Source organism: Amphibalanus amphitrite, unplaced genomic scaffold, assembly GCF_019059575.1.
Source record: "Amphibalanus amphitrite isolate SeventyFive unplaced genomic scaffold, NRLGWU_Aamphi_draft 001483F_arrow, whole genome shotgun sequence".
Classification (NCBI taxonomy): Eukaryota; Metazoa; Arthropoda; class Thecostraca; order Balanomorpha; family Balanidae; genus Amphibalanus; species Amphibalanus amphitrite.
In genome coordinates this window covers 1-141668 of record NW_024882976.1, presented here as the reverse complement: position 1 = coordinate 141668, position 141668 = coordinate 1, and the positions used below count along the sequence as shown (strand labels likewise).

Genomic DNA, 141668 nt, shown 5'->3' with positions numbered 1-141668 from the left:
ATTAAAAGTAAATGGGGAGATAAGGAAACTGTTGTTTTTGCGCATGGAATGATCTCAAACTATCTCAAGCACACGGAATCGTGATTTCATGCACTCCTTGCAAGATCCGATGCTTTACTTTTGCATTTTTGACCTTCCGTGACGTCATTTATGACGTCACTACGGTCATAGGAGTTTCTTGTCAATAACTCATGATCAAATTGAGCCAGCGACTCGGGAAAGCCACCAATGGACTCGGGAAGACCTCCCGAATCGAATGATATGCGACATGACCTCTTTCGACCAACTTCGTGACCTGAGGATGCTGACCTGACCTTGACCTGAGGTCAACACCTTAAGTTGACCTCACCCGAACAAAAAGTATACCATTCGACGCGCCTGAGCCAGGCAAACACGATGGTGTCAAAATCGCTGCTCTGCGACCATTTTATGCGAAATTATTTACCAAAAACCAAACCCTACCTTGGGCTTTTTGACCACCTCAGAGGTTACCGGTTGACATGGGACCTTGAAATCGGGTATCAATCGTTCCGTCTTGAAACGGCGCACACGCTTGTTTTTTCCGCGAGGCTCTAGCTCCATTAGGGGCGAAACGGCGAAAAGGGGTCGTACCAACCCTCCCCCCTCGGCCGGCCGAGGGGGTGGGGGGTCCGACAACAGGTCCGGCGAGGGTTAAGCAGCCCCACTTCGTTTTTAGCATGTTTGCTTGTCGCTGAGATCAACAACTCAATCACAAATAATTTCTAGCACTTTTCCGGGCCCCCGGCCCAGTGTGCAGTGGAGCGGGCGCCCCTTCAGCCCCGCGTGGGACGGTCGGCGGCGGCGCCCCCGGCTCCGTCGCTGTCATCACGCCGGTCGGTAGGGCTAGGGACCCGCCCACCGCCGTCAACAGGCCTCACGGACGAGACGGTGCTGTCAGTGCTTCCATTGCCTGACGTGGACCCGTTCACGTTGAATGTGATTTGTAGCCGGCCTGCAATAACTAAAAAGAAAAAACATTTTACTGTTATAACCGTGTAATATTCCTCTATCAAATGTCGCTGTATTACCCTTGTTGCATTCCTATTCAATTGCTTATCGTTTGAAGTACCCAAAATTACTACTGCCTTTGCACTTGTTTCTCTTGAACGGTTGTCAATAACAAAACTTAAATCAAAACTTAAATCTTTCCTCGTGAAAAAATGATACAGCCATGAATCACATCCTGCAATATTTTATTAGTTCTTAATGCATTTCATAAGAAAGTTCATTCATTTTTTGTAGAGCTGGAGTGCACAATGTGAGCTTATTTGTCTAATTGCGAGTCTGCATCTATTTGTATCGGGACCATCAGTTAACCGTCGGGCAATTATACCTTGCAATTAAGCCTCATGTTTTTCGATTGATTAGTCGGGACTTAACATTTTTTGCTATCAGCTGTACCTATTGATCCTATGCTCTTCATCACAAGTCTCGTTCCAATCGAAGGATTGTTCCATTATCCTTGCGTTTATCCTGAGATACGACTCAATAATCCCATAACGTCATGCTCATGCGCTCCGTATGAATTGTTTCCCTCCCTCCTGATTGCCTGTTGACTGCCTATTATCGCCTGAATCGACCACATCTGTCCAGTGTTATTCTCATTATCGGTGGCGTCCTGCTCGGCGGGAGCCAGCACACCGCCATTGTCCTATTTGCCCGAGATTGTAATCGGCAGTGGCGGTGTTTTGTGGCCGGGGTTTCGACACGGCGCCGCCGGGTGTGGTCCGCCGGGACTGACCTGGTCACTGGCTCGCCGCCGATGGACCCGGCGTCAATCGGCGGCCACCGATTTCCAGCCGCGCGTCCTTCGGCGCGGCGCCCAATCCGTTTTTCATGCCGCCGTTGCGGCTAACCGCCAAGTACAGTCGGCGAGCTTTTCGTCTACATTATGTGGCTGATTATGTTGGCTGACGCTTGTTGTGGTAAGATGTGTGGCTTTATCAGCACTCCTATCTGACCAGTGTAATAGAGTAGTAAAATCATCAAGTCTGGAAGTGTGATAGCCACTGGTGGTATCGTTGACTTTCGTAAACGAAGCCCTTTGATGCAGATGTTGCGCTTACGATGCTCACTGCGCTCTTTCGCTGCCTCCATAAAACAGTAGTTTTCTACTTAGCGTGGACGGCTGGTCTTGACGAGATAGTTAGCTACGCCCCACTTTTACAACATTTGGGCTCGAGATAAGTGAAGCTATTCACATGTCATTTCGCAGTTATCACGTGTAACCCACTGACACTTCTGAAAACACTGGTTTTTAGGATGTCCTAAGGCACATATGTAGGTACATGCACTAGGCCAGTCCATGCATACGATTGCTGGTAGTGATGTCAATTTCAGAAATTTTGGAAACCAATACCAAACCGATACCGACCAAAACCACTGAGAGTATACCAAAACCGAACCGATTTTCAGAAATAGGGTGAAATACCGACTAGGTACCGAATTGAGGGAACCATCAAACAAATGCTTCAAACTTTCTCAAAACAAATGATAAGCATTAAAAGGTAATACTCTAAAATAAGGCAACAAAAACAAGTCAGGAAATCTCTAAATTATTTTCACTGCAAAAACATATAATTGTATTGTGTAACTATTAACAAATATTCAGGTCAGTTACTTAACTGGGATGCGGATCAAGTCCCCTGCATGAGGTGATAGGACAAGAACTTGAACCCTGAATCTCATCCATGCCTGAACCCAAGTCAATTCAATTCGAGTCCAGTCAAGACAGGGTTACGTATGTTATCATGATCCAAAAATGGAAACCAAATGACAATGATGGGCTGGGCTATACCATTAATGTAAACAAAATCCATGATACCTACCTACAGTTCAACTCTCAAGAAGCGATGGTGACGATAGTGACGCAGCCAATTTTTCATCATAAATAAATGTTTAACACAACAAATCTTAATAAACAATTACTTACGAGGCACACTGATAGATAGCAGACACCACTGTAATGATATCGCGATGAAAGCTAAGTAAAATGTCCATAATTTTAAGGAATCATTGACACGTGTCACGTGGCATCACTTCCACAATGGCAGCCTTGCAGGCGGCGGCCATTTGCATTTAGGCACGAAACGCACGGAACTGCATAAAATAGTTTTTTTCTTTTTTTGCTTATGTAAACTTAATTAAGAAATATGATGTTCATATTTTGGTATCTTTAAATTAATTCAAGAAAGATTGTACGCCGCTATCGCTAAAAAATGAACCAGAAAACAATGTTGCTCAATTATTTTAAATTAGTTTTGAGCTACATCGAAATTTGGCGCAGATGCGACATTTAAAAGTTCTTAGATGTGTTCAGTTTTAAACTGCTAATTGCGAATCAAGCCAAGACCCAATTATATTTTAGGAATGCTTTTGATTACATTGCTAGCGATTTCTATCTGTTGAGGAGATCAGGAAAGAGAACACTAAGTAAAGAAAATAGATTATCCACAGGATCTTTTTGAAGTTGAACGAAGTTGAGAATTTGTGGGGTGATGATGAAGTGATGAATGCTGCCTTCAATATTAGATGATATTGGTGAAGCTAGTGCTATAAAAAACAGGGTTTTGACTTTTGGATAATGTAACCGCATTGCAGTGAAATGGAGAGCAAGACAAGGTCAAGATCAATCACAGACTTCTCAAAACAAAGTCAAATTTGTTACCAATGAATGCTTTGGAAATTTTGAGTAAGGTAGTTAGAGTATGTTTTCCAGTATACAGTGAGTTAAACATTGATACATGTTTAATGTAATGTATGTAATATTTAATGTATACATGTCTTGCACATTATCTTTTTTGTAAGATAATTATCCTCATGGTATTGGAATTTGCTGGCACTGATAAGTTGCCCTTTAACATTGGTAGACTGATGTGTTTGATGTTGCAGTTAACGTGTTTGCCCATTTGTTATGACATCATGCATTTGGGAGAAATGTGTCATGATTGTCCTTTTTCTTCATCCAATGTCATTTAGCAAATCAAATTTGAGTTCAGAAGGTTTGTAAAAAATGTTTAAATTTTTTATGACAGTATAGTTGACTTTCATAATACCGACAAAATACCAAATGCTTTTGGTATAAAATACCGAATACCGAATCGGTATCGGTTCGGTATTGGTATACCGAAATTTTGGTAACCGATTGACACCACTAATTGCTGGTGTCCTTGTATTTCCATAACAACGCTGAAAACACCCCTAATTGGCCCTTTGACTGCTTTCGCGCGGTTTTAGTGCATCGTAATCTGGACTGGTGACTTTTACGCTCAAAGACATGCGACGAAGGCTGTCAGAAGTTGTCAAATCCGCGGTGGTCCGTATGGTCACTATTTTCTGCAGTCTAGCGTAGTATTGAGGCATGCCTTACACCTATATAAACGTGCTATTCTACGTGTAGAAAATGGCACCAGCCTGATAGCTTTGCTACATATGCCTACGGATTTTTCATTTTGCCTTTTTAAGTTGTAAAATATGGCTGTACCTAATTTTCCATAGAACAGATTTTGCGCTTTTGTACATATACCTACGCATTTTTCATTTCGCCTTTTAAGTCGTATAATACGGCTTTACCCAATTTTTCTTAGAACACATTTTGCGATATAATTGATTGCGACACAATTTACTTTTTATTATGTTACCAGTTTCTTGTCGATCAGTCCGATTTGGAGAGAAGATGTATATATAATTATGTGTGTGTGTGGGGGGGGAGGGGGTCGCGTCGAAATGCCCTCCCTCTGACAGTGTCAGGGTACTGCACTGCTATTATGGCTCTGTGTTGCAACGCTGTAATTTATCACGTGCTTTCTGGAGCTGATGGCCTTCATTCGTGCCTGACCCAGAGTCATTTGCAATATGATGACTCTCAGTCCGTCAGTACTTTTGGTGTCCTTTTACATACAGCAAAGATGGCGAGGAAGACGTGTCCGTTCTTTACCTGTCATGTGATAAAACACTCGTTTTCAATAAAACCAAATCCCACAAAATGTCTTCTGTTGCTGTTTTCCTGTAGGCGACCTTTCAGAAGCGTATGGCGTTATCGCTATTGGTTTGTCGTTAGCCGTATGTGCATTGCTCGACACGAGTGCAGCGCTGTCGTCGCTGTGCTGGTCTGCTGGTCCGACTGCGGGGGTCGGTCTGATGCCCCCGGTCACCGAGGACCGTTGGTCTGCGCTCGTCCGGTCACTGGGGGGTCTGCAGGCTCTGATGATGACCGGCCGCCCGGCGGGCCCGACCCACCAGTGATCCTATCGGGCCCACTGGCCTCGGCCCGCGCGCTCCGTTAGGGGGCTAACGGCGAATCAATGGCGAGTTTCGGCACCACGCCCCAGGCAGATGGCTGAAAAACCCTTCGCGGTCCGCTAAATGCCAGTGAGTGATTGTTATCATTGGAAATAATCCGTGATGGGTTGATGTAGATTGTAGATTGTAGCGACATCACAACCATATTTATTTTTCATGATAGTTGAATATTTGATTTCCTTTCCGGATTTCATGTAAACTTATCTGTTTGCTACCGCTCAGATATTTTTAAAAAATAAAAATATTTAAAAGTGGCATAAAAGATAATGCATAAATACTCGTAACGTGCTACTGCCTGTGATACGGTTCCCACCGCATGTTGTCTCGTCTTTTCTCGGTTGGATCATTTGTTTTCTGAATCGGAGTCTTCGACTGGTAGACACAACTGCTTCAATCTGTGCTGTCTGAGCTGTTTCTACCGTTGATTCTGTCCTTGTTGCCTGTCCACTTTGTGTTTATCGTGCTGACGGTGCTTGTGCTGCACGTGCGTCGGTGCCGTCGATTACCGTCAGTGCCACCGACCTTCCCGTCGCGATGGTGCGGCCCGGTCCGTGCTGCGCTACTGTCGCTGCTTGCACCTGGCTGTTCAGTCAGTGCGGTTGGTGTCGCCATCCATTGGGGCAGTCCAGGCCGATAACCGTCCCGGTGAGCCGCGGGGCGCCGTGCCCCCTGCCGAGACCAGAGTTCGCACAATGGACGCCTGACGTGCGCCGGGCCAGCTACAAAGCTATCAAGCAATGTGCTTGGGGCGGGACGGCCACGGGTGGTGGTTTCATAGTCCACCGCGTGGTGACAGTAATACTCAGGGTTTGATGTTTGCTTAATTTCCCCAATAAGCAACCATAAATCAACTTCACGAGCAACTGTGTTCGCAAACAAATGACGTCCTTGGCCAAATTTTGGTAAACAAACAGCGAACAGTTCGCGAACGTTCATGAACTGTTCGCGAACATGGTAAAGAGGTGATGGATAAGACCCCCTCCTTAGCCGTTTCGCTTTGAGGTAGAATCTTGCGGAAAAGGTGAGCCTGTGCGTCGTTACGGGACACAGCAACTCGGGAACTTTATCGTCATGGACATGATGCCCGTTTTTGTGGCGATGATGAAAATTCGAAACTCCGCTGCCAGGCTATTATTTCTCGGTTGTTGAATGTGATTTTTAATTGCTCTTTTCATTTCCGTGGGTGTATTTCATTGTTTCTTCTGTTAGGTGTTTCGCATATCTTTATGATTTCCTTGCTTTCCCAAGTTGGCAGTTTTACGTGTAATGATGTTTGCATAAATTTGTGAAGGTTTCTATAGCTAAATTGTTTTCCCATTGCACTTTCTCCGTCTCTGAGTTAGCTGGTACTTGTCCTAGAACCAGACTTGTGCCAAGGTCCCAAAAAGATCCGAGATCCAGGGTTCGCAGAGTCCAAGGTCTGGGACCTTGAAGGATCCTGGACCTCACATTGTCATTTTTGTCGCGAGACCTTGGAAACCCAGGACCTTAAAACATCCATATGCCGCGAGACCTTGGAATCCCAGGACCTCAACATTTGCATATGCCGCGAGACCTTGGAATCCCAGGACCTCAACATTTGCATATGCCGCGAGACCTTGGAATCCCAGGACATCAACATTTCATATGTCATGAGACCTTAGAAACCCAGGACCTCAACATTTCATATGCCGTGAAACAATGGAAACCCAGGGGTCGGGACCTCAAAATTTTGGTATGCTGCAAGACCCTGCAGAATGCAGACCTTCAGTCCCAGTTTTATTATTTGTCATGGGATCTTAGGAGAACGGTCTGGACCTACACCATCATTTTGCTGAGGGACCTCAAGAATCCTGGAAGCTGGACCATGAGGTTTATGTTGCACATGGGCCACTAAGGACCCTGCACTAGGTTTTGTCTGTAAGCACTTCAATAAATATCTATGGTTGAGCGACCAGCTGCAAGGGGCTAAGATAGATACATGAAGAGAAAACGAACCAGACTGTGTAGACATATATAAAGCCAAATCGTTGTCATGGCTGTGAGGCAGAACTGGAACAAGAGACCTGGTAGCTTTTTACATTATCGATGTTATTGATTATGAAACTGTCAAACAGTGGACAGTGGTGGTTTGGAAAGTTCTTTTCTAATCTCACCTCACATATTTTCTGGGGTTGTGATATGCCGGGCTTGAAGCTATTTGGAAGCTACCCACTGACCTAGTTAGTGTCAAACTTATTTGTTTTGCAATTCATCAAATCACCATTGAGCCAAGGCATTGAGCAATGAGCAATATAAGCAATGATTCCATGACAGTTCAACTTTTTCGTTTAGCAGGTTTTCGTCGGACAATTTTTCGTCTGCAGATTTTCGTCCGCAGACTTTCGTGACTTCGTCTATGCATTTTTTCGTCTGTGCATATTTAAGTCCGCGCATTTTTTTATAAGGACATTTTCCGCCTCGTCCAGACGAAAAAATGCCGGACAGAAAAATACTCAAACGAAAAATGCACCAAATCAATTCGTACAGACGAAAAAATGCAAGACGAAAAAGTCAGACGAAAATCTGCCGACGAATAACCGTCTGACGAAAAAATTACCACATGGAGTTTTGTTCAGAGCCTTCAATCTAATGTGAATGAACAGTAAGTAAGGTTTGCGCTCGCTGATACTCTAATTCTATTGGCTTAGTCGATCAGTTTTTCTGTGAGCGCTCGCGCAAACAAGACTTAGAACATATTTGAGTTTTTATCCTAGGTATTATGTAACTGAATGTGCAGAAAATCGAAAGCATCCTATCCAATTCAACTTTTACGTTTTTATGAAGCCTGTAAGTTTTATTTCTGGTTTTTTGATATTGCCTGAAAGAATACTTGAATGTCTGTCTTCAATGACTGTAAGGTGCTATCCTATATTCCTACTGATCAGGTAAGATTGAATTGAAAGGTACATGACAATACAAATTGCAAGGCCTACCTATTACCTACCTACATTTTTATGAATTTGTCAGGTTAAAGAAGGAGAGATTGATATTATGATTCATTTTTAACTTGTGATGAAGCTCCCCCTACCTATGTTGGTTAATGATAAAACCACCACAGTCCACAGGTTTGCATAGGTTCTGCCCCTTTCAATGTTGCTGGGCATCCGTTGGCAGAATATTTAGAAGTAAGTCTGCTCATCAGAATGTTAGTTTGCTTAAGTTCTTGTTGTGGGACCCTGAATACTTTGGATCCTGAGATGTATTCTTGCCGTGGGACCTTGAGGATTGTGGACCCTGAACTCTGAAGTGTGTACTTGTCATGGGACCTTGGGGACTGTGGATCCTGAAATTCACACTTGTCGTGGGACCCTAGGGACTGTGGATCTTGCAATGCATTCTTGTCGTGGGACCTTGGGGACTGTGGACCCTGCAATGTATACTTGCCATGGGACCTTGGAAACCTTGGATTCTAGAAATTGAATTTGCCGTGGGACCTTGGAAACCTTGGATTCTAGAAATTGAATTTGCCATGGGACCTTGGAAACCTTGGATTCTAGAAATTGAATTTGCCGTGGGACCTTGGAAACCTTGGATTCTAAAAATTAAATTTGCCGTGGGACCTTGGAAACCTTGGATTCTAAAAATTAAATTTGCCGTGGGACCTTGAGGATCCTGGATCTTGATTTTTGGTCCCGGCACAAGTCTGCCTAGAACTTAACATTTTAAAATATTTTGAGTATTATTTTTTTTTTTGGGGGGGGGGGGCAGACTGCAGATTTGACCGATCACCTATCTCACTTCCGTCCATGTCCCTGAAGTATCATTTTTAGCTATTGTACTAAACGCTAATATCAGGTCCTCTTATGGCTGGCCTGGCTTCAGTCCCCGGGCACAACCTCCAGGACATCTCTCACTCTCTCGCCCGCCGTTGACTCTTTTGTTGCCTCACTGTTCCGACCGCCGGACGACACGGTCGGCGGCTGTCGGGGGCGTGGCTGCCCGTCCCGCCATCTGCCGTACCCCTGCTCAGACAGATGAGCGATAATGTGGGGCAGGTGCAGGCTGCTGTCCACTGCTTTCCGTCATCGGGTGTCCTTGCATGACCTCGAAGATCTAGGTGACACTAGGTTCCTGCATTACAGAATGCACGTTGGCAATTAATTTACAAGTGTGTCTCTCACAACCACACCCGTCTCAGCACTATAACCGGACCTGCTCTGTGCAGCCATGAGTTTATCTTCAAAACGAACGGCTAGCTCGGCACCTCATCTAAGAAGCTATTTCTCTGAGTCCACTGAGGTTCCTCCATCACGGGCTGCCCCTCCCACTGACAGCTAATCGTGCACTAAACCATTGCGCTGAGAGCCTTTATGTAGATCATGTACGATATGGCCTATGCCAATGGCCACCTTGTTTTAATCAGAGCAATCATTGTCGGCGCCGCTTCATGGGGTACATTTGCCGATTGCGGCCTATGATGTTCGATTGCGCCAGCGGCCAGCTCGTGTCCTTGCAGCCGCATACTGGAGCGATCACTGTGAGTGCATGTGGCGGACGGGTGCCGGGCCGGCTGGAGAGGGGCGACTCGCGTCCCGCCGCGCCGCCTTGACCGAGCGAGGGAGGGCGGCGCCGGCCGGCACACCCTTCCTCCCTCCCTGGGCTGTTACCGTGCACACTGCACAACACATCATAGCACCGACAACCTTGCTTGTCTCTTTCCCTCTCTGGGCTGTCTTGTCACGTTGAGGATGTGAGATACGCACTTATAGGTATGTCACATCTGTCCTGCCACCTTGCATGGCGTATCACGACAGTCTGCGCTCGGCGTGAAAGGACGTCTTCCTCCTTCACCGTCCCCGAGCCACCCACGCTGAAACGGACAGTGTCCTCCGGCCTCGGCCCTGAAACGGCTTCAATCGGCCGCCCAACTGTCGCACGGGTGGCGTCGGGAACGGGGTCGCCGTGCGGCACGGTACCCCGGGGGCGGTCCGGAACCGGCCGGAACCGCCCGGCAGCCGTGCCCCGGTGCCCGCCGGCGCGGCGGCGGCGCCCGGAGGCCGGCCCCGCCCCAGAAGGTCGCCACGGCGATTTCTCTCTGCGATAATTTGTCTCTGGTTATTTACGCGTGTACTTACGCTGAAGTAATTCTTATACGTTGGTGAGTGGCCTTTGGTGTGGGTCGTTATGAGGTCCATGGGTTCCGCGTAGATCATGAGGAAGTCAGCAGTGTTGCGTGGTGACTGGAGCGTGTCCCTTTCTCAGATCTGACCGCGGCGTGTCTCTTTCTCGGATCTTTCTCCAGAGCTGCCGTTCGGCTGCTGGTTTGGCTGCCGTTGGGTGGTACACGTCGTGATGGTATCGCTGACCGTTCCGGCCAGCTCACTGTCTGGAATGTTGCGGTGAAAATGCGGTCGCTCTCCACGGGAAGGGCTTGGTCACGAGCAAATGGCGTTACGGTCCAAACTCCATAGACAAGCGGACATACGGTTTTACAAGAGTTAGGCGACGAAATACTCAGCTTAATTATTAAGTAATGGGCACCATTAGGTAGGCCATACAATTTTCTGTAGTACCGCATAGTCGCTGCAGTCAAAGGTGTTCTGGTTTTTATGCTATATGCCAAAGAATTTTTGCGTGTAATCACCGGTGACACGACATATTTCTGCTTTATTGGGTTGGGCGGTGAAGTCGATGACGTGATCACAATGAAAATGGCTTAATTTTGTAGAACATTGAATTCTGATTCCGGCACGACTCTCGCTAGTCCATTTTTTATTATAAATAAACCATTAATTGCGGTACAAAGTCAAAACTAGCCCGAAACGGCGCCCGCAGCGGCCGTTAGCACAGCGGCCTTATGGTAAACAGGTTAGTTCACATTCCCGCCGCTATGCGAGTGGCGGCGGCGCCACCTGTCCTCATGTCCGCCTTGGACCGTAACGGTAACAGTTCCCATGACGCAACCCGGTGGTGGCAATTGAGTTCCTTCGAATCATCCAGGTCTAGGTCGTGTTCGCGACAATTATCGCCGCTCTTGGCCTTGACAGTGTTACTAACTGTGAAAAGGAAGCTGTGATTAAATCCGCATCACTTTTTCGTTATACTGCCACTGTCATGCACTTCGATGTGATTATCAGCTTCTGTTATTTTATACGTGTGAACTATCAAGCAACGTTTACATGATGCATTGCTCAGTGTAAAATGCTCTTCTGCATAATACATATGAGCGATTTGCCACTGTTCTGTAATGTTGGAAGCAATCCTAAACTATAATAAACATCAACAAAAACAATAGCAAAATGTCAAAAACTGAAGTAAGAGAAATACCAACTTCTACCCATTTTAGATAATCGAATACCGTTAATGAGGATTCATAAAACGAACAAAATACCAAAACCATTTAACTGGAATACCAACTACCAACTGCCAACTATCAAGTTGGTTACGGTTTGGTATCGGCGCACCAATAAGTTGGCATCCGATTGACATCTCTATATTTGGTTCCCTGTGCAAATATCTGTAGAGGTGCACTTATATTCCTACATTGCAGGCAGCGTATATGCTGGCTAGTAGTGCCAATCGGCAGTTGGACCTTCGGAATTCCGTTTTTGTCTAATATCTAATTCGGAAATTGGTTGGACAAAGGAAACAAGTCTTGGAAAACATTGGACAATCACTTGCTACACCTCAGCATTATTTTTTTTTTAATAAAGTTATGTGTATCAGTGATTGGCGAATAGAAAGCTCGGCTCTCAGTATAATAAGCACTTTTTGGGCGGGTGGTAGGACTTTAAAAGCAAATTTAATAGCAGTGCTGTGTGTAAATTATTGCGTAGTTTTCGAACATTTTTGGACGGACAGTCTACGAAAATACCGGACATTGGACGGACATTGGACATACATTCTCTGGAACTGGCACCACTCATCCTGGCCCAATCTGATAGTTCTGTCAGAAGGCCTTCTGGCCACATCGGCCCGCAGCGTCCGAAATCAAGCATTGAAGTTGTCTTTTTAAAGGGTAACAAAAATCAACATCTTTTATTATATATTGTTTGCTTTTTATTGCATAGCAACTCAAGAAAATCCTATATGAGTTTTTTTGTTGTTACAAAATTCGCTGTATGCTGCATCGAGACAGCACCTTTTTGTCCGTGTGTGCATACCTGGAAAGTCCAAGGTAGACGTTTTACAGAAAAATTGTATCGCCGCTCCAATTTTTATATGAAGCTCCAGTAGCCTTTCTTTCAAAAGCTTAGTTTGTCTGTTAAATTAATGTATGAATACATCTATATTGCCTGACGACATGAGTTTTTCGAGGTTCGTATAACGGGTACGCGGGGATATCATGTGCTGGAGCCGGCCGCTCCCCGCGTGGCGCCGCCGCCCCCGGCAGGGTCACCATCACTGGCGGTCACCGCACCTGGACCGTGTATAAAACACGGCTCCACACCGCACCCACCATCAGACAATCACACACCGCCAAACTACCAACAACATGAAGGTGAGGGGACTCTTCAGCCCAACTTTGTCATTTCATGATGAGTGTAAATTTGAGTTGCTGTGGTGTTCTTTCAGGTCAAAGAGCTTCGAAAACAGTGTTCAGTAATGAGCGTAAAAAAGCTTTTCGTGCAAAAGAGACCAATAACCTATATTGATCATGACGTTCTTCTTTCAGTTCTTCGTGGTTGCCGCCCTGCTGGCCGTTGCCGCCGCCGACAACGCGCCCTACACCACTCCGGCGCCCACCTACGCCCCGACCTACAAGCCCACCTACGCGCCCAGGCCCGCCTACCACCCCCAGCCGGCCTACAAGCCCGCTCCCTACAAGCAGGAGAGCTACGACGAGCCGCCCAAGTACGACTTCAGCTACGACGTCCACGGATACGGAGACTACGAGCCCGTCTTCAACGCCCAGGAGGCGCGTGACGGCTACGCTACCCAGGGATCTTACTCGGTTGTGCTGCCCGACGGCCGTACCCAGACGGTCACCTACCGTGTGGATGACGCCTACTCTGGCCTGATTGCTGACGTCACCTACGAGGGTGAGGCTCGCTACGACGAGTACAAGCCCGCCCCGGCCTACAAGCCCGCCCCGGCCTACAAGCCCGCCCCGGCTTACAAGCCCGCCCCCGCCTACAAGCCCGCCCCTACCTACAAGCCCGCCCCCACCTACAAGCCCACCCCCGCCTACAACTAGAGAGGAGTCAATAATGGGTTTACTTCATTAATGTCTGCCAAAGCGTGCAGTGTCTCTTATGTATGTCTGTGTGTATTTATTGCAATGCGAATGCGAGTCAATAAAAGAAAATGATTTGTATTCATGTGGTGTTGGATGACCTGTGAAAGTGGGAGATAGCTGTCGATGCACATACTCGTATGATGAAGTAAGCCTCTTTAAAAGGAAATTGCTACTTGTGCTAGTTAGGATTACACAACCTCAGAAAGCAATGCCTTTATGCAACTGAACAAGCAATGCCTGATTTCACTCGAAAGCGCAAAATCTACAGAAGTGCTCGTACGTGGCGAGCGCCAGACCCCAGGAACCTCGTCTCATGAAGGCTACGACAGGACTGAAAGGCTTCATAGGAGGGGCATTCCACGATAGATCGACCAAAGCCGTACACCCTCATATTTTATTTTTTGCTTAAAATTGGTCTAATGGGTTGTTATGGGCGGGGAAGCCAGCTGTGCCAAGGATTTTTTCTTCGAACACCGGTTTCCGAGATATAGCCTCAGGCAATTCCTGGAGGTCACGCTGCAACCCTATGTTTGGCGGCTTATAACTCAGAAACTATTGGTTTTCAATGGTAAAAACTTTATATGGTTCAATTTGCAATCCAGCAGCGAACGTTTTGGCTATCTCGGATTTTCGATTTTTGAAAATTTTGATCACGTGACATCTTGATCTTTTTTTCGAAGACTGACTTTGATATTTTCCCAATTGAAAGTCGCAATTTTGTCTGATGACGATTAAAGCCTTATCAATTGTCATTCATATGCGACAATAAAAAAGTGGCTTTCGGCCTGCATTGACCTCAGGTCAGGTCATTTTTATGACCTGTCCATTATTACGAGCGGGAGCGACAGCCAGATCTCGAGACTTAAGCAAGATAGCGACAAGTGGTAAACGATACAGGATTCACACGGATAAGGTCTACAATTTTTACTGAGGTCATTTTCAGGTCAGGTCAAAGATGACGTCACACCTGGGTAAAAAGGAAGTCAAAATAGTTTTGGCTGTACCTTTTGATCTAATAAAGAAAGAGACGTAGAATAGGCACCAATCCGTTTGCTTTCGCCTAGCGCCAGTTCGTTTTGAATTTCGATACCGATGACCTGAGGTCAGGTCAATTTCTTGACCACCCCATTATAAGTCAATTGGGGAAAAATCAGCTCCCTTATTTTTACACTAAAACGCGTCGGAATTGCCTAATATACCATGAGTGACTCCATATGCGACTAACTTTGACTACCTTGAGACCTTTTTTGCTCTTGGTCAACTGTGACGTTGCTCTTGGGTCATGTGACGTCATTAAAGGTCACCAAATGTTTTTTGCTAATAACTCCTTACAGGTTTGAGATAGGGGAGAGTGGGGCACATTCGTGCATGGGGCACATTCGTTTTCAGCAGTTTATGGGAACACGAGTGACTGCACGAGCTCAAGGTAAATTATGGAAATACAGGGTGATTCATAGCCGTGTGACCTATTTAGTTAATCTCTCTTGAGAAGAGGATAGCATATTTGCGCGCGAAATTTCACGTGCTAGTAGCAAATTTTATGAGGTTTTGTTCTGTCTTGGTCTGGTCTGTGTGTGTCGCTCAAGATGTACACAGTGCAGCAAAATGTAAAAATGTGTAATTTGTATAATTTAACGCACAAGATATTTCTGCACGTCTTGAGCGCCTGCACCCTAGGGAAGCTCCAAAGAAGATATGTAATTAATAGAATTGTTAATAAATTCAAAACAGAGGACACGGTTCAATGATAAACACGGCAGAAAAAACTGTTGGTAAGCGAACCCCGGAAAGTTGATTTCAAAGAGCGCTGAGGTCCGGTGGGCGCCACGCCCGCCGGATCTCAACGTCGTAGACTTCTTCCTCTGGAGCTATGCAAAGTCCAAAGTCCTAGGTCTATTAGCAGAGTCCCCAGGATATTATGCGGCTGAAGGACGCCATTGCATGAGCTTCTTTGGCTCCATTTCCTTAGACATGTGGTGCGCCCGCGCCATCGCTAACTTTAGGGCCCGGTGCTGGAATGCATCCGTCGCCGAGGTGGCCATTTTGAGCATCTTGTCTAAAAGGAGTGTGAGCTTCAAAGGAAAAGTGTATGTGACTGATGCAATACATGGATCAAAACTTCAGACTTGGCTCTTTCATATGGTACTTAGCAATCGCATGTAGCACGAAAGCATTTTCTGTAGTTTTCATTTATTTTCGGTCACACGGCTATGAATCACCCTGTATGTCTATCATTGCCGCCCTTCGTTCACCGTAGAAGACAACACTGTACCTGCTGTCATGCTTGATAAAAACGCAAATTTGTAATATTCGTGAGCTTTCCAAACTTTTCTCATATCATCCATTTTCGTGATCCTGACTCGGAAATGTGGTTCAGCTTTTCAAAATTGGGGGTGAAGAAGCCCACTCTATTCACGGAACTGCTGCAAACTTGTTTGTTGAAAAGTGTCATTTTTTCAAAAAGAAATTTTGAAATATATTACTAATAACGTTGTGGGGCAGGTTCGTGTACGCACTGCCTGGGGGCACATTCGTGCATATTTTTTTTAGTTTTTGCGATTTATGACTTTATCTGTAGTAGGTTTCTCTAATGACGCTCGCCTGACTCAGTCTCGACTGCTTGCGACGTCGTGACGAGCAATTCACGCGAACTTGGCGAGGTCACGGAGGCCGGCAGTTGGCACATTCTTGTTGGCCAGCCCATTCTTTCTACATTTGTTGTGCAATGCATTCTTGTCGAAAGGAATCAAGTGAAATGACCCCCTGCCAATTTCCTTTGGTAAATTTCTGGTAATGCCCGGTAATTTCTCGAATTTTGCCGGGTGAACGGAAGTGCCCCATCTCTTGAACGAATGTGCCCCATAGGTGGGGCAGTTTCGTGCAAATGTTCAGAGTTAATAAAAGTCATTTTTTCTAATGGAAGCAATAATTTTATAGGATAACTAACAGAGGAAAACTATCTGCAATAGTTCCTTTCCATACTACAATCAACAATTTTGCCATTGCACTAACCAAAGAACAGATATATGGGTTTATCCATTTTTTGCACGAATGTGCCCCACTCTCCCCTACAGCCGCGCGGATAGGCTCATTGTGTTCAGCTCGTCAAGGCCCATCGAATGATATATATGATGACCTTAAGGTCACGTGACCTAAGGTCAACTTTTGACCTTGACCTTTCGAGGTCAACATACACATGTTTCGATGCGGATCGACGAGAGGATCACGATGGTGCTATTAGTTTGTTCCTAGCTGGGATACTTCGAAAGTTATTCGAGAAAAACTTCATTTATATGTGGTGCCGCCATTTAGACTTTCTTTTTACCCCTGTGACGTCATCTTTGACCTGACCTGAAAATGACCTCAGTAAAAAGTGTAGACCTTATCCATGTGTACCCTGTGCCGTTTACCGCTTGTCGCTATCTTGCTTTGTTCTCGAGATCTCGCTGTCGCTCCCGCTCGTAATAATGGGAAGGTCATAAAAATGACCTGACCTGAGGTCAACGCAGGCCGAAAGCCACTTTTTTATTATCGCATATGAATGACAATTGATAAGGCTTTAATCGTCATCAGACAAAATTGCGACTTTCAGTTGGGAAAATATCAAGGTCACTCTTCGAAAAAAAGGTCAAGATGTCACGTGATCAAAATTTTCAAAATTCGAAAATCCGAGATAGCCAAAACGTTTGTTGGTTGATTGCGAGTTGAACCATATTAAGTTTTTACCATAGAAAACCAATAGTTTCTGAGTTATAAGCCGCCAAACATAGGGTTGCAGCGTGACCTCCAGGAACTGCCCGAGGCTATATCTCGGAAACCGTTGTTCGAAGAAAAAAATCCTTGCCACAGCTGGGTTCCCCGCCCATAACAACCCATTAGACCAATTTTAAGCAAAAAATAAAATATGCGGGTGTAAATTTTAAGTTTTTTTGGTCGATCTATCGTGGAATGCCCCAGGAAGCGGTGAAGGCTACACCATTTTTCACCGCCATTCACCATTTACTGCATTCATTCAGGCAACATACTATCTCATTGCTCGAAACTCTGCAACGAAACACGGTTAATGCAAAAATAGCATAGTTTCGGGAATGTTCCCCTAAAATACTTATTTTTAAGAAATATGAAATTTGAGCTGACCTTTTTTATGAGCTCGATGGCACAACTGTTTGGCCATTGCCGTGTTTAATCGACACATAAACAATGCATAGTTAAGTTTGTGCTTTCAGACTATTTCTAAGTTTCTTACCTTGATGAACACTTTTATTTCTTTCAGTATGCCATCATTGTCAGTTGCGACTTGTTATGATACCCGCGCTTGCCTGAACCTTAAGCTGAATGCCACTGAGGGAAGAAGACCTAAAGCCATTCCCCCAACTTCTCTCTCCGAAACTAGCTGTGGCCGAGTCCCGCGAGGTGGTGTTGAGGGGTTGCCACAAAGGCGCATCTGGAACGTTCAACAATTTCGACTTTTCATGTCAAATAGTGGTGCAAGTTCAAAACTTTGCATATTTTTTATGGCTCGAGTGAACGGACTACGGAGTATTGCTTAGTTATGTTATGCTCAATTTTGAATTAAGTACTGACAAGCTGTACCAATGCATTCCAAATTTGAACTACAACATCAGTTGGCAATTTTCGAAGCTCTCTAGCACAACCCATAAGTCACGCGAGAGTTTTCGATGCCTAAAAGTACGTCTCTATCCTTATACCACAGCACCTCATCAATCAAATAACAGTTTCTGAGCTGACAAACACGATTCCAACCTAACCCATCGGTGAACTGAGGTCTGATGAAAATGTTCCCAAACCTGCAGTCCCAAACCATTCACCTGACAGTTCTCATTGTCCCAGAGCACACCGATCGGATGCAGCTGGAAGCAAACACCAACACTTTTCATCGGTCGTATATTCATCGGCATCCGCGTCGTCCGCCACCGGGGTGGACCGATCTTACGAGTACTGTGATCTAGCAGGACAAAAATCTGATTAACACTCGCCCGTATATATGTAGGGGGTCGAATGGACCACCCTCGGTTTTTCGCGAAGAACTCGCGTAAAAAGCGGCCGATCGCGACAAAACTCTTAGTACCCTCGCGGTAATCAATTTTACACCTACCCTGAAAATTTCATAATTCTGACTCAAATGACCTTTGACCTGTGATCTACTTTACGAGACCATGCTTGGCTGGAATCGCGATTCGGCGTATGTCGACTTGCATTAGGCGCGCGTTTGCAGTCTTTGCGTGGTTCCAAGCGCTCAAACATGTGATATGATTTTGGACGTTGGTCCCATGCATTAGGGTGGGTTTCAAGGTCACCTGAAGGTCAAGTCAAGTCATTGAACTTTGATGATCTCGGTTCACTTTTTCGAGTTTAACATGTTTCTAGGCTAGTACCTATTTGGAGTTAAATTCGAGTTTAGCAACCATTTGAACATTCGCAAAGTAGTTTTGGTGCGTTCGTAACATGTTACGAAGCTATCAGAGACGGTTGACACCTGATAAGAATACCAACAGGACCCCTACTTGCTGACCTGACCTGACCTGACCCGACCTGACATAAATGCATGAAGACATCATCTGTGATAAAAAATGGCATGATATTCGTGATCATCACCGCGGAAAACCTCGTAGCAGCCACACTTTACGACGTTCCAACAGATCCCGATTTTCCCGACTTTTGGGTCATTGACCTGACTTGGAAGGTCAGTCAATGAACTAGGACCTTAAAATCGGGTATCATCGGCTTTCTCTCGTCACGGGTAACTCGCTCGTTTTTTTTCGCAATGCTCTAGCTTGATCAGGGGCCAAAGGGCAAGGGGGGTGTCCAACGGACCCCCTCCCGCCGTATACGTTCGCGGCTGGCAAAACACCAATACGGGCGAGGGTTAACCTGCGCCCCGCTGGGCTATTCAGCCATACACGCCCTGGGGGGGGGGCAGATTCTACCCCCCCCCCCCTGTCTAACTTCCGAACCGATGGTCGTAGAAAGAGGGGGAAAACGGAAATCGAAAGCTCTCAACAAGGCGGATCTTAGGAGCCCAATGTTTTTGCTTAAGTAGGTCAGAGGTCAGGTCAATGTCAGGTCAAGGGTACAAAATGCAAATTTCTACAATATCGGCCTTGCACCGTAGTTGCCGAAGAATGGACTGAGACTGATTGCCCAAAACGTGTTCTTAGGCTACCAAGACAATATTCTTTGCACACAATTTCATTCAAAGTTCAAGGTCAAGGTCAGGTCAGGTCAGGTCAGGTCAGGTCACCAAAAACAAAATATAGAAAAGGGCATGTGCGACACATGTTTTATGGGTCATTTTATTCATAGAATTCAATAGGCACACTCAATAAGTGATATGGACCACCTCTGGATGAATTTCAGGTCGAGGTCAGGTCAAGGTCAGGTCAAGTGGGGTCAAATTTTGAAGTTGGTTGTTAAGGCCTAAAAAGGTGTCTATCTGATGTGGTTTTCACGGCGAGTCGAATGGTGCTATTTTTGTTTCCGTACGAGGTCTAGAACTTCCAAAAAAATCATTCTTCAAAAATTTTGTGTGTCGTGACGTCATAAAATTTTGAATAACTCCCACATTTTTGAACCGATTCTTCTGAAAATTGGTATGTACGTGCACATAGACCACTTCTCTGACATATATTCCGGTTTATTGATACACTCAAAATTTTGGATTTTATAATTAAAAAATGGGCCAAAATCCAAAATTTTCAAAAAACCGAGATAGTCATTTGATAGACAAAGTAAAATCACGTATAATCTTTTTGTTACGTCTTGATTCCTTTAAAAATGAAGATGTTAGCGGCGTTTGACATTTTGCCGTTTTAAAATGGCGAACATGACGTCACTAAAACGTCATTTTCTCAATTTTTTTCCGGACGGATTTCGCTCAAATTTTCAGGGAACGTGTCAAATTGATGTATGATAAGGCACTGAAAGTTTGACGTCGCTGGCGTAACGCGTTTAGAAGTTATTGGCGAAAACGGGAGGGGTGGCAGATTCTGCCCCCCCCCCCCCCCAGCGGGGCGCGGGTTAAGTTCCCGAATTTTTGTGTGCAGTGGTAGCCAGTTGGAATCGAACTGGGCATTGCTCAATGCTCAAGCTCGAGTAGAGTCGCCAACTTACTACTATGTACATCTACAGGGTCGCCGTTCTTACTATTATATCATGCGCTGTTAGCCTGTATTTTGAAACCTGGTTATTTTCGAATCATTTATTAATCAATGAAAAAACTTGGGATGTTGCGAATGAAATCATAAATCGAAGACCTTACCAATGATTACGGGTATGTTGAGACGTCCAAGCTGGGGATACCATGTGCTGGAGCCGGCCGCTCCCCGCGTGGCGCCGCCGCCCCCGGCAGGGTCACCATCACTGGCGGTCACCGCAGCTGGACCGTGTATAAAACACGGCTCCACACCGCACCCACCATCAGACGATCACACACCGCCTCACTACCAACAACATGAAGGTGAGGGGACGGGAAACCCATTTGAATGTAAGAGTGAATTTAAGGCGCTATACCCTAACGTTCTCGTGGATTAAAGAGCTTGAAACTCGCTTGAAACTCATGTGTTCAGCAATGAGTAAATGAAAATGGTTTTATGGAAAAGAAATGTAGAACTTACATTGCCGATGATGTCCTTGTTCTAGCTCTTCGTGGTTGCCGCCCTGCTGGCCGTTGCCGCCGCCGACAACGCGCCCTACACCACTCCGGCGCCCACCTACGCCCCGACCTACAAGCCCACCTACGCGCCCAGGCCCGCCTACCACCCCCAGCCGGCCTACAAGCCCGCTCCCTACCACCAGGAGAGCTACGACGAGCCGCCCAAGTACGACTTCAGCTACGACGTCCACGGATACGGAGACTACGAGCCCGTCTTCAACGCCCAGGAGGCGCGTGACGGCTACGCCACCCAGGGATCTTACTCGGTTGTGCTGCCCGACGGCCGTACCCAGACGGTCACCTACCGTGTGGATGACGCCTACTCTGGTCTGATTGCTGACGTCATCTACGAGGGTGAGGCCCGCTACGACGAGTACAAGCCCAGCTACAAGCCTGCCCCGGCCTACAAGCCCGCCCCTGCTTACCAGCCCGCGCCCGCATACAAGCCCGCCCCTACCTACAAGCCCGCCCCCACCTATAAGCCCACCCCGGCCTACAACTAGAGATGAGTCAATATTGGGTTTACTTCAATAATGCCTGCCAAAGCGTGCAGTGTCTCTTATGTATGTCTGTGTGTATTTATTGCAAAGCGAATGCGAGTCAATAAAGGTAAATGAATTTTACACATTTGATGTTGGATGAAATGTGAATATGGAGGATAGTTTTTTTCATACACGTATGACGAAGTAACCATGCTAAAAGAAAAATGTACCATGTGCTAGATAGGAGCATAAGCTCTACTATACGCTGTCAAAAACCTCAGAAAGCAATGTCTTTATGCACTTTATGCAACTGAACAAGCAATGCCTGATTTCACTCGATGTCGGAAAATAGACAGTACTGCTCGTACATGGCGAGCGCCAGACCCTGCAGGAACCTCGTCTCAGGAAGGCCACGACAGGACTAAAGAGGTTCCATAGGAAATGCTGGAAGGTGCGCTACAGATATCGTGTACTGCATCCATTCAGACAACACATGCGATCTCATTGCTTGAAACTCTGCAAGGAAATACGATTAATTCAACAATATTGTCGTTTCAGGAATGTTTTCCCCTAGAATACTTATCTTTTAAGAAATATGACATTTGAGCCGACCCCTTTTAAAGGTTCGATGACACAACTATTCGCTCATGATCGTGTTAAAACAACCCAAAAGCAAAGGAAAGTTCAGTCAATACTCTTAGACAATTCTAAGCATCTTACCTTGATGAACAGTTTTTTTCAGTGTGCCATCTTAGTCAGTTGCATTGCAACTCGTTGGGATACCCGCGCTTACCTGAACGCCACTGAGGGAAGGGAACCGAACGCCCTCCCTCCTTTAAATTGTCTCCGAAACTAAGTATGGGCGAATTCCGTGATGTGATGTTGAGGAGTTGTCACAAAGACGGATCTGTGGTTTTCCGAAATTTTAACTTCATGTCAACTGGCGGTGCAATTTCGAACTTGAGCATATTTTTTAAAGGGCACAAGTAAAAATCAGTGTTGCTTATGTTATGCTCAATTTTGAAGCACGTATCGAGTATCGACAGAAGGTATGTCAAATGCATTCCGAATTTCAACTACAGAATCAGCTGGCAATTTTCTAAGCTTTCTAGCACAACCGGCCCAATCTTACCAAATGCCGTGAATGCGCATTCACGGCATTTGGTAACATTCAGAACTATTCCCCATTCATTCATTCATTCATTCATTCAGGCAACATTTATAATCATTGACGCTATCAAAATCATTGGACAAGATTAGCTGGGTGTAAATAAAAGGGATATCTTTGATACGAGAGCCGTGAACTCCGGCCAGTGCTGCCAAATCCTATTTACGGCATTGGTAAGATTGGGCGAAGTCACGTGAGAGTTTTTGATGCCAAGTACGTCTCAATCCTAATACCACAGTACCTCTGCAATCAAATAACAGTTTTTGATCTAAAAAAACGCGATTCCAACCGGTGGACTCTAGTTTGACTCAAATCCAATTTGCCAATAATCTGATGGAAATAAAACGTTGAACCCATAGCTACATGGGATTCTTCTATTTAACGATCGAAAGGGACCATATGAATAACGTTTCGCCAAGCACCGGTGGCTGATGACTCGCGTACAGCCCTCACCTCACTCGCGGTAGGTATTCTTTTTTAAACAAAACCAATAATAGCTCGAGGGCAGTGTTATCAGTTGATCGAAATTCATAGCACAGATTTGCCATGCTCTACTCTTTGATTGTGTGCATCATTAAATGAATTGTACACCATGTGTGGCAACAAAAGGCAAAAGTTTGTTTTGGGGCAAATAAAAACTTCTGTGTATCGTTGCCAAATGGGTGGAAATTTTATACCACGATGAGCCTACTCTAAGGTGTGGAGCCTCGCGCGTCTTGGTGATTAGGCATTCGAGTGACCGATTCCATGGTTCTCGAGTTATTTATCGGTTTTGTCGAAAAAAGAACACCTACCACGCAGTGAGCTGAGGGCTGTACCTGTCAACTACCTGGTTGCCGCTTGGCTGCACAATGTCCGTCCCGTTTGTCTGCCCAGATGTCTGGTGAACTGAGTCACTACATAGGGTTAATGTGAATCTTGCGCAAAATATATGCACTGATACACTTCTGTACCCATATTTACACGTACATCCCCACTTTGGGATCTAGCTGGCTTTTGGGGCATACGACCAAATCCCCTGAAATCACCTGAATCATCGCCTGAAATCAATGGAGTTTTTCTGGAATAAAAAGAATGCTTAACCTCAATCAGGATCACTTAAACTTGCATACGGGAGCGAAACCTGATTTTTTTACGTCTTTGGGTTATGCCCCCGGCGGTGAAAGAGGCTTTCTTTTAGTTCCGCCAGTGTTCATGCTTGCGCATACATTGAAAAACCTGCAAGATGCCCGCTGAATGGAAATTTTATCGTTCTTACTTTTATACTCGTATCATGCGCCAATTAGCTTGCATTTTGAAACATGGTTATTTTCGGATATTTTATTAATCAATGAAAAGACTTGGGATGTTGCGAATGAATTCAGAAATCGAAGACCTTACCAATGATTACGGGTATGTTGAGACGTCCAAGCTTGGGATACCATTTGCTGCAGCCGGCAACACCCCGCCTGCCGCTGCGCCGCCCCCGGCAGGGTCACCACCACTGGCGGTCACCGCAGCTGGACCGTGTATAAAACACGGCTCCACACCGCACCCACCATCAGACGATCACACACCGCCTCACTACCAACAACATGAAGGTGAGGGGACGGGAGACCCATTTGAATGTAAGATTGAATTAAAGGCGCTGCCCTAATGTTCTCATGGATTGAAGAGCTTTGAAAACCCATGTGCTCAGCAATGAGTATGTGAAAGAGGTATCATGGAATGGAAAAATGGAAATTATATTGACGATGATGTCCTTGTTTCAGTTCTTCGTGGTTGCCGCCCTGCTGGCCGTTGCCGCCGCCGACAACGCGCCCTACACCACTCCGGCGCCCACTTACGCCCCGACCTACAAGCCCACCTACGCGCCCAGGCCCGCCTACCACCCCCAGCCAGCCTACAAGCCCGCTCCCTACAAGCAGGAGAGCTACGACGAGCCGCCCAAGTACGACTTCAGCTACGACGTCCACGGATACGGAGACTACGAGCCCGTCTTCAACGCCCAGGAGGCGCGTGACGGCTACGCCACCCAGGGATCTTACTCTGTTGTGCTGCCCGACGGCCGTACCCAGACGGTCACCTACCGTGTGGATGACGCCTACTCTGGCCTGATTGCTGACGTCACCTACGAGGGTGAGGCCCGCTACGACGAGTACAAGCCCAGCTACAAGCCCGCCCCGGCCTACAAGCCCGCCCCGGCTTACCAGCCTGCCCCCGCCTACAAGCCCGCCCCCGCCTACAAGCCCGCCCCTACCTACAAGCCCACCCCCGCCTACAACTAGACACGAGTCAATAATGGGCTTACTTCAAACTGTCTGCCAAACCGTGCAGTGTGTCTTACGTGTGGTGTGTATTTATTGCAAAGCGAATGCGAGTCAATAAAAACAAATGATTATTACACATATAGTGCTGGATGAGATGTGAAAATGAAGGACAAGTGTCGATTGATGCTGAAGGGGTTTAGCGAAAGGAAATGGTCATACGAGCAAGGTACGACTACTAAACCTGGGACAGCAAGACCTTAACGTAGCTGAGCAATGTTCGATTCCACTCGATGGCGAAAAATCCCCAATACCGCAAGATACGTGACGAGCGCCAGACCTCAGGAGCTTTGTCTTTTAAAGGTTATAGCAGGACTGAAAAGGGCTCCGTAGGAAATGCCGCAGCGATGTCCTGTATAGCCTAAAGTATACCGCATTAATTTAGACCAGGGGTCGGCAAATGGTGGGGCATGCCCCCTTTGGGGGTAATGGCGCCCTTCGGCGGGGGGTAATGAGGGCCTCTGAGAAAGCCTCATCTTTTTTAGAATTAATGGCTCCCTTGATGGGACAAACATCGCAACTATTGTGCCCCAGGATTCAAAGATTAGTCGAGGTCAAACGCACAAAGCATGAACTGATTAGCTGGCCCATGCCAATTTTCATGTAGCTGCTCACCATTCCGTACAGTCGTGGAAAGTAACTGTCATGTACTACCCGGCGCTCGTCTATTGGCGTTTTCACAGTCACTAACGCAAGGGAGAGGAGTCGTCCATTGCACCCTGACCTGAGCATCTCGGTCTCTGAGCTGGAGCTTGGCAGAAAAATTGAGCGTGTTGCCCGTGAAGATAAGCAGCTGCTGCTACCCAATTTAAAGGTCGTGGGTCATTGGGTGACCTTCCATAGGTCAATAACAACTGCCGAGTTAATCGGGTCCTGCTGTAACTTCTTGAGGTGAGATTTTGTGGCCTGCCATGATCTCAAGAAAGATCTCACAAATCAACGGTTATTCGGGTTAAGGTCATGCCATTTTCAGGACAGATAAAAATGATCGGCTCGATGGTACAGTTTTTTTCGTGATCCGACCCTTTTAATGTGATCTATTCTCGAAAAATACCCGCTACACCTATACGTATGGGGGTTAACCCGCGCCCCGCTGGGGCTCCTGGATTTCCACGCCCTGCTGGAGATGGAGGTTAAACACCCCCTATTAACTTGGCTCCTGTTTCACTAGCGAAACGCCGTAGTCGGCGATCGAAAGAGCGTAAGAAATGATGAAGAAAAAACTATGGTCACCTTTTAGGTCAAATCAAAGGTCAGGTCACCAGAGGTCATCGAACGTAAAATTTCGCCAAGTTCCAGGTCAACCTTTGACAATTTTCGATAAACTGGCCTATAGCTCAGGAAAGGATAGAGCTACAGCGCTGCGGAAAAACGCATTCGATAGCTCTCTTAACGTTTTTTCTGATGCCTGTCCTCAGATTCAACCGAAGACGGTTTAGCCTGCAGGAGACAAAAGCTGCCAAAATTGAAAATGTACGTTGCTTGCTGATAGTTTTTCTTAAATAACTTTTCACTCAAAACTTGCAAGAGCTCACTTGTATCAGCATCGTGATCCTCCCGTCGAGAAGCATCGAAGGTTTTGTTGCACATCAGTCGACCCGTATCGTCGAGCTGAACACATCTAAGGCATTTTCATCGCTCTGGGATGCCTTTATCAAAGTTATTAGCGAATAGCTGTTAGACCATTCATTACCTGAAATGACCTCAGGGACATACAGTGGGGTTACGGGTGCAGTTTTCCGGTTCAGCGGTCATGTTTACTTGTAAATAAGAGTGTCACAGTGTTAGGAATGACACTGGTCCAAAACAGGCGCCTTTCAATTTTCTACCATTGACTTTGCGCCCTCTCCCATTGATAATGGGAGAGGGCGTGAAATTGACCTGAACTTTAGTCACCGACATCAAATCTCCGAGATACAAATTTTGTACATGTTGTTGCCTTTATCAATTCCTGAAAGCTTGAAAGAGATCTGTCACTCAATGCAGCGGTTTCTCGCAGATATGGTACCCAAAGAGTCACGGAAAAGTATGGAATTTCAGTAACCTTGGTTGTATCACCAATGGGGTCTGGTAGGTGGGGGTAATGGCCCTGCCTGGCGCCAAAAAAGGGGGCACGACCCCGGAGGACCTGCCGACCACTGATTTAGACAACCTACGACCTCATTGCTCAAATTCCTGCAACCATAGCTAACATAAACTACCTGGTAGTTTTTATCTTTCTTCGCTCAACGTGATACGGCTACTGCATGAGTGTTGTTTGAGAAATGCTTCCGCTTACGATACTTTTTTGAGGAAGGTAGCCGACCTTTTTGAATGAGGTTGGTGACATTCCCTGATAAGACTCTGCGAGTAGCAATCTTGTGAATCTTGTTTTGAAGGAATCATAGCTGGATCTGCTTTACTAAAATCATCGAAATTTAAGTGCGTTTCTAACCCTCGCCCCGCTGGGGGGGGGGGGCAATTTGCCCCGCCCCTGTGGTTTTTCCTGAATAGCAAGAAAACGGCGGCCAAATTTTCAGTACCTTCCCGGGCCTCAATTTGACACCATCACACAAATTTTAAGTCTTAGGTCACTTTAGGTCAGGAGTTATTGAGGTCAAACTGAGGTCATGCTCGAACAAAAATGAGCAAAAAACATGAAATCTTGAAACGCTCACAAAAACTACAATTACCAAGCAATTTCAAAGTTCTTTATATGGTCATGTAGACAAAAGGCAGTGCTACAAAACTGCTGCCTCGGGTTTTCAAAAATTTTGGATTTTGACTCCCAAAAAAATCAAATATTGATTTGTTTTTAGAAAAACGCAAAAAATCCCAAAATTTTCCCGAATATCGAAAAACAGGAATAGATGTGATAGTCCCTACCCTCTTCTATCTCCATACCAAATTTTAGATCGATACCTTCTTTTTTGGCCAAGTTATAGCAAAAAAAAAAAACTCAAAATTGATGACGTCCAATATTTTAACTCAATTTTTGGCAATTCTAGACCACGTAGCTCAAAACAAAGACCACCGTTGAACTCCCCGTGACGAGCTGCATCGAATCGATACTCATTTTATGCAAAAATATCAACTTTGAAATTTGACCTAATTTGACCTGACCTTGACCTGACCTTCACCAGAACATAATCTAACCTGACCCCAAAGGCCACCTGACCCACATAATCGTATTTGGGATATAAAATGGACCATAAAACATGCATCACATGTTATTTTCATATTGTTACCCTCAGTGACCAGACCTCTGTGACCTGACATGGTATCCGTGACCTCATATAGCAGAATATGTGTTTGACGAACATTTCCCCACCGATGATTTTCAATGAAATGCATTTTACTCGATTTTATAACGCATTTATTTCTTGAAATGCCTGGAAACGGTGAAAATTCGGCATTTGACCTGACCTGTGACGTCATCGGTTTGACCTAGGTGAATGAAACTGGGTCACAAGGTAGTTCGCTGGTAGGGCTATCCAACACCGCTTGCCGCTTGTCGCTATGTTGCGTGGTTCTCGAGATCTTACCGGGGTGGGCCAAATTGCCCCCCCCCCCCCCAGCAGGGCGCGTTGCTCGGCAGACCCCAGCGGGGCGCGGGCTAACCTTGTTGAACGTATTTGTATTTCATTCAGTAAGTCACAATTAGTCAGTTGCAGCTGGTTAGGATACCTGTGCTTAGCTAAGTGCGGGTCTGACCGAGTAAACGGAGTATAACGCCGCCCCCCCACCCTTCTCTCTAGCTAATCATCTCTGAAAGGTATTTGCGAGATCAGAGAGGCCGCAGCGTTCCTAAGTTTGAACTTCGTATGTCAAACGACAGTGCAAACTCGAAATTTAGCATATTTAGAGCAGGGCTCAAGTGGACCCAGTGTTGGTTATGCTTTTGCCAATTTGAACTGAGTACTGACTAGGCGATTTCGAACATGTTCCAATAGCAAACGGCTTATAAAAGGTGTTTGCATAGCATATTGTTATTCGTCATGCGACGCATATTTTCTGGCCAGTTTTATTGGTGTTGTATGGGAGTATCGTCTGTGTCGTGTGACGCCAATTTGAGCAGGGGATAATGTAAACGCCAGGTCAGAATCTGGGTTAAGAAGGGCGAATTTGGAGGTTGACAGATTGCACAAAGGTGTTTAGTAGAAACAGATCCATTTATGTGATTTTTCGCCATCGGGTGGAATCAAGCATTGTTCAGCTACGTTAAGATCTTGCTATATAAAGTCTTATAGTCGTACGTTGCTCGTATGACCATTTTCTTTAGTCGGTACGTCACTTCATCACATTTGGACACTTATCTTTCATGTTGACATCTCATCCGCACCATATGCGTGTAATCATTTTTTTTTATTGACTCGCATTCGCTTTTCAATAAATACACAGGCATACATAAGAGACACTGCACGCGTTGGCAAACATTAAAGTAAGCTCAATATTGACTTGGCTCTAGTTGTAGGCGGGGGTGGGCTTGTAGGTAGGGGCGGGCTTGTAGGTTGGGGCGGGCTTGTAAGCCGGGGCGGGCTTGTAGGCCGGGGCGGGCTTGTAGCTGGGCTTGTACTCGTCGTAGCGGGCCTCACCCTCGTAGGTGACGTCAGCAATGAGGCCAGAGTAGGCGTCATCCACACGGTAGGTGACCGTCTGGGTACGGCCGTCGGGCAGCACAACCGAGTAAGATCCCTGGGTGGCGTAGCCGTCACGCGCCTCCTGGGCGTTGAAGACGGGCTCGTAGTCTCCGTATCCGTGGACGTCGTAGCTGTAGTCGTATTTGGGCGGCTGGTCGTAGCTCTCCTGCTTGTAGGGAGCGGGCTTGTAGGCCGGCTGGGGGTGGTAGGCGGGCCTGGGCGCGTAGGTGGGCTTGTAGGTCGGGGCGTAGGTGGGCGCCGGAGTGGTGTAGGGCGCGTTGTCGGCGGCGGCAACGGCCAGCAGGGCGGCAACCACGAAGAACTGAAACGAGAACATCATAATCAATGCAAGTTCGATATTTCTTTTGCATGAAAACATCTTTAATATACTCATTGCTAAACACGAGTTTTTAAAGCTCTGGATCTGAAAGAACGCTACCACAGCGCCTTGAATTCACTCTTATATTCAAATGGTTTTCCCGTCCCCTCACCTTCATGTTATTGGTAGTTTGGCGGTGTGTGATCGTCTGATGGTGGGTGCGGTGTGGAGCCGTGTTTTATACACGGTCCAGCTGCGGTGACCGCCAGTGGTGGTGACCCTGCCGGGGGCGGCGCAGCGCCAGGCGAGAGGGGAGGAGTGAGAGACCGTACCGGGACTGATGGTGGACGGTCGGCCGTGGGGCAAGCAGTGACCGACCCTGGGTCATTAATTACAGTTGGAAATGTGGCATGTCTGTTCAAACGCATCAAATGTATGTGAGAGGGAACAGGAACCAAACCAATGTATATTGCAATTATGGTGCTGAAATGATCTTATTTATCGTAAATTACGACCCATAAGGTAACCTTACTAGGGTATCGTTAACACGACGAGGTTGAAGCATGCCACTTAAAATTTGTTGTTTTTGTAGTCGCCATGGTCCTTTTTCGCAACGCTTTCGGTGAATGGTATATGGGTTGACCCTGAGGTGGAAGTGCGTGTAAACCTTTATCATTTTAAGCCTCATTTTTGCCCTTCTGTTGCAAGTGTTCGACAGGGTTTCAACGCACCACCGTTGCTGTTTCATGCTTATTTGATAACGCTAGTCATCTGGATGAATTTAACTCTACGACGGCTGGCTGCCACATTTTTGTCCCTTATAAAATATGTCAAATCTTATGATTGTATGGAACTTCATACCATCCTGGCAACGCCGTTTATTGTTGACGTGAAAAACGAGCCTGTTTTTGTGAGCCACACTTCCATACCTTCAGTTTTTTTTTCTTATCCGGAGTTAACAGTACCTATAGGTGATAAGGGCAAGAGTCGGTAGGTCTGGGTATTCAAAGAGACGTTAGCTTTCGGGGTTTGATATTATTGGTCAGTCTCAGTAAATGATAGGCATGTGAAATTTATATGTCTTTATTGATATAATCCCAATTTTTCTTGTTTTTGCGGTTTTGTTTTACTACAGATTCGACTGACCTGTGTCATGATTAGTAGGGTGTCCCAAATTTCACGAAGTTTTCCCATTCGCTTAGAATACACCGGGATCCCGTTCCTTGGTTCATTTGAACATCACACACCAATTTATAGAGTAAACTACCGGTAAACAAGGTTGCCGCTAGTGCTCTGAAGTTTTATTTGCATTTTGGTGTTATATGATAGTGCAGCGTTGTAGTCTCCGGATGCAAAATGGGAAATATGTGTAAGCAACGTAGCAATATTACCTTCTTCGATGCTCAGTGATGCTCAGATCCCACGCACATTGCACAATGATGAAAATCCGGGTATATGTACGCATACATGCGTGTGAAACTGTGTGTGTGCGTGCCCGTATGCCTCTGTGCGTGTGTGTATATATGTGTGTGTGTGCGCGCGCGCGCGCGCGACTGCGTTCGTGCCTACCGGATAGAAGGCAATGCCAGTTTTAATCTTGGTGTGGGTGATTTCATGTGCTGCTGATTTCGTTTAGGAGTAAGAGATCAAACCAGTATAACGCCTTTTGGGGCGAGTAACGGAGCGAGCGAGAGGGTGGGCCTTGCACGTGCGAAATTTCGAGGGGGTACCTCCAACTGACTTGCGCACGGCACCTTACTAACCGGTCTCTAGCGATGTGCCAAATTTGAGCACAATCGGCCCAGCCGTTCTCGAGATCTGGAAGCGACACCCTGCACGTGCGCACGTGCAAAATGGGTCCCAACTGACTTGTGCACGGCACCCTACTTACTGGTCCCTAACCGTGTACCAAATTTGAGCGCCATCGGTCCAGCCGTTCTCGAGATCTGGAAACGACCCCTCCACGTGCGCACGTGCAGCAGCACCTCAACTCTGGCACATGGATATGCAGTGCCTAGTGGCTGCCTACCTACATGCCAACTTTCAGCGCAATCGGCTAAGTAGTTACCGAGATATTGCAGCAATTACAAAACTGACACCTCTTCGTTTTGCACGTGGCACGTGCATAAGGGGTCACCCACATGCATCGAGAATAGTCCAATACTTGGTAGAAGGAATGAAGCTACCCTACAAAAATTACCGCGTGTAAATCGGTCAAGTGGTTGCTGAGATATAAGCCTCGCAAAAGCGTCCGCCGGCCGGCCGGCCGGCCGGTCGGCCGGCCGGCCGCTCATACTCAGAAATTTCCGTTAAAGGGACCCTCCCACCTTAACATTAGATTTGAGTTGAGATAGCCAAAATGGGGTCCCTGGCTCACAATTACCGGTTTCGGCACTCACAACATCGAGAAATGCCTTAAATCGGAAATATTGAATTTCAAAATTGCAGCATTTTGATTCAGAGGGGCTAATGCTTAGGAATACCCCTCTGAATGTGTGACGTCAGCGCAGATATCTAACGATTTTTAAATGTTTGACTAAAACATTTTGTAGCACGTGGTGGTGTATGCTATTTGCGCGCAACATCTGCCGCAAACGCCGCACTTCTAAAATAAAGTCGCTAGAAACAGCGGAGATCCCAAAAAAGTAAACAAAAGTAAAAGTCTAATATCTTGAAAACCGGTGAATATTTTTCGGTGAAATTTGGTAGATACCTATTCGTTTTCGCTCTTTCTGAACCGAGCGACATCACTTTCATGCCAATTCATAAACTTTTTTGAAGGTGGGAGGGTCCCTTTAATCTAAGGAAAGACTACGCTCGCTTCGCTCGCTCCGTAATAAAGGTCTCAGGTTAGTGCTTCAAATATCTCGCTTCAGATCGAACCGTCTGAGGCAATGGCACATCACATAAACGCAGATTGGACAGAATCAAATTTACATTGCAGCTATGGGTATTAAGTTCACCGTACCCTGTCCTGAGACCGTCCTTGCGTAACATCACCGTACCCTGCTCCGAGATCCGTCTAAACAAACATCATGCCTTGCTCTGAAAACCGTCTGAAACATCGTACCCTATTCTGAGCTGCGTCTAAAACATCGTACCCCATTCTGAGATCCGTCTTAAACATCGTACACTGCTCTGAGGCCCATTTACACTCTACGGTCTACACGTAACGTCATCGCACTCTGTTTAATATCTGTCTACCACTACAGACCCATGTAACGTCCTTCTTCGTGTGACCGTAAAGCGACCTGTGCCATGCCACCCCCTGGGCCAGCGCCTGCAGCTGGTCCTCATCTTTCGTTCTGTCCATCATCTCCTGTGCCAGCTTCACTCCGCGATCCGCTCCATCATTCACAACATCATTCACAACGCACTCATCCATATTATGGATGAGTGCCTATGATTCTCATAGCCGGGTGCCCGGTGCAACCATTCGAGGGCGCACTCATCCAGATTCTGGATTAGTGCGCCCTCAAATGGTTGCAAGAGCCTGTCAAAAATGGAAAAGTATCTCAGGTTACAACGCAGTTCACAAATACAACAGCCTGGCAGTTGTGAATGAGGGAGCGGATCGCGGAGTGAAGCTGGCACAGGAGATGATGGACAGAACGAAAGATGAGGACCAGCTGCAGGCGCTGGCCCAGGTGGTGGCATGGCACAGGTCGCTTTACGGTCACACCAAGAAGGACCACGTGGGTCTGTAGTGGTAGACAGATATTATAGCAAGTTGCGATGACGTTATGTGTAGACTTTAGAGTGTAGCTGGGCCTTAGAACAGTGTAGGATGTTTTAGACGGATCTCAGAGCAGTGTATGATGTTTAAGACGGATCTCAGAATGGGGTACGATGCTTTAGACGCATCTCAGAATAGGGTACGATGTTTCAGACGGTTTTCAGAGCAAGGCATGATGTTTGTTTAGACGGATCTCGGAGCAGGGTACGGTGATGTTGCGCGTGGACGGTCTCAGGACAGGGTACGGTGAACTTAATACCCATAGCTGCAATGTAAATTTGATTCTGTTCAATCTGCGTTTATGTGGTGCGCCATTGCCTCAGACTTTTCGAACTGAAGCGAGACATTTGAAGTAACAACCTGATACCTTTATTTGATCACTTACTCCTTAACAAAATCAGCGGCACATGAAGATTAAAAGATTACTCACACCAAGATTAAAACGGGCATTGCCTTCTCTCCAGTAGGCACGCACGCAGTCGCGCGCGCGCACACACACACATACACACATACACACACGCACGGAGGCATACGGGCACGCGCACACACAGTTAAACACGTATGTATGCGTACATATACCCGGATATTCATCATTGTGCAATGTGTGTGGGATCTGAGCATCATTGAGCATCGGAGAAGGTAATATTGCTACGTTGTTCACACATATTTCCCATTTTGCATTCGGAGACTACAACGCTGCACTATCATATAACACCAAAATGCAAATAAAACTTCAGAGCACTAGCGGCAACCTTGTTTACCGGTAGTTTACTCTATAAATTGGTGTGTAAGGTTCAAATGAACCAAGGAACGGGATCCCGGTGTATCCTAAGCGAATTGGAAAACTTCGTGAAATTTGGGACACCCTAATGATTAGCTATGATTTTTTTTTGTGGTAGGATTTTCGGAAAGTTTGTTCCGCTGAAGCGGTACATATTGCTCAGAAGGTTAGTGCCACGTTAGTGCATTGCCTGCACTGGACTGTCTGGCGCCATCTGTTTGATGTACTGAGTTTCTAGTTCGGCGCCGCGCCGCTTAGCGCTGGCGTCGCGCTGCGCCAGCAGCGCGCAGCGCGCAGGTGGGTGGGCGCCGGGCGGGTGTCCGGTCGTACTGTCCCACCAGGGCGAGGCTGTGCTGAGTCCCATGGGGATGGGCTCAGCCACTGCTGCGCACAAGCCGGTGGTCGACTCGATCTATTGTCTCCGTCTTATCCTCTCATCCCATGGGCCCTAGAATAGTCTCATTGGACCGAAACGGCCCAAAAAGAACACAAGTGGCTATGAATGAGAATTGAGGGGTATTATTGCTCGAGCCGAATGAAGAGGCTTGGGTTTAACCCGTCAATTATTTGCCAATAAATTTATGGATGAAGCGGTTGAATCTGATGTTTGTACGATACCACATCCACATGTGCGTAGCTTGTGGACGCGTAAGCTTGCCATTGTCTATGATGGCTTAGAAGGAGAAAAAGCGAGTTTTTCGAACAATCCTTTTTCTGCAAACGACAATCTTTTTTCTAACCATCTGCTTTCTTTGTTTCAGGTATGTTCTTCTGAGAGGGGTCAGTGAACTCCGCCCGCCCACCCAGTTGAAATTATCGAGAGACACCTCCGGCAGGTGGGTCACCGGTCTTGGCCCCTTGATATTATGTGGGGGTCAGTGCCGGTCTGAGTAGGCTCCAAAATGGAGCTGCGCACTGTTCTGAGTGCAGCGAGGGTCTGAATGGCTCATGCATTTCAATAAGCTACATTTCTGCTAGGTGGAGTTTTGAACACGAAAATACTTGCTCCTCATAAACGTACTTGCACTACTCACTAGTCATGCGAGCATACACGCTGTCTGGAATCGCTTTCACAAACAATTTCATAGCTGACAACAGTTGTATTTATCAATCAACCCTCAAACCAAACCTCACCCACAAAACAATGAATATGTTATTCGCGCTGTCACGTGCCTATTTGCGTGGTGACGGAATGTTGGGATTTATTATAAAACGCGAACCTGTTTTCGATTATTTACAGTGCCACACCTAGTTGATATCGGAGGAAGGGCGATGCTCATCCGTAGGCAGGCAAAGGTGCAGGATATGTCTGCTCGGGCTGGTAGGACGGTGGGTAGGTGGGAGCAGGTTTATAATTGGGGTTGCTGTAAGCAGGACGCTTTGCTGTAGGCTTAGGGGTGTAGGCTGGGGCAGGTTGGTAGGTCGCAGCAGGCTTAGAGGGAGGCTGGTAGCTCTCAGAAAGTTTGGATAGAGACTGATAAGATGAGGATGGTTTGGAAGGTGACTGATAGGATTGTTTAAGTTTAGCGGGAGCATTGTAGCTTTCAGTGGGCTTGGATGGAGACTCGTAGGCTGGGGCATTTTTCGGAGGAGATGAGTAGGCTGTAGCAGGCTTGGCAGGGGGACTATAACTTTCAGCCGGTTTGGAGAGAGGCTGGTACGCTTGAGCGGGTTTCGAGGGAGACTGGTAAACTTTAGCGGGCTCTGGAGCGGGTTGATAGGTCTGAGCGGGTGTGGACGCGGGCTTATACTGCTGGTTGGGGGAGGGGGCGGGTGTGGGTGCGGGCTTATACTGCTGGTTGGGGGAGGGTGCCGGCTGGTAGGAGGGATCGGGTGTAGGGGCGGGCTGGTATGGTAAAGCCGGTGTAGCGGCGGACTGATAGATCTGAGTTGGGGCTTTGGGAGTGGATGACTGGTAGGAAGGTTTGGGCCTGTAAGTGGCTACCGTTTCATACGTTTTCTTTTTGGTAGCATCTGGGTACATGGCTTCACCGTCGTACGTCACCTTAGCCACATAGCCCTGGTCACCGTTTACTGTGTAAGTCACCGTCTGGGTACGGCCGTCGGGCAGCACAACCGAGTAAGATCCTTGGGTGGCGTATCCGTCACGCGCCTCCTGTGCGCTGAACTTGGGTGATGTGTACCCATCTCCGTCGACTCGATATCTGTATTCATACTTTGCCGAGTTACTGCCTTGTGAGTGCGCTGTGGGTGATGAGAAGCTGGACGTGGGTTGTTGGTAGCCAGATGCTATCTTGGTCTGGGTAACCGCCACATTGTACGCGGGTGTCGCAGTCGGGGCCGCGTAACTTGCTGAAGGTACCCGGTAGCTAGTGGCAGTCTCTTGGGAGCTTGGCTGTCGGTATATCACAGTTGGTGTGGGGACGTAGCTGGATGTTGGCTGTTTGTAGACGGTTGCGGGTTCTTTGTAGTCACCAGTTGGTTGCTGGTAACCAGAAGAAGGCTCTTCGTAACTGGAAGCAGGTTCTTTGTAGTTTGAAGACGGTGCTTGGTAGCTATTTGCGGGTTCTTGGTATTTGGAAGGTCCTTTATATTCTGATGCCGGTGCCTGATAGTTCGATGCGGGTTCTTGGTAACTGGAAAGAGGTTCTTTATAGTCCGAAGAAGGTGCTTGGTAGCTGGTAGAGGGTGCTTGGTACCTGGAAGAAGGCTCTTTATAGGCTAAAGCCGGCTCCTGGTAGTTTGATGCAGGCGCTTGATAGCTGGAAAGAGGTTCTTTATAGTCCGAAGACGGTGCTTGATAACTTGATGCAGGCTGCTGGTAACTAGAAGAAGGTTCTTTATTGCCCGAAGACGGTTCTTGGTAGCTGGTTGAGGCTGTCTCGTAACTGGAGGAAGGGTCTTTATAGTCCGATGATGGTGCCTGGTAACTGGAAGAAGGTTCTTTGTAGTCCGATACCGGTGCCTGGTAGTTTGATGCAGGTTGCTGGTAGCTGTCGGAGGGTTCCTTGTAAGAATTCGCTAGCTTGTCATAGCTGGTTGATGGCTGCTGGTATCCTGTTGCTGGCTCTTTGTAGCTAGAACCAGCTGCACTTTGTCTCTGAGATGCCGCTGTATGTGTCGGATGCTGTTGCGCCGCGGTTTCAGTCGATCTATGGTCGTGCGAAGCAGACGAGGTTGACAGTTTTTCAGTGGCCGCCACTCCCAGCGCTATGACGAATATCGTCAATCCCTGCAAGAAACGGACATAAGTTAACGTCAGAATAGAAATATGGAAAGAAATGACTTTGTTGACTTCAAACTTGTCTTTGCTATCATCGGCCCAATCACAAAATAATAATCATGATGTTATTTATCACATGTCCGTGACCTAGACTACGCGAATTCCACAAAACCCCTTTTCCCGAGAAATTCCCACTGGAAACTCACCCTCATTGTGGCTGGTGTTCGATTCGCTGCTCTAGGGACTGGGGACGGAACACCCCTGCGCTCAGAATCCACTGTACTCGGACTGATGGCCTCTGCAGAGCGGTGACCGCCTATATAGGTCCGGACTGGTGGCCGGCACGGCGCGGCCAAAGCGCCCGGTCAGGTCGCGACCCCTTCCCGGTCAGGTCGCGACCCCTCCTCGGGTGCCCCCTGATCAGGGGCCGACGCGTGAGCGCCGGTCGACCAGATGGTATCGGAGCGGCAGGGTTATCGACGTCGGGAGCCGGCCGGGACCGCGGTCGGAGTGCGCGCTGGGTGGCCGCGCCGCTGTGGTGACAGAAATGACTTCGAGCCGCTGAGGGGACAGATCTGAGGCCGAGCTGCTGCGGCGGCCATCAGTACGGGGACCGGATGCGATCCAACTGCGGAGTAAGCTGATTCACCTTCATCAGAGCTAGGACAGTGTGGCTACGGCGATCAGCAGAACTGAGGTGAAACTCCTGGGACTCCCCAGAGCTGGGCCGAGTAAATCAGGCGGCTAAGGCTGTAGTTCCAACTTGTCAAAACGAAGGCATAACTGTTTTCGATTGTGAAGAGTTGTTCGAGACCAACGGGAAGTTGTGTTTTCAAGTGCATATCACGCTATCAAGTAACTCCTAATGCATATTCCTCAGCCGTGCTTGAAACATCACCTCTACCGTGCGTCTCTATAAATTTTGTTGTCGTTACCCACTCAATGTCTCCGGTGAATTATGTAGATGCGTCGCACGCGCTGGCGCACGAGCCCGTGCGATCAGATTCCGACCGGGCGGGGTCAGCGCTGAGGGCAGATGTCACGTCCTTCAGCGCTGACGACGCAGCGCGTGACCCGACCGGGCCATTTCGCCACTCTACATAATCGTAAATTAATCCGCACATGCTCATTAGGGGCTCTGATTGCGATCAGCCGTCGATCTGCGGCGTCGGTGACGGACGACGTGGCTGATGGTGGCCAGAGAGGTGTGATATGGTCACAGCGGCGTACGACTGACATCAGCGTGACCGACGATGGGCTATTCCCCTAGGTCGGAGTCGACCGATCGTGATCGGGGATGCCGGGAGATATCGGGGTAGTTTGTTGTTGACGCTGTATTTGCGTGTTTTCTGTCAGTCACGTTGAGAGCGGGTTCCATTGGAGGAGGTGTCGGATCACGACTAGCTAACGATGCGTCTGTAGATATTTAATGAAATGGGTCTGGTGCAGAGGAGAATGCAAATTGGTTACTTATCTTCAACCGCTTCATGAAATCTCAGCCTGCGCCGAGCGCTTCTTCTTTTCTCTGCGTGCAATGTCTGAAACCTGCGTCGCTGCGTTGCCTTTTTTTGTTCGATTGGGAGCCCTGTCAGCTGATGATAAAGCCTTGAAGTGCACTGGCGGATCCAGGGGGGGGGGGCATTTGGGGCCATGCCCCCAGGCCTAAAGTGGCCTGTTTGCCCCCCCCCCAAACAAAAAAAAAACGTCAGAAGAGCATGGACGCAAATTGCTAAGAAAATTGGAGGCAAATTGCTAAGAAAATGTACCTTGATGGAGGTTTTTAGCCACTTGGTGAAGATAAGCTTTGCGCAGCATAATATGGAAGCAATATGGTAGCAGTGAGGGTCAGTCAAAAGTTGCGCGAACGGAGTCGACCTTAAAAAAAACTGTTGTTGGCACGTGTTTGTGGCGCGGCAGTTGGCAGTTGGCGGTGTTTCGCGTGGTGTAGAAATGCTGGTGATCACCGGCCCATGGCAAACACTGGCCCCAACCCCTGGGTACGTCCCTGGGGCCCACGCCGGTCTCCAAAGGTCGAAATTGCCCATCGAGTCCCATACTGGCCAGTGGCCCGATGGTCTTATGATGGCCTTTGAGGTTTTTCACCGGCTTCAGAGGGCTCACATCGACCTATGAGGGCCCGCGCTGGCCTCCAAGGGCGCAAAATGGGTCTATTTCGGCATCTGGGGGACTCCGACTGCTTTTTGGGTGCCTACGGCCTCAGGCCGTTGAGGTGAGGGTCCCTACCTGTCTCTGAAGGTCCCATTTCGACATTCGAGAGCCTTATTTTGGGTCACAACTCACAGCAGAGGCCCATGCAGTTCCTGGCCCAATGCCAACGGTGATATAGCCGCTTCTGATGGCCCCACGTCCTCTTTTGAAGGCACCTCAGGGGTCACCAGAGGCCTGCTAGGGGCACCACCGGCCTCGCAGGGGCGCTCATATAGCCGCTTCTGATGGCCCCACGTCCTCTTTTGAAGGCACCTCAGGGGTCACCAGAGACCTGCCAGGGGCACCACCGGCCTCGCAGGGGTACCATGGGCCTGTCAGAGGCACCACAGGGCACGGACCTGTCGGAGCGGAGGCACTTCAGGCTTGTCAGGGGCACCACAGTCTTGTCAGGGCCCAGGGAATAAAGTGACCATCCCATTTTAACCCGCGCCCCGCTGGGCTATTTTATTCAGCCATAGGCGCCCTGCTGGGGGGGGGGGGGGGGGCAGATTCTGCCCCCTGTCTAACTTCCGAACCGATGGTCGTAGAAAGACGGGGAAAACGGCAATCGAAAGCTCTCAACAAGGCGGATCTTAAGAGCCCAAATTTGTTTTGCTTAAGTAGGTCAGAGGTCAGGTCAAGGTCAGGTCAAGGGTACAAAATGCAAGTTTCTACAGTATCGGCCTTGCACCGTAGTTGCCGAAGAATGGACTGAGACTGATTGCCCAAAACGTGTTCTTAGACTACCAAGACAACATTCGTTGCATACAATGTCATTCAAAGGTCAAGGTCAAAGTCAGGTCAGGTCAGGTCAGGTCAGGTCACCAAAAACAAAATATAGAAAAGGGCATGTGCGACACATGTTTTATGGGTCATTTTATTCATAGAATTCAATAGGCACACTCAATAAGTGATATGGACCACCTCTGGATGAATGTCAGGTCGAGGTCAGGTCAAGTGAGGTCAAAATTTGAAGTTGGTTGTTAAGGCCTAAAAAGGTGTCTATCTGATGCAGTTTTTCACGGTGAATCGAATGGTGCTATTTTTGTTTCCGTACGAGGTCTAGAACTTCAAAAAAATCATTTTTCAAAAGTTTTGTATGTCGTGACGTCATAAAATTTTGAATAACTCCCACATTTTTGAACTGATTCTTCTAAAAATTGGTATGTAGGTGCACATAGACCACTTCTCTGTCATATATTCCGGTTTTTTCGATACACTCAAAATTTTGGATTTATAATTATTTTTCCAAAAAAGTCAGTTTTTTGAAAAAAATTTGGGCTAAAATCCAAAATTTTCAAAACAACCGAGATAAGCATTTGATAGACAACGTAGAATCACGTATAACCTTTTTTGATACGTCTTGATTCCTTTAAAAATGAAGATGTTAGCGGCGTTTGAAATTTTGCCGTTTTTTAAGCGAAAATGGCGAACATGACGTCACTAAAACGTCAATTTCTCAAAAAAAAATTCCGACGGATTTCGCTCAAATTTTCAGGGAACGTGTCAAATTGATGTATGATAAGGTACTGAAAGTTTGACGTCGCTGGCGTAACGCGTTTAGAAGTTATTGGCGAAAAACGGGAGGGGGGCAGATTCTGCCCCATCCCAGCGGGGCGCGGGTTAACATTAGTTTTGAGTTGAGGTAGCCAAATTTGGGTCCCTGGCTTGCACTTACCGGTTTGGGCACTCACAACATCGAGAAAGGCTTTAATTCGGAGATATTTTATTTCAAAGTTGCAGCACTTTGGATTCAGAGGGACTAATGCATTTGAATGCCCCCTTTGAATTAGTGACGTCAGCGTCAGATCGTCAGATCTAGCGATTTTAAAATCGTATTCTAGCATATTTGTGAAGCAGTGGTGGTATATACTGTTTGCGCGCAACATCTGCCGCACTTTTAAGATACCACATTATTGCTTACTAATGACGTCATAGGAACAGCAGAGGCCCCCCAAAATGAACAAAATTAAAAGTATAATATCTCATCTTAATCTCATCTGTGTAATGTCTCAAAAACCGGTGAACATTTTTGGTGAAATTTGATAGACATTTATTTTTGCTCTTTGTGAATCGCGATACATCACCTTTATGCCAATTCGTCAACCTTTTTGAAGGCGGGAGGGTCCCTTTAACGTCACTGGGCTAGCGGCTCCGGCATTTCACTCATCGCTGTCAGAATCGAGTAGTGACTGGCTGAGGTCCCTCCCCTTTGAGAACAGCGATTTTCCCTGGCTGAGACCTCTGTAGTAGTAACAAGGAAAATTTCATGACCCTGACCCAAGTGACCTTTGACCCGTAACCTATTTCTCGAGGCCATGTTTGGCCGGAATCGTGATGCGGCGTATTTCGGCTCGCATTAGCCGCGCGTTTGCAAGCTTCTCGTGGTTTCAAACGTTAAAACATGTGATTTGATGTTGCTCCCATGCATTTAGGTGGATGTCAAGGTCGCCTGAAGGTCAGGTCAGGTCAATGACCTTTGGTGACCTCGGTTCACTTTTTCGAGCTTTATATGTTACTAGGCTAGTTTTTGGAGCTGAATTCGAATTTAGAAACTATTTGAACATTTACGAAGTAGTTTTGGTGCCTTCGTAGCATGTTACGAAGCTGTCAGAGGCGGCTTTATCAAGTTCTTGATATCAGTGGTGTAAACAACGAACACATTTGTTGCGTGAATTTGAATTAATGTGAAGATTCGAAGTTAATGGTATGGACATTTTTGGTCTAATTGATCATGTTGAGCTCGGTGAAGGAGAATGAAGAGCCAAGAAACTGCAAATCTTCTGTACCTACCAGTCGCTTTTATGGCCTTGCCACTATCGGAATATTGTTTATTCGCCGCACCGCGCCACTTTTGCAGCTAGGTACTTTTGCTTAAGCTGGCTTTATGTTTTTTTTTACAATATATTGATTCAATAAAGTATGACCAGCAAGATCATATTTTTTTCATAAATATTTTTAACGATTTAAAAGCAACATTTTTGTTAATAATTTCTTTTTAAAAATTAGTGTTGACATAAAATTCTAATTTGTAGGACGCTTCATAATTAAAGGCAACTACGCAAACGTGCTTATGTTACGGAGGTGTAAACATATCCAGTTGTGGCCAGACTTGTGGCTTTATAAAACGGCTTTATTTACGCTCCGTAGCTTGAAAGGGTGTTAATTGCGGAAAGGTGTAAGTTACGGCAGAGCTCTATGAAACGAGGCCCTGATCTGAAGAACGCCTGGGCCGATTGCGCTCAAATTTGGCACATCGCTTGAGACCGGTTAGTGGGGCGCCGTGCCAAGTCATTTGGAAGTACAGCCCACCGCTAAAGTAATGTAGGGTTTTACCAATCTCAACGGTTGGCTTAGACTGGCGATTGTTTAATGCGGAGTGATCGAAAAGAAGATGTCAATAGCTAAAGTTGCAGCTGCAAGGGTGACGATACATATAAGCTACATTCAAAGTTTCATTGTAGTCTGGCTAATCGTTCCTAAGCTTCAGAAGCAGAACATACCCATGACTGAAACCCCACATTACTTCTGCTGTGGACTGTACCCCTCGCAATTCCGCACGTGTAAGGCTCACCCTCTCGCTCGTTCGTTTGTCGCCCCGAAAGGCGTTTTACTGTATGTGTTAGGGCCTTGTTTTATTGGTTTTAAAAACCATACGTTTTGGTGTAATCCCGTCCTGCCGCAAACCGACTAAATGCTGCAAAATATGGCATGCACGCGATAGTCCGATGCGAGAGTGAGTAAGCGTATTACTTTAAAGGTTCAAGTTTTCATTTCTTATTTATGTACGTTGATAAAATTTTATGTTCACTTTAATTTATGTTTTTAGAACTTCTTAAGTAGCTTGTCGACTGCGAATCCGTGCAGATGAACATTCCTTCAAATCCTAGTTGACTGTGCGAAGTTTGTATTATCATGTTTCACACCCACACGATAAATACGAGGCACTCCACAAGCGCACGCAAGCACACATAAACACACATTTGGCATTCACATTCAACCGTGCAATCAGGTACAGATATCAAATAACCAGCTCGTTATGGGGACTGTGTGGAATTAAGAATTTAGTTGCCGTAGGCGGGCTTGTAGGTGGGCTTGTAGCTCTGCTGAGGGTAGCTGGGCTTGTAGCTGGGCTTGTACTCGTCGTAGCGAGCCTCACCCTCGTAGGTGACGTCAGCAACAGTGCCAGAGTAGGCGTCATCCACACGGTAGGTGACCGTCTGGGTACGGCCGTCGGGCAGCACAACCGAGTAAGATCCCTGGGTGGCGTAGCCGTCACGCGCCTCCTGGGCGTTGAAGACGGGCTCGTAGTCTCCGTATCCGTGGACGTCGTAGCTGTAGTCGTACTTGGGCGGCTGGTCGTAGCTGTCCTGGTGGTAGGGAGCGGGCTTGTAGGCCGGCTGGGGGTGGTAGGCGGGCCTGGGCGCGTAGGAGGGCGCGCTGTCGGCGGCGGCAACGGCCAGCAGGGCGGCAACCACGAAGAACTGAAGCACAAGGAACAGCACTTGTCATGACACGTTTTCCCGTGATCCTATTGCTGTAGTGCACAAAATATTTAGGCAGGTTATACAATGAGGCCATTTATAAATGATCGGGATGGATAATTATGTTTCTTAAACGAAAAAGTTATTGATTCTATTGTGAACTAGAATAAAATTGATTTAAGGAGACACATAGTTAGATGTTTCTTTTCTTGCAATATAACTTTCTAGTTTCTGCTCTTGTAGATTGTTGCAGATTTGTTTCTACCTTGCACTTACCTTCATGTTGAGAGTGCTGTGGAGCTGTGTGATCAACTGATGCCGACCTGCGGACCGGAGCGGCTTTATACGGCTCGGAGCCGGGCCGTGACCCGGCCGTGGTGGGGCGTGGTCCACGGCCGGCCCAGCGGCGGCGCCGTATTATTATATGGACCATGACCTTGTGCGGGCCGTCCGGCCAGCGTCGGTGACAGCTGCGCCCTCCGCCGTGGTGCAACGGGCGCCGGCGGCCTCTTAATCCCATCTGTGACCTATCGACGCAGAACGACCGCACCGCAGGGGCACCGAGCGAGACGGACCCAGCCCCGCCCCTTTGAGCGAAACCCGCCCACCGCCGCCCGTGACCGGACCCGCCCGACAGATGGGTGGAGACTGCGGGGGGCGGGACGATGGAGCGGACGAACGGGAATCACGCAGTGCCAGTGACCGTGACCTGTCCTGGAGCAGTAGCTGGCCCAGATAAAATGGGTATCGAACAATCTCGTTATCGACAGTGACCTTTTAGTTCTTCTCTCAACTGTACTTGGCTGCATGACTGGTAGAAATTGATTGTCGTTGGTCGTTTGCAAAAAAGATGACATCCTCCACAATAGTTGTGGTACACCTTTTACCCTGCAATCTTACTCATTGTATGGTTAGCTCGCTAACAGGTTTTGTCCTCCTCAATTGTATCAGGTTACCTGTTGAAATCCTTCAGTTATTGTCTTGTTATACCCGCATTATATCGCTGTGCAGTGTGCACTTCATTCTGCTTAGCTCAATTTCACTGTGCACGCTTCTGTGCAGGTTTTCGCACCCTGATGTAGGGTGACTGATCGGTCTGGTTGTCAATGCCTGTCGGATTGCAGCTTGGCGCTTCGGTTTATATGCTGCCACTCTTTAAGTGCCTGGCTGTCCTTGCGCTATTGGGGAGATAAATACGGCGTCTAATCCTATGCCAAACAATCAAGCGATGCGTCAAAGAAGCTTATTTAGTTTTATCTTCAATCAGCTCAAAAACCAAAGCGTGAATCAGAAATGTAGTTCATTTAATTCCATATGCTTAAATTTAATCAAACGATAAGTCTCACGAATGAATTTTTGCTAGCGTGCGCTTAAGCGGGTGAACCACAAAGAATGAAACGACGCAGAATATTACAGTTGATTTCTCCTGCAAGGGATTTTCCTACTATAATAGGCGTAGTGTGCTCAGATTTGCCAACCAGAGATTATGCCACGACAAGATAGCTTCTTGTCACCTATTCACTAATTATGCTTGCACAAAAAGTAACGTTTTGATTCCCTGACCTCCACTGCGTTGTTGTCACCGCCGCATGCGTTCTCCGATAAATTATCGAAAGACTAGCGGGAAAAATTAATGAATAACAAGTAAAGGTAAGTCTCCACGATATATAAACTAGTGGTGTCAATCGGTTACCGAAAAGATATGCTGACCGATTCGGTAATCGGTCGGTCAGGCCCCCCAAAATTCTGACACTTTCGGTCACCCTGCCATTGAAACCATTTTCAAAAAGAGAAAGTATTCCATTTTTGCCTCGTTAAAATGAGATTTATTGGGATGTTAATGACAAAGAGTTGCAAAATTTCCCCCAAAGGCTACAAGAGATGCCACATTTTGGCAACTTCAGTAGCCATCCCACCCAGCAGGCAGCAGCACCCCATTGTCCAACCACAACTACAAGCAGGCTGATTTTGACTCAGTTGGCCCCACAAGTACACACAATTTTGACTCTATTCCAGTCTAACTGTTAAAATATCACCTGTAATCAAAGAAGTATTGCCTACAAAAATCATTATACAGCCATCAAAAATGCAAGGACAAAAAGAACTTGAATTACTGAAATGTGTTTCTGAAGACTGAACAGTTAGCACTTAGCACTTAGCAGTGATCACATTTACATTTCACAGGTGTTCTACTATTCCACATCAAATGTTTGAAATCTAGACGACCACAACATAAAAAATAGGAATATTGATAAAAACTACGGATTCGGCCATGTCCGCTTTCTGGAGTCTTCCACATCATCTCCAAACACAAGGTTATCAAGGATTTCGAAACAGATGCGCCATAACAGAGACTTTAAATCAGCTGATTAAGTTGCTGGAAAAAAAAGATTTTGGATTGTTACATGCTGCCTCGTGAATGATTTTATTGATGTAAATGATCCAACACGATATTGAATTCTAATGAAATCAACATTGTGAGTGTAATTCACTACAAGAAAATTAATTTCCCTTCAATAATTCAACCAAAAGGGCATATAAATAAATATTACGTCATCATCTTACATCGTTTCGTTAGGGAAGAGAGGATCTTAAAAGTCGATCCTTGGTTCTTCTATTATTTTGCGCCACTTTGTATTAATTTTGTCTGCGTATTGTGCTTTCTTTTAAAGATAAGACAAAGTGCCAGTTTAATGAATTTTCATTTCATTTTTGGGACGAAATTCAGGCTCAGAGCTACCATAATACCTGCCATTTCAGCCGGATTTTCAGTGTCAAATTCTTTGTAGAGTATCTCAGACCACATCTCAAGACTCAAGGCCAGTTTCCAAGCAGTGTCAGTGTTGATGTGTTTTGTGGTGTTTTGATTCTGCCTTTTCTCCTAGAGAATGTTGTCATGAACATGCCTATTACCAACCATTAGACTTACTAATTGATCGTGCTTTAGCAACATGAATGAGTATTCTTCGTTACATAGACCACAGTAGATTCTTGACAATTCTAATTAACCAAATCTGTGAAATGCTTAGGTCCATGTGTTCCTACCCTTAGCAATGTAACTTCTGCCACAAAATGTAATTTGCAGTGGCTAAGAATTGACTGAACTTGGACTGAAATGCCATTTCCCATTATTTTCCATCATAATTTACCAAATATTTTAATTTTGGGGTAGAGTCATAGCAAATAGAATTTCGGTCAAATTTCGGTCAAATTTTGGCTTGGGATGTTATCGGTCGGTATTCGGTCGGAAATTTTTCCCAAATTTTGGTTTCGGTCGGTATCGGTCAGATATTTTTTTGGAAAATGACACCACTAATATAAACACACAGCATAACAAAGTGGCATGGGTTTACAAACAATTGCTGCACAATTTGATGTCCAATAAAAAGATACTTCTTATTCGTTTTGTGGTCAGAAAAGGTATTCGAAATGTTCACCTAGCCCCGAGCTCAGCTCGGCGACCATCAGTGGCGTGCCATTCAGGGGTGTGCCATTCACTGATCCTTCACCATGTCCTCAGCTGCCCTTAGGACTAGGGTCGCTGTGAAAGAGCTTGTGTAAAAGTTGAAATGTTCGTGACTTGTCTGAAACATTTTTGAAGCCAAGTATGCAGCTCCGTCAACTTAACCCTCGCCGGACCTATTGGTTTTCTACATACGCGCCGGCCGAGGGGGGGTACGACCCCCCTCGCCGTTTCGCCCCTGGTGGAGCTAGCGCATCGCGGAAAAAACGAGCGTGTGCGCCGTTACGAGACGCAGAGATTGGTACCCGATTTTAAGGTCCTAGGTCAACCGGTGACCTCTGAGGTCAGGTCAAGTGGCCCAAGGTACGGTTCAGTTTTTGGTGAATAACTTCGCAAAAAAACGGCCGCAGAGCCGCGATTTTGGCAGCATCGTGTTCGTCTCGTTCAGGCGCGTCGAATGATATACTTTTTGTTTGGGTCAGGTCAACTTAGGGTGTTGACCTCAGGTCAAGGTCAGGTCAGCGCCCCCAGGTCACGAAGGTGGTCGAAAGAGGTCATGTCGCATATCATTCGATTCGGCAGGTCTTCCTGTGTCCATTGGTGGCTTTCTCGACTCGCTAGCTCAATTTGATCAAGAGTTATTGACGAAAAACTAATATGACCTTGATGACGTCATAAATGACGTCACGCAAGGTCAACATTGCAAAAGTGACGCATCTAACCTTGCAAGGAGTGCATCAAATCACGATTCTGTGTGCTTGAGATAGTTGGAGATCGTTCCCGGCGCCAGAATAGCAGTTTTCATTTTTCCCCATAGACTCATAATGGTGAGGTCACGAAAATGACCTGACCTCATATGACCTTTGGGAAAAATCCGAGATATACAAGTTGTGAGACTCATAATGGATACTAGATCCTGCAAGTTTCATTTCCCTGTGACATCTCCTCTGGCAGTGAGGGCGTTGCGAAGTTGCGACATCTGAAGACCGTGCTGAGGTTCACTTATGACGTCATAGGTCAGTGACCTGACCTGACCCAAAAATGCGGTTGGTGTCAAAAGATCCGGCTTGAATCAAAAGTCAGGTATGCCAAGTTTCAGCTCTCTATCTCCAGCGTGTTCGGAGCTATCGCGAAAAAACCCTATGGGGGGGGGGGGCACCCGCCCCCCCCCTCGGCCGGCGAGGGTTAAACTTCGTCCTGAATGCGCAGACCAATTGATATTCAAGATATGGCTGAAGAAGATGTGTGGTTCTGTGTGGAAGTTATTGTGTGCTTCTGTATGGTGTGGTTCTTCCCAACGATAATATCAACGCAGGCATCAACGCAGGCATCACCAATCACCAAAGCATCACAAATCACCATAATATTGTGGGCCAGGGGCGGATCCGGGATTTTTGGCGGGGGTCATATGGAATGGGGCGGTATGTTTTTCACCTACTCGAGGGCCGGCAAAATGTACGATTAGGGCGCCTAAAGCGAAACTTGAAGACAGCGTCCTCTGTCTCTTTCCCTTCCTATGCAGTTGTTTATGGATATTGTGATTCGATGGCGTTGCGACGCTCCGATTCGTCACTCTGCAGGGCAGCTTTTTTCGGATAGAGGCTTTAGCCCCGAAAACCCCCTCCCCTGGATCCGCCCCTGCTGTGGGCTTGGGATAATTTTACGAAAAATTATGATATAACGTTACATGACACAATGCTTGAGAGAGCTGAGCGACATTGTAGAGGACGCTGCCCACGAAATCAGTGAACTACAGCTAATGGTGCGTCACAACCGAGTTCGAGCCCAGATGCTGCACGCCATTGTCCTTTGTGTCAGATTGACTCAAAGGTTTTCATTTTTGCGCTCTTTGCATCTGCCTTCGCCTTCAAGTCTTGCGTATTTATTGAGTTTTGCGGTCTTGCGGTGACTTTATTTTCCTTGCATATTAATGACATTGTTGCATAACTAAAACATTTAAGGATTATTTATGGAATTCAGCCTAGTTTTTTATCAATGTAGACCGAACCTTTTTAATGGAAGGATTCACAAGGACAGAGCCCTCACTAAGCCAAGCTTGCTGAGTTGACTCTGCCCTACCCTCTGATCGCGAAATTCCGGTTCTATGACAGAATTTGAAGCCCAAAGTTTAACTTGCGCACATGGCCGCGCACGGCCCGTCCCCTCACTGACTTCGCCTGACTACGGCCTGCCTTCAACCGCAACCATACCTGTCAGGAGGCTCATAAACGTCGAGCGCCCGTCGCGCATCGAACCCGTACTTTTGTAACCGGGACGCGTGCTCTCACCACGCGGTGTCCAACGCTCTACCGACTGAGCTACGGGACCGGCATTAGTTTTGAGTATGCTTGAAAGAAGTGATAAAGTATCATCACTTTATTGAGAACGGACATCACACATTAAATACAGCATAAACAGGTCTTGATTCAAACACACGATCCAGTTTTCGTGACTTAGTTGCCGTAGGCGGGCTTGTAGGTGGGCTTGTAGCTGGGCTGAGGGTAGCTGGGCTTGTAGCTGGGCTTGTACTCGTCGTAGCGGGCCTCACCCTCGTAGGTGACCTCAGCAATGTTGCCAGAGTAGGCGTCATCCACACGGTAGGTGACCGTCTGGGTACGGCCGTCGGGCAGCACAACCGAATAAGATCCCTGGGTGGCGTAGCCGTCACGCGCCTCCTGGGCGTTGAAGACGGGCTCGTAGTCTCCGTATCCGTGGACGTCGTAGCTGTAGTCGTACTTGGGCGGCTGGTCGTAGCTCTCCTGGTGGTAGGGAGCAGGCTTGTAGGCCGGCTGGGGGTGGTAGGCGGGCCTGGGCGCGTAAGAGGGCGCGTTGTCGGCGGCGGCAACGGCCAGCAGGGCGGCGACCAGGAAGAACTGAAACATAGGACAGGGGCCATTGTTAATTGTTATGTTACATTATGAAGCGAGATTATTGTCAGACAGCGCTGAGAATATGTCTGGCCTTACGCAATGTCACTCATGCCACCATGCAACTTAAATTCGGGATTTAGTCCTCGTTTTAAGAGGCTCTGTGATATACAAATTGAAGAATGATTTCTTACCCTACGTTAATTAAAAGAAAAAGTTGCAATAGATTCTATATATTCGTTAAATCTAATAGTTATATAGATTTGATTTTTCAACAGTGGTAATATAACTTCTCGGCACTTATTTTGCAAGTAGCTCGTTGCAAATTTGTTTCAGCTCGGCACCTACCTTCATGTTGAGTGTGCTGTGGAGCTGTGTGATCAACTGATGCCGACCTGCGGACCCGAGCGGCTTTATACGGCTCGGAGCCGGGCCGTGACCTAGACATTCGCCGATGGACGGGCGTGGTCAGCTGACGAGCCGGCCGATGGGAAATAGACATTTTTCACTTACATAGCTTATAGCTATATAGAGGACTGCATACAAATGACTATTTCTGTGTCCAAATGAAGGAAAGTGGAAACTTAATATTGAAATTAAACAATGTGGATGGGATGAAGGATGGCCGGTTTATGGACGGAGGGGCTGCTTTTTAAACCGTGTCCTGCGGTGAAAGGATCCCCTCTTTTTCTGTTGATAGCTCCCAAAGAGTTACAGATATCGTCACCAAACTTTCAGGCATCAATTTTACACCTTTTCTCCAAAAAGATTCCAAGAGGCTATGTTAGGATGGCCACAAATGAGATCAGAATCATGTCATGTTCTGCTATTTCGACTCAGAAAAGGTTTTGCGGGAACTGCCACGTCTACAAATTTTGAAGCTACGCAGTGTGCAATAACTTCGTTATTCCGATAAGTTACTCCAATCTTACCCAATATACCGTTGTTGTGACAGAAATTTTCACAATGACTGGCTTGAAATTTTCGGGGGATATACCAAAAGAATGTCCCATAATATTTGCCAAATTTGGCTGCGCTACGCCGTTTTTACGCTGTTTGCGAACAACCCTAGGGTTGCATAATCCTTCTTCTGGCGGGGCGAGGATTACCTAACCCGCGCCCCGCTGGGCTATTCAGCCATACGCGCCCTGCTGGGGGGGAGGGGGGCAGATTCTGCCCCTCTGTCTTACTTCCGAACCGATGGGTGTAGAAAGACGGGGAAAACGGCAATCAAAAGCTCTCAACAAGGCGGATCTTAAGAGCCGATTTTTTTTTTTGCTTAAGTAGGTCAGAGGTCAAGTCAAGGTCAGGTTAAGGGTATAAAATGCAAGTTTCTACAATATCGACCTTGCGCCGTTGTTGCCGAATAATGGACTGAGACTGATTGCCCAAAACGTATTCTTAGGCTACCAAGACAAGATTCGTTACATACAATGTCATGTAAAGGTCAAGGTCAGGTCAGGTCACCAAATACGAAATATAGAAGAGGGCATGTGCGACAGATGTTTGTTGAGTTATTTTATTCATAGAATTCAATGGGCACACTCAATTAATGACATTGACCACATCTGGATGAATTTCAGGTCGAGGCCAGGTCAAGTGAGGTCAAATTTTGAAGTTGATTGTTTAGAACCTAAACAGATGTCTATCTGATGCAGTTTTTCACGGCGAATCGGATGGTGCTATTTTTTGTTTCCGTATGAGGTCTAGAAGTTCCCCAAAAAATCATTTTTTTTCGAAAGTTTTGTGTGTCGTGACATCATAAAAGATTGAGAAACTCCCACATTTTTGAACCGATTCTTCTAAAAATTGGTATGTAGGTGCACACATTGACCACTTCTCTAACATATATTCCGTTTTTTTCGATAAACAGAAAATTTTGGATTTTATACTGAATTTCCCAAAAAGTCAGTTTTTTATGGTGGGCCAAAATCCAAAATTTTCCAAAAACACGAGATAAACATTTGATAGACAAAGTAGAAACACATATATTTTTTGTTACGTCTTGATTCCTTTAAAAATGTAGAGGTTAGCGGCGTTTGAAGTTTTGCAGTTTTAGAAGCGAAAATGGCGTGACATTGCGTCACTTAAACGTCATTTTCTCAAAAAGTTTCCGACGGATTTTGTTTTAATTTTCATGAACTTGTTAAATTGATGTATGTTAAAGTTTGACGTCACTGGCGTAACGCGTTTAGAAGTTACTGGCGTAGAACGGGAGGGGATTCTGCCTCCCGTGACGTGACGAGGCAGAGTCCCCTTTGACGTCACTGCATAACGCGTTTAGAAGAAAAACGGGATTCTGACCCCCCCCCCCCCCGGGGGGCATGGGTTAAGTAGTTGGTCAGCCGATGTGTTTTTGGGATAATAACTTTTAATGACACAGTTACTACAGCAAATTGGCTTAATAGTTAGAAATGAGAAGAGTTTTTGAGCGGACACTCCGGCAATGTTTGTCGACAGCCTATAGTATAGACATATTCATCAATACTAGTCGATTGTGCCGTTCTTGGCAACCAACTTCTTAAAATGTTCGGTATACATACGTTTTATATACCTGCCACACTCATCGATCGCTGAATTTTAAAAGGCATTGGTTCTGTCGATCCCTCTGTAGCAAACATTGTAAGTTTGACAGTCAAATATGGTTAAGGTTTCTAAAATAGTTTTTTTTACACTTTTTGATTTCAAACCAGTGCACCATTCAAACTATCAAGATGTTTGAATAACAAATCTCTTTCTTTGACTGTTAGTCGCCACTCGCCGTGATGATATATTTCCGTGGAATGCCGCAATGGTTGAACCGCGCCCTGTTGGCCTGAGGGCAGTGTCATTGAACGTAAGGCAAGGTAACTGAAACGTAACCGTTTCAGCAAAAAGTATCAGTTTGGATGGCGATTGCCCTTTAACGGCCAAACTGTCGATCTAGGGAAAATCTGACGGCATGCTAGCGAACGAGTCTTGAAAGAGCTACTGGCTGCTCCTTTCCCTGATGTCGTAAGTGATAACCATCGCATTTCATCAGCTAGGCGTCCATGTGCAAAAAACAATCGTTATCATTGACCGATATCTAGAGGCTTAACTTTGAAAAGTGATTGAAGTACTTTCTGGCTGTTTTTTTTTTGTCTTGTACACCCACTGCCCCTTGTCCCTTACGTGGCCCGGGACTCGCACATTCTCAAGCTCTGGTATATGATATGAGATCGCTAACTGAACTTGTAGCACGTTCCTTCTTTGCACATTTATAAAATTTATCATTTATCGAGGTCGTCAAACTGCTTCTGGATTTCATGAGTGTCGTTCTTGCTACCTCCTCACGCAATCCAAGACAATGCAGTAGCGTTGTTTGGCTTTATTGACAAAGGACATCACACAATAAATACAACACAAACAGAATTCATTCAAGCATACAATACACGTATTTCTGACTTAGTTACCGTAGGCGGGCTTGTAGGTGGGCTTGTAGCTCGGCTGAGGGTAGCTGGGCTTGTAGCTGGGCTTGTACTCGTCGTAGCGGGCCTCACCCTCGTAGGTGACGTCAGCAATGGTGCCAGAGTAGGCGTCATCCACACGGTAGGTGACCGTCTGGGTGCGGCCGTCGGGCAGCACAACCGAGTAAGATCCCTGGGTGGCGTAGCCGTCACGCGCCTCCTGGGCGTTGAAGACGGGCTCGTAGTCTCCGTATCCGTGAACGTCGTAGCTGTAGTCGTACTTGGGCGGCTGGTCGTAGCTGTCCTGGTGGTAGGGAGCGGGCTTGTAGGCCGGCTGGGGGTGGTAGGCGGGCCTGGGCGCGTAGGAGGGCGCGCTGTCGGCGGCGGCAACGGCCAGCAGGGCGGCAACCACGAAGAACTGAAACACAGGATAATAGTCAATTCATTTGAACTGTTTAGGACAAGGTTGAATTGTTTGTTCTTGTTCTAGTTTGTTCCAATGGCTTGACGATATTCGAACGATTCACAAAGCTTTTACCATTTCCTTCTTTTTGACCACTCCGCCTGGGTTTGCGTAACAAACTTCCCCATAACAGCCTCGGTTTGGAGGGCACCTACCTTCATGTTGAGTGTGCTGTGGAGCTGTGTAATCAACTGATGCTGACCTGCGGACCCGAGCGGCTTTATACGGCTCGGAGCCGGGCCGTGACCTAGACATTCGCCGATGGACGGGCGTGGTTAACGCCGGGGCGCCGGTGGAGGGAAATAGATATTTTATTTCGCTCACATATAATAAATACTCCGATATAGAGGATAAGAGAAATTGAATGAATTTAGAGAGGAATCTTCTGTTGCCTAGCGAAAGGGAAAGACAATAATAGTTGGTTCATTTTAATGGAAACATTTTCCGAAGGTGAAGAGTGAGTGGGAATAGATAAAGGATTGCTTTTTAATGGTAAGTGGTGCTTGACAAAATGTTAAAAATCATTGAGAAAGAACTCAGCTTTTATAGTCTGGTCACCATAGATTATCAAAGGTCGATTTTTGCCGTTTTATTTTCTTCGATGAATTGGCTCATTTGGTTTGTGATTTCATAGCGGTGGATTTACCCTGACGCTGATGTATCCTCGGATTTTACCTTTAGTTGGGACCTTAGTACCAGAGAGGAAAAACCGTCAAGATTGACGTTTTGGAAAAATGTGCTCTGCATTAACTTTTGACATGACACTTGATATTACCTGCATCGTGTTTCGTTCGTCGAGACGCGTCGAATGATCTTTAATTACTCTTATATATAAAAATCAAAATGTCCGTAGTCCGTATGTATGTATGTATGTATGTATGTATGTGTAACGCGTCAGTCACGCTTGGCGGGCTATTGCTCTGGAACGGTGGGGGCTACGGGGGTGAAATTTTCGACGTAAGTCGGACGCGTGTATCTGTTTGTTGTATTAGATTTTGGAGGGGGTGCGTGTAGCGGTGTGCACGTGGCGGGCGCATCTTTGCGGCATTTTGGGCCGCGGCCGGCGCCGGGCAGAGAGCACGTGCCGCAGGCTCAGTTTCTTCGCTTTCAAAACTGAGGGAAATCAGAGCCGGCAGGTCACTGACCTTTGGCAATGAATACCGGAACAGGGCACCGCCGGCCAAGAGGAGACGCCAAATTTATTCTGGCCATAACTTGGCCGATACTGGGCCGATTTTATTGAAACTTGATTTATTACGCTGCGCGTAATGCTGGACACCTAGTTACTCTTATAAAAATCAAAATGTCTGTATGAAACGCGTCAGTCACGCTTGGTGGGTTATTGCTGTGGAACGGTGCGGGCTGCGGGGGTGGAATTTTGGGCGCAAGTCGGACGCGTGCATCTGTTTGTCGTATCAACTTTTCGAGGGGGTGCGTGCAGCGGTTTGCACGTGGCGGGCGCATCTTTGCAGCATTTTGGGCCGCGGCCGGCGCCGAGCGGAGAGCACGTGCCGTAGGCTCAGTTTCTTCGCTTGCAAAACTGAGCGAAATCAGAGCCGGAAGGTCACTGACCTTTGGCAATGAATACCGGAACAGAGCACCGCCGGCCAGGAGGAGACGCCAAATTTATTCAGACAATAACTCGCCCGCTACTGGGCCGATTTTAGTGAAAATTGACTTATTACGCTGCGCGTAATGCTGGACACCTAGTCTTACTTAATAAATTATAAGTTGTCTGTACGTACGTCCGTCAGCCTTATGTGTCTTCTTGCGCCGGAACGGCGCCGCGTAGCGACGTGAAATTTACTGAGCACAAACTTTGGGTGGGGCGGACCATCATATCAAAAGATGGGCGCAATCGGACCACGGGTGCGGCGTCAGCGCGTGCATCTCTGCAGTAGCCTGGGCGCGGCCGGCGCCGAGCAGAGAGCACGCGCTTTAGGCTCAGTTGTTCGCTTGAAAAACTGAGTGAAAAGCATCAGAGCCGAGAGGTCGTTGACCTTTGACAACGAAGGCCGACACAAGGCACCGCTCGCCAAGAGGATTCGCCAGTAAATACAATTAATTTGTTTTTGCAATATCTCAGCCGTTTCTGGGCCGATTTAGCTGAAACTTGGACTGTCGGTGGTAGTGTAGTGTAGTGTAGTGTAGTGTAGGGTAGGGTAGGGTAGGGTAGGGTAGGGTAGGGACTAGGGGTAGGGTTGGGTTGGGTTGGGTAGGGTAGGGTAGGGTAGGGTAGGGTAGGGTAGTGTAGGGTTAGGGGTAGTGTAGGGTAGGGTAGGGTAGGGTAGTGTAAGGGTAGGGTAGGGTAGGTTAGGGTAGTGTAGGGGTAGGGGTAGGGTAGGGTAGGGTAAGGGTAGGGTAGGGTAGTGTAAGGGTAGGGTAGGGTAGGATATGGTAGGGTAGGGACTAGGGGTAGGGTTGGGTAGGGTAGGGTAGGGGTAGGGTAGGGTAGTGTAGGGGTAGGGTAGGGTAGTGTAGGGTTAGGGGTAGGGTAGGGGTAGGGTAGGGTAGGGTAGGGTAGTGTAAGGGTAGGGTAGGGTAGTGTAAGGGTAGGGTAGGGTAGGGTAGGGTAGGTTAGGGTAGTGTAGGGGTAGGGGTAGGGTAGGGTACGGTAGGGCAGGGTAGGGTAGGGTAGGGTTGAATTGAGTAACATCCTAACTTACAAAGGGCTCGAACAACTCGCATGCATCACCATCATACTTTACACTTCAGTTAAAAGCAGTTACCCAGTTCTTCACAAATAATACCAATAAAAATGCAAGTTTCTACACCCAAACTAATGCATCCGTTAATCATACATATCAAAACATACAGTTATCGCGTAAACCTGTACCTCTAGTTTAACCTTTAATTTTACCTTTAGATAATGAACTAGCCTATACCCTAGCGGTCCTGTTGTAACTACGCTGATCCGTATCGCTAAGATGAATGCTAGGGTGTTTTCATCGCTCTAGCATATCTTAACGAAAATTAGATTTGAAAGACTGTCAGATTTTTTTCGGTTTACGATGACCTCAGGGTTTTAAAGAGCGGTCACGACTGCAACTTTCGATTCAGTGTTCATTACGCGATGTTTGCGAGTGTTCAACATGACTTTCGTCCGAAAGAAGCATACTTCAATTATACCATTGTCTTGAAATGGAGGGGTCGCCTTACCCTGACCTTATTTCACCGATATCTTAAGTTCGAGCTATATGTTGTATACACTTTTAGACTGATCAATCGTTGAATTTTTAATAGAAAGTGTTCTTGCAAAGAAGCGAAGGCGAGCATTTCAAGTTTGGCGGTCAAATATCATTTAGGCATACCTGAAAATAAATTATGTGAGCTTTCCTATTTGAAGCCGGTAAATAATGCCATTTATCAAGATGCTGATCGACAACGTTACATCTTTCACTGTTCACTGGCCAGTGCCCAGGTTACATATATCTTTGCGATTGTTTAATGGTGTCCTGATGGCCTGAGCATTGAATGTTCGCAGAAGGCAAGGAGTTATTTCGGCAAAAGACATCCATTGGGATTGTCTTTGCCCTGTGGAGGTCAAACCTTGGATGAAGGAAAAGCAATTTCCAATCTAGGTCCCTTTGTCCATGGCTGTTGATTTGTGGTCAAATATGACATCATGCTCGTGAACGAGGCTCGAAAGAGCTATCGATAACACTTTTCCGCACAAAGCACAAAGCATTAGCTAATATGATTTGTGATTTTCCGATAAAGCACAAATCATATTAGCTTATGAGTTATGCGCCGATTTGTTTGAAAAAGTGTACATTTGGCCGATGATAACTGGTGACTAGAGGCATGCTTCACTAAGAAATAAAGTTTGCAATTACAAAGAAAAAACTTGATTTCACAAGAAAAAAGACTTGCAATTACAAGTTTCTAGTGAAAGAGGTCTTTGAATGTAAAAAATGACTATGCTATTTTTCTGCTAATTTTTTATGTTTTTAAACGCCGATTTCCGCTTGTCGCTACGTGGCCCGGGCATGCTCTAACTCTATGGTATTAGCAGTGATAGAGACTACACCTTTTTTCCTTCAACTTGAAAAGTTGGAGTTCAATTTGAAAAAGATGCATTTCAATTTGAAAAAAGTAATTCAATTTGAATTACAACGCTTTTTCCCAAATGAAGTGCATCGTTTTCGAATTGAACTCTTTTCAGACTGAAGGAAAAAAGCTGTAGAATTTATGTTCAAACTCTAGCAGTCTATCATAGCGTAAAAGTTGAGGAGCCCCAGCCCGTTGTAACTTCCTCTAATTTTAATTAAGCCATCAGGACTCAGTTTTGTATGAACCAGCGCACTGCCTAAGTGCCATTATGAAATAGTAGCATTTTATATTCATACAAGAAAGTGTCTCATCCATCATATTGCATCTTAGCTGACCGTAAGACGTTCATTTCTGTCTACGGGGTGTCCGGAAATTATTAGCCCCTCCATCAGCTCGCCGCCATAATTAATAAACAAAGGGCCCCCGGGTCATGGTTTATTTACCGACTTATCCTCTGCCCTGTCCTACCCATTCCCTCATCCGCTTTGGCATTCCATAGATCAAGATGTCCAAAGTAACAGCGCTGATGTTCAGCCACACCTTTCACAGGTTCCTCTTAAGTCCGTTTTCTGGCTCAATCTTGCTGAGCTCTCCTTCACGATTCCACACAGTTTTCGATTGGGACTAGGACAGAGGATTCGATTTGACTTCCTATTTCATTTCAGTCTTCACCATAACTTCAGCGCGATGACGCTTTGTCAAAGAGTTTCTTTCGTCATAGTAGACACCACGTTCACGTGCGAGTTACGCCTGCCAAACTCTGACCCCTGGCGCCTCGCAAGTGTCAAAGTCAGGTGACCAGGATAGGTCATGTGGCTAACGGACAGCTGTGGATAGCCTGAGGCACGGTCTTAGCAAATTTTCAACAGTTCTTAAAGCGCACGGTGGGATTATAACTGAATGAACAAGGGGCAAATAATTTCCGGACACCCTGTACATTTCGAAAAGGTATCAGTTATGGAGATCCTCGAACTGATCTTGGATTTCATTAGTGTCGTTCTTTCCACCTCCTCGCGCAATCCAGAAATGAAGTAACGGTGTTTGGCTTTATTGACAAAGGACATCACACAATAAATACAACACAAACAGAATTCATTCAAGCATACAATGCACGTATTTCTGACTTAGTTGCCGTAGGCGGGCTTGTAGGTGGGCTTGTAGCTCGGCTGAGGGTAGCTGGGCTTGTAGCTGGGCTTGTACTCGTCGTAGCGAGCCTCACCCTCGTAGGTGACGTCAGCAATGGTGCCAGAGTAGGCGTCATCCACACGGTAGGTGACCGTCTGGGTACGGCCGTCGGGCAGCACAACCGAGTAAGATCCCTGGGTGGCGTAGCCGTCACGCGCCTCCTGGGCGTTGAAGACGGGCTCGTAGTCTCCGTATCCGTGGACGTCGTAGCTGTAGTCGTACTTGGGCGGCTGGTCGTAGCTGCCCTGGTGGTAGGGAGCGGGCTTGTAGGCCGGCTGGGGGTGGTAGGCGGGCCTGGGCGCGTAGGAGGGCGCGCTGTCGGCGGCGGCAACGGCCAGCAGGGCGGCAACCACGAAGAACTGAAACATAGGATAATAGTCAATTTATTTGAATCGTTTAGGCCAAGGTTGAATCGTTTGTTCTCGTTCTAGTTTGTTCCAATGGCTTGTCGATATTCGAAAGAATATCCCATTCACAAAGCTTTTACCATTTCCTTCATTTTGACCACTCCGCCTGGGTTTGCGTAACAAACTTCCCCATAACAGCCTCGGTTTGGAGGGCACCTACCTTCATGTTGATTGTGCTGTGGAGCTGTGTGATCAACTGATGCCGACCTGCGGACCGGAGCGGCTTTATACGGCTCGGAGTCGGGCCGTGACCTAGACATTCGCCGATGAACGGGCGTGGCCAACGCCGGGGCGCCGGCCGAAGGCGACGCGACAGTGCATACGTATGCTTGCGAATGGCGAGTGTGCTACCGTATTCTTTTCGTTATTGGAGGCCGCCTTTTGGTTATACATATGTACTTGTATGATGAACTTGAATTGTATCTGGCGTCCGGCGGTTATCTCAGTTTATTTAGTCCACCATAGGTATTTTATATAATGACACTCCTATGTTAACCCTCGCCCTGGCATGACATTTTTCATAACACGGCCTGGCAGGGGGGGGGGGGGTCGATGCGACCCCCCCTCGCGATTGGCTCCTATGGCATCTAGAAACACCAAATTTGGAAGGTAGGTGGGCCCCCTGGAGTTCTCGCCCCTGTGCAAATTTGGTTGCTCTAGGTCAATATTTAGGGGTTTTTGGGGGGTATAAATGTAAAAATTTCACTAAAAACAGATCAAAAGTTTTTCGCTTATAACTTTTGGTCTAATTAAGATGGAGAAAAAAGAAAAGCACCGGTGAACTTAGCACGTCAAGGGGCGTCGAATGATGTACTTTTTTGCTCGCTTAAGTGTACTTCAAGTTTTTATTAATTTTTAAGTAAACTTAAATTAATTAATTAAGTTCAAGTTAGCCAAATTGCATCATATCGCACATCATTCGATTCGGCTGCTCACCAGGAACACAACGACACCATTTGTTAAGCTCCAGCGTCATTATGTGCCAAGTTATTGGCAAAAACGTCATTTGACCTCAGTTGACCTCATTTGACCTGTCCCATGGATAAGTACACCAAACAAAGAAGCACCAAGTAACCTGTTGTTAAGTACTGTGGTTTCAAAGCACAAACGTGATAGAACGAAGCGGGTATATCAAGTATTTTCCGAATTAAGTATTTTCCCATAGGCTTAACATTACGACGTAATGACCTCTAACTGACCTCAGGTCAGTGACCTTGAAAAACCCGAACTATATGTTATACAACTCGGTGAACTTAGCACATCCTGAAAGTTTGAAGGAAACCAGTCCAAAACTGTGAGTTGGACAGGTGTAAAAAGAAAATTGAAATTTGACCATGACCTTGTACCGGTTTTTCTGACCTGGTGACCTGACCCAAGTCACCTGGACCTGAAATTTTCAGGTCATATGTAAAAAGGTTGCCCCATAGGCTGTGCCAAATTTGGCGGCGCTGCGCGCCGCCGTTTTTACGCTATCTTCGAAAAACCCTAGGGGGGGGGTCGCATCGACCCCCCCCCCCCCTGCCAGGGCGAGGGTTAAGTTTCCATTGAGTTGATTTTTTTTTAGGAATGTAATGAGTTGGACTTTTAGGCATATTAGTTGGGTGCATTTTAAAAATGATACCTTCGTTCAATTTTCTCTCACCACCTTTGCTAAAATTAATTGAAGCGGGGATAATGCAGATAATTATATGTGTGCGTTGTATTTTTGTTTCAGGCCGCAAAGCTCGAGCGAGTCTTTGCAAATATAACGAGGAAAAGTATGTGCGCCTCAGCCCCTCCTGCAACGTATTTGAGAAACTTCTATCCTCGCAACAGTACATCCGTTAGATGAGTGTTCATTGCCGTATGGTGGACCCATCCCTTCCACCCCGATATGACTGCTCTTTATGCAGTAGGTTACAGTCCCGGCGAGTGCCACATGCCAACTTATCGGTGACAAAATTGTTCTGCGTACATTTACTCCTTAACGGCCGGACCGATTGTGCTGAAACTTGAATAAGCTCATGTGTCTGCTCTCCAATTGTGACGAGTACTTGGCCATATATTTCTACATATCACACATATCTATCTGTATATAAAAGACAAAACATTAACAGATTCGTAGACACGCTTCACTGCTCGGTCAGGGATAGTACGCGGTGTCGTATCTGCTCTTCTGCGGCGGCGCGGGGCCGGTGAACGCCTCTCGGTACGTGGTCGTGTAGCCAGGCTGCTCGGAGCCGGACTTTGTGTACGTTCTCTCCCGGTACCCGGTACACCTGTACCCGCTCCGGGAGGAGGAGCGACCGCTACAGCTGTACTGGTAGCTCTGGCTGTTGAAGCTGTTTGAGAACCGAGCTCCTGAAGCCGTGGGGCTGTTGGGGAGTCCCTGGTCCTTGCGGCGTTGACCGGATGTTATTTCATTCTTGGTGAAGTGGCTGACCTCTGTCCTGCGGTGATTCTGCTGCAGCGCCGGGTCAGCTGGGGCGGACGGTCCGTTCTTTCCACTGCCTCCGCTTTTCCCACTGGCCGGCTCCGGAGCAGCGGTCGGGGACTGGTAGTTGGCTGTGCGGGCTGGCGGGCGGTCAGCGGATCTGCCGCGGCCAGTCGCAGAGGTCCGCCCCCGGCGGCGGCTCTTTCGTCGGTCGGCGGGGGGAGGGCCGCGCCGCTCTACCCCCGTCGGTGAGCTCGGAGTAGGTTCGGAGCTCGTGCCGACAGTCTGATTCCGTCGGCGAGCACGGCCGCTACCCGTCGACGGCTCGACCGGTGGGCTGGTGCCGGTGACGCTTGGCGAGCTGGTGCTGCTAGTGCGGCCTGGAGCTGGGACTCGCTGTTCGGTACTGATTGCTGAGCTACCAGTGACGGCATTGGGACTAGTGTGTAGGTTCGAGGCGCTACCATAGTCTCTGTGAGGCGCTGATCCACTGTTATGAACGTGATCGTAGGCGGGCGCATTGTGGCCGGTGTTGTAGACAGCAGCGGCCGTGGGTGTTATCCCTTCACTGGGTGTTCCGTAGCCGTGCTGACTTGGCGTGTTATACCCGCTCTGCTGGGCGTCATATCCACTCGTCTGCGCGTCATATCCACTCTGCTGAGCTGTGGGCTCACTATAGCCAGTCTGCTGAGTGGTCACTAACTTATAACCCGTCTGGCCATCCGCTGACACGGCGTAAGCGGCATAGTTTACCGGCACTATATATGCTGCCTGCAGAGCTGTTTGCGTATTGTAGCCGGCAGGCTGGCTGGCCTGCGTGCCCGCCGCTTGGTAGCCGTTCTGGCCGCCCGCCGTTTGCAGGTAGCCCGGTACACCGTAGGCTGCCTGCCGCACTGCCGGTGTATTGTAGCCGGCAGACTGACTGCTCTGGGTCTGGTAGTTAGGCTGGCTGCCATACGCTGCTTTGTAGCCGTTTTGCCACAAGTTGGGTGTGCTGTAGCTGCCCTGGTAGGCGGGGGCTGCGGTGGTTGTCTGGGACGCTGTCTGCTGGTATGCCGCCGCGTAGCCCGGAGACTGGTAGCTCCACTGGTAGGTTTGTCCACCACTGGTCGGCTGGCTCGTCGCCGAGCTGTAGGTGTGTCGGTAGGTGCTCTGGCCGGGCTGGGCCGCCGTCCGGTAGCTGTGCGTTGCGGCTGTGTGGTGGCCCCGCGGGCTGCTGTGGGCTGAGGCGCGGCTGTAGCTGCGGGGGCTGTAGGCGGGCGCCTGGCGCCGCTCCCGGGGCCCGCCGGGAGCCGTTTGCTCCGGCGCGCACACGGCCAGAAGCGCCGCCGCCGCCAGAACGATCTGGAACTGAAGTCAGAGCTCGGTAAGACCATTCGCTAGAGCTGCCAACACTTCAATCTCAGCTCTATGCCTGAGCACTGAGCAGTGAACCCTGCTGTCTGAATGCTGCCATCTGAAGTCTGAACACTATCAGCTTGAACTGAAGGTCAGAATAACTCTTGGTCAGCCTGATGGTAGCACGTTTTGCATGGACAATATTGAACAGCAGTGGACTATGTATATTGTATCCTCTTCCCCTATGGTAGCAAGTAGCCACTGGACCAGCGTTTTTCGTGTTCAGCTTTTTAAAAACGATTTTATGATGCTCCTCTGATGTTGGCATGCTCCTCCCTTTTTCTATGTCAGTAAATTTTCTTCTGAAATATCACATTGTTTACTTAACGTTTGCATTGTTTACTGATACCAAGTCGATTCAAACAAACGAATTGGATAAAAAATCGACAAAAGTTATCATGTTTCAAGCTTATCTTACGACAACTCATCCCCCACCCCCACCCAGGTATGTGCTGTCGCAATGCTTCACCTGCACTGCCCTACTCCAGTGCCACGCCTACCTTTCTGTCGTCCATTGGGTAGCACCGGTACAACTAATATAAATTCCGCCCATAACTACCCCTGGTGACTCTCATCTTCGTGTTCTCCATGGGACAGTACTGGGCGAACTGGTATAAACCCCGCTTTTCAGGGTTTATACCAGCTTACTTCAAACACTCACCTGTGTGCTCTCCACAGGGCATCACTGGATGCACTAGTACCAGTATAACGCCTTTTGGGGCGACTAACGGAGCGAGCGAGAGGGTGGGCCTTGCACGTGCGAAATTGCGAGGGGGTACCTCCAACTGACTTGTGCACGGCACCCTACTAACCGGTCTCTAGCGATGTGCCAAATTTGGGCACAATCAGCCCAGCCGTTCTCGAGATCTGGAAGCGGCACCCTGCACGTGCGCACGTGCAAAATGGGTCCCAACTGACTTGTGCACGGCACCCTACTAACCGGTCCCTAACTGTGTACCAAATTTGAGCGCAATCGGTCGAGCCGTTCTCGAGATCTGGAAACGACCCCTGCACGTGCGCACGTGCAGCAGCACCCCAACTCTGGCACATGGATATGCAGGGCCTAGTGGGTGTCTACCTACATGCCAACTTTCAGCGCAATCGGCCAAGTAGTTACCGAGATATTGCAACAATTACAAAACTGACACCTCTTCGTTTTGCACGTGCCACGTGCATAAGGGGTCACCCACATGCATCGGGAATAGTCCAATACTTGGTAGAAGGAATGAAGCTATACCCTACAAAATTTACCGCATGTAAATCGGTCAAGTGGTTGCTGAGATATAAGCCTCGCAAAAGCGTCCGCACGGCCGGCCGGCCGGCCGGCCGGCCGCTCATACTCAGAAATTTCCGTTAATCTAAGGAAAGACTCCGCTCGCTTCGCTCGCTCCGTAATAACCCCACCTCTCACCACCCCCTGACACTCTCACCTTAGTGTTGTTCATAAGGCGGCACTGGGCGAACTGGTACAAACCCGGTGGCCAGCCGACTCCTTTATAACCTCCGCCGAAACCGGTACGGTGCGTAGCCGGTAAACAATGCACCCAGAGGCTATGGCTGTACAGCGCTGATGACTATGATGTAGCGTGCAAAATGACTACAACGAAGCATGTTTTGTGCCGTGAACAGGGTTCACATCGACTATGTTTTCCGGTATAAATCCGCCATGCCATCACAGGTCTCATCAGTACAGTTTGTCCAACAATAGCTGTGTCAACGGACCAGAACGGCACAAAATACGGCGCAAGCTAGAACTGAGGCTGTACTTAGGAGCAATTGTTGTTAGTTATCGCGACTGCCCTTGGCTGGGTTATTTTTACCGTTGACACTTTGTCCTTTCCGGTTGTCTGAAAGTCAGGACTACATCGTTTTTTTTATCGGCGTTATAATGACGGCGCTGTGCTTGTGACAAGGTCCTATTGTTCCTGGTAAGCTCACCGTCATTGAGTGGTCAGAGTCAGCGCACGAGCCATGAACGAGAGGAACTACCCCACACATTTCCACCAATGCGTGCAAGGCCGCCCGCGACGAGGCGTCATACCCAGTCATACCATTCATCAGGTTATATTTGCTGAGAATTTCTGAAACTTCAGGAGGTTTAAGCTCCATGTTTGCCATGTGAAGTTGGTACTAATTAGTATCTCAATATGCAGCTGAAATAAATGAAGCAGTTTTATGTTTCGTGTTTACCTATCCCTCAGTTGTATTGTTCCGTCTCGGCATTTTTTGGTGTTGTGAGCTACACATGTCGGCAGCTTTTCCGCAATTTCGGGGTGCCCGAGGAACGTAAAGCGCTGTCAGTTGCGGCGCTCTCCGCGAAATCAACCTTACGTCATCTATGGAATGAAAAATACGACGGCGTAGTCGTGTTAGATAGAATTGATGAGTCGCAATTTTACTCGACGATTAACATGGGTTATTGACGCAATTAAGCCGTAGACATCAAACAGGATCCCGGATCAGCTTAAATGCACTGCGCGGAGTTAACGTGAGCCATAATGGAGCTGAAGAAGTTAGCGACTGCCCTCCACATGGCTGGTTTGTCATATTGCCAAGTGTTACTAGTCACTTTGTCGTGGAAATGTCAAAGGAAAGTGAGTTGGTGGGTCGGGTTGTCCAGCGCCATTAGTTCCGAACAAGGCCCGCGGACATCCCGGCTGAGCCTCAGGGTCAACGGAACTGCCACTAGGTGGGGCTTGCCAAGTGAAGTCGGAAGTTACCTCTTTCAATCTCCAGTAAACAGAGCTAAAGCGATCTCCTAATATGGTGTGGTTGGCACTGATGCAGCCTTACGACCCAAAGACTCAGCATCGTGTTCATGATAGGATTCGACACATCCTGGGGCTGTCACTGGAATGTTAAAGTGAACGGCTGAATCGTGGAACCGACCCAACTATGCTATCGTCAGGGAAGATTTGTCTTGTTGGTGCTGCTCAGGTAGTTGAATCTAGCCAAGATTACTTTACTTATAAGGTTAGTTCACTAAAAGATTTTTGCCGCCCAGGTGACGTCACACAATATGGTAGCTATATGGTAGCCATTTGTGAATACATAAATGACTTGCGTGAGACATTTATAATGCAGGGTATTTTTATGCTATAATAACCGTGACACTCGTATTTTGCCTAAAAATAAGTAGTGATAATGGGCAAAACTGCGATTTTAGATCGGACTAATGAGGATTCAGACGACTGTAGCTTTATTTATCAGATTGCTTATAATATCACCAGGTTTTCTGTCGTTATTTTCCTTTATAGTGTATGTTCATCAGAGGTTGGTTTGTATTGCACAGTTGCAATGAAATTGAAATGCTGATGAGTGATGAAATTTTTATTCAGCTACGAATGTTTTTAAATTTTGGTTTGAGCATGGTGGTATATACTGCCTTGAGCATGGCCATCAGATATGCAACTAGCCCCATAACAATGCTGCATTGGCTATATTGACAAAGTGATGGTCTGAGTAATGTACACCATTTGCCTCTTTACAGTTTTTGACATGTTTTAAATTGTAAAATCTAATAAAATCATGCATTAGAAAATATGTGGTAGTCATTAATCCAGCGTCACACTTGTTTTTGCAACGAAGGAGAGGCGTTTTACCCAGAGATGCTTGCTAATCAAACCAAACCAAACCTAACCAAACCTGGCCTAACCTTACTTACAACCTACAATATTAAACCTACAACTTAGAACCTACCACATTAACCTACCCACCACACTAAATCCGCACTGCACCAAGCCATTAGCCAAATCCGCTCAGCACCATACCAAATCCGCACCAGCCGAATAAGCCCACACCAACAAGATCTCGTCAAAGTTACCATATTTGCAGATTGGCTGCTCCAGTACACATTCATTATTCATGGTTTCCATATGACGTTCAATATATCTTTTTCTGGATTATATGAAATTGAAATAGCTGTGCAAAATGTACCAGACAATGTTTCTAAATGACTTCAATGATTTAGAACTCCATCACTCACTGGTCTTCCTATGCAAGGAACTGTGGGCAGTGGGCACAGTCTAACGTAGCTAATAAACCTGCAGTTCAGCTTCAACCTTACATTAAGGTTTCCTGAGTGTGCAATATGCATTCAAAAATAGATGTGTGTTTGGAGTGGACGAAGAAGGTGATGGTTCTTTGTGCTGAAAATGTTCAGTGTTGTATTCATATTTCAGCATAGTTCTTCAACCAGGGGCTCCGCCACGGTTTTGGGATTGGGGGGGTCGGACCCAAAACATAAAACCTCGCTGGCGGATCCATGGTGGGCATAATGGGCGAATGCACCCCCCCCCCCCCTGCAGCTCCCGAAATCGATGAAAAATTTCCGTTTTATCTAGAGTTCAAAGAAAACTTAATAATTTTATCGGGAGAATTTTGCTTCAAACCGAAAAACCAAGGTTCAATTTGCACAAGGAATCGAAAACCGAGAAGCGGAGCCCATTGACACCGACATGGTGTCCTCTCAAATCAACGTTCTTGAGGAATGGAGGCCGCTGTTTCGCGCTCCAAGGGCGGTGTAAGCCATCAGACAGCGCATTAGGCTCTCAGTGACTTGCATGGGCTTTGGAATTCAGGGACCTTCATAGGCGCTCAAATATTTATGTAGGCTCTTAGGCCAGAGTCGGGTCCTCCAAGGCCGTAGTTAAAGGAAAGCGCAGGGCTTTGGGAGTCGTAAGGATTTGAAAACCCTGCCCTCATATAGCAGTATGGGGTCCTTAAAGACTGACACTCAGTCTCTGTGATCAGGGTGTGACCTACCTTGACCTGAAAATGGATATCAAAATGCTGCCCTTGAATCAACGGTCAGGTTATGGGGATCCTGTAAGAGTTGTGACTTGTAGATGTCCTATCTCTACCAACCAACCTGCATTCAGAACCCTGTGCAGATTATTGCAGATTACCTCAGAACGGTGTGAGGCTGCTTAGACTAGTATGGTGCTCGAATGACCGGCTTGGACCCCCCCCCCCCGCAACACTATCGGCTAACCTCACATGGAAAGAGGATTCTCAGATCGATTAGAAGTTCTTTTTTTTGGGGCGGGTATTCATGTGTTTAGGAGGTGTCTTGCAAGCTGGACCACTCTCACGAAATTATAGCCCAATTCTAGCATGCTTAGCTAATCCTAGCAATCTTTAACGCATGCCTAGTAATAACAAAATGGTAGAATAAACTCACGTACATAAAGGTCGGCGAGTGTTGAGCAGTTCGTGTGTCACAACATTTTAAGGGTTCCCTACATTTCTAGATCCTAAATCCCTTAGCTTTGCGACTGTCAACACGTTCTAAATTATTCAACACATTCTGTGAATGATTTAGTCATTCTTAGGTACGCGAAAACAAGTTGATAGGTATTCGGAATATTGGGGGGTACTGTACCCCCCAGGTAAATTATTGGGGGGGTCCGGACCCCCGCGTACCCCCCTGTGGCGGAGCCCCTGTCTTCAACTCAATTTCTTGACCCGTCCCGGTCACCCATTTTCTCAAGAAGTCAAGAGCACTGCTCAACAAAATGAAAATGATTTTTATGGGTGCTATTAAAGTACGAACATTAAATATCATCAGCTCACCAATATTCTTCTGAATCATGTGATGTTTTGTATCTCTAAATGATTTCCATTTCATAAAAGAACATAGGTACTCCACCCTTGTAACATTTATTGTATATGCCACCTTGGAAATACATTCATCATGATTCATGTCACTGTAGCACTTGTGCTTGCTCATTTGCGCCTTGCGGCAGCACTGACAGTTGCTCACAATGTTCTATGTTAAGGTATTAACCACAAATTATAATAGTAGACAATACCCTACTCAATGAACTAGGTACTTATTGGATGAGAGAAATGTAAAAAATGGACTCAACAAGACCAGTCAACCAGGTCCCTTGCTTTGGTGATCTGTTGATTGTTCTCGTATCAAGTGAAGTTCAACATTTTATAATTTTACACATTATTAATATTCACTAGAAATAAATATTTGTGCTAAAGACCAATACTGGCATGTTTTCTTCTCTTGAAAGGCATGACACAGCCTTTTTCCCACTTCAGGCCATTATCTTGTATTCAAAGTGGCTCAGATACGAGTCTTCAGTTCCTTTGGTAGTGCAGTATGAGGCATACCAAGTTCCAGTGGTATTTTTGAAGCATACTATAGATCACTCGCCAAACCAATGCACCTCATAGAAGTCTTGCTATTGTTAAGTGAATGTTTGCCATTCGATTTGGCCAAAATCATAATCAATTTGCATATTATTGATAGAAAATGGCGTTAGTATCTAACTTTTGCAAAAGCGGCGCAAGACGCATTTGGTAGCACTATTTTTTTCCTTCACGAGAAAAAACTTCATCGAAATTTGCAGGCCTCATCTAAAAGGCAAAATTAATGCTTGTTTCATTCGAATGCGACCTATTGAGGCCCGGTTTTGGAAAAATCAAGCCTTACTGAGTCAAATGGTATGCTTTTTATAATATTTTAGCCCTCAACTTAGGCGTCAGCCCAGCTCAAAACTCGGCCTCATTTGTATGGATCGTTATGGGGTGAAGGGATTTTTACCGCCCACGTGACGTCACGGTAAAGGAATTCTGAGGCTCGTGAACGGGGGCTGGAATCTAGCTGTGCCTCGTGACAGAATTTCTGAGAGAGATGCTTTCCTCGTCTGAGGTCCCCTTTCCTCTCATCATGGCATGGAAGCATTTATTTCACACGTTTCCTGTTTGCCCTTGTGCTTTCCTTGCTGTCGATTGTGCGTTCTTCGCTGCTCGTTTTATGTTACATTACACTTCATGCTTATTCTCGCCTCTGGTATTGATGCTTAAACTATGATCTGTATGGCACATTGCCACGTTTTCGATACAGTCAGACTCCAATAAAAGGTTTGTTGTAAAACATCATATATTTGCGCAGATGAATAACATGCCGATGATGGCACATGTCATGACGATAGCATCAAGTAAATAAATAAATAACTTTCCAAATGTCCTATTTATACGAAAATACTGGGTACGATCTATTTAGTTGCCGTAGGCGGGCTTGTAGGTAGGCTTGTAGCTCTGCTGAGGGTAGCTGGGCTTGTAGCTGGGCTTGTACTCGTCGTAGCGGGCCTCACCCTCGTAGGTGACCTCAGCAATGTTGCCAGAGTAGGCGTCATCCACACGGTAGGTGACCGTCTGGGTACGGCCGTCGGGCAGCACAACCGAGTAAGATCCCTGGGTGGCGTAGCCGTCACGCGCCTCCTGAGCGTTGAAGATGGGCTCGTAGTCTCCGTATCCGTGGACGTCGTAGCTGTAGTCGTACTTGGGCGGCTGGTCGTAGCTCTCCTGCTTGTAGGGAGCGGGCTTGTAGGCCGGCTGGGGGTGGTAGGCGGGCCTGGGCGCGTAGGTCGGCCTGTAGGTCGGGGCGTAGGTGGGCGCCGGAGTGGTGTAGGGCGCGTTGTCGGCGGCGACAACGGCCAGCAGGGCGGCAACCACGAAGAACTGAAACATAGAACAACGTCGAATTCATATAAAGCGACATGGCGAATGACTGTTTTGCATTATCACCAATCCAATGGTTGTTCAATATTTGATGGCATCTCTCATTCACGAAATTTTCCACACCATTCTTCCTTCCTTGAGACCTTGGTTTACCAGTCCTCCCAATCACAGCTTCGGTTTGAAGAGCACCTACCTTCATGTTCAGAGTGCTGTGGAGCTGTGTGATCAACTGATGCCGACCTGCGGACCGGAGCGGCTTTATACGGCTCGGAGTCGGGCCGTGACCTAGACATTCGCAAATGGACGGGCGTGGTCGGATGACGTGCCGGCCGAAGGCGATGTTCAATCAGATAGATCTTGTGAACTGAAGATAATTCTACAATGGTCTGTCGGGCTGGTATGGGTAATCGTGAGTGGTATCCTGTATCTACCCCTAGTGCAAACCCAGGTCAGTGGGATAATTTTTCTTTTTGTTGTGGCCGCGTGGCATGAAATCTAATGTCTTAACCCGTGAGCTGCTGGGATGGGGGGATGATATTTTAACACCCCTTACGGCTTACCTCAAAAATCTCTCAAGTGACATCACCTCACGAAAATGTCTAATGATCGTCACAGCTACACCAACTGACTACACCGATCCTGGCACAGCAGGATTTACTGGCATCATGTTATATTTTACATTAATTGTGCATTGCTTGAGAACGTCTCCATTATTGTTAATGGTTCGTCCATCTACACATGATACAATTGCATCTACATCAAATTATGCCAATTAAGAAATTGAAACCTATCTACCTATGTATGAAATGCATAAATATTTCGGAATTTTGATATTGGTGACCTAAGGTCAGGTCAGTTTTGCAACCATTCTATTACCTATTTATTCCAGCTGTTAGGAATTGAAACCTATCTATCTATGTATGATATTTCGGAATTTTGATATCGGTGACCTAAGGTCAGGTCAGTTTTGCAACCCTTCTATTACCTATTTATTCCAGCTGTTAGGAATTGAAACCTATCTATCTATGTATGAAATGCATAAATATTTCGAACTTTGATATCGGTGACCTAAGATCAGCTCAGTTCTGCAACCCTTCTATTACCTAATTATCCAAGCTGTTCCGTGCTTGTTATTTTCCTCCCGAAGGACCCAACATGACCTCCTGTTCCTGAAGGGTCTCTGCTCGGAAAAGAAATGCCTGAGATACCCCTATGCCGATAGCTCATACGCGTGCCTACCCAACGGACACGCACTTCAGCAGTTTACTGTGGGCCACACCCGCATCAGTCAAAACGGGCTGGACTATCGTGTGACGTGTCGCAAGTGAGACAAAGTCATTCCTCGCATACTCCAAAGACGACTGCTTCACGTCCAGCTTATTTTACGTTGTACGAAGCTCACGCCATGAAATACGCTACGAGCTCACCGTCACCTCCTTGCTGCCATTCATTGTTGGTACTTGATTTTTCTCATCATTGTTACTTTTGTTGCGCTTTATGTTTGTCTCATTTAATTTCTACTTTTTACTCATTTATGTCGTTTTACTCATTTCCGTGTTTATGAACTATGCCCCGTTTGGCGTTTATCTGTTATCGTTCATGTTTCGCTGTTTCTGCATATATTTCTGGTTTACCCTGTACCTGCATGATTTTTTCTCCGACTTTACGTGGACTTTTAAAACTTTCATGCTAATTATCGTTCACAACTACTTTTTTATTTCAACGTTTTTACGTCATCACGTATTGTTTTGCATGTTTCATTGTATTTTTCACGTCTGTTTGCATTTTATGTTAGAGCGTAGGTGTCGTGTGTTTCTGTGTGGTGCTTGTGTGTCATATTTGTTCCTTTTACTCTTGTGACTCCTTCTTTTAGTGGTTGCCTATTGACTATCTATTTAGTAAATTTTAAAATAAGTAAATTGCAGTAAATTGCACCCCGCCCCGGACATCTCTTTATGCACCTGAGGTCATCTCAGATCATGAAAGGTTTCCAACAGTTTTCACATTTACTTTTTTATATAAACATGCTAGAGCGAGGAAAACACCTTGAGGCTGTTCAGCTCTTCAATACAGATCGACTGATATGTGCTATGATCGTTTCCGGTCGCGTCATGACCTCGACCTTAGGTCAGCTTTTAACCCGCGCACCGACGGGGGGGGCGGATATCCGCCCCCCCCCCCCTGAGGTTTTTCGCGAATAGCGGGAAAACCGCGGCGCGTAGCGCCGCGAAATTTGGTACGACTATTCCCTCATCAATTTTACACATGGTGTGCAAGTTTGAACCTCCTACCTTTTAAGGTCAGGTCACCAGGGCCTCGTTTCATAAAGCTCTGCCGTAACTTACACCTTTCCGTAATTCACACCCTTTCAAACTACGGAGCGCGAATGAAGCCGTTTCACAAAGCCACAACTGGCATTGTTTACACCTCCGTAACTAAGCACATTTGCGTAGTTACCGTAATTTATCAACAAGCGTCCTACAAATTACAATTTCATGTCAACACTGATTTTTTACGAGAAATTATAAACAATTATGTTGAATTTAAATCTTAAAAAATTATTTATGAAAAAACAAAATTGATACTGATGACCATCCTTTATTAAATCAATATATTGAAAACAGCAGAAAGCCAGCTAAGCAGAAGTGCCTAACTACGTAAGTGGCGCGGCGCGGCGAATAAACAAAATTCCGATAGTGGCCACAAAAAGCGACTGGTACAGAAGATTGGCAGTTTCTTTGTCTCGTTTTGGTTGTTCTTTCTTCCTCACCGGGCTCAACATTATAAAATATATCAAAAATTAGCTTCGAATCTTCACATTAATTCAAATTCACGCAACATTTTCGTGCGTAGTTTACACCACTGATATCAAGAACTTGATAAAATATTTGGCGTTAATTACGTCGTTTTATGAAATCCAAATGGCATCAATTGGTCCGGAATCGAGCATTTGCCGTAAATGAAGCTCCGTAATTTCGATGGCGTGAACTACTCCGGTCTCCGGCTTTATGAAACCGAATTGGCATCAAATACGCCAAATCTGGCATAATTGACGGAACGCCGTAAGTAATTCCTTTTATGAAACGAGGCCCAGGTCACTTTGAATGACCCAACCTCAAGTCACTTTTTTGCAACTTTGTCACCGTGCCAGAGCTACAGTAGATGTCGGAGGCCTTTGAAAGTCGCAGGATGTTATAAGGTCATTAGTAGCTACAATTTGTATATCTCGGAATTTTGATATCGGTGACCTAAGGTCAGGTCAATTTCGCGACCTCCCCATTATAAGTCAATGGGGGAAAAATCAACTCCCTATTTTTACCACTAAAACGGGTCGGAACGGCCCCATATACCATACATGACTTCATATACGATCAACCTTCACTACCTTGAGGTCTGTTTTGCTGTTGGGCAGCTGTGAGGTCATGTGACGTCATCAAAGGTCACCAAAGGTTTTTGGCCAATAACTCCGTACAGGAACAAGATAAAGCCGCGTGGATGGTCTCATTGTGTTCAGCTCGTCAAGACGCATCGAATGATATACATGATGACCTCGAGGTCACGTGACCTGAGGTCAACCTTTGACCTTGACCTTTCGAGGTCAACATATATATCATTCGATGCGGATTGACGAGAGGATCACGATGATGCCCTTAGTTTGCTCCTATCTTGACTAATTCGAAAGTTATTCGAGAAAAACTCTCCATATCTAGCGCCGCCATTTTGAATTTTTCGACCCCTGTGACGTCATCTTTGACCTGACCTGAAAATGACCTTAGTAAAAATTGTAGATCTTGACCGTGCGCATCCGATGCCGTTTACCGCTTGTCGCTATCTTGCTTCGTTCTCGAGATCTCAGGGGGGGCGGTCATCCGCCCCCCCCCCGTCGGTGCGAAGTTGGCGCAGACCCCCGTCGGTGCGCGGGTTAAGATTACCTTTTTAGTTCAAGTTGTAGTTACCTCGGACTTTACCTCAGACCTGATAAACCTTACTTCAGAATCAGAAAGTCGCCATGCTCGTCATAGCTACACCTACTGAACAATCACTTTGAAGCTTTCTACGATTGATAAGAGCAGCAGTAAGTCTATAAAATGTCCCTAGGAATTTAGGCATCGCTGACCTGAGTTGAGTTTCTCAGATACGAAGGGCTTACTCAATGCAGACTTGAATACGATAACTTGAATTTATTGACAACGGACATCACACAATAAATAAAGCACAAACAGAATTCATTCAAGCATACAATACACTTATTTGTGACTTAGTTGCCGTAGGCGGGCTTGTAGGTGGGCTTGTAGCTCTGCTGAGGGTAGCTGGGCTTGTAGCTGGGCTTGTACTCGTCGTAGCGGGCCTCACCCTCGTAGGTGACGTCAGCAATGGTGCCAGAGTAGGCGTCATCCACACGGTAGGTGACCGTCTGGGTACGGCCGTCGGGCAGCACAACCGAGTAAGATCCCTGGGTGGCGTAGCCGTCACGCGCCTCCTGGGCGTTGAAGACGGGCTCGTAGTCTCCGTATCCGTGGACGTCGTAGCTGTAGTCGTACTTGGGCGGCTGGTCGTAGCTCTCCTGCTTGTAGGGAGCGGGCTTGTAGGCCGGCTGGGGGTGGTAGGCGGGCCTGGGCGCGTAGGAGGGCGCGCTGTCGGCGGCGGCAACGGCCAGCAGGGCGGCGACCACGAAGAACTGAAACAAAATACGATGCTCAATTCATATCAGCGATACTGCGGCGAAGAATCTTTCGATTTGTTACGAAGCTGTTCTAATGGCTGCTCAATATTTGAAACCATATCCCATTTCGCCAAGTTTTTCATACCATTTCCCTTCCTTTCGACCGCTCCGCCTGGGTTTACTTAACAAAAACCTCCAAATACAGCTGCGGCTAGGAGAGCACCTACCTTCATGTTGATTGTGCTGTGGGGCTGCGTGATCAACTGATGCTGACCTGCGGACCCGAGCGGCTTTATACGGCTCGGAGCCGGGCCGTGACCTAGACATTCGCCGATGGACGGGCGTGGCCAACGCAGGGGCGCTCCTGAGGACGAGATATTATGTCAGATAGCAGTGAGGTATACAACTGTACGGGATATCCCAGCAGTTTTGCAACATCGTAATGGCTTGGTTTTCAGGACTGCCTTTTTTGTTGACATTCTTTTATTCGACAAGCAGATAACCATCACGAAGCCGCGTGTAGCGAAGCTGCACAGCTTCTCGCCGGTATTTCTAAACATTTTTTCAGACGCTGCTCGAGCTGGCTCGTGCTGATACAGGCTTTCCTTCACAATTGTTCACGTATTTTCAAATGAATTTAGGTCGTGGAGGCTGCCCGGTCCTTCTTCTTTGTCCCAAAACACTTAAAAGATATTTCGCAATTCGCGCCCATATTTTCTAGTTTATTTTACGTTGTGCCCTGGTGCTTCATCGTGCGTGGAAATTGTCCTGACGTTGAAGCGCAGAGTTTCCATTCCGTGACGGCGCCGTTGTGCTCGTACGCCCGACCGCTGCTTTGAATGAGCCTTGCAGGATTTTTGACACGGTGCTCGTCGTGTTGAATGCCTGCTTTGGGGATGCAACGTAAAGCCAGTAAACCCTTTGCGTTCATTTCGCCCCATACTATGAGCTTAAGAAGATGTTTGTGGTGGTTTCAATCCCTGGTACTTGGTATTCCAATTTTGTCCGCTCCGGTCGTTTATATTGTCTGGTTTCTGGCTAAGGCAGACTACTTGGCCGCAAGATTACTTTACTACTCAGGTTGGTTCACTAGGGAAAAAAAGGCGCCGTAGTTACGTCACGGATTTGGTAGCAATCTGGTAGCAATTTTTGCAGACATCAATGGCGCACGTGTTGTTTGATCGTCGCCAATCCTATTTTACTGCACTATTTTGTTATTTCACTGCAATGTATTTTACATTACATTTGAAAATTAAAATAAAGAAATATTCGTAACCCAGCAAGTCAGTTATTCTTTGAGGCAGCACTCTGTCAGCATTGAGCCTTCAGAATGTGCCATTTGATAGACTTTCCCACATTATCTACTCTTGTGGAAAACTTTCTTAAGTGATCAAAAATGTATGCACATATGAATAATTAGAACTTCATATTCAAAGTTTTATAGAAATAAAATTCCACATTACATTATCATAAGGCTACCTGTCCATTTCATCCAACCAATTAAATATTTATCCAGCAGAAGGGAGGTACCTCTGAGAAGGTACTGATATCTCTTATCTACACCAGTATTTCAGGAAAATGACAGAGACTGAGAAGCTATTAAAACTTCAGCGTATGAAAGGGATGTTATGACTTATGTACCTTGAAAAACATCAGATGCTTTTGAACCATCTCATTCACCAGCAAACATCAATCCGGCTCCTGGCTTCTGTCAAGGAAACATTTCAAAATAATGCATTATTTTATTTCATTGACCACCTTGCAAAAGACAAACAGCAAACACATCACCACCAAAAACAAAAACAGTCAACAGGTAGGTACCAGCTGATCTAGCCGTGCTGTGTCATGTGCCTTTGGAAAACTTTAGCAGTCAGGGTTGAATAAACACCCCAAAGTTAGCCATTCATGCATGCAGCATGAACAAGTGCAAAATCTGGTCGAGCATTTTAATAAAAATGAAACCAACAGCATTGTAGGTTACAATTATAAAAGACAATTACAAAAAAAACAAAAATAACAGCAGAGCTTACTCTACAAGGCATAACCATTAATTTTATAACTGACATCCAAATTCGCATCTCCGAAGTTTAACCCACCTACCAGCCACCTGCATATTTCTGCGCACATGTGCTGCGCAGTGTGCACAGTCACTACACATTACACAATTATGAGAATTAAAATAGTTTTGAACAATCAAACAAGTCAGGACTGGTATACAGATTCACAAGTTCTCTCAACATCTTCAACTACCAACAATCAAGAGCACCTTGTGATCTCAGTAACTCCGCAGATCCATCTTCTGTTTTCCATTTTCAGTTTTCAATTGAAATATAAGTTCCATCTGGGAGACACATGTTGCATCATTATGTTTAAACAATTATTATGCTTGAACTTTTGGTTTTTCATGTGAACTTCACTTCAAAAGTTGATTCAATTTTTAAAGTTGATATAATTTGTATAATGCTACACTGTAAACCAAATCTACAAGTTGGCTCCTTGTTACAAGTTTGGTTCCAATTCGCATAGGCGTCACCTTGTCGATACCTTGTCGATTCACCAACCCCAGGCTTGTTGGCCACCAAACTAACAGTTTGTCTACAAGTTTGGTTCCAATTCGCATAGGCGTCACCTTGTCGATACCTTGTCGATTCACCAACCCCAGGCTTGTTGGCCAACAAACTAACAGTTTGTCTACAAGTTTGGTTCCAATTCGCATAGGCGTCACCTTGTTGAGTACTAGTCTGGGCTTTGTGGACCTACCAACTTCTGGATAGGCGTAGTCGTTTCCTTGTCGGTTCACCAATCCCTGGTTTGTTGATGAACTAGCCTAGCCTTTGACTGGGCATTGCTAGCTTACAAATTGTCAACAAGTAAGTGTACTAACGCTCTGTTCGAACTCGCTCTTCCTTACAATCGCTTTGTTTGCGTTGATACTTGATAACCTTAACCCGCGCGGGGCTGGGGGGGGGGTAAATTTTACCCCCCCTCGCGAATATTTGCGATATCTCAAAAACGGCGGCGCGCAGCGCCGCCAAACTTTCAGTACCTTTTCTTACATCAATTTGACACGTTCCCTGAAAATTTGAGCGAAATCCGTCGGAAAATTTTTGAGAAATTGACGTTTTAGTGACGTCATGTTCGCCATTTTCGCCTCAAAAACGGCAAAAGTTCAAACGCCGCTAACATCTTCATTTTTAAAGGAATCAAGACGCAACAAAAAAGGTTATACGTAATTTTACTTTGTCTATCAAATGGCTATCTCGGTTTTTTAAAATTTTGGATTTTGGCCTAAATTTTTTCAAAAAACTGACTTTTTTGGGAAAATCATTATAAAATTTAAAATTTTGAGTCTATCGAAAAAACCGGAATATATGTCAGAGAAGTGGTCTATGTGCACCTACATACCAAATTTTAGAAGAATCGGTTCAAAAATGTGGGAGTTATTCAAAATTTTATGACGTCACGACACACAAAGTTTTGGAAAAATGACTTTTTTGGAAGTTCTAGACCTCGTACGGAAACAAAAATAGCACCATTCGATTCGCCGTGAAAAACTGCATCAGATAGACACCTTTTTAGGCCTTAACAACCAACTTCAAAATTTGACCTCACTTGACCTGACCTTGACCTGACCTCGACCTGAAATTCATCCAGAGGTGGTCCATATCACTTATTGAGTGTGCCTATTGAATTCCATGAGTAAAATGACCCATAAAACATGTGTCGCACATGCCCTTTTCTATATTTTGTTTTTTGGTGACCTGACCTGACCTGACCTGACCTTGACCTTGACCTCTGAATGATATTGTATGCAACGAATATTGTCTTGGTAGCCTAAGAACACGTTTTGGGCGATCAGTCTCAGTCCATGACTCCATTCTTCGGCAACTACGGTGCAAGGCCGATACTGTAGAAACTTGCAATTTGTACCCTTGACCTGACCTTGACCTTGACCTCAAACTTTAAATTAAGTACATGTTTTTAGTAGTTCGTGATGAGAGCTTTCGATTGGCGTTTGAATTTTCCAAATCGGACCATTAGTTCGGGAGATAACAGGGGGGGTAAAATTTACCCCCCCCAGCCCCGCGCGTTCGGCTGGAGACCCCAGCCCCGCGCGGGTTAAGAACTTACGATTCGCGTTCGTTTTCAATTGCCACGATACTGATTCAGGAAATATTTTCTATACGGACAGGTTATTTTTTGGCTGGAAGTGGTGCACAAAACCATGACTGGCATCAGTTATTGCTCAAAGGCTTGCGCTGACAAGAAACGAAATACTGATGGGTTATATAATCAATGAATGCATACACCACATCCATTCGGAAGTTTCTGGAATCATTAGTATTTATTACGGTCACGTAATTAATACTATTGACTGGAGACAATAATACTATTGACCGAGTGCATATTTCCGAATGGATGTGGTAAATGCATGAGGTAGGTATACCCAGTAGGTATACCTATCGTGCACCGTCAGCATATAAGTCTGAAGCAAGAACTGCTGCGTATGTGGAAGAACATGGTTTTGTGCACCGCATCAAGCCAGAAGTATAACATGGCCGTATGACGAATATTTCCTTAACATTAAGCATAACAATCATGGCAGTTGCACGATCACGCAGATAATTCGAATAAATCATGATCGCCAACCAGATTAGCTTTTACAGCCCATATATGTCCATCAGTTAAGTTAAAAATACAAAGAGTTGAATTAAAGGCAAATAAATGTATTTACATATAAAAAAACACCTACCGCAAAACATCTGCTCACATGTGCATGCACAGGTCTGGTCCACTTACATTGCGCGCGCAGGGGAAGGGAGGCGTCTCGACCGCGGGTATAGGCACGATTAGTGCGTCCCGCAGGCCAGAGGGGGCCTCACTCACAGCACGAACACCACAGTTCACAGATTTCACTTTTTACTGCACAAATGCTGGAACAGCCCTCGTCGCTGCTCCAGGCTGCACGGCGGCCGCGCGACAACTGCTGGTTCGAAACCGCCGCGCCGGGGCCCGCTAACGGCTGGCGGCGACCGCTGATTGGTCCGCCAAGTCTGACGTCATGGGCGCAGCTGACCATGTGTATGCTGACCAGCTGACCAGTACAAGTTAGGCGCCGGTTAAATAACAATGCGGCAACAAGATACCAAAACTGGTTAAGAAACAAACGTTGAAACAAATGTAGAGTTGGCCTGGATACTGAGAAGTTGGTGTGCATAGTAACTATTGACTCGTAATTGTCACCTGACAAGCAATGCACCAGACAACGGCTTGTTTAACCCGCGCCCCACTGGGGTCTGTGTATAACACGCCCTACTGGGGGGGGGGCTATTCATAGCCCCCCCCTCCTAACTCCGAAACTACTGGGCCGATCGTCAAAATTCAAACGGCGTCTGATAGCCCCGGAAAAACTGTCGAGCGAAACCTAATTTCATTGACCTCGAGGTCACCGATGACGTCACAGGTCAGGTCAAAGTAAAAATTATAAGCACTTTGGCTTGTTCACATTTTGGGCTCTGGCCGCCGTCTTACAAGTCAGATCAGGCCCATTTTTGGTTTCCACACTCGTGAACAGATGCTCTAGATACCTTGAGGGTACCAAACTTGTACCTTGATTTTCAGGTCAGGGTCAGGTCATCACAGGTCACGAAAATATTATATCATGCGTCGGTCACGTGACGCATGTTTTATGGTCCATTTAGGCCATAGATTTCGAATTTGATGTCGTCTGTGTCATTCGAGGTCATTTTGAGTCGAATTTAGCTTAGGTCAGGTCACTTTCAGGTCAAAAAAGGTCAAATTTTAAAGTTAAAATTTTTCAACAAAAAAGGTGTCTATTGGATGCAGTTTGAGCTCAGGAACACGATGGTGCCATTTATATTGGTGTACGATGTCAAATACGTACTGAAAAATTGATTTGAAAAATTGATAATTGTGAATTTTTTGCAATAATGCGTATAACTTGGCCATTTTTGAAGATATTTAGCTAAAACTTGCTAGAGTTAGTCATAATCATGCGTTCTGTCACATATATTCCGGTTTTTTCGAAAAGTCAAAAACTTTTTGAAAAAAATATAAAAATATAAATTTTGAATATAATTATATAAAATTTTCGAAATTTTCAAAATTTTGAAAATCCGAGATAGCAGTTTGATAGCGCGGTCAATTTGGAGTCCTTTCATGCAAAGAAATTGGATCTAGCTTAAAAACTGAGCTCTTGGGAGCGATTGCCGTGGTTCAATGTTTTGCGTCGAAATCGGACGAACATGACGTCACTCTGACGTCATTTCCGGCCGACCTATGGTAGCTACGAACTTCAAATTTTGACACAAGGTGTCAAATTGATGCAGCCGAAGGTACTGAAAGTTTGGCGTCGATCCGTCAAGCGGTTTGGAAGTTATTGCAGAAAAACGGGAGGGGGGGCTATAAATAGCCCCCCCCCCAGTGGGGCGCGGGTTAAAAAGTATCAGTTGGTAAACATACCAAGAGATGATTGGTTATATTACACAAGACTTGTCAATTTGGTTTACAGTGTACGATCACGGCGCACCAAATCACAGATAACTTGAAAATAACCAAGCAAAAGCCACATTCTTCAGCAAACTATGAGAGCTATCTGATCCATGCTGCATTGAAATAATTAACAATCGCCAAAATCAGTCAAAATATGACAATTAAATTAGTATAAACTTCATAAAACTTTAATTTGTGGGGCAATGCGCAACAGAAATGCGAGGGAATATGGTAGTAATCTGGTAGCAATTATGAAGGATTTCCCCTGTAGCTGATAAAAATCACAAGAAACAATTTTTTAACGCAGAGGAAATCCTTCATAATGAGTTGCAAGGACCATTTGATTGGCCCATTTTGGTCAAATATAGGCCGATTGTTTCGATTTCAACCCCATTTATCGTAATGAGACGAATCCATTGGCTTAGTGGTACGTCTTTTGAACACATATAGGCCTTGGATTTCTCCTTAGCCTGCCTGAAACACACCATGATTAGCATGCATTGCTATTGGTGAAGGAAAATTCATGCGCCGTGATGACGTCACGGTAAAGGAATTCTGGAGCTCGTGAACGGGGGCTGCTTGGCCGGGATAAATTGTTTTAATTGGTCGAAGCCTCTTTTTCGTTCTTTTGCAGAACGGATAGCCTACAATATTCTCTTCTTTCCCCCATTTGAGGTTGTTTTAGACTTATGTGAGGCCAAAATTGTTTGGCCTGGCCTTTGTCATGAGACGGTGTATGATTGACTCAGGCATCGGGTAGCATTTTCTCGTTAGATTCAGTGCCAATCTCCTCACTCGTTATCCTCTGGTGCCCACGGGAGTCACTTTCTGAAATTTATTGGTATATAAGGTTCTAATGGTTAATTTTGGGATACCAAAGCCATTCTTACCTTGCAGCGCCATAGGGTTAATGTTAATGTTCTGAAATTGCTGGAAGGACTCGGGCTCCACCAAGCCTATACAAAACGACACCCATGCTGGTACCTCTAACTGGGGTGCAAACGATATCTGAGACTCCATGTGTATGACTGGCCGGAGCGCTAATATTGGTCAATGCTTTTCCCCTCGAAAAGGCGTCGTTGCCATCAAGACTAGGCTGTGATCCGGTGGACTCCAAACTGTTAATCTACAACTGCTGAGGCACATCCCTGTTCAGTAATACAATAGCGCGTGATGGCATATGCTCTTGCCGCGTGATCCGTTTGGTATCCTGCGTTCCTGGGACTTACCCAGGGCCGGGTCAGCTAACCGTCGCCGTAAGCGAGGTCAGTCATGCGTTGTGGCAACATCCGCGAATGATCCCGATGGGCAGCAGACCCACAGTAACAGGAAGATCATCGATGTCTTCGCAACTTTTATATCAGTGGTAAATGTAATATGTATAAACCGAGAGGAAATATGTTTCAAAACGTTTGCGACAACCGGTAGTGTATTCGCTATCGATCCGAGTACATCCTTTGGATCAGGGCTGCGGAGTCGGAGTCGGAGTCGGAGTTGGAGTCGGTCGGAGTCGACAGTTCTGCCCGGAGTCGGAGTCGGAGTCGGAGTCGCCAAAATCTTACCGACTCCGACTCCGGAGTCGAAGTTAACGGCGCATGGCTCAACGTCATGCACTGCACCTCTTTTGATTGACGATACTGCGCTTGTCGAAAAAAGGCCATTAGTGTCATGCGGGGCAGCTGATGTAGATAGCGCAGGTGTAGTTACCTACCACCTACCTTGGTTGTTTTCTCTTTTGGCGGAAACACGGTCTCAACTTCCCCTCCTCGCTCGCCCAGGTGTCTGTGTCTGCCGATTCCTTCTTGCGTAGCTGAAAGACGCCCCGAGCGGAGGTTTACTCTCGCTGATGCACGTTGGTGTGGAACCCGTTCGGCGTAGGAAGACTATGGTGGTGATGCTTGCCAGCGCCGCCCCTCCTTCACGGATTCTGCTTTCTTGTTGGATTTTGCTGCTCACATATCGATTCACACATACATCACTCGCACTCAAGACTGAACAGTGAACATTCAACTCGACTAATGTGCCCCGCGCCCTTGCCGACGGCTCGCCGGCGGGCACCCGACTCCGTCTCCCGGCCGCCCGGGCGCGGCGCCGCGGCGCGGCCGTCCCGGTTACCTGACCCGGCCGGCTAAAGGTCGGACCGGCTCCGGCCGCCGCTGCCAGCCCGCGGCGGGCCCGGGGAGGGGTACTACACTACATTCTGCCATTGTCGTGGCAACATGCCTGGTGAGGGCAAACACTGACATTATTTCTCTCCCATCAATATCAAAGTATTGCCCGATTATCTCGTCCAGCGCTGCCACCCGTCGAACGTTGCTCTCCCTAATTGTTCCTCCTAGGGGTCGCCGCAGTCTGCCCCGCCGCAGTCTGCCCCGACACTAATGTTCCGTGATCATCGCCGGCTCTAATACGGTCCCATTAGTGTCATGCGGGGCAGCTGATGTAGATAGCGCAGGTGTAGTTACCTACCACCTACCTTGGTTGTTTTCTCTTTTGGCGGAAACACGGTCTCAACTTCCCCTCCTCGCTCGCCCAGGTGTCTGTGTCTGCCGATTCCTTCTTGCGTAGCTGAAAGACGCCAAAGGACCGCCAAAAGGATGTAAGGGGGTGTCTGCCGACCCTTATTATTTCTCAGCCTTGGCGCCGGGTCGGAAATGCATCTTTGCGTCACAGTCTGGTGCTGCCAACTGGTGTCAGGTAGGTGCGCGTTCCGTGTAGGTATACGGTCGGTGGACAGGCCCATGGCGGCAATGCAGCATAGCAGCAGGCATACGTGCATCTATAGAGTGGCACATTGCCAGCAGTGACCTGACCCCCAGTCGGTCCGCTGCAGACCGGTGCAAGGCAACACCCCCGATCAACGGCAGTCCGACCGCCGGCCACAGGCCCGTCACGGCCTTGTCAAGGGCAGCTGACGTCACGCCGAATGAGTCACCCGGCCGCCCCCCGGTGCGGAGGACGGTCAAGTGTCACACGCTCGCGCCTGCGCCGCTGGCAACCACGTGACCATCAGTAGCTATCGTTGCTGCCGCCGCCTGCGGCGCTACCAGCGTTGGAAGTGCCACCTAGTGCTGACGTCACGATCACACAATGGCTGGTCGGACCCGCCAAGATGGCGTCAGGGCGACAGGGCATTGGGCGTAGGCCATGGACATCAATACTGATGCCAGGCAAGCAAAGAGTATATAGGGCTAAAAAATGCATGGCAGGCTAAGAACGTCAATGCTCGGGGTTACATGAGCAGAGTTAATACGCATTACAAACGGACTACAATGGTGAGCGAATAGGAAAATCCGTTCCTGATACGCATTTACTTGCTCATGTAACCCCGGTAAATGACTGGGGCCAGGCAAGCAATGACATGGGTGGAAAGAACCATTGTAGGTACGGAAGAGGAGGTCATCCTGGTTGGCCGGGCACAAGATAAATGTACAGAAAGTCACAGGTTCATACACTGAGCAAATCACACCGGGGTGAGCTGCTCCCCAGGCACATTGCAGGTGGTGATACACCTGATTCCAGTCAGTGTAGGGCTCGTTATGGTCAGTAATGTGGCGCACGGCGCCCGGCCTCGGCTAGGGGGGGGGGGGGGGCGCGATGGGGACAAACTCTTATCATGTATGCTATATTGAATCGCCGTTAGCGATCACATGAGTGAGTAAGGTGCAAGTGGCAATCACCACCGGCGTGTTATGGGACGCGGCGAGAAACGGGCGAGACAAAATGGCGCCCGGCGCCGGGGGGGGGGGGGGGTAATCTCCCCATGCACGCGGTGAAAGCCGTCGACAGACCTAGTTAGGTAGCAGGGAATGTCCAGTAACATACCTGCAGTTTTTTCGCCGGCGAGGGGCCATCGCGACCACAGTAGGATCCTAGTTTTACTCTCGCTGATGCACGTTGGTGTGGAACCCGTTCGGCGTAGGAAGACTATGGTGGTGATGCTTGCCAGCGCCGCCCCTCCTTCACGGATTCTGCTTTCTTGTTGGATTTTGCTGCTCACATATCGATTCACACATACATCACTCGCACTCAAGACTGAACAGTGAACATTCAACTCGACTAATGTGCCCCGCGCCCTTGCCGACGGCTCGCCGGCGGGCACCCGACTCCGTCTCCCGGCCGCCCGGGCGCGGCGCCGCGGCGCGGCCGTCCCGGTTACCTGACCCGGCCGGCTAAAGGTCGGACCGGCTCCGGCCGCCGCTGCCAGCCCGCGGCGGGCCCGGGGAGGGGTACTACACTACATTCTGCCATTGTCGTGGCAACATGCCTGGTGAGGGCAAACACTGACATTATTTCTCTCCCATCAATATCAAAGTATTGCCCGATTATCTCGTCCAGCGCTGCCACCCGTCGAACGTTGCTCTCCCTAATTGTTCCTCCTAGGGGTCGCCGCAGTCTGCCCCGCCGCAGTCTGCCCCGACACTAATGTTCCGTGATCATCGCCGGCTCTAATACGGTCCCATTTTGCTGTTTGAGACGAACGCTTTCAGCGAAAGAAGCAGAAGACGGTGAATTCCCCAGAACCTCCTTTTTAATCATGCGTGTTATTTTTAATGCATATTTGCAACGCAAAGCCTTGGAACGCACAAGAGATCGTTTCAGGCAAGATAAAAACATATCCAATATGAAATTCAATTAGAAAAACACGGAACAAATAGTGCATGGACGCGTTTCGATTATTAACCCGGCCGGGCCCGGGGGGTAATCCCAACCACCGCAGCCCGGGGGGGGGGCGTTTTTCGCCCCCCCTGTCTAACTCCGTAAATAAGGGAGCTACGGAAACAAAAGCGATACCAAACGAAAGGTCCTTACGAGACGATTCTAATGCACCTAAAATTTTTGACCTCAGGTCAATTTTCAAGGTCAGAGGTCAAGGTCAAAGGCCAAAACCGGCACATGTGTAGTGATCTCAAAGTAAGCCTTCTAGAGGACGGCAGGCTGCATCAAACCGGCAAAATTGGGTGTCAAACGAAAGAAGAGAATCTGAGGATTCTGAAAATGTGCTCTAAATCAAAGGTCAAGGTCAAGGTCACGCTCAAAATTGACCTCAAACTTGGCACTTTTTCGCACATCTTGCGTGCTAACTTCCAAGATGTTTTGAAATGTTTTGAGGCTTATCAGTTCCCTATTTGTGGTTCATCTTACGATACAAGGCTGCTCAAAGGTCAAGGTCACAGAAGAGTATCCCTGCTAGAGGCTATTTCACTTATTAAGTTAGTAATAATAAATAAGACAATTTTGCCATCCGGAAGCTCTAAATGAAGGCTTAGAGGAAAATAGATGCCAGATTCGTGATCAGCGGGTACAAATCCATCATAAACGACCTTTCATGTGTCAAGGTCAACCAGAGGTCATTCGAGGTCACATGAGGTCAACATGAAACTTGACCTTTTCCGAACAAAATATATATCATTCGACGCGGCTTGACAAGGCGAATGCGATGGTACCACTGCCGTAGCTCTAGGACCATTTTTGTCGAAGTTATTTGCGAAAAACTAAAACCACATTTCGGGGTCGTTGACCTGACCTCTGACCTCAGGTCACCAAAACTATTTTTGTATTTTTCTCTAGGTCAAACGCTACACAGCCGTGCTCGTAATTTGTCTTTATCTCTAAAACTCTATTTTTAGCAGCTATTTGAAGTTTGCGTCTGTGACGCCGAAGTTTGCCGTGCAGGGGTCTAGAAAAATGGACCTTGTGACGTCATCAAGGGGGTTAGGTCCAAATTTTTTACTTCAGAAGATGTCAAATTGATGGGAGAAAAGGTACTGAAAGTTTCGCCTTCCTATCCCTAAGCGTTCTGGAGTTATCGCAAATATTCGCCAGGGGGGGCGAAAAACGCCCCCCCCCCGGGCCCGCGAGGGTTAAATCTTCATCAGCATGACATAATTGCACTGTGACGAGCTCGAATGTTTGTGTGCTATATCTTGTTTTCTCTGTGATTATGTCATGCTGATGAAGATTTAATAATCGAAACGCGTCCATGCACTATTTGTTCCGTGTTTTTCTACTTGTCTCTATCAATATACATGTGTATGAAATTCAATATCATTATATAGATTTTAATAGAACCGTCCGGAGTCGGAGTCGGAGTCGGAGTCGGAGCCGATTTTTTAAGCCGGAGTCGGAGTCGGAGTCGGAGTCTCCCTAAAATCCATCGACTCCGCAGCCCTGCTTTGAATGGCTGTTCAATTTTCGGCAGAATATGGTCTATCATCAACTTTGACTTGCGGAGAAGAATATCTTTCAATTTTTTAACTAGGTACCTCTGTCGCTGATGTGTTTTGAGATTGGACCAATCAGAGATGGCATCCAGAGGGCGAAAACCGTCCAGATTGAGTTTTTTTGCGGAAATTGTGTGTTCTGTAAGAGCGTTTCACACGATACTTGAGCAGCATTCGACTGATGATCTCGGTGACCTGACCTAAAAATGACCGACTTACTTCCCTAGTTGCTTTTTACGGTCTTTTACGATCTTTACGATCCACGATCGCTTCGTGGCCCGAAACATGCTCTAACTGAAGCCGAGCTAGAGCTGGAGTTGATGTTCAGACGTTCCCTTATACCCAGCAGACTCAGAGCGTGGAAGTTCAGGAGACCCAGCGACGCGCAGGTTAATTCTTTTGTCATGTTCACTTGTCTTTCAGGAGTCATTCATGACTCAGCTTATAACTTTGGTATCTATACAAGCGTCCTCTTTGTCACTTTAAGGGCAAAAATGCGAAATTCACAATAGAAATCCCGTAACTTATTTTAGATTTATGTGTGTCATTATTCCCACTCACACGTAATCAAAGAAAATGTAGCAGTGTTGTTTGACTTTATTGACAAAGGACATCACACAATAAATACAACACAAACATAATTCATTTAAGCATACAATACACGCATTTGTGACTTAGTTGCCGTAGGCGGGCTTGTAGGTGGGCTTGTAGCTCTGCTGAGGGTAGCTGGGCTTGTAGCTGGGCTTGTACTCGTCGTAGCGAGCCTCACCCTCGTAGGTGACGTCAGCAATGGTGCCAGAGTAGGCGTCATCCACACGGTAGGTGACCGTCTGGGTACGGCCGTCGGGCAGCACAACCGAATAAGATCCCTGGGTGGCGTAGCCGTCACGCGCCTCCTGGGCGTTGAAGACGGGCTCGTAGTCTCCGTATCCGTGGACGTCGTAGCTGTAGTCGTACTTGGGCGGCTGGTCGTAGCTCTCCTGCTTGTAGGGAGCGGGCTTGTAGGCCGGCTGGGGGTGGTAGGCGGGCCTGGGCGCGTAGGAAGGCGCGTTGTCGGCGGCGGCAACGGCCAGCAGGGCGGCAACCAGGAAGAACTGCAAAGATCAAAGAATATGTAAGACCCGGGGTAGTGCATATGCATAAAATAATACCAGTGTACGGCTTTCAAGCAATGTGCTGATGTTCGAAAGGAGCACGCTGCAACATTTTAAACGGTGGCACCCGGCCCTGGTGCTTCTGCAATGTTTGGCGTTCTGTGCTTCAAATTTAACTTCCCCACATAATTATTATTTAGCGGTTGCTTTGTTCTCTTGCACCTACCTTCATGTTGAGTGTGCTGTGGAGCTGTGTGATCAACTGATGCCGACCTGCGGACCGGAGCGGCTTTATACGGCTCGGAGTTGGGCGGTGACCTAGCCAGCGGCAGACCAGAGCGGTCGGGCGGGCGGGTGTGGCCTGGTTGTCAGGATCACATGCTGCACTCTGCTGAAGAGGCAAAAGGAATTCTATTTGGCTTTTAATAATTGCATAGTTTGGTGTTTTTTCTTTATCAATTTATATTTTTTTAAAATGAGAAGGTTCTTTACTCGTTCCTTTGTTCCTTCATAAACTGATTTCCGTTACTAGCTTCACCGTGTTATGTTGTTTTTGTAGGTCAAGATATGATAGTCTTAGTTCAATCTATTATTATTGTGTATATATATATATATATATATATATATATATATATATATATATATATATATATATATATATATATATTATGCAATCTTCAATATGTTATATTATATTGTCCGACCATAGCTTTAAATGCGATCTTAAAAAAGCAAGCGCCCGGACAGTTATCCAAACAAGTGTCCTAGACGAACCCAAAGTCAGAAATCCTGAAATTAAAGCCGAAACTGCTGTTCAGAGCCGACTGCCTTGTCCTCGCTGTCTCGTCCGGCGGACCCCACGCAAGCGCAGACAATGCGGTGAGGGTGACGCTCCTCAAAGGGGCCAATGATTATGCTAAATATCTCGTCATTGTGACGCCACATGGAGACATTATAAAGAGAGATAACTACCAACCTTATGACACTCCAATCCTCTGCGTAAATTTTACGAAGTTACCAATTTCTTAACGATAAAACCTAGCAGTGTTTTGTTTTGTGTGTGTGTTTTTTTACGTTGGTGAGGCCAAAACCGATACAAACTGAAAGCAGCGGGACGGCGGCAATAAGTTATACAGTGTGCACTAAACATTGAAAGGTCTGTTGCTCCTAATGTGCATCACATTTGCTTGGTCAGATGTATGCTGCTCTCTACGAAAGGGTACCACGGTAAGGGTCCGCAAGGAGGGTCATGAAGCATGTCATTCTATTTGGCAGCTCAATTTGAGTTTATTGGTGCACTTCTCGACTCTAAGTTCACTTCAGTCGGGGATTTTACATGGATGAAATACTCCGATGGCCTCAAGCGACAATAGCAACGACTTATATGATGTCACATAAGGTTCACGGATCAAAACCTTAGCAAGAAAACCTTGCAACTAGTGTTTGAAATTGCCATTTCATGTACAGTGGGTCTATTTAAGATCTCCAGAGCCACCACGTGGCGCTACGGTCGGGGTAGGGCGAGTCCAAATCCCGAGGGAAGTGAGGTCACCGGTCATTGTGGGGGAAGGAGGGAGGGGGAGTGACGCGGTATCACGGCGCATGGGGCGTGCGTAACTGCGTAGCGCCGGGAGTGGGCCGCCCAGGGCCGCCCGCCACTGCGCCGAGGCTGAGGGGAGGGGATGATGGTTGCGGGTGCGTTCACTCCGGTATGGTGGTATCCTGTTCATGTGGAACCGGCAAGGACGCGACTGAAGGGAATCATTATCTAAAACAAACGGGCAAGCCAGAGGCAGCGTCAGTTCCAGCCAAAATGTTGAACAATGATAATTGAAACAATCTAGGACGTATTCATAGCATGCAACTTTTCAGTCGATAGTTGCATGATGCTTTTCATGATGCATGATGAGGCTTTTCTTAACTGTTATTTGAGTTAGATATTTTTCATTTGGCACGTTCAGTTTTGGTGGGTTTTATCGGGTCGAAAAGAATTAGAAAAGAAAAAAAGAGTTGAAATGGCTTCAGACAAATGACCAAAAATATTTTCCTAAAAAATGAAACTTAGCTAAACGTTTATAAGCGATAATTTTGACTTTTGGGGAGGATATTGGGGAAAGATATTGGGGAAAGATGTCATCGTGCTTAGCTGTGTTGCAGTAGAAGGAAAGGTTTTGGTTGTGTCTAGATAAAACCAGACCCGGGAGTGGGGCTCGAACTCACGACATCGCGTTCAGCTCACAGGTTACTCAACCTCAGCGCTACGAGCACCTATCGCCCTGCGCAGCTTGCTCAGTGTTTCGGCTAAAGTTCGGCCAAAGTGTCTGACGTCTGTCAATGTCACGAGGCGAAACCCCAAGGTAAATGTCCGTCCCGGTAGCTCGGTCGATAGAGCGTTGGACTCCATGTGCCATGTGGTGAAGGCGTACGTCCCGGTTGCAAAACTCCGGGTTCGAAACACGACGTGTGCTTGACGTTTTTTTAGCCTCCTGACGGGTATGGTTGTGGTTGGTGGCAGGCCGCTGCCAGGCGAAGTCAGCGAGGGGACCGGCCGTGCGCGGCTATGTGCGCACGTTAAAATTTGGACTATAAACCACAGACCATTTTGCCATAGACTAAACCTCAAAACCATAGTCTGCAATAGACCAGGAATTGCTTGATCGGAGGGTAGATGGCAGGTTTCAACGCTTAACAAGCTCAGCTTAGCGGGGACTCTGTCCTTGTGATTCCTTCCATTCAAAAGGTTCGGGCCAAATTAAAAAAAGGGGAGCCGAACCAGGTTGGGCCGAGTTGAACCAGGCTGGACCGGGGTCATACATGCAATCATGGTCAGACAAAACAGAAGTTAATTTCGGGTCAAATATTTTTATTAACTGATCTTATTGTTTTTTAGCTTACACGTAAAATAACTTTTAGCTTTTTATAACTCGAGACTTCATGCACAGAAATGTGGCGTTCGTCCACTTTTCCTCATCGTCTCTTAGCGACTTGATTTCATGTGGTGGCGGAACGGGGGGGAGGGGGGCATCGGGGCACCGTGCCCCCGTTTGATTTTGGCATTTTAACATTAGCCCGTTGCATGGAAAAGAATGGGCGTTGCATGGAAAGAATGGGACCAAAAGTCGGCAGTGCCCCCACTTCATTAAAGGTGTTCCGCCGCCACTGCTTGATTTGACCCTAAAGGCGTCTTACCAGCAAAAAAAAAAATCACCTGCGTTATACCTCAATATTTGCCCAAGGGCGCTCTACGCAAGAAACGCCAGCCGGTCAAAAACTGGCGAACGAATACGATCTCTCTAGTGCTTGAATTATATTCAATGAAAATTTCAGGAGACATAAATAATCTTAATCCTTATAGCTAGGCGCTCGGAGCATTCGCTAGCATTCCATTGCCAGCTGCATTATCAACGCCACATTTGCATTACTCTGGGTGCATCATAAATAACAGTAGGTGAACCGGCCACAGCAAAACCATGCCTCATTATCCTTTCCTTCCAAGCTGCCAAGCTAACCGGCCGCCCGGCCCACCACCGCGATATGGAACAACACTGGAGTGCGCCATTTGCCTACGGCAGTGCCCCACCGCGCCGGGGCTGTTTGACAGGTCACCCGCACCGTGACCTCGCCACCCGCCCCCCCCCCCCCTCCCCGCCCACCTCCCCATCGGGCCCAGCTCTGTAGTGACCTCTCCTTGAATTTGACATGGACTCGACTAAGGCTCAACGCCATCTAGTTACGTCTGGAGATCCTAATAAGATCCACTGTACTTCAGGTAGACGAAAATCATTCTCAGCGCCAAAATAAAAGTTTTCTTATTTCCCTATCGGTTAATGATGGTCAGTACCAATATGTGGAAAAAAATCCGACATATACAAGTAATAAGGACTCGGAAAAGAAAAGTATTATTTTCTGCAACTTTAATCTTCCTGTGAAAGCTTCCCTAGTATTGGGGGCGTTACGATGCTACGATACTTTTGACGGTGCAGAGGCACACTTATGTATAATGCCATATTACCATAGGTCACTGATTCGACCTAAAATTATTTGACCTAAAATTGCGATTTGACCTAAAATTATGGCTGGTTGCACAAGAACCGGCTTCAAGTAATGGCCAAATATTCCAACTTTTAGCGTTTTTTAGCTAACGCGTTCTAAACAATCGTAAAAAACTCGTTGCATGGAACGAACTCTCTCCCCCTCGGCCGGTAAGGCATACAGATCCGACCCTACACGTATGTAAGTGACCCGGACAGGACTCTCCTCCGGTCTTTTTACACTCATACGTGAGACCCGTAGAATCCTTGTAATCGCCCTCATCAATGTACATAATTTACGTCCTTTTGGTGTCGTAACTATTTTTATTAAAGGTCATCGTTGCGTTATATTACACGAAACCGAACGCTGTACAAGTCACATGTTTTAACCCTTACATTAAGCGCGACATGGGAGCTTTCATGTCCAGATAAAGGCCTTTCTGAAATTATTAATGCAGGTTTTCGCTGCTAATCTGAGGATAATTTTCCGTTATATTTTCCGTGTTACTTCACCATGACCCGATGCCACAGAGAAATAAGAAATGAGCTTTTTATGTGAGTCTGTGACACTTGATAACTTTTCTGCACACATGTGGTACCGGATGCCCCAGAAAATATCGGGCTGGTTGATGGTTTCGTGGAGAAGCAATTCTTGAAATCGAAGCCACCACATCGACTGGTAATGACGTGTAAAATATGCTCTCTTATAAACCGTTCCTTTGTGGATTGGAATGGTACAGAGCTGTGGTAAGATTATATACAACTTTTGAATGTCAGTGATCAATATTAGATTTTGTGTTCATCCATGGTAGCACGCGTTAACCCAATCCAATAAAAGTGAAATAAGATCGTTTGGATTTATTGACAAAGGACATCACACAATAAATACAACACCAACAGAATTCATTCAAGCATACAATGCACGAATTTGTGACTTAGTTGCCGTAGGCGGGCTTGTAGGTGGGCTTGTAGCTGGGCTGAGGGTAGCTGGGCTTGTAGCTGGGCTTGTACTCGTCGTAGCGGGCCTCACCCTCGTAGGTGACGTCAGCAACAGTGCCAGAGTAGGCGTCATCCACACGGTAGGTGACCGTCTGGGTACGGCCGTCGGGCAGCACAACCGAGTAAGATCCCTGGGTGGCGTAGCCGTCACGCGCCTCCTGGGCGTTGAAGACGGGCTCGTAGTCTCCGTATCCGTGGACGTCGTAGCTGTAGTCGTACTTGGGCGGCTGGTCGTAGCTCTCCTGCTTGTAGGGAGCGGGCTTGTAGGCCGGCTGGGGGTGGTAGGCGGGCCTGGGCGCGTAGGAGGGCGCGCTGTCGGCGGCGGCAACGGCCAGCAGGGTGGCAACCACGAAGAACTGAAAAATATAAGAAAATATGTAAGACCCGGGGTAGTGCAGACGCTTTAAAAATCCTACCAGTGAAAGGCTTTCAAGCAATGTGCTGATGTTCGAAAGGAGCACGCTGTAACATTTTGAACGGTGGCACCCGGCCGTGGCGTTTAGGCAATGTTTGGCGTTCTGTGCTTCCAGTTTTAATCCCCCACATAATTATTATTCGGCAGTTGTTTTGTTGTCTTGCGCCTACCTTCATGTTGAGTGTGCTGTGGAGCTGTGTGATCAACTGATGCCGACCTGCGGACCGGAGCGGCTTTATACGGTTTGGAGTTGGGCGGTGACCTAGCCAGCGGCAGACCAGAGCGGTCGGTCGGTCGGGTGTGGCCCGGTTGTCAGGATCACATGCTGCACTCTGCTGAAGAGGCAGAAGGAATTCGATTTGGTTTTTAATAATTGCATAGTTTGGTGTGTGTTTTTTCATCAATTTGTATTAAAAAAAACGTGATAAGGTTCTTTACTCGTTTCTTCGTTCCTTCAGATACTGTTTTCCTATACTAGATTCACCGTGTTTCGTTGTTTTGTAAGTCAAGATATGATAATTTAGTTCAATATATATTCCGAGCATAGCTTTAAATGCGATCTTCGCTGTCTCGTCCGGCGGACCCCACGCAAGCGCAGACAATGCGGTGACGCTCCTCAAAGGGGCCAATGATTATGCTTAATATCTGGAATTGTGACGCCACATGGAGATATACATAGATATAAAGAGAGGTAACTACCAACTTTATGACACCCCAATCCTCTGCGCAAATTTTACGAAGTTTCCAATTTCTTAACGATGAAAACCTAGAGGTGTTTTGTGTTTTTTCTACGTTGGTGACGCCCAAACCGATACAAACTGAACCCAGCGGGACGGCGGCAATAAGTTATACAGCGTACACTAAACATTGAAAGGTCTGTTGTTCCTAATGTGCATCACATTTACTTGGTCAGATGTATGCTACTCTTTACGAAAGGGTACCACGTTAAGGGTTCGCAAGGAGGGTCATGAATCATGTCGTCCTATTTGGCAGCTCAATTTTAGTTTATTGGTGCCCTTCTCGACTCTAAGTTCTCTTTGGTCGGGGATCATACATAGATGAAAAACTCCGATAGCCTCAAGCGACCATAGCAACGACTTATATGACGTCACATAAGATTCACGATTCAAAACCTTTGCAAGAAAACCTTGCAACTAGTGTATGAAATTGCCATTTCATTTGCTTCAGATAGGCAAAAACCATTATCAGCGCCAAAATAAAAGTTTTCTTATTTCCCTATCGCTTAATGATGGTCAGTACCAATATGTGAAAAAAAATACCAGATGTACGAGTAGTAAGTACACCTTTTTTCATTGCGAGTCGGCATCTGTGCAGGTCATATAGACTTATTTCACTTAAGCCGGCAACAGGCGTGCTCTTTCGACATTGTGCGCCTCCCATCGACACAACGCGCCTTCACGATAAGGGGCATTGAAAATAGGCAGTGTGCGCAACTTCGACACTGTTCAGTGGATTTAGACATAGTGCACTGAATATGACAACGTCCATCTGATATAGACGGGCGTGAATCAATTTTGACAAAGGTATTTTAATTTCGTTTACGATTTTATCCAACTTCATCGTATACATAATCAAAATGTATGAGCTGAGCATTCATAATCGACATACCCATAACTGTATTTGATTTGATTGAACTTGCGGCCTGTCTCTACAAATATTCGCAGATAATGAATTGGTAACACGTGCGTAAAACACCATAGAATTACTTTTTAGTCCCACTGCACGATACAACACAATTTGGTTTTAATACAAGTATATTTTATTAAACAAATAAATATATGCAGCTAACGAATCATTTCAATCCACAGTAATGGCTCATCGGCTTGAAATGCCTCTGGTAAAAAAAATGCAACATGATAAACAAAATTTCATTTGTGTATGGCCAATGGCCATGCCACATGAAAAAACATAACGTAACACTGCAATAACAATGAACACAAGCAGCAAAATCAATGCACACAACTGAACGCTCCACAGCCGTCAATGGTCGCCGCGCCGGTGCGGTCACTCGGCCCAGATGTCCTCTCTGGCCAGACAGGCGCCGATTGTTCGGGTCGTCGTCAATCAGCATCAGGTAGAAGTCAATCATGTCATCCAGCTTCCTCGGTCGGTTGCCCCCTCTCCTCCGTGCAGCAAACTCCCCGGTACGCGTCCACTTTGCCACGATGGACCAGCCGGTCGTCCTCTTTACGCTCAACTGGCGGGCCACAGCAACGTTATCGTTGCCACCGCTTGGATTATTCTCTCGCAGTCCGCGGCACAAACTGTATGGCGGCGGCTCGGCATCTTGGTAACAAATGACACAAGCACACTGACCTGGCTTGAGGTCACCTAGCCTACCGGGAACCAGTAGAAGCTCAAGTGTAAAGGATGTATCTATGACGCCACGTGGTCAGTTTGCTACTTCATGAGTTTATCAACACAATAACATATGCCTAATATTTTCATCGTCTGATGAAAAATACAAATATAAAAATCAAATTATACGTTAACGAAATCCATTTTGTATTGCCTAATTCAATCGCAAAGCGACTAAATTAAGTGACCTAAGACTAAATCTATCGTCAGCGTCGATATCAAATGCCCTTGTCGATATACTGTGACATCGTTCGAAAATGAACAGCCGATAAACTAACGAAATGAAAACTGTCGAACAGTCCAAACTAAGTCTAACACAATGCTCATTTACCGAACTGGGCCGCCTATAGTTACGGTCAATTGAATCTATGCCGACTCGCAATGCAAAAAGGTGTACTCGGAAAAGTATTATTTTCTGAAACTTTAATCTTCCTGCAAAAGCTTCCCTAGCATTGGGGGCGTTACGATGCTGCGATACTTTTGACGTTGCAGAGGCTCACTTATATATGATGCCATATTACTATACCATAGGTCACTGATTCGACCTGGCCTGGCCTAAAATTTTGGCTTCAATTAATGGCCAGATATTCCAACTTTTAGCGTTTTAAAGCTAACGCGTTCTAAACAATCGTAAAAACTCGTTGCATGGAACGAACTCTGTTCCCCTCGGCCGGTAAGGCATACAAATCCGACATATACACGTATGTAAGTGACCCGGACAGGACTCTCCTCCGGTCTTTTTACACTCAAACGTGAGACCCGTAGAAGCCTTGTAAACGCCCCATCAATGCACATAATTAATGTATTTTTGGTGTCGTAACTATTTTTATTAAAGATCATCGTTGCGTTACATTTCACGAAACCGAACGCTGCACAAGTCACATGTTTTAAACCGTACATTGAGCACGACACGGGAGCTTTCATGTCCAGCTAAAGGCCTTTCTGAAATTATTAATGCAAGTTTTCGCTGCTAATCTGAGGATAATTTTTCATCATATTTTCCGTCTTATTTCACCATGACCCGATGCCACAGTGAAATAAGAAATGAGCTTTTTATGTGAGTGTGTGACACATTTTAACTTTTCTGCACACATGTGGATGCCCCAGAAAATATCGGGTTAGTTGATGGTTTCGTGGAGAAGCAATTCTTGAAATCGAAGCCACCACATCTACATATTGGTAATGACGTGTAAAATATGTTCTCTTATAAACCGTTCCTTTGTGGATTAGAGTCGTGCTGAGCTATTATAAGATTATTTGTAACTTACATATGATTGTCCGTGATCAATATTAGATTTTTGTGTTCATCTATGGTAGCACGCGTTAACCCAATCCAATAAAAGTGAAATAAGATCGTTTGGATTTATTGACAAAGGACATCACACAATAAATACAACACCAACAGAATTCATTCAAGCATACAATGCACGAATTTGTGACTTAGTTGCCGTAGGCGGGCTTGTAGGTGGGCTTGTAGCTGGGCTGAGGGTAGCTGGGCTTGTAGCTGGGCTTGTACTCGTCGTAGCGGGCCTCACCCTCGTAGGTGACGTCAGCAACAGTGCCAGAGTAGGCGTCATCCACACGGTAGGTGACCGTCTGGGTACGGCCGTCGGGCAGCACAACCGAGTAAGATCCCTGGGTGGCGTAGCCGTCACGCGCCTCCTGGGCGTTGAAGACGGGCTCGTAGTCTCCGTACCCGTGGACGTCGTAGCTGTAGTCGTACTTGGGCGGCTGGTCGTAGCTCTCCTGCTTGTAGGGAGCGGGCTTGTAGGCCGGCTGGGGGTGGTAGGCGGGCCTGGGCGCGTAGGAGGGCGCGCTGTCGGCGGCGGCAACGGCCAGCAGGGCGGCGACCACGAAGAACTGAAAAATATAAGAAAATATGTAAGACCCGGGGTAGTGCAGATGCTTTAAAAATCCTACCAGTGAACGCCTTTCAAGCAATGTGCTGATGTTCGAAAGGAGCACGCTGTAACATTTTGAACGGTGGCACCCGGCCGTGGCGTTTAGGCAATGGTTGGCGTTCTGTGCTTCCAGTTTTAATCCCCCACATAATTATTATTCGGCAGTTGTTTTGTTGTCTTGCGCCTACCTTCATGTTGAGTGTGCTGTGGAGCTGTGTGATCAACTGTTGCCGACCTGCGGACCGGAGCGGCTTTATACGGCTCGGAGTTGGGCGGTGACCTAGCCAGCGGCAGACCAGAGCGGTCGGGCGGGCGGGTGTGGCCTGGTTGTCAGAGCACATATACTGTTTTCACATGCTGTCACATACTGCCGAAAGGCAGAAGGAATTCGAATTGGCTTGTACCTATTGCGTATTTTTTCATCAATTTTTATTTGAAAATGATACGGTTCCTTACTCGCTCCTTCGTGCCTTCATACACTGACTTCGGTTACTGGCTTCTCCATGTTATGTTCATTTCTAACGTCAAGTTGTGATAGTGTGAGTTCAATGTATCGTCCGAAAAAAGACATGAATGGATCTTTAACCCGTCGGCCGCTGGGCCTCCGCGCCACCTGCGGGCCACCGTGGGGGGGGGGGGGCATATAGTTGCCCCCTTTACTTCTGTGACGATATCGTTGCAACGCGATAGAAAATCCAAACTTCGCACATATATTCCTGAATACCTAGCCGAGGTTGTGTCCAAATTTGATGTCGATCCCATTTGAAAAGACGTCACAGTGACGTCAGAAGTCAAATTATAGATTTGCGACTTTTAGATTCCTCACCATATATCCGATATGTGGAACCGAATATAAAGGACCGATCATTGGTCAGGGCCTAGTTGTAAGTGTAGTTAGATGTGTCAGGATGACAGCAGGTGCTGTTTAGTTCTCTTACAGTTGAGTTTCATGCTCAGCGACATCAGAAACGCTGCATATCGGAAAACGGCAAAAATTTACAACGTCACGCTGACGTCACCTTAAGTGTTACTACCACCAAACTTTCCTCAAATATGGCCTAGGTATTCATTTAAAGCTGTGCCAAGTCTCAAGTTCGTAGCTTATCAGGCTTCGAAGATAACAAAACGTGAAGGGGGCAACTTTAGGGCCCCCTTCCCCAGCGGCTCATGGGTTAAAACACGGCTGGAGATGGACAGATATCAAAACCAAACAAGCGTCCTTTATGAATCCGAAGGCAGAATCCCCGAAATTAAAGCCAAAACTGAACTTCAGAGCTGGCTGTCCGGGCCTTCGCCGTCCCGGGATCCCACGTAGGCCCGGACAATGCGGTGACGCTCCTAACTAAATCCACTGGAACAGCGGAAATAAGTTAGATATCTCATCCATGGTTATACACTATACAGTCTACACTAAACATTGAAAGGTCGGGTGGTCCTAATGTGCCCCACTTTTGCTCGGTCAGATGTATGTTGCTCTTTACGAAAGGGTCCCAAGGAAGGGGTCCTCAAAGGGAGTCATGAAGCATATCATTGGATTTCACAGCTCTTTTTGACTTTATTGGTGCGCTTCTCGACTTGTAGCCCACTTTGGTCGGGGATTATATGTGGACGAAAAACTCCGATTACCTCAAATAACCTCAGTGACGACTGATATGACGTCACATAAGATTCACAATTCAAAACCTAAGCAGGGAACCTTGCATATAGTCTATGAAATCGCCATTTCATGTGCTTTAGATAGACTAAGATCATTCCCAGCGTCATAATAAACGTTTTCGTATTTTCCTTATCGGTTAATGATGGTCGGATCACCTGACCTACCTAACGTTAGGAGGTAGGTCAGGTGATCTGACCTGACGTATTTGAAAAAAAAAACTGAGATATAGGTACAAGACTGGGGAAATTTCTTATTTTCTTCAACTTTTGTCTTTCCGCGACAGCTTCCCTGGCACTGAGGGCGTTACAATGCTGCGATATTTTTGACGGTGCAGAGGTTCACTTATGTATGATGCAATAGGTTTCTGATTTGACCTGACCTGACCCAGGCTAGTGGTTGGTGGCACAAGATACAGTTTCAATCACTGGACAGATATTTCAACTTTAGCGTTTTACCGCTAACCTGTTCTGAACCATCGCAAAAAAAAACGTTACATGGGACCACTCTCTTTCCATAGGCCGGGAAGGTATAAGTGACCCGGAGTCCCGGACAGAACTTTTCTCTGTTTTTTTTTTTACACTTAAACGTAATACCCCCCCCCCCCAAAAAAAAAAAATATACTAAATCCGCTCATCAATGCACATAACTAATGTCTCTTTGGTGTGGTATTTTGCTAAGGATTATCGCTGCGTTACGTTATAGGGGACAGAATGCTGCATAAGTCACATGTTTAACTATTGAGCAGGACAAGAGAGCTTTTATATCCAGATAAAAACCTTGCTGAAATCAATAATCAAGGTTTTCGCTGCTGATCATAGGCTAATTTTCCATCATATTCTACGTTTTACTTCACCATGACCCGATGCCGCAGTGAAATAAGAAATGGACTTTTTATGTGAGCCTGTGACACTTAACCTTTCTGCGGACATGTGGTACGGGTTATGATATCGGGTTATTTGATATCGGGTTATTTGATAACCCGCAAAATATCGGGTTGTTTTATCTTCTTGCCGAGAAACGATTCTTTAAATCGAAGCCACCAGCGGTGCGTGTAAAATATGTTCTCTTGGAAATCGTTCCTTTTTTAATCGGGATGGTGTTGAAATATTATTAGATTATATATCACTTTTAATTGTCTGCGATCAGTATTCTATTTTATGTTCATATTTGGTACGCAATCGAATAAAGGTAAAATAAGACCGTTTGGATTTATTGACAAAGGACATCGCACAATAAATACAACACAAACAGAATTCATTCAAGCACACAATGCACATATTTGTGACTTAGTTGCCGTAGGCGGGCTTGTAGGTGGGCTTGTAGCTCTGCTGAGGGTAGCTGGGCTTGTAGCTGGGCTTGTACTCGTCGTAGCGGGCCTCACCCTCGTAGGTGACCTCAGCAATGTTGCCAGAGTAGGCGTCATCCACACGGTAGGTGACCGTCTGGGTACGGCCGTCGGGCAGCACAACCGAGTAAGATCCCTGGGTGGCGTAGCCGTCACGCGCCTCCTGGGCGTTGAAGACGGGCTCGTAGTCTCCGTATCCGTGGACGTCGTAGCTGTAGTCGTACTTGGGCGGCTGGTCGTAGCTCTCCTGTTTGTAGGGAGCGGGCTTGTAGGCCGGCTGGGGGTGGTAGGCGGGCCTGGGCGCGTAGGAGGGCGCGCTGTCGGCGGCGGCAACGGCCAGCAGGGCGGCAACCAGGAAGAACTGAAAAAGATCAAAGAATATATAAGGCGCGGGGTAGTGCATATGCTTTGAAATCCTAACAGTAAACGGCTTTCAAGCAATGTGAGAAAGGAGCACGCTGCAACATTTTAAACGGCGGCAACCGGCCCGGGTGCTTCTGCAATGTTTGGCGTTCTGCGCTTCCAATTTGAATTCCCCACATAATTACTATTTGGCAGTTGTTTTGTTGTCTTGCACCTACCTTCATGTTGAGAGTGCTGTGGAGCTGTGTGATCAACTGATGCCGACCTGCGGACCCGAGCGGCTTTATACGACTCGGAGCCGGGCCGTGACCTAGCCAGCGGCGGACCAGAGCGGTCGGTCGGTCGGGTGTGGCCCGGTTGTCAGGATCACATGCTGCACTCTGCTGAAGAGGCAAAAGGAATTCGATTTGGCTTTTAAGAATTGCATAGTTTGGTGGTTTTTTTTCTTCATCAATTTGTATTTTTTAAATGAGAAGGTTCTTTACTCGTTTCTTTATTCCTTCAGAAACTGATTTCCGTTATTAGCTTCACCGTGTTACGTTGTTTTTGTAGGTCAAAATATGATAGTCTTAGTTCAATATATATTCCGAGCATAGCTTTAAATGCGATCTTAAGAAAAAAGCGCCCAGACAGCTATCCAAACAAGCGTCCTAGACAAATCCAAAGTCAGAACTCCTGAAATTAAAGCCGAAACTGCTGTTCAGAGCCGACTGCCTTGTCCTCGCTGTCTCGTCCGGCGGACCCCACGCAAGCGCAGACAATGCGGTGACGCTCCTCAATTAGGGGCCAATGATTATGCTAAATATCTCGTCATTGTGACGGCACAAGGAGACATTATAAAGAGAGATAGCTATTAACCTTATGACACTCCAATCCTCTGCGCAAATTTTACGAAGTTACCAATTTCTTAACGATAAAACCTTACAGTGTTTTGTGTGTGTTTTACATTGGTGAGACCAAAACCGATACAAACTGAACCCAGCGGGACGGCGGCAATAAGTTATACAGTGTGCACTAAACATTGAAAGGTCTGTTGCTCCTAATGTGCATCACATTTGCTTGGTCAGATGTATGCTGCTCTTTACGAAAGGGTACCACGGTAAGGGTCGGCAAGGAAGGTCATGAAGCAAGTCATTCTATTTGGCAGCTCAATTTGAGTTTATTGGTGCCCTTCTCGACTGTGAGCTCACTTCGGTCGGGGATTATACATGGATGAAAAACTCCGATGGCCTCAAGCGACCATAGCAACGACTTATATGACGTCACATAAGATTCACGATTCAAAACCTTTGCAAGAAAACCTTGCAACTAGTGTATGGAATTGCCATTTCATGTGCTTCAGATAGACGAAAATAATTCTCAGGGCCAAAATAAAAGTTTTCTTATTTCCCTATCGGTTAATGATGGTCAGTACCAATATGTGAAAAAAATCCCAGATGTACAAGTAAGGACTCGAAAAAGCATTATTTTCTGCAACTTTCATCTTCCTGCAAAACCTTCCCTAGCATTGGGGCGTTACGATGCTGCGATATTTTTGACGGTGCAGAGGGCCACTTATGTGTGATGCCATATTACCATAGGTCACTGAATACGATCTGACCTGACCTAAAATTATGGCTGATTGCACAAGAACCTGCTTCAATTAATGGCCAGATATTCCAACTTTTAGCGTTTGATGGCTAACGCGTTCTAAACAATCGTAAAAAAACTCGTTTCATGGAACGAACTCTCTCCCCTCGGCCGGTAAGGTATACAAATCCGACATATACACGTATGTAAGTGAACCGGACAGGACTTTCCTCCGGTCTTTTTACACTCAAACGTGAGACCCGTAGAAGCCTTGTAAACGCCCCCATCAATGCATATAATTAATGTATTTTTGGTGTCGTAACTGTTTTTATTTAAGATCATCGTTGCGTTACATTACACGAAACCGAACGATGCACAAGTCACATGTTTTAACCCGTACATTAAGCGCGACACGGGAGCATTCATATCCAGATAATAGGCCTTTCTGAAATTATTATTGCAGGTTTTCGCTGCTAATCTGAGGATAATTTTTCATCATATATTCCGTCTTATTTCACCATGACCCGATGCCACAGTGAAATAAGAAATGAGCTTTTTATGTGAGTCTGTGACACTTTTTAACTTTTCTGCACACATATGGTACCGGATGCCCCAGAAAATATCGGGTAAGTTGATGGTTTCGTGGAGAAGCAATTCTTGAAATCGAAGCCACCACATCTACATATTGGTAATGACGTGTAAAATATGTTCTCTTATAAACCGTTCCTTTGTGGATTAGAGTCGTGCTGAGCTATTATAAGATTATTTGTAACTTACATATGATTGTCCATGATCAATATTAGATTTTTGTGTTCATCTATGGTAGCACGCGTTAACCCAATCCAATAAAAGTGAAATAAGATCGTTTGGATTTATTGACAAAGGACATCACACAATAAATACAACACAAACAGAATTCATTCAAGCATACAATACACGTATTTGTGACTTAGTTGCCGTAGGCGGGCTTGTAGGTGGGCTTGTAGCTCTGCTGAGGGTAGCTGGGCTTGTAGCTGGGCTTGTACTCGTCGTAGCGGGCCTCACCCTCGTAGGTGACGTCAGCAACAGTGCCAGAGTAGGCGTCATCCACACGGTAGGTGACCGTCTGGGTACGGCCGTCGGGCAGCACAACCGAGTAAGATCCCTGGGTGGCGTAGCCGTCACGCGCCTCCTGGGCGTTGAAGACGGGCTCGTAGTCTCCGTATCCGTGGACGTCGTAGCTGTAGTCGTACTTGGGCGGCTGGTCGTAGCTCTCCTGCTTGTAGGGAGCGGGCTTGTAGGCCGGCTGGGGGTGGTAGGCGGGTCTGGGCGCGTAGGAGGGCGCGCTGTCGGCGGCGGCAACGGCCAGCAGGGCGGCGACCAGGAAGAACTGAAAAAGATCAAAGAATATGTAAGACCCGGGGTAGTGCAATAGTGCATATGCTTTAAAAAAAAATCCTACTAGTGCACGGCTTTCACGCAACGTGCTGATGTTCCAAAGGAGCACGCTGCAACCTTTTAAACGGTGGCACCCGGCCGTGGTGTTTAGGCAATGTTTGGCGTTCTGTGCTTTCAGTTTGAATTCCCCACATAATTATTATTTGGCAGTTGTTTTCTTGTCTTGCGCCTACCTTCATGTTGAGTGTGCTGTGGAGCTGTGTGATCAACTGATGCCGACCTGCGGACCGGAGCGGCTTTATACGGCTCGGAGTTGGGCGGTGACCTAGCCAGCGGCGGACCAGAGCGGTCGGGCGGGCGGGTGTGGCCTGGTTGTCAGAGCACATATACTGTTTTCACATGCTGTCACATACTGCCGAAAGGCAGAAGGAATTCGAATTGGCTTGTACCTATTGCGTATTTTTCATCAATTTTTATTTGAAAATGATACGGTTCCTTACTCGCTCCTTCGTGCCTTCATACACTGACTTCGGTTACTGGCTTCTCCATGTTATGTTCATTTCTAACGTCAAGTTGTGATAGTGTGAGTTCAATGTATCGTCCGAAAAAAGACATGAATGGATTTTTAACCCGTCGGCCGCTGGGCCTCCGCGCCACCCGCGGGCCACCGTGGGGGGGGGGGGCATATAGTTGCCCCCTTTACGTCTGTGACGATATCGTCGCAACGTGATAGAAAATCCAAACTTCGCACATATACAGGGTGTCCCATAAGTTCCTTCTCACCTATATTTTTCTTTTAGAGGCTCTCTCATTTAAAGCCAAGCTTAATTTATTTCGTAACTGAGCTTTTGGGGTTGCCATGGCAACTGTGAATATGTTCCACGGTAACTAATTCGTCTAGACAAAATATTTTTTGCTAGAGAGTTCACTTCCTGTGGAGACGGCTTACGCCGCAACATAGAGGTCTCCGATACGGGTACGTCTCGGTATTTAGTCCGCACGTGGGCCATTCGCGACGGTTGAGGGTGATTGAGGCCATCCATTCTGTAGCCAATGTCTGTCGCTAACTGGACGCACAGTCAGCAAGTGACGCCGATGATTTGTCGGGAGTCAATCGCTGCAAGTTTATGCTCTTTTTTGTCAGCTCTCAGGAGTGAGCCATGTGGCCAAAACTGTGTCGCGCCAAAGTGGCCGTCAAAAAGGTCTTAGCGTTAGAAAGTTGGTAAGCAGGCTTTTCAGGATGGATTACCAGCTGTCTAAGAGTATTATTTTGGGGTACATAACTCACGGTCACGTGGGCTTAAACTTAACGGAGGACGCAAAACAGTCGAAAATGTCTTAAAATGGCCAAACATTTGTTTCGTTATGCCTGAGGCTAAAAAACTGGAGGGCCGATGACATCAATGTGGTCATCTGGACTACCTAGTCCGTGGTCGAGATAAAACACCCGTCCAAACCCCAAAACGGTCCCATATGGGCGACGGAAAAGGCCTTCGTGTCAGCCCGCTTTATTCCTATGCAAAAGGCCAGGGTCACGGTAATGTGGGGTAATATGCGTCCAGACGCTGAACAGGTTGCGATTGGTACTCCAGAAACAGTGTTGGGACGCAGAATGCTTCACCAAGAAGATCTAGGAGGAGTTTCAGCCTTCTAGCTTAACTCGAACCGCAATTATGAACACATTTTTGGAGGAGAAAATGGCATCCGGGAGGTCGTAGGCCCATCTTCAAGCAAGACAGTGCATCAGTGCAGAGGTCAAGCAAAGCTTAAAAGCAGTGCCAGGAGACTGTGATAGGCGTCTGTGGCAAGATCACATCCCAGGCAACTCATCGGATCCCAATTTCAGAAAAATGTGTTGGAAATATTGAAATCGAGGCTCGTCGAAGCGAAGCGATGTTCCAGCCTCGAGGAGCTCACGGCGCATGTCAAGTCAGTCTGGGCTAACTTCAAGCCTGCTATGCTGCCAAACATGCCGGTTGGCATGCCGCAGCATGTATTCATGTGTTTGCCTATGAAATGGGGAGCACATTGAGGGGTCATAAACATATCAAAACGCAATGTACTGCGTTTTACATGCAAATATAAGGTGAGAACGAACTTATGGGACACCCTGTATTCCTGAATACCTAGCCGAGGTTGTGTCCAAATTTGATGTCGATCCCATTTGAAAAGACGTCACAGTGACGTCAGAAGTCAAATTATAGATTTGCGACTTTTAGATTCCTCACCATGTATCCGATATGTGGAACCGAATATAAAGGACCGATCATTGGTCAGGACCTAGTGGTAAGTGTAGTTAGATGTGTCAGGATGACAGCAGGTGCTGTTTAGTTCTCTTACAGTTGAGTTTCATGCTCAGCGACATCAGAAACGCTGCATATCGGAAAACGGCAAAAATTTACAACGTCACGCTGACGTCACCTTAAGTGTTACTACCACCAAACTTTCCTCAAATATGGCCTAGGTATTCATTTAAAGCTGTGCCAAGTCTCAAGTTCGTAGCTTATCAGGCTTCGAAGATAACAAAACGTGAAGGGGGCAACTTTAGGGCCCCCTTCCCCAGCGGCTCATGGGTTAAAACACGGCTGGAGATGGACAGATATCAAAACCAAACAAGCGTCCTTTATGAATCCGAAGGCAGAATCCCCGAAATTAAAGCCAAAACTGAACTTCAGAGCTGGCTGTCCGGGCCTTCGCCGTCCCGGGATCCCACGTAGGCCCGGACAATGCGGTGACGCTCCTAACTAAATCCACTGGAACAGCGGAAATAAGTTAGATATCTCATCCATGGTTATACACTATACAGTCTACACTAAACATTGAAAGGTCGGGTGGTCCTAATGTGCCCCACTTTTGCTCGGTCAGATGTATGTTGCTCTTTACGAAAGGGTCCCAAGGTAGGGGTCCTCAAAGGGAGTCATGAAGCATATCATTGGATTTCACAGCTCTTTTTGACTTTATTGGTGCGCTTCTCGACTTGTAGCCCACTTTGGTCGGGGATTATATGTGGACGAAAAACTCCGATTACCTCAAATAACCTCAGTGACGACTGATATGACGTCACATAAGATTCACAATTCAAAACCTAAGCAGGGAACCTTGCATATAGTCTATGAAATCGCCATTTCATGTGCTTTAGATAGACTAAGATCATTCCCAGCGTCATAATAAACGTTTTCGTATTTTCCTTATCGGTTAATGATGGTCGGATCACCTGACCTACCTAACGTTAGGAGGTAGGTCAGGTGATCTGACCTGACGTATTTGAAAAAAAAAAACTGAGATATAGGTACAAGACTGGGGAAATTTCTTATTTTCTTCAACTTTTGTCTTTCCGCGACAGCTTCCCTGGCACTGAGGGCGTTACAATGCTGCGATATTTTTGACGGTGCAGAGGTTCACTTATGTATGATGCAATAGGTTTCTGATTTGACCTGACCTGACCCAGGCTAGTGGTTGGTGGCACAAGATACAGTTTCAATCACTGGACAGATATTTCAACTTAAGCGTTTTATCGCTAACCTGTTCTGAACCATCGCAAAAAAAAACGTTACATGGGACCACTCTCTTTCCATAGGCCGGGAAGGTATAAGTGACCCGGAGTCCCGGACAGAACTTTTCTCTGTTTTTTTTTACACTAAAACGTAATACCCCCCCCCCAAAAAAAAATATACTAAATCCGCTCATCAATGCACATAACTAATGTCTCTTTGGTATGGTATTTTGCTAAGGATTATCGCTGCGTTACGTTATAGGGGACAGAATGCTGCATAAGTCACATGTTTAACTATTGAGCAGGACAAGAGAGCTTTTATATCCAGATAAAAACCTTGCTGAAATCAATAATCAAGGTTTTCGCTGCTGATCATAGGCTAATTTTCCATCATATTCTACGTTTTACTTCACCATGACCCGATGCCGCAGTGAAATAAGAAATGGACTTTTTATGTGAGCCTGTGACACTTAACCTTTCTGCGGACATGTGGTACGGGTTATGATATCGGGTTATTTGATAACCCGCAAAATATCGGGTTGTTTTATCTTCTTGCCGAGAAACGATTCTTTAAATCGAAGCCACCAGCGGTGCGTGTAAAATATGTTCTCTTGGAAATCGTTCCTTTTTTAATCGGGATGGTGTTGAAATATTATTAGATTATATATCACTTTTAATTGTCTGCGATCAGTATTCTATTTTATGTTCATATTTGGTACGCAATCGAATAAAGGTAAAATAAGACCGTTTGGATTTATTGACAAAGGACATCGCACAATAAATACAACACAAACAGAATTCATTCAAGCACACAATGCACATATTTGTGACTTAGTTGCCGTAGGCGGGCTTGTAGGTGGGCTTGTAGCTCTGCTGAGGGTAGCTGGGCTTGTAGCTGGGCTTGTACTCGTCGTAGCGGGCCTCACCCTCGTAGGTGACCTCAGCAATGTTGCCAGAGTAGGCGTCATCCACACGGTAGGTGACCGTCTGGGTACGGCCGTCGGGCAGCACAACCGAGTAAGATCCCTGGGTGGCGTAGCCGTCACGCGCCTCCTGGGCGTTGAAGACGGGCTCGTAGTCTCCGTATCCGTGGACGTCGTAGCTGTAGTCGTACTTGGGCGGCTGGTCGTAGCTCTCCTGCTTGTAGGGAGCGGGCTTGTAGGCCGGCTGGGGGTGGTAGGCGGGCCTGGGCGCGTAGGAGGGCGCGCTGTCGGCGGCGGCAACGGCCAGCAGGGCGGCGACCAGGAAGAACTGAAAATATCAGACAAAATGCTAGACACACACACACCCACCGATGAAGGCGAGGACAAGAATGTGTCGAATGATAAATGTATCTGCATGTTCGTATGTATGTGAAATAAATGCTCTTCAATGTGAAAAAAGTTAGACCCAGGGTAGTGCAAATGCTTTGAAAATCCATACCAGTTAACGGCTTAAAAGCAATGGGCGGATAATCCAAACAGGTACGCGGCAACATGTTGGGCAACCTGTCCTTGTGCTTCTTCGGTGCTAGGCATTCTGTGCTTTATTTGATTTTCCGGTAGAGTATCCCTTCTCTGGCGACTGGCAGATGTACTTTTCAGCATGCTTTGCTGTTAACCCAAGATACCTGTAAGAAACATGACACCTACCTTCATGTTGATTGTGCTATGGGGCTGTGTGATCAACTGATGCCGACCTGCGGACCCGTGCGGCTTTATACGGCTCGGACTCGGAGCCGGGCCGTGACCTAGCCAGCGGCGGACCAGAGCTGTCGGGCGGGTGTGGCTTGGTGTGCGCGAGGAACATATTCTGCGCTCTCGTTTTTCAGGCGCTAATAGCTATGATCTTGTGATGCTTATTTATTTATTTGCTTATAGACATGATGCTTTTGTCCTCATTAAATATCCATACGTCATCTGTTCTCAGAAGACTGTTGTTGTAAATAAAGAATGCGCGCAACACAAACATCCAAAGGAAATCGAGGGCCTGCCCGTCCCAAGATGTCATCTGATGTGGACAGTAAAAATTTCATATGAATTATACAAGCAATTCTGCAAAAGTTCTAGGGAATTCGATGAAGTATCGATATTGCTGTTTGTGTGTAGCTACTGTATATGTAGGCATGGTCATTTTGCGCATTGGTTTTGGAAGCACTCAATTCTTTACACAGTCTCATAGTGTACTGATAATAATTGAGATAGGTATTGCAATAATTTGATAATGAAATTAAATACTGTTAAAGTTTGTTTTTTACTTGCTATTCTGATGAAGAACTGTGCTCGAAATATCCATAAAAGTGTTTTGCATTAACTTTTTTTTTAACCTACGAGGATAAGGTCACTAATCTAAAACGAAATTAATATAGGCATGAGCCATGAGGATCTTATTTCCTAACTATGTTGCCTGTGGCGGCCGATAAACTAGGAACAGCTTCAAGTTTTTTTTTTATTATAAGAATAACAGATAATATACAAAATCACACATAACTAGGTATCCACAATCAACATGGAATTAAACATGACCCTATTCTACTGAGTTTGGTCACTGTGACGCATAATCATTTGGGACTTTCTGGTTTTACTGATACTGTTAGCTCTACTGCGGGTGCTGCATGGTCTCTGATTGCTGGAACACGCAGTTATTACGATGATTTTTGTCTTTACCCGAGTCCGAGACCAATCTTCATGCTGGGTCTAATAGCCCCGCTGAGATTGGTAGCCCTGCTGAGGGCGAATGTTCTGCTGGGACTGGTAGCTCTGCTGGAACTGGTAGCTCTGCTGAGGCCTCACGCTCTGCTGAGCCTTGAAGCTCTGCTGAGGACGGAAGTTCTGCTGAGCCTTGAAGCTCTGCTGAGCCTTGAAGCTCTGCTTAGGGCGAGAGTTCTGCAGAACATTGTAGCTCTGCTGAGGGCGAGAGCTTTTCTGGGCCTGGTAGCCCTGCTGAGGCTGGTGCGCTGGGTAGCGGGCCTCACCCTCGTATTTAACATCGGCAATGGTGCCAGAGTAGGCGTCATCCACACGGTAGTTGACCGTCTGGGTACGGCCGTCGGGCAACACAACCGAGTAAGATCCCTGGGTGGCGTAGCCGTCACGCGCCTCCTGGGCGTTGAAGACGGGCTCGTAGTCTCCGTATCCGCGGACGTCGTAGCTGTAGTCGTACTTGGGCGGCTGGTCGTGGCTTGGCTGCTGGTACTTCTGCTGCTGCTGCGGCTGGTACTGCTGCGGCTGCTGGTACTGCTGCTGCTGCTGCTGGTACTGCTGCTTCTGGTTGAACGCCGGAGACGGTGCTCCGTACTGAGACGGGTTGTCCGCCAGGGCGACGGACAGCAGCGAGGCGATCACAAATACCTGCAAAGTATAACGCCAAAGTTACAAATTAAAGAAGGTTTGCTTCATTTTCTTGAAAAATGGTGTAGTTGTAGTTGTATTAGTTCCATAAAGTTTTTCACCTATAAATGTTATTGCAAATATCCTAACGTTTTACCGTTTATATGGTTTTACCACTGGTGTTTCTTCCTTACTCACCTTCATGTTGTTGTGTGCTGGTCGGAGCTGTTCGGTGAACTGATGCCATCCTGTCTCCGGAACCGGCTTATATTGGAAAACACCTCTGTTGGACTCAGATGGTGCTCCCCCAGTGCTCAGAGGGGGTCGTGCGTGACGCGTCCCCACCGGTGCTCAACCATGACCATCGCAACCGGGCGGTGCGGGTGGCGAGACGCCGAACCTGCTGAGACGAGTCTTTGTCATTGTTGACACATCAGCTAGTGATGCAATCAGGGAATGCGACACATATTTCGGCATTGTTCAGCGTTTCCAGATGCTGTGCAACGGTTTTCACCCTTCACATGAACAAGGAGATTGGAAAGTTCATGTAACCGTGACTTATTGTTCCGGCGATATATCCCAAATATAGGTTGGCTAGACGTGAGCTATTCATAGATTTCTGACATACAAGCAGCCGGATATCAATGTGATGCTGCTCCGAAATACGTCGGCGGGTTTCAGGGGTGGTATTTTTGCTTTTGTTTGTGTGGGCGTTGACCGTAACTCGATTTTGGATGCCTGAGCGCTCAGCTTTTGGAAAGAACTGTTGTTTTGCTGGACATAATTGGTTCGTCTTCATCGGAAACAAATGCGGCAGCTTTATTTACAATTTTTGATGGGAGATTCGGCTGCAGCTTCGTTTGTGATACACATTTACTATATGCACTCTACTTCATATACCTAGCTGGGGCTGGGACAGTTTATTTCGTACAACTGCGTGATGTAAGCGTAAAAGCACAATGAAACAGATATTGCGGGCGAGATCGTCGGTAAAAATAGAACTCGCTTTTTCATGCGAAAAGAGGGCATCGAATGGATGTCGAAAATGGGCCGGATGGTTGGTTGGCAAGGGCTGGGACTACTCTTGTTCTAACACGGTTTTTTATCCACCTGGAATGACAATCTGCCATCAAACAGGGTAGGGGTGACCTGGTATTCCGGGTGGGATATCTGTAGCTCGGGTTCTCTGTGAGGAGTTTATGCTTCCACTCAGCCGTTGCCCGGTGTTACTTCAAGTGCTGTCGGCATCTCACCCCTCCCCCGTAACACAGCGGTGCCGCGTCACGGCGCACCCTCAGCGGTGTCACGACGTGACGTGACGCATCACTGCGTAACGGCGACACGTCACGGACGATGTGTGCCGGGCGCCCAAAGTCACTGGAGCAGCACGTGGGGCGGGCGTCCTCAGTCACTAAGGGGGCGAGCACCTATAGTCACTGTCCTACTCGTAGTGCCCGCCCACCGTAAATGGAGGAACGCACGCCCACCTTTGCTGGAGGGACGCACGCCCACCTTTATTGCAGTGCCACTTGTCAGTGACTGGAGTTCTCGGGACGGTGGTAACCGATACAGCGGCCATCAAGTCATTATTGACCTAGCGTCTGGTCAGTCACTGCAACTGGGGCGCGGCGCCGCCTATTTCGGGAGTGACTGGCTGGCTTCAGAGTGGGAAGAGTTGTGGATACAATAAGGGGGCAGTATGTTACCTGGCATCCTGTATGGCGTGCATCCGCTGAATAGCGTAGCCTAAACATCACTTCCTAAAATTATTCGTGTTAAACGAACTATGCTGGCGTTTCTACCCGCGAGCTTAATACTTTTTTATCCACTGCTCTCCTGGGGACATCACTATGTTGCTTGTAGTCGCTGTTCGCTGCGGGCTGCCCTGGACGCTATCATAAACATCGGTCATCTGCCCGACATCAGTGCTCGTCAGACGAGTCTCAGAACGTGTCGCCGGTCAGCCGTTGTCCCCTCTCCAACTGCCGGCTGTTCTCGTTCCGTTGTGGGCCAGGGTCGTGCCAAGTGGCGACTCGGGGAGGTTACATGCAGGACGTGTCGGGTCGACCGGCCGGTCAGCGCAGGGGTGGGTGTGTCAGGATGGCAGGAGACCCGCCCCGCCCCAGCCGCCGGCCGCTACTGTCGGCACGGGTGGCGCCAATTTAGGTCGGCGGCTGGTGGGGGCGACCGATCGGCAGACCCCCCCCCCCCCCTCCCATGTGATGCCTCCGGCAGATGCTGACCCCGACCTAGAGACCTCCCGGGGGGGGGGGGGCTACTGAGACGACCTGTGGTCAGTACGGGGGCGCGCTCACGGGAACAGCCCATTAAAGGCTCTCACAACTACAAACAGTGGAGTCCTGTGACTGGTTACACCCATATCACGGACAGTCTAACGCGCCGAATAGGTCCCACGTCCACCTCAACGAGTCTGTGAGTTAGCCGTAACCGGAATCTTTTTTACTTCCGTCTCTCCTAACAGTGGAATGGATTCATGACTTTTGACTTAGCGTTGGATTATTCTGAACCAGGGGAGACGCGGCGACTTTAGGGTTTGTCCGATGCCGACTTTGGCCCAGTTTAGGAGGGGCGGCGGGATCCTGACCAAGCGTATCCCTTCCAATCGCTAGATCAGTGAATGAGGCTGATGTTGATGTCAGGGGGCGGTGGCTACTGAGGAGGGTGTGTCTCCTTTCGGCGCTGGGAGCGGTGGTCTGCCGATCAGAGGCGTGCCCCCTGCCGGCCTGTCCTGGCGAATCAGCGCGGCGGGAGGCGTTTGAGGGTCAAGGACGCACGGGATGGCGGTCGGCAGCACGCCACAGCTTATGGCAGGCGCCGATACCGCTTAATATGCGGGCTGGGCTACTAGATGGGCGGGTAAAACTCCACTGATAACGGGACATAAGCGGCGTTAATGGGTGTTCGCTGATTGACGGCGCCAATGAACACGCGCTTCGATGATCTGACATGCTAAAATGACACGATCTAACAGTGGAACTCAGTGTAAGGGATCTAAAAAAAGAATGAAAGTGGTTTCGTACAATGTGTTTTACTTTAACTACAATATGGGATGTTCGTATATATTCTTTGTTCATCCATTGTTCCGAAAAGAAAAAGGGAAACAATCATATTCGTAATCTTTCAGAATAAGTTACTCTCAAATCCCACACACATACACATACCCGGCCAATTCTCCCGTTCCGGCCACCCTTTGTCGACGGGATGGGGTAGGTCAGCTCAGCCTACCCTACCCCATAGCGCACCTGATGGCGGCCATTGGTGCCATGCTCTGCCGTTCAGAGGTGCATATCGCTCCCAATGGACCCGTTTGTCGGTATCGCGCCTAACGGACACAATGTCGTGCGTTTCGCCACCCGATCCGATCTAATGTGAGGGGGACGGGGCGGATATTTGATCGGACCGGATGTTGCATGCTGACAACTACATTGTCGGTGATTGCCAGCCAAACGGGTCTTGTCGCGATTCTCCAGGGATTTTATCATTTGGCATCGACGCTCCACATTGATATGCGATGGAACTCGTTTCGCTGTTGCTGCTAAAATAAACCAGCCAATTCACAATTGATTCAGAACACATGAGACGTAACGTTAAATGCAAGTGTGCTGGACATTATAATGAGTCAGCACATTCAGGTTCACCCAGCGAGCGAGCGCAGCTTATTGTAACAAATCTAATATGGTGTCTTTTCTGTCGTTTCAGGTATGTTCTCCGCGAGAGGGGCTGACCGTTTCCTGGCTATCGCGTCGTCTCTTTCGGTAAGAATGCGTGGCGCGTGCTAGGTGCAGCCCTGTACCCTGGTCTGGGAGCAACTGTTGGGCACTTTCTGGCCGCCCGGTGCCAGCTTGGCGCACTTGATCGCATGACTGAACGCTAACTGCAAATCATTCCATTGCTCTCGGCAACACGGTGTCATTTCCTGTCATCATGTATTAATTAATCACCTCACGTTGGAAGCTTCTGCTCTATGCACGTTGTGGCTCTTCCTACATTAGTCATACAATCCCCTTGCCCCAGCCGGTCGGGCAGTGCCTGCGCCTCTGACTGCCCTGAACCGCCCGCTGTCGTGAGGGGTCCCTTCAACCCCCAGCCGGCGAATAAAAGCAGTGTGTGATTGCCGGACGTTCCGTATCGCCACGTGGTGGAGTATGTCGCAAGTTGCGGTCGTCTAATGCTTAATTTGTGGCTAAGATCAAGGTTAATTGAGCTCCAGTGACGCGGAGAAACTTGGCCAGTCGAGGGTGCTTTGTGTGTTGTTGGCTGTTCAAACCAGCGTGGCTGAATGCGCAGTTCGCCCATAAAGGGTTGTTCGTTCTGCGGCCAGGTCAGTGGGTAAGTGTCTACCTCGCCGTGTCTGTTTATCCGTCCTTGGCATATTGGCATCATGTTGTTATACTCCCCCCTCTTGTTTTATCTTGTCCTTCTGTCAGCGTTCTCGGGAAAATGAAAAAAAAAACATTTCATCGTGCTCATCAAAAGTATAAAATACACAGCTGGAGCAAATCGCCAAAGAGGTTTCATCCAACACTTAAGCCGGGCTGGTCTAGAGGAGGGAGGTGTCCCCCCCTCCTCCTCCTAGTCTCTCCATCCCCCTCCTCTAGATCAGAGCAGCCGCTCAGGGGCGGGGTGTGGCCGCCGGGAGGGTGCCAGGTGATAATTCGCCACCGGGCCGGGTCAGGGCCGCCGATCACAGACACAGATTGGCCAGGTCAAGTAAACGCTAATTCCACATCGGTCGTGCACCAGAAAATGATGAGATAAATGCCCAATTATTAGCATCTACCCAGAAGTCGACTTTTATATTATGGGGTAAAGTAATTTATGTAAAAAGGTGACATAGAGATGTTAATCGGAGGCGTTATATCATGTGTCCATGTTATGAGGGGCAAACACCGCTTATGACCTTTCCATCATTGTGTAGATGTTTTGGCTATACTAAAACTGCAGTTACATTGGGACTACATTTCGGCCTTGTTAGCAGCTAATCTGGGAGTGTTGACCTCCATCTTTGCGATTGTTTGTATTATTGCATGTGCTGCCTCCGCTTGTTCTTTGACAAGCGGAGTTCTCTTTTTCTTTTCTTTTTTTTTTTGCTCGTACGCTTTTGCAGCAGTGCCACTAATTGTGCTATACATAGTACATGCTTGCCCTTTATCATGTTTAGATGAGGGTCAAGTGCACGCTACACATATAAGTTTGCACTAATTACCCGGGAGCACTGTCCGCCCAGTAGTCATGATTTGACGGCCGGTGGTGTCGCAACATTGGCGACGGCCAACGATTACACGGCCAGCCGGCCCATTAATGGCAAGGTCGCCCCACCGTGTCTCCCACCGTGCAGGCAAAGTTTATCACCTCCACGGCTTGATGCGGACCAGATTGGCAGCTGGCGAGGGGTCAGGCAGCCGATTAGGTGATAGTCTATGGTTCGATGTAACCGATTGTTGAATACACCTATTTATGGCCAAATATACGAGTACATAGACATAGTGTGCACACTGCACACATTTCGGAAATAGTGCAACCGATTTCGACAGTTCGCCATATTCAGATTATGCTGTGCTGTCAAAATCGCCTGCACTATTACTGAAATGTATGCACTGCCGCTTAAATTGGGCGTAAAAAGTGTAGATATTTACACTGTAGGTACTCATGGTCAGCTAAGGTATCCAGTGTGCTGATGAAACAAAACAGAAACATATTTTTGCTCATAAATTATCTGAACGACTCGCATCATTTGGAAAACGCCCTGGATTACTGAGGAAGTCATCTTGAAAGGCTTTCACTCGCCCGCTGTATCAGAACGGCGCCCAAACATCCAGGCAAAGGAAAAGTCAGTCGACAGTTGCTGTCATGACTCATGTAGTTACAATTTATAGCAATATTTTACCATGAAACCTAAAAAAAAAACTGATGAGCAAACTTTGCTGCTGGTCAAGAGACTAGAGTGATCGCCGGAGTTACCAACGCACTGGCTGTGACATCGTTCCAGTGACGTCACAACTTACAGGTCGCACGACCAATCGCTGCGCTCCTTGCCGTGGGTCTCCAGTCGCGTGACTCTGTACCTCTCTGTGGTCAGCCCCTTCCGGCCACTCGGGTCACTAGATCGCCCGCCGGCCTTGCCGGACTGTAATTGGTTCACTAGACTAGACCCATTTTCAGCTGTAAATGTTAACTATATTTATTTACTTTCTCGGTTCTCCTCTATTGGCCGTTTGCAGGCGATCAGTGATAATAGAGGCATGAATGATTCCCGTAGTTGCAATATATTTTACGAGAGGACACATAAGGCATGTTAAACTTTTGCCTACCTACACGAGGTGTCATAAAAGGGTGGTTTGCCCATGCCCTTGATCATAATGTTACTACGGCCATCGATGGTCATTTTGATCTTTGCATAATTACGAGTGAGGCACAATTAAAAGAAAGAGGGTTTTCTGTGTGCACTGCATATGCTCTTTTATCCGTCGCCGCCCTCGCGCTTGCAAAAAACATTGTCATAGTGTGTAACGGGGGCTGTATTTTGTACGTTTTTTGGAGAGGTGGAACAGCCCAGTTCAGAGAGCACACAGCAGTAGCACCGCCTAAAGCAAAATAAACGAACATGACACAGGAGGCGTTGGGGTGGCGGCGGGCGAACAACGACTTTTTTGCTGGCTCTGCGTCGCCTGTCGCTGCGTCAACTGCGGGTGCGTGGGGTGCGGCGCCGCCGCCGCGCCGGCTCAGCCGCCGCAGGTTGACAAGCGCTTAAGTTGGCGACGACCGATAAAAGTCTTTATACGCCGTTGGCGCATAAATTGCCATTTATCCGTCGCCGCCCTCGCGCTTGCAAAAAACATTGTCATAGTGTGTAACGGGGCTGTATTTTGTACGTTTTTTGGAGAGGTGGAACAGCCCATCCACCCCACCGAACCGCGAGGCGCGCGACGGGGAGAGGCAGTAACGTGACGGTACACGCCGCGGAGGGCAGGTACGACGGCCCCGCGGCCGGCACTCGGGGTAGCCGCCGTGTCGGGGCCGACGCGGCCTGCTGTTAAATACACGAGTGTGGGGCACAGCCGGGAGGAAAAAAAACACGCACCCGACGTGGGCATCTGAACAACGGAGCGAACCGGCTCATAAGCCGAACTGATACGAAACACAACGAGACACGTCCACCACACAGCCTACATTGAGTGAGTGCTAACGGCGCCCGTGCGCTGCTATATGCCCTAAACTATGCAACGAACAATTGGGAGACCGCGCCGCGCGACCGCAACAGGCGGGAGAGATGATGGCACCTGGTGCAGAGGGCAGGCACGACGGCCCCGCGGCCGGCACTCAGGGTAGCCGCCGTGTCGGGGCCAACGCGGCCGGTGTCTGCATTGTACACGAGCCCGGGGCACAGCCGGTCAGAGAGGTACGCTTACGCGACTAGGGTCGCATACCATCAATGTTCACATCGCGGCATAACATAACATAACATGACATCACATAACATGAAATGCGACGATACACATCCACCACATAATACGCCTGAATTGAGTGAACACGAACGGCGCTCGTGCGCCGCGATATGACATGAACGACGCACACCAACATGATGAAATGAGGGGCGCAGAGTTAGCGGCACGTAGAACGGTCCGCGCGGCCCCGCGGCCGGCGCCCATCAGGGTAGCCGCCGTATCGGGGACGCCAGCCGGAACGACTGGGTAACAGTTCGCCAACGAGCCCGTTCGCTGCCGTGCGGTAGCCCGCGGCCGGGCCCCCAGGGGCCCGCCGTGTCGGGGCCGCACGGGCGGGAAACCGTCCCCCGGCCCAGGGCAGAGACGAGCAGGTGAGACCGCGGCCGGCCGCCCCCAGGCGGCCGCCGTGTCGGCCCACCTGTCGCAGCGCAGGCGGCCGGGGTTTGCAGTCCGGGCCGGGCGACGTCAGTGCGAACTTGAGCCGAGCTGCAGCAGGGACCCACACCGGCGGAGGTACCGCCGCAAGGCAGATGAAGACCAGCGCCAATGACGGCGACGCCGAGCGCCCGCGGCCGGGACCATATTCTGTCCCGCCGTGTCGGGGCTCGCCACCCGTGATGAGGCATCGAACTTTTGGATTGATAGTGTAAGAGCAGGTATCGCAGATCCGTACGTCTCCTGCCAGGAGAGCCCATGGCCAGCGGATACACCGGCTCCGCCGTAGTGAGCTCCGCGTAAGACACGCTGAGAGTAAAAGCTGGCGACACCAAGCGCACGCGGCCGGGACCACATTCCGACGCGCCGCGGCGGGGCCCGCGACCCGTGATGCGGTATCGAACGTCTGGATGAATTGTGCGGCAGCAAAGCTCGCAGGTCGCTCGCGTCATATCACGAGAACCCACGGCCGGAAGACACAACGATCCTAAGACGTCATGAGAGTAATGACTGAGCACCCGCGGCCGGGACCGTGCCATCCCGCCGTGTCGGGGCCCACAGACCGTGATAAGATGTCGTATGTGAGCCGCGCGCCAGGTGGAGCAGTGAGACAGTTTGATGCCGGAGTCGGGCCAGCCGGAGTGATGTCGGAGTCGGGATGCCGGAGTATCACTTAGCGGGAGCCGGAAGAGACGATCACAATCGTGTAACGCGACTCCAAGGCATGTCATGGCCGGCTGTACTGGGCACCAGGGTACGCTTCGAGCGTTACAAACATTCTGAGAGCGAGACAGAAATCCTCTACCATCGTCGCGGAATAAACCAATGAATAAGAAACAGGGAGCTCAAAACAGAACTGATTGGTCAAGTGTCACACAAAAAGCGGGCGATCCAGATGAGGATGTCGTTAAGCGACCGCAGAGGGGGAGCGGGTAGTATTGCCTACGACGCTCAACGACGATGAAACCGTGCCATCCAAAATATTGGGTGGCAACCGAGTCGCCCACAGAAAGAGGAATCGGCTGGAAAGAACGCCGCTGTTGTGTCGGTATGGAAGTCAAAGAGGCAGTGTGGCGATCAGAGAGGAGGTCGGTAGCGGGGCCAGCGTAGGCACAGTGTGCATCTCCGGCAGCGGCAGCTGCTCCGTAGGGGGCGGCAACGGCAGCGGCAGCATGACACGATGAAGTAGCGCTTGTCGCTGCCTTGCAATGTCCGCCATCTAGTAGCACCCGCCGACCTCCTCGTGGACCAGGCGACGTCGGCTGTTTACCCGCACGCTGAGCACCGTTTGGGTAGGCACCGTCTCCGTAGTGGGAGGCGGCTGAGGCAATTGCCGAAGCTGCGCCCCGCTCCGTGCAGCAGCACCCTGCAACCAGCCCCGTCCGCGAGTTGTGACCAAGCGCGGCGGGGCCGGCCTGAGCCCGCCGTCGACGCAGACCGGTAGATGGTTTCTCGGCATGCCCGATGTGCCATGAAACAAAGGTAAACATAAACGTCAGTGAAAACAAATACAATGATACACAGCGATAGGTATGCCCTGCGGCGCCATCATCGCCGCCAGGGGCACTAGCGAAGGAAATACTTTGAGAAATGCAGTGAGGGCGGTAGGACACGAGGAACTCGCGGGAGCATCGTAAACCGACACACTATGCCAAAAGCAGAATGAATAAAGGCACATTATCATGTGAGGTGGACAGATACAGGGTGGTCATTTTGAATAGATGTAAAGGCAATTGGAAACATCAGCCCTGTTTGAAGCGAACAGGGCACAAGCAAAACCAAACCCACCCATCGAACACACACGGTGTGACATTTTATCTGTAACGCAGTCAGTCCTCAGCGTCAATAGCCGGCTAAGAGGAGATGCCCAAAGTATACACCTTCGCGGACCGCCGACCAGCTGAGCTGGATCATGCTCACGGGCCACACCAAAGACAGTAACGCTCACGGCGGAAGCGGCAGCCAGTAACAGTTGTTATATCGTACCTACCAAAGATAGGGGCCGGACCGACCACCCACGGCGTGATACTTATGAGCTGACCACAGCCCCGCCGGTAAAAGCTGTTAGGAAGCCCTCACGCAAGAAGCCGATCGTGGTGTGAGAGAAGCTGACCGAGCTCGACCGGCAACACCTATTAGTGAATGTGTCCGGAATTCTTAACTCGCCGCTAGAATTATTTTCGGTCGCCGTAAAATTGACAATGTCTCCAACCTGCGAACGAACCCGGGTGGTTGTTCTCGCGCCGTATGTCCGATTTATCACCCTTTTCCTCGCATACAAGGTCCTACCGTGCCGAGAGCCCGAGCAACTAGTAATCCTGTTTGTCGCTAATAGCGCTATCCGCGAGAGACCATCCAGGCAAGCTCACCTCTTCCATCTTCCCCGTCCGCGGCTGGAAACGGGCAAGCGGCGGTGCGGCTATCGCGCTGCAGCTCTGCTGAACAGCCTGCCACCTCACCTGTCGCAGCTGCCTCCCGCCCGCTTCGCCCGCGCTGTGAAAGCCGCAATCGTGAACGATGAATAAGCACACCACGTCTGACATCGCTGACCAAAAGGGTAGGTGGGGGAGGGTAAGAGGGATGAGGCTGTCCTAAGAGTGTTTTGTCCGTGTTTTGACGTGAGTGAATGTGCAAATGTTTTGAATGATTAGATAAGCAACCGCGGGTATGGCAAACAATACCTAAATACAATATCATCCGCACTGAATGGGCTTATCGCTGCCAACCAGTAATGTTGCACAAGGCGTGCTGCCGCAGTGAGACTCCAGAAGAAAACTTAAGACCAATAACTACAGCGAACAACGACTTTTTTGCTGGCTCTGCGTCGCCTGTCGCTGCGTCAACTGCGGGTGCGTGGGGTGCGGCGCCGCCGCCGCGCCGGCTCAGCCGCCGCAGGTTGACAAGCGCTTAAGTTGGCGACGACCGATAAAAGTCTTTATACGCCGTTGGCGCATAAATTGCCATTTATTAGGTCACCCGTTTTCGGCCTGTTGAGATCAGATCAGGGCCGAAGGATGATGGAATGCCTTTAGTGGAGGCGCTGGGCCGAGTCGATCGCTGATTGCTGCGCAGCTGTGCCGCTGAGCTCATTCCGTTGGGACAAAATGTCGCGACCGAGTCCGCGAGACACTCAAACGGTCACTATGAGAATGTGTGTGGTCCTACTGGAACTGACCCTCCATCGCTTAGGTGGTGGGTTGACCGTCAGCTCGGACGAGGAAATGAGATTGGTCCTGAGGATAGAGAGGATGGATATTTGGGCATGCCTTTTACACTGTCTGTCAACCTCAGGATGTATGAGAAATGGTTGGATAGAATAAATCCTGAGGACCGGGTGAAGACCCTCCTCTCATATTAACCCTATTAGTGGCAGGGGGGGGGGGGGTTGTTTTCATCCACCCCTCAGGTTTTTCGGGAATATCTCCGAAACCGCTGAAGCTACGATGCTGAAATTTTCTGACTTTTCCTAAAACTAAATTGGGCACATTCCCTGAAAATTTCAAGTTCATAACTTTACCAGGGGCGGCTCCAGAGCACTGGGAATTGGGGGGTCCTATTCGTGAAGCGAGTCATTTGGGCGAAGATCACGATGCTGCACCAGTTTTACGAACAGTGAATGAAATGTATCATGTGCTAACATATACAGTTATTGTGCATCCTCTTTTGACACGTTTTTGCTATAATAGGCGGATCCAGGCGTCCAAAAAGGGGGGTTATGTTTTACCTCCCAACATAGGTGCCCTGACACCGCCTATGCATGACCAATACAATTGTAGTCGTTCTCTCATAAGAAAATTGTAACATAACAAGACCATTACCACCCTTTTTAGAAACAGTACCAACAAAAACCTTATTTACTATACTTTTCGTGTACCCCCAATCTCAATGATCTGTATCCGCCTATGATTTTTGAAAATGCATATTTTTAGGATCCATGTGAATTCCTGGGTCATTCTCTATCGATCGGCAAAAGTTGCGTTAAGATTGGTTCAGAAACCTGGCCGTGATAAACAGTCTAAAATGTATCTGCAATTTGCCCGTTTTTACCCCCCTCTACCCCCCCCCCCTATTGACATTTTTTAATTTTTATTTTTTAGAAATGTAGATCACGTTGAGCGAAATCGAATGCCGTTTGAATTTTGAAAATCGGCCCGTTAGATCTCGAGATATCAAGGGGGGGTCGTAAACAGCCCCCCCCCCCCCCTGCCACTAATAGGGGTAGCCAGGAGCCTGCCACTAATAGGGTTAATCATACTGTCATCCAGTTCCAAATTCATGATCGTTTCGCGATTCACCCACGTGACTGTTGGCGCGTCACGTGGCGCCCCCACACCTGTGACCTCCGAGCGTGCCTCGTCCGCCGGGCAGGTAGGCTGTTCCGGCGCGCTCGGAGCGACTCGCTGCAGCCAGTCCGGTCGCAGGCGCCCCCTGGCGGCGCGATAGGCGGCCGCGCGCTGTGGTGAACCGGTCCGACCGGGCGGCCGCGCTGCTGCCTTCGTGGCGCCGCTCGCCGCGCTAGTCCGGTGCGCGCCCCAGCGTGTGGTGTGTGTGGTGCGTTGTGTTCGCCGTTTTCTAAGCAATTCCTGTGGCAGTGTGGAGTTATCTGGAGCAGTGTTGTGCCGAGGAGTGTCGGGCGGTGTCTGTGCGCGTGCGGCGGCAGACGGCAGTGGAGTGCGCCGGCCGCCGCGCCCGCAGTGCAGGTCGGCCGGCCGTGCCAAGGTGAAAGGGCCGGCCGGACGGTGGCGGCCCGCCGGACGCGACCTTGACCGTGGCGGCGCCGCATCATGGGCCACGTGGAGGACGTGCCGACCGGCGTGACGTCCATCTGCAACGACAACTACGAGCCGGACCGGTGCGGCGCGGCGCTGCCGAGTCTGACACCACCCTCAGCACCGACCGCTGCTGCTGCGCCCTCCACGACCCGGCCGTCCAAACCTAAACCGACACCGCGCCGGGCCATGCGTCAGGTGATCAAATACAGCGGCAAGCTGAAGGAAACCCTAGTTCACGAGGTGCAGGGACTGCGGCCTTCGTCCAAACACAGTACGTGAACCGTGACTGCACGGCTCGATTGTGCTCGGTGACTGTGGTTTTACAGTTATTCTTGGTGGCGGTGCGGCACGGGTTAGGGTGGGTGGATAACGGGGTAGTTGTGAGGAAACGTTGGTATAAGTAAGTTGTCGGATGTTTCATTCGTGCGATGAGGGTTTACTTATCATCTAGGCATTCCTGAGAGCAGTTTGCCTTTGCTCACCCGGCGTTTTCTTTTGAGAATTTCATTGGAGACGCAAACAAGCAATGGCAAGTGGCACCAGACGGCAGACAGAGTACCCAATGGGTGCCCCCATGTCGGATTTCGCGTATGTTCGTTCATAGCACGTGGCTCGGCTTCCTGACCCGTCTGGTTCCCAGACTGACTCATACTATCGGTACAGATAGGGGCGGGCTATCGCGTGCACTGTGGCGACCAAAGCAAGCCGGCGAACAGCAGCCATGATGGCTGGGCTAAATTTGAAAACGGAAAATCAGGCGCCCCTCGAATCGAGCCAGAGAACAGGGCGGAGAACAGCCCCTCAACTCAGGATGGTTGAATGAAACTGGGAACAAGAGCGTTCGTCGGCCCTGAGTCGGAACGAAATGGTGCACCGCTGCAATGAATGGCTACCTGAACTTGGGACGACCAAACCAAACCGGGAACAGGGACATTGGGCTTTGGGCGAAGGGCGCACAGAGAAAAACGGGTCCTCTGACTGAACTCGAACAGTTACACATTCTCACAATTTATCATTATTCGCGAGGACGTGAGCTTTTATTGCCTCCATTTGTGCATGAGGACATTTTTGGCGAGTTTTATTGTTATTTTACGTTCCACGATTACCTACTTGACTGGACCCGAAGGCAGTCTGTAGAGGTGGCTGCGTTTGGCACCGGACGGCCGCATACCACTTAATTCTCACGATAAATGTGGTACGAGAGGCAACCTTCTGAAAATACACACGGATACGTCGGCCACCAGCGCTGGCGAAGGCTGGAGCCTGGAGGGACCGTGGGTAAAGGTCCCACTGGACCGCTGCCTTTGTGAAGGCTGTGAATTATTTTAAGCATTATTTCAGAAAAGGCTGGAGAAGTTCCACGATGGCCGTTGACCCAGTAAAGGATTGAGGTCAGTCTTTTCTTGTGGTTCGTTCCTTGTTGTCTGTCTGCTGTTATAAGACCATAGTTTATTTGTGGTGTCATTTTGCCGTAGCACGGCGTCTGTTTTTACGTACTGCGAAGTACATGACTGGCCAGAGATGCGCCTTCCCATCCCCTCTTAGGCCTTCGCTGAGCACGTCTGAAGCGGCTACGTCAGGTGTTGTAGTGACCTCACAAGTCACAGTGCAGTGGACGGGCCGGCGCCAGAGGGCGGGGCGTGCTTACCACGCCGATGACGTCACCAATCAGCTGATTGGTGGCGCGGGCGCTATTCGGGGCGTTTGGGCGCCCGGATAACGTGCAAGCGCTGAACAGTGCGATGTTGCCGATACTTTTTTTTTAGCTGACTGATCTCTGAAGCTAAGCATAAGTGCGACTGCGAAGCCTATATCTTTCCTTTTTTGCGATTATTGAAATAGGCAATAGCTGATTATCTAAACTAGCTTATTCTTCCATCGGCATTGGCCATAATTTCATTGTTGGCTTGCAGTGTGTGTCACACCGTCTCCTTGAGTTCCTCCGTGGGAGTGGTCCCGTTCGTCCCGTGTAGTTTGGCTCAGCCGCCGTCGCTCTAACATCGGGGCGCGCTACGGTCAGCCTGAACCAGCAGCCACGAATCCCATGACCACCGACCACACCCTACAAACTGCCAGCCCGAAGAGTCACAGCCAGCCAGCCAGCTAGCCAGAAGACACGTAGGCAGGTCAGGCAGTGCCTAGCTTGTCTAGTAGTCACCACGGCCCTGCTGCCCTCTGCCATGTAACGGTCCCCAATGCCGACCGCTTTGAACAGCTGACCGGGCGGCCTATCAACTGGGGATCGCTCAGTGCTGGGCGCAGACGCCGATATACCGCCCACTGATTCAATCAGAGCGCCCCTTCGGTCTGGCCTGATTGCCGTCAGACCCCTACCGTGGAATGGGCACATCTGTGATTATTACGTGCTTGCTTGAACTATGCTCAATGGCCAATGCACAATGCACTATTTACAGTGGCCTGCAAGGTATGGATCATGAATCGCGGCGCGGTGGCGTTGTGTAAGCTTAAGAAGAACGTTTATCAGTGACGGGAAAGTGGAACTATTTCGGGGAAAGGCTTTTCGCTTGGAGAATGTGTTTATGTCATGCAACTGTAATGGTCCGTCACTTATAGTTTCACCAGAGTAAAGTCTTTCAGGTTCAGTGAATCACGATCTGCATTTCGTGACGCCAGAGAAGCGTCCAAATCGCTTTGATAGTCTGCCACAATATGAATATTTCCATCCATTTATATGCATGGATAAATGCATCAGCACGACTTTTGAAAGTAACGCAGGAAGAACTGAAAAGAGTTGTTGCAATCGCCCGAGCGCGTGTCCATCCCCCCCCCCCCCCCCCTCCTTCCCTGAGTCGCTACCTGACTAGCTGATCCGATCGTTTACATGCATCGCATTTATAGCTAACTAGGTATCGCTCGCTGTCATCTGGATCAGCACACATTCTCGGAATCAATTTGTTTCATCGCAATTGGGCCAATCCACCGTTGCACGCCGCTCGCCGGCACGTTATTTTCACCACCGTTTCCACGCCGCTCTTCTGGCGCCCATCCAGTTACCATCAGCCCGTTCGCTGTCAAATCACACCCATTTCACCATTTCCTCTCGGCTCTCTCGTTCCTAGGAAAGCCGAGAATCCTGGCGGTATGTTGGTCGGTGCTGACTGTTTTCAATTTCGATGTCCATGGTCGATTGTGCTGCGGCGTGGACCGGGTATCGAAAGCCGATGCTGGTCAATGGTCATTGGCCATACCGCTAAGTGGCTGGTCAATGGTCATTGGTAATGCCGCTGAGTGGCTAGTCAATGGTCACTGGTCATACCGCGAGGCGCGAAGTGGCTGGTCACTTGGTCAGTGGCAATTGGCCATACCACTATATATGTCTGGCCGTCGCCTCCGGTAGGACCCGATTAGCACGTACCGTTCGCACGTGCTGGGTCATGCCCCGCTGGCGTAGCGGTAACGGTCAATGTCACTGTGAATGTCAATGACCGGCACAGCCCTCCCGCCGTCTCTGATGGCCAGTCAGCCGTCCACCCCTCCCCTCCCCTCTCCTCTCCTTCGGCCGGTCAGCCGCCGGGCTGGTGGGCCGGAGGACCTCGGGCAAGGTTTGACCTATTGCACAACTCTGAGTGCTGTATGTGGCGGACAGGTGTAGGGCCGGGCCGGGCCTGGCCGCTCCTGCCCACGTACCGACCACACCTCCCTCCTTGGCCTGCCGCGGCGCGAGGTAGCCGGTGCCGGCGGCTGCCCACGAGGGCGGGGCCTGGGCCATCAGTGAGGGCGGGGCGGCGCCGGCCGGTGCCGCCAGGGCGGGGCTTGTCCCACCCGCTCAGTAGGTGCACATAACTGGGAGGTCGGCGCGGCGGCGGCGGCCCATAGCCCGCGGCTGGCGGCGCGGCGCCGTGACCGCGTCTCCGTGGGTAATGAGCGGACGCGCTCCGTCCGACCGGCCGTGGTCCGTGAGTGGCGGGGAGGGGAGGCAGGGTGACTGGGCGAGACGGTCCGGATACCTGGCAGTGCGCAGTGCTCGCGTGCGGAGGGCTCCTAGCACGCGACTTGCATTCCGATGAACGCTGACATTGTGTGAACAATGAACATTGAGCAATGAGCAATGACAAGTTAATTTTAATCGACATGATGATAACGCCGTCGTTTGTGGATTCAGCTTATACCTACGTGTAACAATGCTGAAACGATTAGTGATTCAATTGGTTCGGTTTCGGTAGATTGCAAACCTTTTCCGTGAATGGAACAAACGAAACCATTTATTAGAATTATGTTACTGCTAGCCAGTGACCTGGCTTTTGACGTCAAGGCAGCAGCAAACCTCTTGTTTTCTCACAGTTCACGTCTTAGGCCGTTTGTCGGCTTTCGTTATAATATTCACCTGTCCAGACTTCTGTTGGGAAATGTCATGTTACGTGTTGGCATGGCGTAACTCATGTGACAATTTATGACAACTTACGAACTATGAGCGCCATTAAAAGAGACACGATTCCGTTGTCAACGGTTTATGCTCCGTTAGAGTTGTGGGAATTGCCGCTCGGTCGGAGCCGTGGGATAATGGTAAAACACCCACTGTGCTCGTATTCTCCGGCTCGCCAGCGTTCTGGGACACCCGTGCTCGTTCGTTTGGTGCTCGTCGGCGGTGGGAGTTAGGTTTGTTTATGTGCTCAGTATCAGAGTCAAACAGAGCTAACGGGTCGCTCATGACGCTGTGCAGTGTGCATGGTGCGATAACAGTGTGTTTGTAATATCACGTCATTATAGTCCCGGTATTGTCGCATCAGCATGGGACGAATCATCAGAGTTGGCGTGCTGTCACAGCGTGGGTTTTTGCGGTGTTGCTCGCTCGCCAGCATTCGTCCAATCGTCTCCTAATTGTCCTGCAGGTCTCACCGTTCCCCAGTGGGCCACCTAATGGGCTGTAGGGTAGACCGGGGCAAGGCGCACCCCTTAACGTTTGACTCGCGATAGGGAATAAATTAGGGGACAACTAAGGACAGCTTAGCGCTTATGTCAACCGCTGAACATTTGTCTTCATAACCCCACAGACAAAATTCATGACTCACTCACTGGTAACGTGTCAAAAGGGAAAAAGTGATTGAAGTCAAAATGGGCGCTTTGCCCCGGTATCGGGGCACATTACCTGGGGGTGCGCGTTGCCCCGGTCTTCCCTATTGTAGATTACTAGCTAAGTCACGCCGGCTACCGCGGACCCCGAGACTCAATCTCGGTCAATAATCAGGAGTTGATAGTCTCCCTCCAGTGGTGTAACCGTGTCCCCACAGGAGCTCTCAGGAACGGCCCTGCGAGTTAGGTGGTGTTCTGGCCCCCGCTGGGATGGTGATTGGTCTCGGTCAGGCCGACGGGCGGTCTTTGGTGACAGGTGTCGTCGTCCCGCTGATCGGGGTCACGGCAATGACGGCAAATGGGGCAACCGGTGGCATGGCAGGGATGGCAGTTGGAATTGTGGATCTCATGGTGGCGCTCGCTGTAGCACTATGTGATGTAAGTGGATTGTCTGTATTACATCGAAGCAGGCAGCATGAATAATTACTAAATGCATGTGATCATCCGACAACGGCGTTGATGCTGAGCCTCCCCATCTTCAAAACTGGATCGAAACCTTGGAACAAACAGGGTTTTCGTAAAACACACTGAATCCGAAGTGACGCGATTGTAGCTAGTTTTATAGTTCTCCTAGAATGAATTAATCGAGAATTGCAAATGCATCGCATATAAATAAACATGCAAATAAATGCACGGTATTTGTGCAGAGACCTTGTGATTTCCATGATCTGATTCGTGACTGGTGGTCACCTCCCCTCGCCATCTCCGTGGGTTGCGTCACCTGTCGGAGCAGAGGGGGTGCCCTGCTCCGGTTTCTGACAGCCCCCCCCCCCCCCCCTAAGGTCACCTGCTGCACGGTGAAGGTCGCGGGGGGTGGGGGGGGGGGGGCGACACTGCAAACCGGAGCAGAGCGGGGCGGGCCGGCACCGATGGTCAGCTGATGAGCGTGATGGAGGAGGTGGGAGGGGAAGGGGCGGGTCAGGGCAGCGCAAGTGGGCGGCGCCCGGCGGCAAATCGCAGCGGTCACTGGTAATCAGAGTGGATGGAGTAGTGTGTTAATGACTGCCCCGGCGATAGTGGCGGCTGCTCTGCAAGACCCAGGTGATCTTATTTCTGGGGCAGGATGAATAAACGTTGCTTGTCTGTTATGTTACGTCGGTGGAGCGTCAAAGCTCACCCGTCAAATGAGACTTGCTCTTCTACCTGAACGTATTGCTGCTAGACCAAAATTACTCGTTTGTGTTACGAGTTTTAGCCCCATCTCTCTTATCAGCCTTGAGCGCCGATATTAGCTGGTGTGCCGTGCTCTCTATATGCCATGTGTCAACAGTGTCAGACGGTAGTTCCCCGTGGCCCGTTCCCTCGTACCTATGCAACAGTTGCGCCGATTGCAACCGCCGCTGCGGTCGGATATGTGAGCTACGTTGCCACTAATCGACCAACGTGACTACCGCCCACCGTTACTAAAATACCCGCATTCCACGTATCATTTTACCGAATGAATTTTACTGAAGTAATGTTCATGACTGATGGAATCATTCCGGATTTCCAGATTCGTCGTAGGCCTATTGCCTAATGCCCTTATTGCTAGTATCCGCCATCTCAAGTTAGGACGTAAAATAACTGAGAATAGCCATAGGCTGCGGCCTGTGCTGACCAACATAGAAGCATCGCACAAATGCACACTGAGCTGCTCTTCTGAGATACCCAAGCAAGCTTTGCCGCAGCAGGTACTGTGCAGTGTGCATTGTGCAATATGCAACAGGTCAACAGGCACAAACTGGTGGTGTGCGGCTCGCCTTACCGTGACTCTGTATCTCTGGCATTCCTGTGCCCTGCAGTCTATGATGCGTCAGTCATAACCCACTGGACCGTAACCCTGGTAAAAACGCAGAACACCTCGCCGGGAGGCTAGCGGCTGGGCCAGCTCCCCCCCCCCCCCATCCCCGCCGTCACATGTAGTATGCACTCGGCCTGCGTGCCGTCCGGCGCCTATTGCCGCGCCGGTTGGGGAGGGGAGGGGAGGGGAGGGAGCTCCGCTGTAACGACGGTGTAGCTCGGTCGCTCGCCCGCCGCAGGCTATCGATATGCGTGGAATGTGGTTCCGTTGCGCCGCCGTATAGTCGGCCCGCGGGTAGTGTGGATGACCGCGCCGCGCGCCACGGACTGAGGCTCAGGCAGTTCCGGTGCTCACGGCTTAGGAGGTTGTCGGGTGTCTTAGTCCTTCTGAGGGTATCACCAAGATGATTACCTTTTTATTTGCGATAGGCAGACAGCTTGTTTGTAAATGATGCATCGAAGCTCAGGAGGTGAACTACATTTGACAGTTTGCTGACATCATGTATCCGGTTATCTACGTGAATAGCGTTTACCATGTTGATGCTGGATTTTGATACTGTTCATCGGACTTTCGTACAGCCCGTCTCCTGCATCCGACCGCAGCCGGCGGATGTGGGGTAACGGTTGGGGGTGGGACCTCGGGTCGCCGGGCTCTGCAGTTTCTGCAGGCTGCGGGATTTCCATGCGGTCTGACAGAGAAGCTCCAATCACCCCTCTTCCAGACCCAGCTGTCTTGATGGCCCGGACTGCAGCTCTGTTCAGTCCAGATGCCTGGGATGGTTTGGTTAGACTTCTATATCCACTCCTTGCTGTCTGGGACGATTGGGTCAGCAAAGCGCCCCCCATGTCAAGGTTTCAGACCCCGTCGCCCATGCTGCTCCAGATTCCTCCATGGATGTTGAAAAGACCGTCGGGCGTTCACGTGTCGAATGGCTAAAATTGGCCTGTTGTGATAGCACGTCTAGTTGGCTGTGGTCGATACCTGATAACGAGGGCGGTCAATGGTAGGCGGAACATCGCCATTTCGTCCGTATTGTGACGGAGAAGGTCGCTGCGCGGGGCGCACTTTGATGGCTTGTGTCATAATCGGCCCTCAGCGGGTCAGGCGCGGCGAATTCCCTACCGGACCGGCCAGTAGAGAACCTTAGTAGCGGCCAGATTAGTGTCATGGGGCTAATGTGATCAGATGGGCGTATTTCAGCTTGGGTATCGCAGTCTGCACTGCGGGATAAAATCACTTACCGAGCGCCAGTATAACGAAACCCTCCTGCGGTGACAAGGTCATGGCGGCAGTCGAAGAATTGGGTCACCATCTGAACATCGCAGATCGGCCAGGAAGCATTGTCGTAGGCGGTGGTCCTGGTGCGGTTCGCCAAGGTTATTGAGTGAAGTGTGGCCTTGAATCGAGGCCCGTTAATGTGACCAATGTAGCAAGGAGATTGTTACTTTGGATAGTGTTTCGATTGAATTGTGCGTCGGTTTTCAAAGTGTTTGGCTACCTGGTTAGCGAACGGCACCGGAGCGACTGCCGGCCGGCAGTCTGTCTCCAGATCCACACGTTTCGACCGTCCCCTTTGTCTCCCTGCCTTCAACTGACAGTACTCCTCCCCCTCGACTTCCATTGACTGTCCATTTTATCTCTCAGTCTCATGTGACCGTCCCTCTCGTCTCCCCCTTTCCGACTTACTATCCCACGGTTTCCATTAACTGTCCCTTTTGTCTATCAGTCTCTTACTGAGTCACTGACCGTCTCCTGATATCTCCCCGTCCTCGGCTGACCGTCCCCTCGACCACTACTAACCCTCCCCTTTTTTCTCCCCAGGAGAGAAGTCGCCCCTGGTGGCACGCACCAGCTCCGATGCGGCGGCAACGGCGGCCCAGCCCCGCCGCTCGCGCGAGGAGCTGCGCCAGCTCTGGAAGAAGGCCATCAACCAGCAGGTGCTGCTCAACAGGATGGAGCGAGAGAACGAGCGCATCACAGGTCAGTGGCGGTCGCGACTCCGCGCTCTGACAGGTTCTGCACTATTTAAGTGTGGATGGATGAGTTTGGTGTCTGATAAACTGACGGCTTCAGTACGAAATTGCTTGTCAATTTGTTGGTGTCTATGTGAGTTTTGTCTCAAATGATAGTTGAACACTCACTCGCTCACTCACCCACTCACTCGCTTGCTTATACATTTATATCTCTAATTATGTCACTGTTTCTCTGCTAGTGACCTCATCTCAATTCACTATCAATAAGGCGAACAAACCGTTCCGTGCCGGAATCTCAGTTGCGCTTTTCTGGTGTACTGTTTGTCTGACAAATCAGAGAGGCACTGCTGTGTTTGTCGCGGGTTTCCCAGTAAAAAGGCCGCCGACCGGTCGAACGACGCGTCACAATTGCGGCGCAGGAGAATGGCACGAGCGTACCAGCAGCAATGAGGCCGTCATTTGCGCGGTGTCTGTATGTTCGTGGCGTGCGCGATGCGATCTTTCCGCCGTCTTGGTCTGCCGCGCCGCCTGACGAAGGTCACCCGGCAAAGGAAGTTCACTGGCGTGACGCTGCTGCATCATAGCGCGAACTGCACGCTTCGCTGAGGACATACCTGTGGATCCGGCCGAGCAAAGTAGGCTCGTGTGGAGCTCAGTCGTGCTGTCGAACAAAGTGAATAGTGCTGCTTTCGGCTGATGATTTCATGCCATTTACCTGAAGGTACCCGTGCCGAAACGTCAATTGTAAGACGCGGAAGCTCAGAAGGAATCAGTGTGTGTTCCTATTCCGGTTCATAATCATGCTATATCATATCTAAGCGTTGGTGTGCAGTTAGTTGCACGGTGCTGGACTCAACTGAAATGAGATTCTGACAGCCCGGCTGCCTGGCACGACCCGGTACAGCGACTCTCAGTTGCGCTGTGTGCGACGTGCGTGCTCTCATATTTCGTGCGTGCTCGGTCACCGGTACATACGTGTGGGAGGGTTTAACGGCTGGGTCAGCGTCGCTGCTGTAAGTGCGAGGGCACACTGGCTCCGTCAAGACTGTTTCTACGTGTTTCCTGCGCGAGGCCAGTGTATGTGTTTGTTGTGTGGGGTCAGAGGGGACACACCGCCTCCGTCAGCACTATTGCTGCGTGTTTCATACGTGTTGACTGTGTGTGTTAGGGGGACACACCGGCTAGGCCAGCGCACCTGACCGCTAACCCTCCACCGTCAGAGCGTGTGCGGAGCGGGGAGCGTGTCATGTACGCCGAGATGCCGCCCTGCGCCGGGGACGTCAAGTCCGAGTGGAGGCAGCTGCTGGACAGCTGGCGCGCCGGCAGAAAGGTCCACGTCGACGACCTCCAGGAACTCGTCTTCAGAGGTGCGTGGCCGGTGGTATCGGGCAGAATCGTTTTTTTTAGGGATGGGTGAGAGAGGGCTATTAACTAGTCATTAATTGACTCACAATTTCAAACTGGAAAGTCGAGTTCAGCGTAGTTCATTTGTGTCCACGTTTGTTCGATTTCGGATGAAGGGATCGCTAGGCAAGTTGTAAAGTTCAGTTCCTCGGGCTGCAATTGCAAAGAAGTTTATGGTTTTGTGAGAGAAGACATTCTTGCGGCGCTATTTTCCATTTGCTTGACATGATTGTCCGTGCCTGTAAGCTGCCTTCCCATGTCCGTGAACTGTCGACCCGTATCCGTGACCGTGATCTACCCTTTCGTCTACGTGTTCGTAACTCACCCTCTGTATCCATGCAGGCGTTCCGATCCGTCTGCGTCCGGAGGTGTGGCAGCTGCTGGTGTTCCACCACCGGCTCCACCATCCGGCGCCGTCCGTCAGCCACGTGGACAACTACGACACCTCGTACCTGCAGCTCATCCGGCAGCTGACCAGCTTCCAGCGCGAAATTCTCACAGACCTCGGTACGTACGGCGCGGCTAGATCCTCGCCGATCTCCGTGCGTACTGTCGGCGACAGAGAGATGGATAGGAGGGTGTGTGTAACGAAGGAGCTGGTTTTGTGATCACTTGATTTCTGATATCTGGGCTGGTCGCCAGTGTCGCCCTCTGCAGTGTTGACCGGGCCCGTTGTTTCGGCGGAGGATTGAGGTCTGTCTTCACTCTGCTGGGCTATATCTAGTTGGTCTATCGCGCCAGTGTCGCCATCTGCATTGTTGTCTGGCCATGCCTATACCTACCCCGCGTTCGATGTCTCTCGGACGGCGAAGATTCTACGCCGTCCGGCCAATCACGTTCCATAACCGCACCCGAGCCCCCGCTGACCTTGGATGGGATTGGCCGGACGACGTAGAATCTTCGTCGTCCGAGAGACATCGAACGCGGGGCTAACCTCGTTTGAGGGCGTTCTGCACTCTGCTTCCTCTACCCCTCGCATCTCACCCCAGTTTGGCTGTCATCCCTTCTGCCATCATTGACAGAGTACTTCCTCCTCTACCCTCTCCTCTGTTCCTCTTATGCTACCATTGACAGAGGACTACCCGTCCATCCGGGCCACCACTGACAGAACTTCTGCCGTCCATCCGTGCTACTGAGTACTGACCTATTAACCACCTCTCCTCTGTCGAAACTGACAGCGCCTCTCCATCCCGCTACGTCGCCGCAGGTCGCACGTTCCCGCAGCACCCCTACTTCCGGAGTCCGTTCGGCTCTGGTCAGCTGGAGCTGTTTAACGTGCTGAAGGCGGTCTCCCTGCTGGACCCCGAGCTGGGCTACTGTCAGGGACTCGGCTTCATCGCCGGCATACTGCTGCTTCATGTAAGTTATGAGACCCTATTGACCGTGACGTGGCCTCCATATGCATGACCTCTATGCATGTATTGGTCCATGATCGTGAATATATGTACATATGCTAGTTGGTTAGTTTACGCAGACTCGCAGTCACTCTTCTTGGTGAATCTTGCCTACAATGAGCCCTCATCGACTTGGCTACGACTTTGGGCAGGATTGAAGACGTTTCAACTTTTAGAATATCTTCGTGGTGTCATTTGACGAAACCATGTCTTAGTTAATTGTCACGCCATGTCTGTATTTCTTGAGCACGTCTTCGATGACGATTCCGTCACACCCATGCCGTTATCGTCTTGCAGGCGCCGGAGGAGGAGTCTTACGAGCTGCTGAAGCACATGCTGTTCCCGCTGGAGCTGCGGAAGCAGTTCATGCCGGACATGTCTCCGCTGCAGATTCAGATGTACCAGTTCTCGCGGCTGGTGCACGATCACCACAGGTAGAAGGGGGAGGCCATGGCATAGGGTGGTACTTTTTGTGTTAGAGTCAGGGAGGTCGGCTTCAGTGTGGAGGTGCCAATTAATAGGAGGCTGTGAGGGTGCCACGTAAGGTTGCGGACGATTCTGGGAGGTCACATAGACACCAGTGAAGAGTTGGGAAGTCCTGCAGTAGCCAGAGTGTCTCACCTGACTCACTCGAAGGTTATGGCGCGGACGGCGTCCTGTGAGCTACCTGGAACTGCGCTGCCGCTGTGTTTACCCGTCCATCACCACCAGGAGCTAGCGGTCCCCTGCACCGCCACCAGTGACCTGACCGCCCCCTTGTCCGTTTACAGTGATCTATACACCCACCTGGAGAAGTACGAGGTGTCTCCGATGCTGTACGCCACGCCCTGGTTCCTCACACTGTTCTCGTCCCAGTACCCGATCGGGTTCTCTGCCAGGGTCTTTGGTGAGTCGCTGGCGGGGATCTTTAACCGTGAATGAAATGCAAAGAAACTGAAAAGCTGCGACTCGTATTGCTGTACTTTCGAAACTTGGGTCTAGGGCGGCTAAGCCCCACAATATGCATAGTCTTGGGCTGTGTAGTTATACACGTCTTGATAAAAATGTGAAATTCGTGATATATTTGACACCTCGTGATAAATATGTTGAGAACCTTATTCGGTGTGTGGTGGCGTAGTCAGTGTCAAAGTTACGTGCTAACCTGACTGCGACATGTTTGGTCTCGGTCAGACCTGATCCTGCTGCTGGGCCTGGAGGCGGTGTTCAAGGTGTCGCTGGCGCTGCTGGACATCCACCAGGAGCAGCTGAAGAACCTCACCGGCATGGAGGACATCATGGAGTACATCAAGACGGAGATGCCGCGGCTCAGCCAGACCAGCGCCCAGCAGGTCTTCAGAAAGGTACAGAGACATTATATAGTCGCGTAATCGCAATTACCGGTGGGAAAGACAATAAGTTCATGCAGTGAAAATTCACCGTCGCGGTGCATAATTGAGTTGGGTGTTTTAATGGAGCCATTATTTTAGAAAATTAGAGTTTCATCGCGGTGCTCAGGCTAGCTAATCGCCAGCCTCGTGGATGTAATCAATGCACCCTCTATGTATAATCGTAAGCATGTAGCACCAGCACCGAACTGGCTCATGTTGATTATGTGTCGATGTCACCTGACTGTCTCCCACTTCAGAGGCTGACCCATTCTGTCTCCCTGTGAACCCCGCCCCGGCCAGGCGGTGGAGCTGGACATCAGCCGTCAGCTGCTCTCCTACGAGGTCGAGTACCACGTCCTTCAGGAGGAGGTGCTCGCCTCGCCTTCGCACGCAGACAGCGACCTCAATAAGCTGGGCGCCATGAACCAGAACCTGAAACGGCAGGTTATGGAGCTGCTACATCAGCTGCAGACCTCCAGCGATCAAATCAAAACGTAAGCCGAGACGCCCGCTGGCGGAAAATGGGGTGAAAGTTCCTGGTGGAGAGAGTAACGACAGTGAACCGTTGTAGTCGGTCTCTGACCCATGACTGGTGTAGTCAGGTGTTTTCAGTCTGATAAGGCAACTAAAATGTCCAACTGACCCCACCAGCGTTTGACCCATGTTCCTCTGTGTCCGGCAGACTGACCGAGCGGAACAAGACGCTCGAGTCGCGGGTGAGCCAGCTGAGTTCCGAGAGGTCTGACCTGGTCACCTTCGTCCGCTACCTCAGCCTCCACACGCCCGACCGGCTCGAGGTGCCGGCGCCCTTCCGACGCTTCCTCGACGACGGCGCCGCCTCGGAGCCGGCCGGCGACGCGCGCGACCCACTCAACTGTGCCCTGTTCGAGGCGGGTCCGTCGCGGCCGCGCCGGGAGAGGGCCCTATCACGCTCCAAGACGGTGGACTGCGAGTGACGCTAGGGAGGAGGGAGGGAGGGATAAAGGCGGGTTTGGTGAGAGGAGAGTATTTGGGAGTGATGCGGGGGATGGAGAGCTGAGACTGGAATGGAGGACTCGCAATGAGAAGATATGAGCCGGAGCACGGGAGGGCGCTCGCTGTCTGCCGGCGCCCGGTGGCCGCGGTCGGTCTGTTTGTATGTCTGTCTGTCTGTCTGTGTATGGGGCAGCGCCGTGTGATACTGACAGCTAGTCGTGCCGGGGGGAGGGCCAGGGCGGGGTGAGGCCAGTATGTGTGCAGAGCCAATAGTCGACGACACACCTCAGCTCGCTTTCTACTGCTTCCGTCAGACATCGCTTCTTACAAAAGACGCCGTTTTGCGCGGCCAGCTGCTGGGCTGCACGTGGTTAGAGCCAATTTACTCCTTTTTAGTGCCGAGCCTATATAATTGACATGAATCGCGTTTTACCTCGAGTATTTATTCTGTCCCGTAGAGGCGTTTTATAGTCGTAAGCGTGATAGTACAACGCTTACGCACACTCTTATATCACTCAATGCGTATGCTGCTTGCTGGCTGCTAACGTACGCTAGCATGTGCTACAAAAATCGAGAAGACGAGGGTGCGTTGAATGCGGGCCTGTCGTCCCAACAGTCAGCCATCTATGCCTTGCCGTCTGTGCGCCCCCTGGAGCTGCGCGCGCGGGCCGGGGTGCCCGAAGGGGCCGCTGTGGGCGCCGACGAATAGATAGGGACCGCGCGCCGCTACCACCCGTCGGCCTTATGTGACCGAGCTACCATATGTGTGTGAAATATATTAGTTCTTAAGAAAGCCGACATGTTCGTGTGCGAGAGGGTCAATTGGATGGCACGGACTCTTTTGACACAGCTTTCAATGCTTCTGAACTTTTGAACGGATTTGAGAAATATTTGTTGGCTGTCTTACGGATTTCATCAATGCATCGATTTTTTTTTTTAAACAAATTAATTCAGCAATAGTCAGTTCGGAAAAGGCGAGCTCAAGACAGGCATAGCAAGAAAGGCAGAACGTCATCACAAGATTCGCATGATCAACATTACTTGTTTTGTATCGAAAATGATCGGGCTTTTCCGCGCAGCAGTTCTGGGAAGCATAAAACGTCACTGTTTGCCGGAGTCCGAGGAGCCGCCTGGACTACGTGAGTGGGTCCTGTCTCCGACGTCATTCGAACCGGCTGGGCACGCGCCTGACCCTGGTACTTATTGCACGCGACGATTGCTGAAAGGCGAAAGCTATTACTGATTTTTGGGGAACAAATTATTAAGTACCTTTATTTTCGTATCGGTGGACGTTAAGTTTTTCACGACTCCGAAGTGTGGCATGGGTTATAATACGAGTTTAGTTGATGACTGTGGATCCAAGTGCCCAAGTGGCATCTGTGCGGAGCGATTACCCGCATCCTGCATGTCCCTCCCGCATCCCAGTGCATCTGCACCACATGTCGGCTAAAGATGTGTTTTTATTCTCAGGAAGCTGGCGTCCCGTCCCGATCCTTTCCGGACCTTGGAGGCTCTCCGTCTCCGGTTGTCAGCTGGTTTTATACAATTGTGATGTATGCCGACGGGGGACAAACAATTTGTCTCCCACGGGACTCCAATTCATAACGGATGGGCCGAGATATCACGACCGTCGAGCGTGATCTTTTAGGTATGTGGGTGATCTACATGACCGTAACGTTATAAGATAAAATCACAAGGACTCTGGGGTCGGTCTCGGCTTGTGCATAACATAACGAAGAAACTGCTTGAAACGTTGGTATGTTGACTGAACTTTGATGTATTTTGATGAACACCCGGAAATGTTGATGAAGAACGAAATTCGGGAAATTTTAAGCGCCATCACGTGAACTGGAAGGTCACTTATAAAACTCGAACTTTTGAGCGATCTCTCCGCATCGCTGGACAAATTTAATCGCTGTTTATTACACAGCACAAGGATTCAATTCATACACAGACTTCCCGGCATTCGTCTCTCTCTCTCTCTCTCTCTCCTCTCTCTCTCTCTCTCTCTCTCTCTCTCTCTCCTCTCTCTCATCTCTCTCC

General features: G+C 48.2%; 12 protein-coding genes across 17 annotated transcripts; 4 read left to right on the top strand and 8 right to left on the bottom strand.

Moving 5' to 3' along the window:
- The first annotated feature begins 12940 nt into the window (after positions 1 to 12940).
- LOC122373362 (adhesive plaque matrix protein-like) lies at positions 12941 to 13480 on the top strand. Its single transcript, XM_043351336.1, has one exon. The coding sequence runs from the start codon at positions 12941 to 12943 to the stop codon at positions 13478 to 13480; it is 540 nt and encodes a 179-aa protein (XP_043207271.1).
- A 7484-nt stretch (positions 13481 to 20964) lies between these two features.
- LOC122373359 (adhesive plaque matrix protein-like) lies at positions 20965 to 21817 on the top strand. Its single transcript, XM_043351333.1, has 2 exons — positions 20965 to 20999; positions 21182 to 21817. The coding sequence occupies exons 1-2, from the start codon at positions 20994 to 20996 to the stop codon at positions 21695 to 21697; spliced, it is 522 nt and encodes a 173-aa protein (XP_043207268.1). The 5' UTR covers positions 20965 to 20993; the 3' UTR covers positions 21698 to 21817.
- A 2549-nt stretch (positions 21818 to 24366) lies between these two features.
- On the top strand, positions 24367 to 25111 carry LOC122373360 (adhesive plaque matrix protein-like). Its single transcript, XM_043351334.1, has 2 exons — positions 24367 to 24424; positions 24596 to 25111. The coding sequence occupies exons 1-2, from the start codon at positions 24419 to 24421 to the stop codon at positions 25109 to 25111; spliced, it is 522 nt and encodes a 173-aa protein (XP_043207269.1). The 5' UTR covers positions 24367 to 24418.
- Positions 25112 to 29479: 4368 nt separating this feature from the next.
- LOC122373361 (adhesive plaque matrix protein-like) lies at positions 29480 to 51188 on the bottom strand. The gene is made up of 5 exons (XM_043351335.1): positions 51160 to 51188; positions 44065 to 44481; positions 36399 to 36961; positions 34796 to 34934; positions 29480 to 30091 (listed from the first exon to the last, which is right to left on the bottom strand). The coding sequence occupies exons 1-5, from the start codon at positions 51163 to 51165 to the stop codon at positions 29594 to 29596; spliced, it is 1623 nt and encodes a 540-aa protein (XP_043207270.1). The 5' UTR covers positions 51166 to 51188; the 3' UTR covers positions 29480 to 29593.
- Positions 51189 to 54218: 3030 nt separating this feature from the next.
- On the bottom strand, positions 54219 to 54881 carry LOC122373355 (adhesive plaque matrix protein-like). Its single transcript, XM_043351328.1, has 2 exons — positions 54858 to 54881; positions 54219 to 54657 (listed from the first exon to the last, which is right to left on the bottom strand). The coding sequence occupies exons 1-2, from the start codon at positions 54861 to 54863 to the stop codon at positions 54238 to 54240; spliced, it is 426 nt and encodes a 141-aa protein (XP_043207263.1). The 5' UTR covers positions 54864 to 54881; the 3' UTR covers positions 54219 to 54237.
- A 4906-nt stretch (positions 54882 to 59787) lies between these two features.
- On the bottom strand, positions 59788 to 90403 carry LOC122373354 (adhesive plaque matrix protein-like). 5 transcript variants are annotated; one of them, XM_043351324.1, is made up of 3 exons: positions 90358 to 90385; positions 75940 to 76315; positions 59788 to 59950 (listed from the first exon to the last, which is right to left on the bottom strand). In XM_043351324.1, the coding sequence occupies exons 1-3, from the start codon at positions 90361 to 90363 to the stop codon at positions 59880 to 59882; spliced, it is 453 nt and encodes a 150-aa protein (XP_043207259.1). In that variant the 5' UTR covers positions 90364 to 90385; the 3' UTR covers positions 59788 to 59879. The 5 variants fall into 5 exon arrangements, with proteins under 5 accessions (XP_043207259.1, XP_043207260.1, XP_043207261.1 ...); XM_043351325.1 differs by lacking the exon at positions 90358 to 90385 and adding an exon at positions 76528 to 76548; XM_043351322.1 differs by lacking the exon at positions 59788 to 59950 and adding an exon at positions 89737 to 90131 and having other exon boundaries at positions 75826 to 75959; positions 90358 to 90378.
- A 4602-nt stretch (positions 90404 to 95005) lies between these two features.
- LOC122373356 (adhesive plaque matrix protein-like) lies at positions 95006 to 95792 on the bottom strand. The gene is made up of 2 exons (XM_043351329.1): positions 95747 to 95792; positions 95006 to 95517 (listed from the first exon to the last, which is right to left on the bottom strand). The coding sequence occupies exons 1-2, from the start codon at positions 95750 to 95752 to the stop codon at positions 95098 to 95100; spliced, it is 426 nt and encodes a 141-aa protein (XP_043207264.1). The 5' UTR covers positions 95753 to 95792; the 3' UTR covers positions 95006 to 95097.
- Positions 95793 to 99303: 3511 nt separating this feature from the next.
- Positions 99304 to 100090, bottom strand: LOC122373358 (adhesive plaque matrix protein-like). The gene is made up of 2 exons (XM_043351331.1): positions 100045 to 100090; positions 99304 to 99815 (listed from the first exon to the last, which is right to left on the bottom strand). Exons 1-2 carry the CDS (start codon positions 100048 to 100050, stop codon positions 99396 to 99398), a joined length of 426 nt encoding a protein of 141 aa, XP_043207266.1. The 5' UTR covers positions 100051 to 100090; the 3' UTR covers positions 99304 to 99395.
- A 2616-nt stretch (positions 100091 to 102706) lies between these two features.
- Positions 102707 to 103485, bottom strand: LOC122373353 (adhesive plaque matrix protein-like). The gene is made up of 2 exons (XM_043351321.1): positions 103440 to 103485; positions 102707 to 103219 (listed from the first exon to the last, which is right to left on the bottom strand). Exons 1-2 carry the CDS (start codon positions 103443 to 103445, stop codon positions 102800 to 102802), a joined length of 426 nt encoding a protein of 141 aa, XP_043207256.1. The 5' UTR covers positions 103446 to 103485; the 3' UTR covers positions 102707 to 102799.
- Positions 103486 to 110394: 6909 nt separating this feature from the next.
- On the bottom strand, positions 110395 to 111354 carry LOC122373357 (adhesive plaque matrix protein-like). Its single transcript, XM_043351330.1, has 2 exons — positions 111292 to 111354; positions 110395 to 110911 (listed from the first exon to the last, which is right to left on the bottom strand). Exons 1-2 carry the CDS (start codon positions 111295 to 111297, stop codon positions 110492 to 110494), a joined length of 426 nt encoding a protein of 141 aa, XP_043207265.1. The 5' UTR covers positions 111298 to 111354; the 3' UTR covers positions 110395 to 110491.
- A 981-nt stretch (positions 111355 to 112335) lies between these two features.
- Positions 112336 to 113172, bottom strand: LOC122373351. Its single transcript, XM_043351318.1, has 3 exons — positions 113167 to 113172; positions 112877 to 112989; positions 112336 to 112789 (listed from the first exon to the last, which is right to left on the bottom strand). Exons 1-3 carry the CDS (start codon positions 113170 to 113172, stop codon positions 112336 to 112338), a joined length of 573 nt encoding a protein of 190 aa, XP_043207253.1.
- Positions 113173 to 116711: 3539 nt separating this feature from the next.
- On the top strand, positions 116712 to 140418 carry LOC122373352 (TBC1 domain family member 1-like). 2 transcript variants are annotated; one of them, XM_043351320.1, is made up of 10 exons: positions 116712 to 116744; positions 134334 to 134492; positions 135706 to 135852; positions 136232 to 136396; positions 137097 to 137248; positions 137581 to 137717; positions 138054 to 138169; positions 138454 to 138623; positions 138951 to 139144; positions 139333 to 140418. In XM_043351320.1, the coding sequence occupies exons 2-10, from the start codon at positions 134465 to 134467 to the stop codon at positions 139604 to 139606; spliced, it is 1383 nt and encodes a 460-aa protein (XP_043207255.1). In that variant the 5' UTR covers positions 116712 to 116744; positions 134334 to 134464; the 3' UTR covers positions 139607 to 140418. The 2 variants fall into 2 exon arrangements, with proteins under 2 accessions (XP_043207255.1, XP_043207254.1); XM_043351319.1 differs by lacking the exon at positions 116712 to 116744 and adding an exon at positions 125308 to 125912.
- The last annotated feature ends 1250 nt before the right edge of the window (positions 140419 to 141668 follow it).

What these genes read in the sequence shown, in the direction of transcription:
- LOC122373362 (XM_043351336.1), top strand. Translation starts at nt 12,941, where the DNA reads ATGACGTTCTTCTTTCAGTTCTTCGTGGTTGCCGCCCTGCTGGCCGTT.
- LOC122373361 (XM_043351335.1), bottom strand. An exon ending in GCACCCTCCCCCAACCAGCA is followed by an intron (nt 34,935 to 36,398) that starts GTATAAGCCCGC and finishes CTGGTGGGACAG; the next exon opens with TACGACCGGACACCCGCCCG. An exon ending in CGCCAGACAGTCCAGTGCAG is followed by an intron (nt 30,092 to 34,795) that starts GCAATGCACTAA and finishes TTCTCGTTTCAG; the next exon opens with TTCTTCGTGGTTGCCGCCCT.
- LOC122373354 (XM_043351322.1), bottom strand. An exon ending in CAGCAGAGCTACAAGCCCAC is followed by an intron (nt 75,960 to 89,736) that starts CTACAAGCCCGC and finishes GTACAAGCCCAG; the next exon opens with CTACAAGCCCAGCTACCCTC.
- LOC122373351 (XM_043351318.1), bottom strand. An exon ending in TACCAGCAGCAGCAGCAGCA is followed by an intron (nt 112,790 to 112,876) that starts GTACCAGCAGCC and finishes GTACGACTACAG; the next exon opens with CTACGACGTCCGCGGATACG.
- LOC122373352 (XM_043351319.1), top strand. Translation starts at nt 125,654, where the DNA reads ATGGGCCACGTGGAGGACGTGCCGACCGGCGTGACGTCCATCTGCAAC. An exon ending in GCGGCCTTCGTCCAAACACA is followed by an intron (nt 125,913 to 134,333) that starts GTACGTGAACCG and finishes TTTTCTCCCCAG; the next exon opens with GAGAGAAGTCGCCCCTGGTG. An exon ending in CCAGGAACTCGTCTTCAGAG is followed by an intron (nt 135,853 to 136,231) that starts GTGCGTGGCCGG and finishes GTATCCATGCAG; the next exon opens with GCGTTCCGATCCGTCTGCGT.